General features: G+C 57.6%; 1 protein-coding gene across 20 annotated transcripts; it reads left to right on the forward strand.

The window, feature by feature from the left end:
- Positions 1-2,024: 2,024 nt before the first annotated feature.
- MICAL3 (microtubule associated monooxygenase, calponin and LIM domain containing 3) lies at positions 2,025-120,348 on the forward strand. 20 transcript variants are annotated; one of them, XM_029077690.2, is made up of 42 exons: positions 2,025-2,109; positions 37,894-38,241; positions 39,796-40,003; positions 40,427-40,543; positions 40,934-41,035; positions 41,612-41,767; positions 42,984-43,084; positions 44,503-44,760; positions 45,020-45,135; positions 45,448-45,574; positions 46,437-46,530; positions 48,538-48,685; positions 50,697-50,893; positions 51,152-51,264; positions 51,363-51,425; positions 51,869-52,042; positions 52,787-52,858; positions 54,549-54,644; positions 56,964-57,020; positions 59,442-59,549; positions 61,227-61,334; positions 61,854-62,040; positions 64,171-64,259; positions 65,316-65,403; positions 83,012-83,210; positions 85,811-86,055; positions 88,209-88,298; positions 90,437-90,574; positions 92,479-92,541; positions 95,314-95,430; positions 96,303-96,479; positions 97,009-97,091; positions 97,892-99,758; positions 100,389-100,483; positions 101,954-102,004; positions 103,560-103,670; positions 104,402-104,495; positions 107,302-107,352; positions 116,734-116,799; positions 118,810-118,909; positions 119,034-119,107; positions 119,213-120,348. In XM_029077690.2, the coding sequence occupies exons 2-42, from the start codon at positions 37,978-37,980 to the stop codon at positions 119,395-119,397; spliced, it is 6,849 nt and encodes a 2,282-aa protein (XP_028933523.1). In that variant the 5' UTR covers positions 2,025-2,109; positions 37,894-37,977; the 3' UTR covers positions 119,398-120,348. The 20 variants fall into 20 exon arrangements, with proteins under 20 accessions (XP_028933523.1, XP_028933527.1, XP_028933526.1 ...); XM_029077694.2 differs by having other exon boundaries at positions 103,563-103,670; XM_029077693.2 differs by having other exon boundaries at positions 85,814-86,055.
- The last annotated feature ends 5,139 nt before the right edge of the window (positions 120,349-125,487 follow it).

The following is a 125,487-nucleotide window of genomic DNA, read 5'->3' on the forward strand; positions in this document are numbered from 1 at the left end:
GTCACTTCACTTCTCTGTCTCATCTGTAAAATGGGGATGAAGACTGTGAGCCCTACGTGGGACAACCCGATGACCTTGTATCTACCCCAGCGCTGAGAACAGTGCTTGGCGCATAGTAAGCGCTTTACAAATACCGACATTATTATTATTACAGTCTAGAGTGGGGTGATGGAACTGTACTCCGAGGGGAAAAACCACAGTGGGTGAATTCGATCAGGCCGTAAGCCCGTCAAAGGGCAGGGACTGTCTCGATCTGTTGCCGACTTGTTCATTCCAAGCGCTTAGTTCAGTGCTCTGCACGTAGTAAGCGCTCAATAAATACTATTGAATGAATCCAAGTAGAATTAAATCAGTCATCCTCTTAACCTCAATCACTTTATTGAGTGCTAACTGTGGGCAGGGCAGTGGGCTAACCCCTTGATAACCTCCACTAACCCAGAGCTTCTCAGGCCCGTTTTTATGGTGGCACAAGAATGTAGAAAGGAGCAAAGTCGTGGCCCCAAAGTGGTTTTTATCGGACCCGGGTGAAGCTGCGGACGGGGAGGGGTGTGCGTGTGCGTCACCTTTGGAGAAGCAGCGTGGCTCAGTGGAAGGGGCACGGGTTTAGGAGTCAGAGGTCAAGGGTTCTAATCCCGGCTCCGCCACCTGTCAGCCGGGTGACTTTGGGCAAGTGTCTTCACTTCTCTGGGCCTCAGTGACCTCATCTGTAAAAGGGGGATGAAGACCGCGAGCCTCACGCGGGACAACCTCATTACCCTGTATCTACCCCGGCGCTTAGAAGAGTGCTTGGCGGAGAGTAGGCGCTTAACAAATATCAACATTATTATTACGTTTGATTTGCGTGAGAGGGGGCGGTGTCGCAGGGCGGGAGATCCCGCGGGGTCACCGCCGCTCTCCTCTCCCGGTGCCCTCCCCGGCCTTGGACGGGAGCCCGTCCTGAGAGAGGACTCCGCACCTCGGGGGAGCCGAGGCCGGCCATCCACGTGCTGGACGTCGGTCCTCCTCTCTTTCTTCTTCTTCTTTTTTTTCTTCTTCTTCTTCTTCCGAAGGGGAAGAAGGGGGTATTGCAAGCAGCGTAGCTCAGGGGAAAGAGCCCGGGCTTGGGAGTCAGAGGTCATGGGTTCGAATCCCGGCTCTGCCACTTGTCAGCTGTGTGACGGTGGGCGAGTCACTTCGCTTCTCTGTGCCTCAGTTACCTCATCTGGAAAATGGGGAATAATAATAATAATAATGTTGGTATTTGTTAAGCGCTTACTATGTGCAGAACACTGTTCTAAGCGCTGCGGGGGATACAGGGTCATCAGATTGCCCCACGTGAGGCTCACGGTCTTATTCCCAGCTCTGCCGCTTGTCAGCTGTGTGACGGTGGACAAGTCACTTCACTTCTCTGTGCCTCAGTTTCCTCACCTGTAAAATGGGGAGGAAGACCGTGAGCCCCACGTGGGACAACCTGTGTCTACCCCAGCGCTTAGAACAGTGCTCTGCACATAGTAAGCGCTTAACGGATACCAACCTCATTATTCTCCTTCGGAGAGAGGCGCACGAGGTTTGCGTCCCCTTTAAATCACCTTCGGCCTCAACGGGGGCGGGAAAACCCCCGCGCTCGGCCCGTTGCGTCTTCCCATTGGTCCATTCGTCTCCTTGTCCCCGCCCCCTCGGGCTCGCCGGCCAATGACGTCCTTCCCCCTCCCCTCCTTCTCCCGCCCGCTCGGGGGCGGGGGGGGGAAGGGAGGGCCGTTTTGGAACCTACCACTGGGCGGGGAAGGAAGGGGGAGGCTCCCGGGTAGGTCAGCCGCCGTTCACCGGGAGAAAAGGGAATCCGGGAACGGATGGGAAGGAGAGGAGGAGGATCAGGTGTCTCACGGGTGAAGACGCGGCTCGCCTCGGTCTGCAGGAGGAGGAGGCGCTTAGAGGTTGCTTTTCGTCCCCCGGACCCCCCTCCGGAGCGGTGGACGAGTCCAAGGGGCGGCCCCCCTCCTCCTCCTCCGCCCCGCCCTCCCTCCCTCCATGTGCCCGCCCCGCCCGCCGCCGTTCCCCGCGCTGGGAGCGGGCGGGAGCTGCCCAGACCCGGCCATCACCCGACCCTGTCCTCTCCGGCATGAGACCCAGGTAAGGGTCGGGGCCCCGCCCGTAGCCGCCTCGTAGCGATCCCCATCCCTCCCTCCCGCGCTCCCCCGGGCGTGCATGCATTCCTCCGGACCTACGTATTGAGCGCCCACTAGGTGCAGAGCGCTAGTTTAGGAGTCGGTCACGGAGAGGGACGGTCCCTGCCCGGGGACGGGCTCCCGCTCTAATCGACTGCAGCGGAGGAGGGCGAACCGGGCGGGAGGCCTCCTCCCGCCCCACCCTCCCCTAATCCCTCTCTCTTGCCCAGTTGGCCAGTCCCAGCGCTCAGTCCAGTGTTGTGCACCCAGCAGGCGCTCAGTACATATGCTCATTTGTGTATACATCTCGATGATCCTATCGATCTTCTCAGTCTTCTCGATCATCCCCCTGATTCTATTGATTGCCGTTAAGCGGGCTCGTCTTTATCCGTCTCCCCCGATGAGCCCGTCGATGGGCAGGGATGGTCTGTCTCTGTCGCCGGATCTGTCCATTCCGAGCGCTCAGTCCGTTGCTCTGCACAGCGCTCAAGAAATCCTACCGAATGATGATCTCTTCCCCAGCCGGGCGGGCGGGGGCCTCTGCCCTCCCTCCCTCCCGCCTCCCGAAGCGGTCACCTCTGCCCGGCCGAGCGGGGCCCGGATCGGCCCGGTCGGTGCCCGCATCCCCCCGCAGGAGGAGGGGCAGAGCCCGCGCCTCCAGGTTGGCCTCCTGCCGCCTGCAGGATCCGAGGCCGTTGCAGTTGTCGCCGTTGTCGGGGCTGTGTTCGTTTTGTCTGTGCGTCTTTGGGCAGGGGACTGGTGCCGGAGCCCGTGGCCCCCAGCGCTTAGAACGGTGTCTGCCACCTAGTAAGCGCTTAATAAATACCCCGATTAGCATTCTTATCTTCGGGCCCGTCCCCCAGGCGTCCGGGCCGGTCCTTTTCGGTACGGCCTTGGACCCAACGGGCCGGGCCTGGGGGACATTTGGGGGGGAGAAGGGTGGGAGAGGACGTTATAACTGATCCGACCCGGTGGGGGGGGGGGGAGGGTCGGGGGCAGGGGAAAGGGGAGCCCCCTTGGATCCCCCCCTTTTGTTCGTCCGGCTGCTGGGAAACGGGGTCGGGGTCCGGACGGGCTTAGCGGGGGCACCGCCGCCCCCCTTCCCTAGATAAGCCACCCCCCTCCGACCCCAAACTCGGCTTGCCTTTCTTAGGGTGGGTGGGGTCGCCTCCTTGCCCCCCACCCCCGTCCGGTAGCCCCGTTGCACAGAACACAAGCCCCTTCTCCGGCCTTCCAGCCTCGGCCCTTAATACGGCCGTGGATTCGGAAACCGGGCTAACGCCGCAGCGGGGGAAGGGGCCTCGGGATTCATTCGGCCGAACGTATCGAGCGCTCACTCTGTGCTGAGCGCTGTACCGAGATTCGGGTCTCCGGCCCCCGCCCGGGCGGACTGGGGATGGGGGCGTTTGGGTTTGGCAGTCCACCTTCCCTCCCTCGCACCCCCCGGGTTGGTCCAGAAGCGCTTAGAACAGTCCTTGGCAGATAGTTAAACACCATCATCATCGTCATCGTTATTATCATCGTCATTATTTATCGTTGCGGTAGCCCCGTCCGGTCCCCGAGAGCTCGTCTCCGGGGCCGTGGAGAGGACGCCGACGTGTGATGTTCCTGCGCGCCTCGGTTGGAAACTTGGCCTTCGATAAGTCCTAGCCCCAGAGAGAGTTTCCTTTGTGCGTTCCGGATTGTAAAAGCCTTTAGCCCTTTGATAGGGTATTAAATTCCAGGAGGGCGGGCGGGTTTCGGGCCGCTTATAACAGGAGCTCCGGACGGGAACGGCGTCGGTGGCCTTTGTTCCCGGGATCCTTGCCTGGGCCCGGATGGGGAGGGCGGCCGAGACGTCGTCTGCTGTTTATTTTTACCCGGGGAGGCGGTTCGAACCGTTGCCGCCCGGCTGTGGCGCATGAGGTTTTTCCGGGGTGGCGTTCGTTGAAACGCTCTCTGCCGCGGTGGGGTCGGGAGGTGGGAAAAGAGCCTTTTCTTAACCAGAGAGGCCCGGGCGACATCCCCGCCGGGGGTCTGAAGAGGTGAACGCATGGGGGTGGCGACCCCCCCCCCCGACACACACATTCACCGGTTTTATCCGGTAGCCTCAGCTCAACGCTCGAAGCAGTCACACCTTTCTGCCTTTTTTTTATGGGAGAGTAAAAATAAAACTCGGCCTCCCTGCACAGGGACGGCGGAGGTGGATGCTTGCGTGTTTAAATTTCTCTCTCCCTTCCTCCACTCCTCCCAGATCCCTTTCTATCTCCGTACGGCTTCGGCGTTGCATGTCGTGTGGGGGCTTGCCGCAGTGGCCGGTAGGCAGCGGGGGGGGGGGGGGGGGGGGGAGTGGGGGCGTTTGACCCTCCCCCTCTTGGGTTGGCGAGCAGCTTTGGCCCGGGGTGTCGGCTCTGTGCTGCGGTCGGCTTGTCGTGCGGTTAGCAGGGCCTTCCCTCGTTCCTCAGGTGTACGCTACGGGCCGGACCGTCCCAGCGGTTATTCGAGACCTCTCCTGGCAGGAGCCGGGAGGCAATCCTCTTGAGGGCTGGCTTGAACACCCCCCCACCCCTTCCTGCCTCCCCCAAACACACACACCCTGACTGGACTGTAGCCTCAGGTGAGCAGCACCCCCACTTTGGGGGCGGTCTCCCGGAAAATGACCCCGGTCAATCTACCCTCCCTATGCCATGCGAGTTTTTGAGACCTTTTGAGGAGGGATGCTGCTGTTTGGTTACATCCCCCCCCCCCCCCCCACCCGAGGACACTGCACTTTAATAAGCTTAATAATTTTAATTATGTAGACCCTTTTTAAGCATCTTTCCAGGCATCCGAGGGAAGTAGGCCAGAGCGGCCACTGTTGTCCTTGTCTATCAGTGGGGACTGGGGACTACAGGCACAGAGAGGTAGAGAAACTTAATCAAGGTCACCCAGCGGGGCCAGCGGGATAGAGGCAGGACTGGAACCCAGATCTCCTCTCAGCCACGGGACCTCTTGGCTAGGCCTCAGAGCCCCTTAAGGAATGGCGTTACCAAATGGGTTCCTCTCCAGCCTAAAACCCTCCTGGAGGAGACCAGCGGATGCAGGAAGAAAAAGTAGTGGTGAAATACTTCTGGTATTTATTAAGCACTTACTATGAGCTAAGCCTTGGAGGAGACATGGCACAGTCCCGGGCCTCAGACTCTAAGGGGGGAGGAGGACGGGATTTAATCGTCACTTAGTGGTTGAGGAAAATGAGGCACAGAGAGGCTAAGTGACTTGCCCGAGGTCACACAGCAGGCAGGATTAGAACCCAGGCGGTTTTGCAGCTCAGTCCTGTGCCCTTCCCGCTAGATCATGCTGAAAGCCTGGTGACATTGTCAGTGACATCGAGATGGCTTAGGTGGACTTGAGTGATCACCATATAGTACTACTGACATTTGAGGTACAAACCAGAACGTACGACCCTTTGATTGAAATGCACGCCTGTAGGAGGACTGGTGGCCGTCACAAGGGAAGATCCAAATTCAAAACCGACACCAATCCCGCGTGCGAGTTGAGACGGTGGCATCTTGGGGGAATTACTGGAGGTTTCGACAAAATTCTAGCTTAAAAGGGTAATATCTCTGGCATCTTGGTACTCGACTGCTTAAGCTACAGTGGTGTTACTGCCTCTTTGAAACTGTAAATGGAGAGGCTCCTTGGCTGAAAATCCCTTCATCTGGGCAACCGATAAAGGTCTCGTTTGCTTCATCAGACGGCAGAGTTGGGAGTCCGATGCTTGTGGGGCTCTGGCCTTCTCCAGGAATATAGCTAGATTTGTAATCTTGTGGGCAGGGAACGTGTCTACTAACTCTGTTTCCGTGGTCTCTCCCAGGTGTGTAGTACAGTGCTCTGCCCACAGTAATCGTTCAATAAATGCCCTTGGTCGATCTTGTCTTCTGACTAGCGAACTCTCCCAAGTGCTAAGTGTAGTGTTCTGCGCACAGTAAGTGCTCAATGCCATTAATTGCATTAATGATTTTTGGCTTCTGACTCTAGCGTACTCTCCCCGGTGTTTAGTGCAGTGCTGTGTGCACCTTACTCTTAGCTGCGCCCGGTAGGTGTTCGGTCAGTGCCACCGATCGATTTGACGTGACATCCTGGGCAAATCCTAGAGATGCGGCCATAAAAGCCGGAGCCCGCGGGTCTTGGGAAGAGACCGTTTCCTCTTCCTACCGTTCTCCCGACCTCTGCCGAGAGGTCCGGCTCTGCCGGAGTCGGGAGGGGGCCCTAAGCTGTGGGTCGGGGTCCTTCCGGTCCCCTGGCGTTTTCAAGCAGACTCGCCGATCCCAGGTGTCTGGCGGTGTGGGCGGGTTGTGGCGTTTGCTGTGACGTCGTTACCCCGGTCTGCAAGTACCGTGGTGTGCAGTTGGGCGGCTGGCCTTTCCAGGGTGAGAAAGCTTGGCACCGAAGTCCACCTTGCCTATGTATTGATCGTGGGGCCTTTTAAGCACTTATACAGAGGACAGTGATTCAGACACCAGTCTGGGCCCACACGGGGACTCGCAGCAAGGCCGGGGGAAGGGCAGAGGCACAGGGAAAGAAACGGAGTGAATTAGGTTAAAGAAAACAATCGATCAGTCGGATCGATTGGTTGAATTCAGCCAGGGGCCGGCGTCCGTCGCTACTTGGCGGGACACGGTTCTTGGCTCCTCGGGGCTCCGGGCGGGGCTGGCCTCAGGGGAAGCTCCCGGAGAGCAGGGGGGGCCCGTCTCCTCCCCGGGACGGAGGGACCGGTGGGTGGAAGGGCGGGCAGGGAGGGAGCTGCCCCGTTGAGACACCCACCTGGAGGGGCAAGGGGGAAGCGTGTGGGTGCCTTAATGGGTGAAGTAAGCCGTCCGGGCTTAACGAACGTATGTGGTTGTCTTGGATTTAGAAGACGATGCTCCTGGCGGTGTGGATCCAGGCGATCCACATCCATTGAGTGCCCACAGATGGTTTGGGAGCGCCTAGTGCGGTGCTTGGTCCTCAGACGACGCTCAGTAAAGTCCACTGATTGGCAGCCTTGACGAAGATTGGGAAATAGGTGTTTACCCGGCGAGCCTTGTGACAGATAAATAACGCTTTTAGACTTCTCGTTGAGGTGTGCAGGCAGAGGAGACGAGTGAATCAATCAGCCAATCGATCGTATTTACTGAGCGCTCCCTGAGTGTGGAGCACTGTACTAACTGCTCGAGAGAGTACAGTGTAACAGAGTTGAGAGACCCCGGTCCCTGCCCGCAATGAGTCTAGAGGGAGAGACGGATATTAATATAAATAAATTATGGATGTGGACCTAAGTGCTGTGGGGCTTAGGCGGGGTGAATAAAGGGAGCAAATCCAAGTGATGCAGAAGAGAGTGGGAGAAGAGGAAATGAGGACTTAATCAGGGAAGGCCCCTTGGAGGAGTCGTACCTTCGATAAGTCTTTTGAAGGTGGGGAGAGTGACTGACTGTCGGATATGAAGAGGGAAGGGGTTCCGGGCCAGAAGCGGGACACGGGCAAGAGGTCGGCGGAGAGATAGACAAGATCGAGGTACGGTCGGTAGGTTGGAGTTTAGAGGAGTGAAGTGTGCTCTCTGGGTTGTAGTAGGAGAAGTGGACCTTTAAAGAACAGAGTTTTTTGCTGCCCAAAAGTCAACGAAAAATAGCTCTGGGCGACCTCAGTTCAGAGAGGGAAAGGGAGCCGGGGTGTTGGGGAGAGGAAGAGGTCCCTCCTCCAACATTCACGTCTGTCCGAGTTTGGATGCTGGGAAGGTTTCCCGCAGAGGGACGGGGGAGTCGGGCGCTTCCTTCACAGCTGGAAAGGCTCAGAACCATCTCTCCTCGAAGCGGAGCTGGAGGAGCCGCCGTCGTCCGACGTCTCTGACGCCAGGGAAGGTCCCCACGCGAGAGCGGTTGCCTTCTCTGAGCTGAGGCTCCGGGGAGACCAGGCGCCCACGAGGCGGGCGGGAAGACGGCTACGAGTTGTAGGCTTGAGAGTGTTTGTTTAGTAAGCGCTTGTCATGTGCAGAGCACTCAGCTCAGATATACCCAGGTGGGAATTGGGTGGGTTCCCTGATCCTCAAGGGGCTCCCCATCTAAGAGTAAGGGGGATGAGGGGACTGAAGGGGCAGGAGCTTCTGAACGGTAGAAGGCAACGTTCTTGGGCATCTCGGGCTCGTTTTTGCCCTCTCAGAAAAAAGGGTGGTGGTGGGTAGGTGAGTGTGCGTGCCTATGTGTGTTAAGCATTGTCCAGCCCAGCCTCCTGCCTTCAGTCGGTGATATTTGACTGCCTACTGTGTCTGGGGCACTGTACTAAGAATTTGGGAGAGCCAAAGAGAATTATTACCCATGTTCCGTGCCCTCGGGGTGCTTACAGACTAGCTTCGTTATAATAATGATGGTATTAAGCGTTTATGCCAGTCACCGTATGAAGCGCCGGAGTAGATACGAGTTAATCAGGTTGGACACCGACCCAGTCTTGCACAGAGCTCACAGTCTAAGGGAGACATAAATCTTAAAGCGGTGGTCTTGGTTACTGTTGGTGCTGTGACCTTTGGATGCCCCGAGAGGCTCGGCTGCGGTGCCTTTCTCCCAAACCTGCCATTTTGGTTAAGGGTGGGGAGAGCCGGGCTGCGTCCCACGGGTGGGCTCTGGGCAGAGTCGGGGTGACTGGGAGGATTGGGCCCCCGGTGAGCCCAGGAGGGCATGGGCCTGCAGCAGCAATAGCAGAAATGTTCCGTATTGAGCACTTGCTTTGATCAGAGCACCGAACTATTAATAATAATGATTACGGTACTTGATCGTTAAGCGCTTACTCTGTGCCAAGCACGGAGTTAAGTGCAGGGGTAGGTACGAGATAATTAGCTCGGACACAACTCCCCTATGGGACTCGCGGTCTTGAGGACGAGGGTGTGGGATTTGCTCCCCATTTTCCTCTGAGGAAACTGAGGCACCCCCTTTAGACCGTAAGCTCGATGTGGGCGGGGAACGTGTTTCCCAACTCTGTCATACTTGCCCAAATGCTACAGTACCTGGCACCTAGCGAGCGCTTACGAAACACCATAATTATTAACATTATTAGCAGTAGTACAGCGCTCTGCACACGGTGAGTGCTCAATTATTGCGACTGGGAAGTTAGGTGACTTGCCCAAGGTCACACAGCAGACATATGGCAGAGTCGGGATAAGAACCCAGGTCCTCTGACTCCCAGACACAAGCTATTTAATAATAATAATGTTGGTATTTGTTAAGCGCTTACTATGTGACGAGCACTGTTCTAAGCTCTGGGGTAGACATAGGGGAATCAGGTTGTCCCACGTGGGGCTCACAGTCTTAATCCCCATTTTACAGATGAGGGAACTGAGGCACAGAGAAGTTAAGTGACTCGCCCACAGTCACACAGCCGACAAGTGGCAGAGCTGGGATTCGAACTCATGAGCCCTGACTCCAAAGCCCATGCTCTTTCCACTGAGCCACGCTGCTTCTCCACTATTTCCACTAGGCCGTGTGGTTTCCATAGTAAACACTGGGTGTCGAGTTCCCACCAACCCTTCATGGGGCGTGGGAGTTATGTTCTCCTGGGGCACCAGGGGAAGAAGGGGGAGAACTGTGGTTTTTACAGTCTGGGGGTGCCGGGAGGAGAGTGGGTGCTCGCTGTTGGAGCGTGGCTTTTCACGCTACGGGTTCGAGGGTGACTGAAAAGCCTTTTCTCGGGCCGGAAGAGGCCACGGGGCAGACTGGCTGGCAGCTTGCCGGAAGGCACGGCTAGCTTGGACGCGCGGCCTATTTTGAAATTAGACTGTGCTCCTTCGGATCACCCCGTTGATGGTGTAATTACCTGGTTCCAGTACCCTGGGGCCTCGTAGCCCCTTTCTTCCGAGGAGCTCAGAGGCCCTGACCTGCATTCTTGTACTTATCCCCCCCCCCCCCCGCAGCTTCCCTCCGAGGCCTTTGACGGACGAGGTTGCCGGCCTGGCCTCGTGGAGAGGGCGTGGGACTGGGATCTGGAGACGTGGGTTCTGTCACCCTATAGCTCCTCACCTCTTGTCAGACCTTACGAGACCCAATCTAGTAATGTGTGGAAGAGAATCCAGTCAGGCCTACCAGCTCGTGGTGGTGGAGGAGGAAAAGGGGGCAGGGGCAAAGAGAGGGATGTTTCCAAGTCAATTCCTGGATGTCCCCAAAACAGATAATTAGCACTTAACAGGCTCTTTCATCTAGAAATTGCTCTCTACCCAGACACCCATTTAACAGTTCTCAGCATTCCCTTCTTGCTTGAGGGCATCCGGGGCAGCGTCCGGCCCAGGGCCGTGGAGTTTGGGGCCAACATGGGAGCTCTGATCTTTCCAGGGGACACCAGAGGATGCCCGGTGGGTGAAAGCCCTTGAGTTTTTGGGGGGTTTTTTTAACGGTATTACTATACACCAGGAACTGTGCTCAGCATTGGGACAGATACAAGGTAATCGGGTTGGACGCAGTCTTTGTCCCACACTGGGATTCTCAGTCCAGCCTAGAATTTTGCACCCCAAGTTTAGCTGAAGAGCCATTCTCTTCCACCAGGGGCCAAAGGTTGCACTCCGTGCACCCAAACCTCGATCCCCTCAGAGACACTACCCAAGTCGTCAACCCCAGCCGAGCTCTTCAACCATGCCTGGATTTTGCAGTTCGACAACGATCGTGGCTTGGTTCTCCACGGGGCCTGTTCTCCAAAAAGCAGTGAGGTCTTTCCCCTTCCTTACCCCTCATTGTACTGGGAGGTGGGCAAGGGGAGGGAGGTGTTAAGGAAAAGGGATGAGGAGGCAAAGAACAGAATTTGATTTTATTTTTTTCCCCCAAAGTTCAGGTTGCGAGGCCCGGCCCAGTTTAAAATGCTTTTGACAGTGAGGGTGGTACAGGCGAGGGACAGAATGGCCCCCACCACACCCTCCCCCGTCGCTCCCGCAGGTTCCTCCTTCACCTCTCCGGTGGACCTCCCCCGCCCCCCTGAAATGTACGTGATCCTCTGTCTCTGGGCTCTGTCGTCGGGGTGACGGGGACCGGCTGGGAAGGAGTTCTGGGTGCGAGGGGGAGGGTGGCAACATGCCTCCCTCACCCTACCTGGCCCCAGTGGGCTTTGCGGCCAAGTGTGAAGACCGTAGTCCCTCTGGGGTGGGCGCCTCCCGGGGCCTGAAGGCTTGGTGCCGGCCGGGCTGGCCTGTGGGTCACTGGGCTGCTCGGTTCGTGGGCGCGGGCGGGCACGTGTGTGTGAGCCTACATTGATCCTCACTGTTGGACAGCCATGCCAGCTACTCCATCCAAGGAAGGGATGGGTCAGGTTACAGTTGCTGTGGGAACAGTGACCTTTGAATTTCCTGGCTTTCCTGGGGAATTTCGTTGCACAACAGTGGAGCACCATGATTTTTTTTTTCCTTTCTCCTTTTCCTTTGGTATTTTATTTTTATCTGTATGTAGACGGGGTGTCTTGCCTCCCCCCTCCCCCCCAACACTCCCATCTGAGGCGTGGCGGATGGGCCACGTCTGCTGGGAAGCTGCCTTGACCCGGCCGACTGTTCTGGCCGCCTACGTCTCGGGCCGTAACTCTTCGTCCAGCCAATGAGCCGACTCCTTTTGGGAAAGGGGAGGCGTTGCTCACCGCTTCAGCTTCCTGTTCTCTGGCACAGGCTCCTGGCCATTGAGGGGCTGGGGTTGCGGGGGGAGGTCAGATGAACACCCCCTTCCTCCCCTGACCGCCTGCCCGGAATCTTTAAGTTCCTGGCTCCGGGTTGGCAAAACCTCCCCGGACTTCTCCCTCGGTGATGGTCCGTCTCGGATCCCGAGCGCCAGTCTGAAATGATTCAGAAAACGGAGTGAAGCGGCCAAGGGAAGAGCTTCCTCCTGCAGGCAGGGAGCCTCACCGAAGACAGCCCGGACCAGGGGAGCGGGGAGTCGTAGCCTGAATGTCCCAGCTAGCCACTGGCCCCACGCACACACGGCATCTGCGAGGGAGATGGAGGCCGGCTCGGATCACTCTCCACACCGAGGGTAGGGGTGGCTTCCTCTATGAACTCCATCACCAGGGGGATTCGTTGACTCTCCTGCCTCCTTGTAGTCCTCTCTTCAACTCCACCCCCAATTCCTTGCCCCTCTGCACCATTGGAGACGAGCTCCTTTGACTGCACCGACGGGGCCCCAGGAGTCCCCTTCTGGTCTCCTGTAGGGACTCGCTCTCCTTGGTAAGAACAGGGGTACTGAGCTCCTTGTCTACTTTTCTTCCCGAGAACACTGGGGCAGAGAAATGACTGAGTTAGGACCTTCGGCTTGTCAAATGAGAGGCTCTAAGAGATCCCCGACCGAATCCGTTCCCGATAAGCATATCCTGTCGTTCGGCTCTGCCCCACATCTGCTGCGGTGGTTCAGCACGGAGAGACGGAGGGGAACCGGACCGGGCCACCGTAGCTCCCTCCCGGTGTTCAAGTACAAAGCCGGGCCCCATCCGAAGGTGTCCAGGCGGCCGGTTTCAGGGCGGGGAGCGGGAGACAACTGGGGAGGCGTGGCTAGATGGAGCGTCCAAAGTGCCTGATGGAGAACTGGTGAGGTAGAAGAGGGTCTCTGCCAGTTTCCTCACCGACTGGTGGACTGGGGGAGAAGAAAGCATTTTGAGAGGATCCCCTCCCCACTCTGCTCCCCTCTCGCCCTCCCTACCGACCTGTCGGTTGGCTTAGAGGTTCTGGCCAAGATGCGCAGATTTGAGGGTTTCCCTCTCGCCTCTCCGGCCTCTGCTTGAGAACAGGCAGGGGTTTTTTTCCCTGAAAAGCTGCTTATGTGTTTGCCTGGAAAGACGAGCGGCTCTGAGAGTGCCCGGGAGTGTGTGTGTCGGGGGGGATGTATGTGAGAACAGAAGTTGGGGCACCCGAGTGAGAAATGAGTTCGTGGATGAGAGGAGAGCGACCAGAATGGGAAGAGTTGCACAGTTGGGGAGAGGTATGGGGGGGTGTACGAACAGAAGCCGGGGGCCCCCAGGTGAAAAATGAGTTTGTTGGTGCACGGAGAGTGGCCAGAGTGAGAAGAGGCAGTGGAGCGGCGATCCAGGTGGCGATGAGTGGGCAAGAGAGGAATCCTGCAGAAAAACGTCTCTGGCTGGGGAGCAGCGGCGAAGACTTTGGAAGCTGGAGTGGTCGTGCAGTCTTTTTTTATTCACCGTTCTCGTTTCCATTCCCGTTTTACAGATGGGAAACCCGAGGCCCAGAAAATTTAAACCTTCCCCAGGGTCTCCCTGGACAGCCAGGTGCCGAGAACGCAGACGGTCTGTCGCGCGACTTGATCCTCTATTGCTCTGGCTTGAGGGGTTCAGCACCACCCCTAAACACACACCTCCAGCAAGGTCCGTCCTGTCCCATGGACGAGCTGGCCACCCGAGAAAGGCTGGAAGGGAGGCCCCCGGGGCCAGTAGCAGATGCTGGTGACAGAGTGGAAATTGGTGTAGAGCGAGTGATTCTGTCTCTGGGGAGTGCGAGCTCCCAGACCCAGGGAGGGGGATGAGAGAGGAAGGGAGGACTCAGATATCTCTCTCTCTCTCCCTTTCTGTGTCTCTGGCAGCATTCACCAAACTGGCTTGCAGGTTAGTTGGCCTCCTCTGGAGAGGCAGGGAGAGGAGAAGGAGCCCAAGTCCAGGCTTTGGGGAGGAGGAAGGAGCCAGGATACGTGGTTTCTTTCACATCCAGATCCAAGGGGGGAATCCAGCAGAACGGGGCTGAAAAGCACCACACCTGCTCTCTTCCCACTCCTCATTTAGGCCCTCTGGCTCTGGGTCCAGAAAGAGCATCCTGCCGCGGCTTGGCGCCCACCCAGAGCCTGGGGCTGCCTGCAGAACCGTCCTCCCAAACACAGATGCATGATGTTCCAGGTGGCACCTCACCGTTCAGCTCTCCCCCCTTCTTGCGCTCCACTGACGTGGTTTCTCAAACTTCTCGATCCCTTGAGACCTCTGGCTTTCCTCCAACCTCCGCAGCGCTTCCCGGACCTGCACCTTTCTCTTTGAGTCTCTTCTCCAGTGTCCTCTTCTTAATGTACCTCCCTCCCAACGCCGCTTAGTTTCTCACTCTGAGCGCTCCCCTTCTCCGAGAGACAGGGGTTCTTCCCCCACCCCCTGGGTCCCCTGGCCAGGGGAGAGGGATTCAGTGAGGCGGTCGGGCCAAGAGGGGAAGTCGGAGGTTGGGTGCTTCCTCAGGCGGAAGGGTTGGGGTTGGAGTGCGTGCGTTTGATCCAGACAGAAGCTCAGGCTGGGCCCGGAACAACCTTTTGGATTAACGTTCCTTCCGGTCTAGCGTGGGTGCCGGCCTGCCCCCTCGGAGCCGGCGGCACTCTGAGGGCTTACCCGTCAGCTCGGTGGTCTCGGGTATCTATTCTGAAGTTTCACCCTGGCGTATTCGCCCGGCAACCTATTTGACTTGCGTCCTTCTTCCTGCTCCCAGCGCTTGAATATCCTTTTGTCTGCCCGGTCCCTCCCCGTTAGATTGTAAGTTTCTTGCAGGCAGGGAATGTGAGTCTTCGCTTCCATTGTGCTTTTCCAATGCCTAGGACTGTGCTTTGCACCCTGAAGGGGCTCAGGAAATACACCGATGGACCGTCTCCCAACTAGGAAAAAACATCCCAGAAAGTCAGACCTGCCCATCTGTCGCCCACATCTTCTTCGCTACCTAGTTTCCCCTGAGGGTCGGGCTAGGGGACCGATTTTGGGTGGGCCATCGAAGGGTTTCTTCCCCTCCGCCCCCCATCCCCTGCACTTTTGTGCTCTCTGCGTCTGTCTCTGCACTGTGCCTTCTAGACACATTTGACCGTAGAGCGACTAACAACTGGAAGCCCAGAACAAGCCACTTCCCTGTTTCCTGCCTTCTGATCCCCTCTGCTCTTCTGGAGAGTGAGCAGCAGGGGCTCTGGATCTCGAATCCGTCTCTGGGGAGAGGTTCTTTTTTTTTTTTTTTTAAATTCAAAGCACTGAACTTTGTCTCGGATTGATGAAGTGAGCGTCGTGTTCCGTAGGCGGCCCCCAGCGGAAACCAGCTGCTTGCCCTTTGAGGTAGAGCTCCCAGTCCAGACCACCCTGGGGTTCCTGGAGCGGGGAGAGGAAAAATATAGTCTATGGAGCTTTCAGTTTATTACATTTCCACTGCTTGAGAATGGGTTTTCTGCCTGTCTCCCCCATTGGAGTGGAAGCCCTCTGTGGGCAGGAACTCTATTATCTTGGGCTTCAGCTGTGCACTGCATCCAGTAGGTACCCAGTAAATTCGATCCCCACTACTACTAATTACCGCCACTGCTGCTGCTGGCTCTGGTCCAGGGCAGGAGCCAGGTGGGTGACGGTCTGTGGATCCAGGAATGGGGTTGGGAGTCGTATGCTTAAACCCTTAATCTCCCTAAGTATCAAGATGTCCTAGGGGATGATATCTTTCCATTGTCATTATTTGGAGAATGTTCACAAAAATAAGGGAATGTGGCTGCCTGAGAGTTGCTAATATTAAAGGCTGAACAGAGCTCCTTCTGGTCTGACACACCATTTCTAAATGCTAGTTCCACTTGGGGCCGGGGGGCCCCCAGGAGGAGAAGCGTAGTTGCAAAAACACCAGATTGGGAGTTAGGAGACCCGGGTCCTTCATCCTGGCTCCACTGCTTGCCTGCTGTGATGACGCCTTGGGTGTGTCACTTTCCCTGTGCCTCAGTTTCCTCATCTGTTAATGGGGAGTAAGTATCTATTAGACTCTGATCCCCACATGGGCAGGGACTCTGTTTTGATGGCACAGAATGTACTCTGGGGCTTGGCGGAACGTTCGGCACATAGTAAGCGTATAACAAGTACCGACCTTTCGACGATTATTCTGATCAGACCGTAAGCTCGTAACGGGCAGGGGACGTGACTGCTAGTTCTGTTGTATTATACTCTCCCAAGGATTTTGTGCAGTGCTCTACACATAAGTAAGCACTCAATAAATGCCATTAATCGATTAATTGCCAGTAAGGGGAGAACAGACGGTCTCTCTGCCCTCGCTGGTCCGGAGAGCGTCTGGGCATCTGCCGCCGCCGTTTTGGGGGACCGGGAGGGGCGGTGGGTGGGAGCGAACTCTGTGCTAGAAACCACGTGCAGGAGGGTGCCCGTCTTGGCCGGGGCTCCGAGTGAGTACCCGCCTCTGCGTTCTCGACCGCACGAGCACGTGAGAAATCTGAAATGGCGGTGATTCAGCTGGCCGTCCCCGGGCCTCTGAGCGGTGGGGAGAGGGGGGCGGGGGCTCCCGAAACAAAGCCACCTCTGTGGGGCGAGCGTTCTTGTCCGGCGTGGCCGGCCCGCAGCTGGCCGTGGTGGCTTCGCCTAGGGTCAGGGTGGCAGAGGGGGAGAGCCGGAGTCCTGGTCTCTAGTTGGGGCCACGCCGGTGCCTGCGACCTGGGGCGAGGGGAAAGGCTTGCTGTGCAGCGGGACCGTTACCTCTCTTGGAAAGTGCTTTGAGACCCTCAAGTGGAAGGACTCTAGTTCACGGTGGGCAGGCGGCAAGGCCAGAGGAAAGGGTTGGGTCTCCTGGGTTCTATCCCGGCTCCTACCCCGACCAGCTGTGTGATTGTGATCTCAGTTCCCTCCCCTATCAAATGGAGCTATATCGTGAGCCCAGGGTGGGGCAGGGATAGCGGCGGACGTTGGAATGATTTACTATTATTATTGTTATTATTGTTATTGATGACGACAAGTAAATTAAGGGCTCACTGTTTGCCAGAACCGGGTGCGAGGTGCCACAGTAGATACTGACCGTTTGGGCACGGTCCCTCCCACAAAGAACTCCCATTAGAAGAGGGAATAGAGCGGGAATTCCATCCCCATTTTACAGATGAGGAGACTGAGGCCCAGAAAGGCCGACGCTCCTCCCTGAAGCCCTCCTGGGCTGGGATCTCTTCCCCGTCCTCCCCGGCATCTCCCCTCTCGCGTTCAAAAAATCAAAACGGTGGTATCTGTCAAGTGCTTACTATGTGCCAACCCTTGTACTCCCCGGTTCACTAGGGTTTATCGAGCCCTGCTGCGTGCGGGAGGGGGCCGTCGGGGCCGGCGGCGCAGCCCGCCCACTGAGTCTCGAGGGCCGTGTGTCGTGGCCTGTGACGACGGACGGTGAACGGAGGGGGTGGTGAGCCGCCGCCATTGATTGGGGGCGTCGTCCCGTTTGCTGCTCCTGCGGGACGTACCACGCTGGCGGTAGACGGATGGGACCCGGGTTGCGGGCAGTGGGGCCGTTTGACCGTGGGACGGGCGTCGTCGTCTCCCCCGCTCGGGAGACGGTGCCGTCAGAGGCCGGCCTGAACCGCATCCCGGCCAGCTCCCACGGCTCCCAGGTTACCCAGCGGGTAACGGCGGCCACAGAGGGACCCGGGGCTCACTGGGGCTGGGCGGCTTTAGGGCGAAGGTTCGGGATTTGGTCCGGGTCCCGGAGGGGGGCACCCTCGCGATCGCAGACTGAGCCAAATTGTGATCCGGGGCCAGGGTGGCCCTCGGGACTCCTTTAAACCCAAGGTTCCCCAAGCGGGGCATGCTGGGGTCACCCCGATCGGGATCAGAATCATCTAGAACCAGACCGGCTTTCGGGGAAGAGAGGATTCCCGTCTCACAGTTCTCTTGTTCCGAAGCGCTTGGGGACGGGGCCGAGCGTGCTCTCCCTCCCCACCGAAAGAGGTCTGTGGCGGTCACTTGCTCTGGACCTCGGGGCCCGACCGTGGTCCGGTCGAGTCCCCCGAGAGCCAGCTACAGCAGATCATTTTTCTTCCTGTGTTTGCATTTTCTCTTCACCCCGTAGCTTGCTCTCCCCTGCCTGACCTCTCCCAACGCCAGCTCAGCTCCGTCCCCTCCCCGCAGACGGAGAGGATGAGCTTGGCAAGACTGGGCAGATCCAGCAAGTGTCTTCCCGGCGAGGCGAGCCACGTTCTGGATCCGAGAAGGCTCTCCCTCTAGCTCTCCCCGGACCCGGGGGCTAGCGGTCGGCTCCTTGTAGCGGAGAATCTCCCTCTGTCAGTTCTGTCGCCACAAAGAAGGGGCCCAGCTAGATGGACAGCGATAGGCAGCCCAGCCATGAGTTTCTGGTTTTTCAGTGTGCTCTCTGGGGAAATTCATTAATCTGAGCTTGTGTCCCATGATCTCATCAACGGCCAATCAGGGGCCGGCACGGCTGGGCGCAGGTTTTCCCCTCCAAGCGCCCCACGGCGGGCAGCGGATTGCAGGAGTTCTCCAGGTGGAAGGCTCGCCATCCGCCCGGTCTGCCCGTCTGCTGTCTCGGCCCCTGAACGTGAGACTGAGCCCCCGTGCCCTGCACTTCCCTTTTTTCTAAACAAGGCCCCAAGCTAGCTGGAGAAAGAGAGACCATGAAAAGAGGGAATGGAGGGAAAATAGGCCCTGGGGGGTGGTGAAGACTCTTTCTCTCCGCCCTCGGTATTTAAGCACTTGGGTAGGTACAGGTTCATCTGGTCAGACACGGTGGCTGTCCCACATGGAGTTCACAGTCTAGTAGGGAAAATGGTTACGGAATCCCCGCTCTCTACAATTGAGGAAACTGAGGCCCAGATAAGTGACTGGCCCAAGGTCACACAGCAGGCATGCGGCACAGCTGGGATTAGAACTCAGGTCCTCTGACTCCCGGGCTGATGCTCTTTCCCCTAGGCCACGCTGTCTCCGAGACCTGGGATGAATGTTTTCTGTCCAGAATCGAAACAATTTTTACTCATCCACCCGCAGCTGGAGGCCGGCGGCCCACCGCTCTGTCCCTTTCCCCCCAGGAGAACAACCCGCCTTCCTGTTGTGAACGGAGCTGTTTCTGCAGAGCTCAGGGTGCGTTAGGGGGGCGGGGGTGGAGGGCAGAGGGCGGGAGGGGTGGGCAGGGGGCGAAGGAGGAAGCGTACAGTACGAATATTGTTCGGCTTGGCAGAGCCCGCCAAGCGTGCGCTCCCTGCGCGATCGAGCGTGTTATTACACTGAACCAAGGACAATAGGGGCGAGGGCGGGGAGGGGGCCCGGGACCCCTCCTCCCTGCCACCCCCCCCCCCAGCCTCCGCTTGCTAATGGAGAAGGGGGCAGCATTCTTGGCAGAGTGAATCCCGCGGGCCCCTGGGCATCGGTTGGGCCCGAATTGCTGGGGCTGATGGCAGCGTGAGACAGGCACCTCTAGGCTCTTGGGGAGCGGGGCCCTGCGGGGCGAGGGCAGAGTCTGCAGCTACGGGGCCTGAGGGGTCAGGTCCGCCTGCCGGACGGGGATTGCTTGTTGGGCGGCCGAGCCCCCGGGCAAGCAAGAGGGGACTCTCTGAATGGAGTCTCCCGGTCATGGCGATGCTGGCCCCTGGCTACAGCGGATCCTTTGAAGCAGGTGTGTTTACTCAGAGTGAGGAAACAGAGGCCCAGAGAGGTGAAGTGACTTACCCAAAGCTCCCACAGCAGGCCATTGGCAGAGGTGGGATTAGAGCTCAGGTTTTTGGACTCCCGATCCCGTATTCTTTCCACGAGGCCGCACTGCCTCCCCTTCAAAAAGCAGTCACCTTGCTTCCCAGCTGCTTGACAGTGCTCTACTCGTGGTCTCCCCGTCTAGATTGTTCTCCCCTCTAGACTGTAAGCTTGTTATGGGCAGGGAATGTATATAATAACTCTGGTATATTGTATCCACCAAGTGCTTAGTATAGTGCTCTGCACACAGATGCTCAATAAGTGGCGACTGCTTGCTTGATAGGCGGTGCTTAATAAATTCCGTCGATCGATCGCCCCCCATGGCTTTGGGTGGTGTTAAAATGGGGAGTTCGCCTCGTCAGTCTGTGATTACTTCTGTGCCTTTCCTGTCTTCAACACTGATGCCACCAGAGTGTTTATGGGATCAGCACACTGCCAGTGGAGCTGATGATGATGATGATGATGATGCTGTGTGCCGAGACCAATACCCTGTGCCGAGAACCGTGCTGAGCTCTGGCGGGGGATAGAAGAGAATCAAGTCAAACATAGTCCCCATCTCGTGTCGGGCTCACAGTCCGAGTAGGAGGAACAATAGATGTTTTAATCCCCATTTTACAGAAGAGGAAATTGAGGCTCAGAGAGGTTAAGCGACGTGCCCAGGCTTATAGAGCGGATAAAGGGCGAAGGGTGGCCTAGAGCCCAGGTGTCCTGACTCGATCCCGAGCTCTTTCCATTAGGACACACTGCCTCCCCACCTCTGATGAGATGATGAGAGTGGCAGGTGTGTAAATACTACGACTAATAATAATTGTGGTGTTTCTTAATCGCTCACTGTGTGCCAGGCACTGTAGTAAGCACTGGGATAGATATAAGTAGGTCAGGTTGTACACAGTCCCTGTCCCACGTGGGGCTCACAGCCTCAATCTCCATTTTCCACATGAGGTATTTAAGGCCCAGAGAAGCAAAGTGACATGCCCAAGGGCCCACAGGAGACAAGTGGCAAAGCTCAGATTAGAACCCACGACCTACTGACTCCCAGGTCTATCCACTGTGCCGTGCTGCTTCCCGTGAAACCTGTCACTAAGCGTGGGCTAAAGCTTCTTAGAAAGCCATCTGCACCCATGGAACCGCAGAGAAATCCCCCGTCCCGAAACACCTCACACCATCAAACCGTTGGGACTGCAACACCGCTCTTCCAAAGTGTGGCTAGGGAAGGGAGAGAAGTCCCTAGTGGAAAAGTCGAGCAAGCCTCCGTCTGGCCCTAGAGAACTCCTAATTATGTTTTTTCAATGTCCACTTCACGTCAAGTGCTGGGTGAGCCCTGGGGAAGATTCAGATCTGACCCAGTCCCTGTCCAATATGAGGCTTGGGGACAGCCGGTATCGGCCCCGTTTTAGGGATGAGGCCAGGGAGGGCAAGTGACTCGCCCGGGATCCTACCTCAGGTCGGTGACAGAGCTGGGTCTAGGACCCAGGTCTTTCGACTCCTGGGCCCAAGCACTTTCCACTCGGCCCCGCAGCCAGGATTCTTCCTAGTAACAGGCAGGCCTTCTCCAGCTTCACTGCTTAAGAAGGGCTTAGCCGGCCTGCGGGGTCAGGGTTAACTGAGCGGTCACCGAGGGGTCAGACAGCCGTCGGCTCATGGGAGGCAGGTGCGGACTCTGAGTGTCTCCTGTCCTTCGGTTGACAGCCTTCCACTTGGTCACCGGCCTCGGGAAGGGGATGGTAGCGGCGAAGAGCAGAAAACCGTTCTCCTTCCCGGGCTGGGAGGGGAAATCTGGCTGGCTGGCGTGGTGCCCCGCAGAACTCGGTCCATCTGGAGTGAAAGGATCGTGGGGGTTAGTCAACCTAATGCATTTCCCCCCTCAGAGAGCCTTAAAAAAACGTTTGCTAACTAATCCGTAGAAAGGAGGTTTGAGCCCTCGGAACTCCCGCTGCCTCAGCTGTGGGGGAGTCCAGGTGAGGCTGAAAAGCAGGCCCAGGAATCCCTAGGCCCTAGCTCAAATGAGGGAAGGCAGGGCTGGCTCCTGGAAGGACAACGAAAGGACTACCACAATCGCCCTAGGATTGCCCCATATCTAATCCCCCCTCGCCCCAAATTTGTCCAGCTTCACCATTGACACTCAGCTCTGGATGGCCACTCTCATTCTGTCTTCCCAGCATCCCTTAGTAGAAAGGTAGAGGCAGGAAAAGGACCAGGTTCCAGAGAGGCCAGACGACCTTCCTGAGAGCCCTCAGGCTGGTAGAACTCTGGCCAGAGTTCCTAGGTCCTGGTTATTAGACCCCGTGGGACCCTTAGCCTCCGCCGGCCCTCCACGGAACCCCGCGTCCACAGCCACAAGCCTGAGGTCACCCCGACTTCGTTCCTCATTGCCCCCTTGGCTTTCTGGCTGCTCCAGTTGGGTTGCTGGATGCCTCAGACTAGATATTTGTTTAGCTCAAATTCCACCCTTCTGATGTATTTGTGTATGTGCACGTGCGCCTCTCCCCGCACCGAGGGCTCGGAAGACAGAGCACGGAAACCCAACCGTGCCGTCCAAGCACCTCAGATCCCGCCAAGCCCCTGCTCCACCCTAACCCTCTCCTTGCAGCCTCTGTCTCAGTCGGTGGTATTTATCGAGCGCTTGTTGTGTACGGACCTCTGTGTTAAGCGCTTGGGAGAGTATAGTAGAGCTGGTGGGTACAATCTCTGCCCTCAAGGAGCTTACAGTGTAGCAGCGGAGACAGACATTGAAATAAATTACAGATAGAGGGGAGCAAGAGAGGATAAAGACAGGTCCACAAGTACTGTGGGAATAGTGGTGGGCTGAGTATCAAAGTGCTTAGTGGGTACAGACACGTGAACAGGTGACAACGAAGGGGTATAGGGTAGGTAGGTGGGTGCTCCTTCTTCGCACCAGCTACTCGGATTGACTCGGGACTTTACGGTGATTTATTTTCGACCAAAATCAATCCCGTGCATTGTAGGCCTGAAGGGTCCGATTTCAGATCCCCATTTACCTACCACTCCCTCCCCCTGGTCCCTCCCACCTGCTCCCTCCCAGCCTGGCACCTCCACCACCTGTCCGTGGACAGGGCCGTGTGGCTAGTTTGGCTCAGGAGCAGCCCAAGAATGCCGGGCCTGACAGTCCTAATCCCCGCTTTGCCTGTGACTGAGGAGAAGTGGTTTCCCTGCTGGTTAAAATCAGAATCCTAGTGCGCAACTGCTTCTCGAGGGTGTCGGGAGAAAACCAGCGAGAAAGCCGCTCGCAGAATTCACGCGCAGCCGGCACTGCTGAAGGAGAGATGAGGGAATCGTCCTTAACAGGAAGTCGGTGTCACTGCCATCGTCATTCCCCTTTGGGTGGGGCCTCCCTGTAAGGGCTGTGACTGAGACCCTCCCTGCCAACAATCTTGTCTGCCCCTAAGACCTTGGACCCTGAACAAAAGGGCACAGCCGGAGCCACTGCCCAGAGAAATACCCGTTAGCGCCTTGGATACCTGCATGCCCAAATTCCTGGACAAGAGAAATCCCACTAGGTTGAGCGATTTTCCAGCTCTCGCTATCATCATCAATGATATTTATTCATTGATTCATTCGATCGTATTTGTTTAGTGAGCTCCTACAATGTGCAGAGCATTGTCCCGAGCACGTCGGAGAACACAATACGACAGAATCGGCAGGCGTATTCCCTGCCCACAACGAGCTTTAAGTCTACCCACGGTGTGTCTCCAAACTCATGATCCACTCTTTCCTCACCTGTCTTGTAGTCATAGACAAGACCCTCTGAATGGAAAAAGGATTTGGGGGAGGCTCACATAGGGGAGAGTCAGGCCCCCACTTTTTAAGGAAGTGGCTCCTAAACTGCTTGGATGCCATCGGAGAAACTGCCCCTTTCTTTCCGCAGAGTTCTGGGCTAGGACTCTTCCTTCCCTCCTATCCCGCCCTGCTCTCCGGTACCACGTTCCTCATCTACCCTGCTGGCTTTTTCCTCCTCAGAGGGGAAAGTCTGGTTCCAGAAGGAACAGGAAGGAAAGGGCATTTCCAGGCTACTTGTGGCAATGTCCGTAATGTGCCAAGAGGATTGGGACTGGGCCAAGGGGAGGAATGAGGTAGTGAGGGCAGAGGGGGTTCCCTTTTTCCCATCCTTTCCCCTCACTCTCCCCTCGGTACCCTCATTGCCCTGGTTGGGGAGAGATAGGCGGTGGGCAGCCAGGGTACCTATGGAGGACGGGGACGGTGGCTGCCGCTGGGACTCTGACCTCACTCAAGCTACGGATTGGGTAGAGGCTTAGCTATCGGCCATTTTTCCTTCTGAATCCCAGTCCCTCAAGCGCCTATCTCCTTGGCTGCCCTCTGTCCTCCCCACTCCCTCTCCCCTGTCTCCCTGGGGAGCTTCCCTGCTCTTCCTGCGCCAGGGAGAGGATGTGAGTGTCGGCCCATTGAAAGAGGCCCAGTCGGCCCCAGCGCCAGGCAGGGAGGAAGCCCGGTACGGCGGGAAAGGACAGGCGGGCAGACTGGCGTCTGATCCCTGACTAACTTCCACTTCCTGCGAGGCCGCTGCCGGAATTGGGTGTCATCCAGGATGAACCCCGTGCAGGTCCTGTCAGCTCCGGTGCCTCTTGGCTCCCAGTTTGTCCCGGCTGGTTTTCTGGCTAGGAGACGGCATGCCCGTTCGGTGTCCGCCACCCGCCAAGCTAACATGGACACGGGAAAGCTGGATGTGGGGGTTTCTGCGTCCCAGCCCTGAGCTAAGCCCTTGCGTGGGCTGATGGTATGTGTTCTGGTACACGTGATCCCCTGAACAGAGCAGGGAACGGTTGCGCAGAGGGGAAAGGGGATCTTGAGCTGGCAAAAGATCCCCTGAAATGCACCAAGCCCATGAGAGCTGTTGGAGGTGGAGAGGAGACCTCTCCAGACTGCAAGCTCTTCGGGGGCAGGGAATGTATCTGCCAACTCTGTTATATTGTTCTCTCCTAAGCGTTTAGCAAAGTGCCCTGCACACAGTAATGCTCAGTAAATACTGATGATTCACTGATGATTAATTGAGTGGGTTAGGGTTAGCCCTGAGAGACTGGAACAGGGAGTTGAGGTTTCTTGAAAGATTTCTTTCTTGAAAGATTAAGAAAGATCACTCCTGGGCTGAGGTGTTGAAAATGCAGTCCTACTTAGAGGCAGAGGAGTGCTTGGCTGGGGTGTGTGTGTGTGTGTGTGTATTTTGCGGGGAAGGGGCTACCAGGGTTCCGAGGCCCAGAAGAATCCATAAGAGGTATTGGGCCAATGAAGAACATCCCATTATGCCCAGATCTGGACAAGATCTTAGCAGCGGCTCCCCTGCCATTCCAGGAGAAAGAGAATTGGTCCCCACGGGCCATTGCCCAAACCTTGAAGTCCATTGACAGAGGCTAGATGTCACAACCTGCTCTGACTTGTACTAGGCCTCCGGACTTTCCCTGTTAAAATTAAATCAAATCTGCCATAATCAGTCCCTCAACATCCTCCCCGTTGGCTTAACCAACAGTGCCTGGAGGACAGGTTGCCAACACCAAGCCTTGCGTGTGCTTGTCTTTGTTTCTGACCGGAGACGAGGGAGGGGGAACAGCTTGAGGGGGTCCCAGGTGGGCTCCTCTTATCGGCCTGTCCCGTCGCCCCTGAGAGAGCCAGGGGCCGATCTCTGTATCTGTTACCAGGTCAGCTTGGCTTACCAGGCATTTTTCAAAGCCTCCTGTCACGGCACGTCCTGCCCCGGGAAGGTTGCCGGCCCCCCTGCTCGTGGGCCCGGTCTCCTTTCATCCGTCCCCAGCCCCTGGGGCTTTGATTTGTCCGGGGAAGAGGAGGCTCTGAAACAGCCCCCCTGCTGCCACCCCCGGTCTGTGGCCCTCTCCGGCCCAGTTAGGCAGAGCTTGATTCTGGGCTTGCCTGCAAACGTGCAATCAGTGGGCTATCTTTAGACTCTTTGTGGTGGAACTTCAGCCCGCCAGAGACTGAACGTTACAGCCGGGCGATATTTTCCTGTACGAAACCCACAGAGAGGCGGGGACAAGGCCCTCCCCCTGCCCCCGCCCCAGCCCCCCTCAACGCGGGCTCGGTTGCCCCGCTCTGCTTTCCGCCCTTCTCCTTTCGTCCCATCCCCTCTTATCCTGTGGGAGATGGTGCAGGTGGGTGGCCGAGGGGCGTGGGGGTGGGATCCGGGCTGTGGCGTAGGGGATAGGGACTGCGCCGAGCTAGGTATCTTTCATCCCCTGCAGCACTTATCCCCTAGGACACGCTTAATAAATAGGCTTATCATTATCAGTATTGGAGGGGCCACTTGGGTCACCCCAGCCTTGGTGTCAGAGCTGAGTGGTTTATCTACACGTCGTCCGCTCACCTTCCTTCTCCACGTTCTCCTCTCCGCCTCTTCCCCTTCCATCCCTTCCCCACCTTGCAGCCCAGTCACCATCATATATCTATCTATACCTGTATATAGATATAGCTATATATAGATATCTGTAGCTACAGATAGACATATAGATATAATCTATATATAGTTGTATCTATGTATATCTCCCAGAAAGGGGATTTTCCGACTTGCCAACTCAACAGTTTATTCTAAGGGAAAAGTTGGATAACTGCTGTGAAAGCCCCTTGGAAAAATAAAAGCTCTGACATTCCCTAGAATTTAAACCCCCTGACACAGACATGGTCTCTCATTCTGGCCACACCGCCGTCTTCAGTTTCCCCACACTTGAATGTGAGAAGTAAACTGGGGGGCCTGACTGGGAGACCCAGGGTTAGATCTGCTCTCTCTGTGTCCATTACAGCCAGAGTGTGCGCAGTCGAGCACTTCCGCCCGCCCCCGTCTCCCCCCACAAACCGTGAGAGCCCAGGGGCGTACACCCAATGTGGGAAGCTGGCCGAGCTTTGCTAACTGCCCACTGGTCTTGCTGCACTCGCCCGTCTCCTGGCCTTTGAGGCTTTGGCCTGAGCCAAGAGAGCAGGTGTGCCGGGCCGGGCCCTTCTTCTCCACAGCTTCCTGAACCTCAGCCGGGCCCGCCTCACCACCTGCCAGACTTGCATCCATCGACGTTCTGATCAGGGACGCCTCGGGGGACCCGGGCCTTCAGAGTCTTCGATACATCTGGAGGCCGTTCCCTAAAGGCTGCCAAGTTTCCTCTTGGAATGCAGAGTGTTCTGAAAGCCGAGGTGGCCGAATGGAAGGGGCCGGGAAGTGGACCTGGGCATCTCCCTTGAGGGGATGCCTGAGTTTACGGCGTCTTGGACTCCCAGCTGGAGCCAGCAGATCTTGGTTCAGTAACAGAGCTGTGTGACCCACCGGTGATCCCCACTGCCGCTTTTCCCCCGTCTCTCCCCCCGTCTATTTATAAAGTCTGCACTCGGGTTGAAATCTGAACATCTCCTGCCTTGGGGAGGGGGCCCAGCGTCTGGCAAAGTGGTGTTCATTTCACTCTTACTGGCCATTTCTGGGAGTCCACGGCTTGCTGTTAAAGGGATCTTCTTCCCTACTCCAGGGCTAGTGGGAATTTCGAGTCCCCTCGGTGCCATGACCCCGAGGACTGGGACGTGGGGCGATTTTACTGAAGGGAGTGGGCACCGAGCGGGGAGCCGGTCATCCCCATTCCCTGATGGGGCTGACGGCCGGGTGGTCAGTTTGCCTTCTCGTAGACCCAACACTTTTTCGTCACTGTTGGCGTTGCCTTTCCCTCTTCTTCCCAGAGGGCCGGCCAGCTTGGGTCCCTGGCAGGAGGGAGCTGTAGGGCCGGTTTGAGGAGAAGGACAGATGAGCGGGAGGCAGCGGCTGACAACCGCTGCTTCACATGTGGCCTGGAACGTGTCTCTTCTCCTGGGCCGAACCTGTGACTGGCTTCGTGTTAGAGGACTGGGCTTTGGCCTTGCCCGGGGAAAGGCTGGAAAAAGCTCAGCCGGGGCAAAAAGTAGATCTTCCTCTCCAGCTCCGTCAGGAGAAGACCTCAGGGGTTAAGTGGCTCTTGGGTACTTATAAGTCGCAGGCCCGAGACTGCACCTTTCTGGTCAAGGAGCTTGAAGTTCCCTTTGGAGCAAGAAATTCGAGGTAGGACTAAGAGGTTGGACTTGTATTCCATGATGCATCGGTTCAGCCCCGCGGTAGGCTGGATCCACTTCCCCAAGCCTAACCCCCGAGACATTGACGCTTTCTTTTAACGTGGCGGGTTTTCCTTGAAGTTTCTCCAGCTGGGATGGCATTGCTCACTCAGCAGTTTTCTCTCTGGGTAGATTACTCCACTCTCCTCTCCTATCTCCTCCTCCCCCTTTCCTTAGTGATCCTCAAAAAGGGAGAAACCTTTGGCTTCTCTCCAGTGGAGGTTTTAATTAGTAGGGACCTGCAGTGGTTTTATCATCAGGCCGGGAGGCAGAGATGCCCCCCTCTTCTGCCTCTTGGGAGAATCCAGGCTACTGAGGTCACGGGAAGCAGTGTGGCCTAGTGGACGGATAGAGCACGAGCCTGTGAGTCAGAAGGACCTGAGCTCTAATCCCAGCTCTGCCACGTGTCTGCTGCGTGACCTTGGGCAAGTCATTTCACTTCTCTGGGCTTCAGTGACCTCATCCGTAAAGCAGGAGTTAAGATTGTGAGCCCCACGTGGGACGTGGACTGAGACCAAATCCGAAATAGGATTGGGGATGTTCAGGCCTTCCCCTGGCTCTCCCCGCCCCCATCTCACCCTCGCTAGAACAGGAAGAGAGAGGCAGTGCATGCAGCTCCGTTGCCTGGTTTCCTTGTCGTTCCCTTGCCCCACTTTCTCTCCATTAGGACCCCAAATATGTGAGCGGAAACTAAACTGCCTGCCTCGGTTGACCCCCGGTTTTCCGGGAGAGGGTGAGGGGGACCGGGGCCTCGAAAGAGGTTACCCTGGGCTTCGCTGGCCCCCTTAACACCTCCTACACTGGAGAGTTTTGACGGAGCTGTTTCAGCTCAAATGAAAAACAACAGGAAGCAGAAACTGACACACAGCTTTCCTTCCTGATACCAGACCAACTTTCCCAGAGAGCCAGACAGGTGCTGGAATCAGAGCCCTGTATCCAGGGCAACCCCTGCTTACCTCTGTGCCCAGGAAGCCTCTTCTCTTCCATTTCCTCCTCGGTTCTTAGTTTCTGCCTTGGTTCAGTTCAACACCAAGCCTACTGGGAGTGGGCCCTAGGGAAGTTTATGGGGGACCAGGACGTTGGCCAACACACTGACCAAATGAAAAGCGCAAGCGACGGGTCATAGAACGTGTCGGAGGCTCCTGTAACAACTGTCGGAGGAGCCTTGACCCAATCCCAGAGGGCTTTGAGACGGAGCCTGTGTGCAGAAAGTGATTATAGAGCCATTGATTTGTGCGTGACTGCTAATAATGATTGTGGCATTTAAGTGCTTACTGTGTTCTAAGCACTGGGCTTTCTTGTCCCTGCCGGTCATGTTCCTCCTGGGGCAGTGGATGCAAGAAGCAAGGAGGTGGGCAAACTGGCTCCAGAAGTCTTCATACCGAACCCATTCCAGCTAAATCGACTGCGGTTTAGTGCTGCCGCTGCGACCGTCAGCCTTTTCGTATATGGGGGATGACTAGATGTCATTCAGTCGTATTTATCGAGCGCTTACTATGTGCAGGGATGTGTGTGATGCAGTACCCGTGCCTCTGTCTGAAGGGGTGGAAATTTATGTAGCCAGCCCCACCCAAGGGCCAATCTGATTGAAATGGGGATTTTAAGCCTTTCGGTGACCCTCTTCCGCCCACCCACCTCCACCACATTATTCACTCCAGACATCCCTGTCCCGGTACCTGTGTGACCCAGGCAAGGATTGGAGTGATGAGGGAGCCGGGGGTTCCCCAGCTCAGCCGAGGCCTCTGGGTGGAAACGTTGACGCAGAAACCAACGGCCTTGTCACTTGACTGTGACCAAGCCTGGTGCCCCTCCTGCGTGCAGCGAAAAGAGAGCCTTTGGCTCTCTGGGGAGCCGAACTTCCCACTTAAATGGATTCTGGCTGGTGCGCTGAGAGAGACCCACACACACACAGAGTCGGGACTTTTGGGGAGGAAGCAGATCTTGTCTTAGTCAAGAAAATTAAGGAGTCCAAGGCCCCTCCCCACTTGGTGCCAGTTTGCACAGGCAGCGCCAACACCGGGTCCAGGTTCGGGAAGAGCCGCCCCAGCTGCCACCGACCGCCTGCCTGGGTGCTCGGTGGCTTCCCTCCTCCAGTCCCACCGGACATCGCCCCTTCCCCGGAGGGCACAGCTGGTCCATCCCTGAGAAGGGAAGATTAGGGCTTGGAAGAATTTGACTGTCAGGAGATACAGTTTCCCTGCCCCTATTCTTCTCCCCCTGGAAAAGAACTTCTAGTTGGGCTGTTGACCTTGACCCTATCCCTGTCCTGATGCTACTGTCCCAGGCACCTGCCTATCTCTCTGACCACCACCTCCCAGTTGCTCTCCCTATCTTCCTGTCCTTATCAGACCAGAGCAAACGCGAGTAGCTCTGACTGAGAGGCCCTTCTTTTGTCCTCGCCTGGAAAAGTGCGCCTCTTCTAACACCCGGGGGATATGACAGATTCATGACTTTGACGCAGACTTTGAAGAAGCCTGGAATTAGACGGTGCAGAGGCTTATCTCCGGGGAAGCAGGCCAGGGGGCTCTTTCCCCCCTGCTGTTGGTTGGATTCTCCTCCTTGAGAGTGGGCTGGGTGACTGAAGACAGCCTGGCTCTTCCCAAACCAGTAACCATCCTGAGCCCCGGGGCTCGCTCTCCCCACAGAAGGTGGAACCCGGGCAGTCATGTCACCGTGGTGGCCAGTGGGGACGGAGGTCCGGGAGCCCCGGTGGGAAAGAAAGCAGGTAAAGCTCCTTCCTCCTGGGGGCGGCTCCAGACTCTGGCCGGGGTGGCTCTTGTCCTCGCCCTGGGCCCACGGTCTTCCCCCGTCCTCCGCCCTTTTGGGGAACACCAGCCGGAGGGCGGGGTGACGGGATCATCCAGGGCGAGTGGCTGCCGAGTAGGGCCACCCGGGTAAGACACTCGGGTGCCCGAGAGGGCGGTGATCCGGGTTTTCAGAAGCATTTTTATGGAGTGTTTTTATGGTGTGTTTTATTTCCCAGGTGTAGGTAGAGTCATCTTTATCTGTTGAATGTGGTCACAAAAGCTCAGGGCTCGCAGACCCTTTTAAGGCCACCGCCTCTCTGCCTCTGGAGGATTCGGAGAAAGTGGTGAGGCTGTGCTAATCCCAGAGGTGTTTGAGTAGGGGATAGACCTGCAGGACCAGGTGCGAGCACAATTTGGTCAGATGGGTAGTGTTGGAGCCCAGAGAGAGGCCTAGCTTTGGGTTCCTGGGGTTGGGGAAGGGTAGAATTGCTGAGGATGGGGCTGCGCGTGGTCGGTAGAAGACCTTCGCGGCTGGGACCCCGGAGTTCCACCTGAGCTCCGGCCTTGGCTGGGCTCCAGGAGGATTTATGGCCACCCGAGAGCCCACCACACGTTTGTTTGAACGCAAGGTCGGCAGCGGGCACGAGGAGCTGCCCTGGCCGCACCAGGAGAGGAGTGAGAGGGGGAGCGAGCAGGGGGAACCGTGGGTTAGCTGGGCCAAGCTTGGGCTCTGCAGGGAGAGGCGTGTGCGTACACGTGTGTGCGACTGGGTGTTCACGTGTGCATCTGGAGAACCCCCCCCCCCCCGTCTCCGGCTTAAGGCCCCTGGTAGCAGCAGCGGGGTGTTGGCCATTTGGTTGGTGCCCCCCGGGGTCGTAGGGTGGGAGCTTTGCTGAGCCTTTGGGCCACACCCGTCTCCTTGGGCCCACTCCCTCCAGACCTCGCAAATGTAGGAGGGAGGGCAGAGATTTTTCAAGTCTCAACCGAGGCCACCTCAGTTGGCGGCCAGGCCGCTAGGACGTCTCCTAAGGTTGTCTGACTTGTGGCTTTGAGGTCTGTTATTTTAAGAAGCCTGGCGCAGAGCTACTTGCTTAGGGTGAGGAAAAGTTTATGCTGAGCTCATTTAGAGATGACTCCCCAGGGTCGCTCCAAGGGGAAGGCAGGCCCCCTGCCCGAGGGGGTCGACGGGACTGGGATGTTTTATCTTGTTGTTCACAAGGTCAGCAACGTGATTTTCATTTTTTTTGATCCATCCCCACCTCCCCCATTATACAGTTTGCGTTGGCTCCCAGCCTCCGCCTGGTTTTTCCTCTGCTTTTGTCCCGGGATATTTCAGACTCTCCGTTTGGCCCCAAGCTGGTTTGGTTCCGCTAACGTAACCCCTCGAAAAAAGCCCTGCCAGCCTAGCAGTGGGACAGAGACTACCGGGAGTCATGGCGTCACCACCTGGCGACCAGGGGTGGGCCCAGCTTCCGTGAGCAAGGAGGAGGGCCTCTCCCCAGGAGGGCGGTGCCGTTAACTGGGAGGATGGTGAGGAGCCAGGATCGGCGGAGCCCGGCAGTCAGGCGCCGAGGGCCAGGTCGCACGCCGCAGACCATCAGCAACTGCTCCTTCAGGCTTCGGACAGAAGTCGTCCCATTTCTTCCCCAAAAGAATCGCATTAAGACGCGAAGCACAGTCCTCAATGGGAGCCTGGCCATAGCTTCAGAAATCCCTCCACGCTTTCTCTCACAACTCCTTTTTCAGATCCAGTTTCGTGCTTGGGGCCCAGCCCGCTTTCGGTGGGTCTTCCCGGCACCCCCGCCCACCTGCCCCCGCTGGGACAGAATCAGATGAGGCGTCCCTGCACTCTTTACAGACCGTCCCTCGGAGAACTTTCGTCCCAGCCCCCGATGGCAAATGAAAGCTGAAAGTGTTACCAGCTTCCCCACCCTTTTTCGGCCCGTTGGGGCGTGCTGGCTTAGAGATCTGCCCTTGGCGCTGGGAGATGATGCCCCCGGCTCCCAGCCTCTCAAGAGGGAGAAAGGCCAACCGGGGTTTGTTCCACACCGTAGGTGCAAAGAGATTGTCCTTTGTCATGTGGGCCCAGTTGCCGCTTGCAGCGCCCCTCAATCCAATCTCCTTTGCTTCTTAGTGGCCCGATCCTCCCCTTGAGGAAGGAGAGCAGCAATCTCCCTTCTGCTGGCCACAGGCCGAGCCCGCCTGCTGCCGATGTAGCGCGCCCCCCACCAGGCGCCTCGGCCCACTCTGGGCACCCGGGGATGCCCGGGTGCCCAGCCTCTTCCGACATCGCCGTCTCATTCGGTTCCGGCGGAGCCGTGTGGCCGGAAGTTTGGTTCCCTAATTCCCTAACCGGGTCCCACGCCGACAGCCCGGTGAGGAGGCTGCACTGGGTTTGGGTGGACAAGGAAGGTCTCCGTTTGCGTAGAGGGGCTCCCCGATCGCAGGCTGGCCCACAGACCTCCGCTTCTCAGGCTTATTGTCAGACCCGAGCAGACTCCAGAGCAATTCATAACCATCTGCATATCTTGTGCCTCGGTCTCCAGAGCACAGGCATTAACGCACGGCAGTTCTTGGCTTCTATACAAGACAGCTATGTGCCGCAGACACAGAATCCATTACACTGTTCTCTTTGTTATCCTGGTGGGGGATGTGTGTGTGAGTGTGTGTGCCCCGCGCATATAATAGGGGGAAGTTACCCTCGTCGTCATCATCTAGGTCCATTAATGTTCAGCTCCCAGAGGGCCCCCAGCTCCCTCCTGGGCCCTTTCAAATCTTTTTTTGTCAAGATGGAATTTGTGGGCAGAGGGCCCGGACTCATCACCTGCGTGGAGATGGTCCTAGTCGTCTTATGGGATCCCGAGTTGGTTTCCTGGAAGAAGTAGGTGTTGGCCAGGGGAGGTGGTTTCTGATGCTCCACTTAGCTTATCAATCGAACTATGAGTGGTATTTATGACGCGCTTTCTGTGTGCAGAGCAGTGTACTAAGTGCTTAGGAGAGTACAGTACAACAGAGTCGGTAGACACATTCTCTGCCCACAAGGAGCTTACAGTCTAGACGGGGGAGACACACATTAAACTAAATAATGGATGTGGACATAAATGATGTGGGGCTGAGGGTGGGGTGAGTATCATGTGCTTAGAGGGGACCTATCCAAGAGTTTATGGAACTGAGGTGCAGAGTGATGGATCCCTGATTGCTCCCAGTAGCTGAGGCGCCCCCCCCCGCCAACCCCTTCCTTGGCTGTCTTCCCTTGTTCCCCCAATTTTCTCCCGGCCACATTCCAAGTCTCTTCAAGCCCCGACCTATCACATCTTGGGGAAGAGCATTTCATGGGCTGTTTCCTAGATGCTGAGATTTGCACAGCTGTAAGGGTTTACGCAACGTAGAAAACGAACGGTGCTGCGGTCAGGAGACCCACCTCTTCAAGTTTATCATCTCTCTCTCTCTGCCCCGTTAGATTCAGTTTGGGTGTTCCAGTTCTTAAAGAAGCCCCTCTCCCCCAGGTCTCCAACCACCCCCCAACCTCGCACCCTCTCCCCGGCACTGGAGGTGGAGGCCTCGAGCCCACCGTGAGTCAGTGACAAACATTTACCGTTGTCGTAAAGAGAAACACGCACCCTGTTCCTGCATGTACTTCACAGGCTTTGTCCGCCCCTCCCCGGCCCTCCCTGGCAGCCGCGGAGGAATGCACAGGACTTCTGAGTCAGCAATCAGCTGCCGCGAGACAAAACATGCAGGATATTGTCAAACTGGCAGAAATGGCCGGGCCACGTACCCTTGAATGCCCTGGAAACCTGGCATCGCCGTCGCTTCCTCTTTCTTCCCTTCCCCCAGCCCCACTTTCCCCCTTCTGTTTCCTCCTTCCCGGCCCTGCCTCCCTCCATCCCCCACACCCTGCTTGTGTTTTACGGCTCCTTACTCCCAGGTTTTGGCCAAGGGGCGTCGTGTCCGGTTGTGTCCATATAGGAGAGCAACTTGTGAGTTTGCCCTTCAGACACAGTAGAAGGATTACATATAGCCCCTAAGGCGGTGAGGTGCTGGGTGGGAAGCAGACCCCCTTTCCCTCCCCCCCATCCCCTTCTTCTTCCTTCTCTATCTGTTCCCCCTCCTCCTCCTGTTTCTCTGTTAATGCGTAATTCTGGTTAGGCCCCTGGGTAATTGAGTCTGCGAAAAGAGGAGCTCAGCAAAGTCAGGATCCAACAGTCAGTTACCACAAACTGAAGAAACCTCGCCTCTCACCTGCTCCTCCAGGCTGTAGTTTGGTGAGACTCCTTCCACTGCTCCCATCCTTCTCTTGGACTTGTGGAGCAGCAGAAAGGCGACCGCTGAGGGAATTCATCCCGGCCACTGCCCTGAACTCGGAGGCTGGCATATGGATCCAGCCCTACGGGTCTCTCCTCGTCGGTGATGCTCCCCTTCTCTGTCACCCCCTTTAGGTGCTGGAAATCTGCGGGAAGTTGATGAGAGGTTAGCTTAGCGAGGGCAGGAATTACCAAGAGAGTTTTCCTCTGGGTTTTGAGGGAGGAGACCCTGGGAAGTGAGTGGACTGTGAAGGGAGTGGAGGAAGAGAAGGAAGTTAAACATTCTTTGCGACCAGAAGACCCCCTTAAGCTGAGGGATTGTGGCCTAGTGGAAAGAACATTGTGGTCTGAGAATCCAAACAACCTGGCTCTTGGGCTCAGTTACGTCCCTGGACCGGCTGCTATCTGACAGTGGGTTGGTCGTTTCACCTCTCTGGGTCTTACTTTTCTCATATGCAAACTGAGCGGAGAAATAGCTTCCTACATCACAGGGACGTTGTGAGGACAAAACTGAGGTAAACGTGAGAGCGCTCTGGAAAGTGAAAGCACCAAATAAATTCAGAGGAATGGTGACTCTCAGGGCAGGGCACTGCTGTACCTCAGATCAGGGCCCAGAGAGGTAGAGGCACAGTCTGTTTTTCTCTCAGACCCTGCCTGGGCTCACTGCTATTAGAGAGTGGAAAATGGAGATTGGAAGATAAGAGCCAAGAGGGCAAGGCCCTTAATAGGAGGCCAGGGTAGAAGTATGAGGATGACATCATGGTTGGCCAATCCACTGGGGGACCAGAGCTAACAGAGCTGTTTTGAGGCCCCCCTCCGGCTCTGCAGGCTGTCCCGGCTTGTTCGGAAGCAGCGGGCGGCAACCCGGGTGGACACTACGGTGCTTTTCCCTTAAAATGCCCCGGGAGGCCAAGATCCCGGACCTTTGCCGGACACTGTAGCGCCTGTGAGAGGAGACAAGAAGGGGATTGAATTTCTTGATGTGGATTTGATAAGAGCTCGGGACATCAGCAGCCTCCTCACGTGCCCTCCCACCACCTGTTCCTCCTGCTCTTCCCCTCTCACTGTCCCCCCCCACCCCGATTTTCAAGAGCACACACACTCTTAGGGTCACTCGTTCGGGAGCTGAGTTGTACCGAGGTCTGGATCAGAGAGAGATGCTATTGCAGTTTAGAAACAAAGGAGAAAGGAAGTTGCTCCCTGGCAAAAGGGAAAAAAGACAGATTAAGTCCAGAGCACACAAAAGGCCCCAAACAGTATGGAAACAGGTGAAGCGTTTGCAGACAGAATTGCTCAATACAGCTTGGCTGCCAGAAAGCAAAGCAAACAGCAGGCAGCCCCCAAAAGGAACTCGGGGTCAAAGTCAGCTTCCCTGATGCAACAGGCACCTGGGAACCTCACTTCTCTGCCTCTCTGCTCTGCCCGACACATATTTCACCCCCATCCCCTTGCCAGACACACACACACACACACACACACACACACACTTGATTTGATTTGATTGCATGCCACATTTTCAGTAGCAGCCTTGGCTGGCAGGAAAGAGCCAAGCACTTTTTAGGAAACTCCTTGAGATTTTCCCAGACTCGCTGCCACCTGGAACAAACTGCTTTCAGGGGAAGAGAAGCCAAAACTAAAGCCATTTCTACGGTGAGCCCCTTTGACCCACACTGGGCTTAGGGGCCACTGGGCGAGGCCATCGGCCGAGGGTTAGGGCCTGTAGGCTGTGTCAGTAGGCCTTGGCTCTTTTGCCTTTGAACCCTTCCTCCCTCCCTGCCTCCTTCCAGGAACTCTCTTCCCCATCAATTCCTACAGGGTCCCCACCTCCATACTATTCATTCATTCAATCTTATTTATTGACCACTTACTGTGTGCGGAGCACTGCACTAAGTGCCTGGAAAGGACAGTTCACCAATAGAGACAATCGCATCTCCTCCAGGTAGCCTTCTTGAACTTAATCTTTCATCTTCCCTCCCTCTTCGCTCTCTACTGTATCACCCGCACACTTGAATCCATGCCCCCGTCCTTAAATAAGCTCTTAAGGTATTTATTCCCCCTGTCCTCCCCAAGCACTTGTGTGCATAGCCTTATACTTGATGGTCTCCTCTACGTATAATTTATTTTAATATCCGTCTCCTTCGATAGATTGTAAACTCCTTGAGGGCAGGGCTTATGTCTCCTTATTTACCGTAGGCCCCCAAGCACTCAATAAATATCACTTGTCAATTGACAGATAGGTGAAAGGTGTGGGATTAGGGATAAGCAAGCACATGTACAGGGTGTTAGAGGCATATGCCTCGAGTACCCAGTCCTGCAGACACATGAGTTTGGCTGTTTAATTTAGGCAGGCAGCAGTAGGATGATGATAATAATTCCTAGAATCTATTGGTGTCTTCCAGGAAGGTTCAAGTACTTTGCCTCAATTCCTGTTTTGTCTCATACTATCTCAGTAGGCTAGGGGGAGGGGCAGCATTAACTTCATCTCATGAGGCGGGTTCTCTGACTTACCCAAGGTCACAGAGCCAGGCAGCGTTCGAATGGCCATTAGACCCCGTCCGTGTTCTACGGGTGCCCTTTCCTCGGAGAGAGACTGCCTCCAGGGTGGGAGAAGTGAAATGCATAGTTGGTTTTCCTTTCCCGTTCTTCACTCCCTAACCCCGAACCATTCCTATCACCCGAGTAAGATCAGGCCCCGGAGTATGGGGCAAGATGCAGATCCCAACCACGCGTGGGAGAACGCTCACACGGACGGAGAATATGGAGCCGTGCCGATAGTCGGATCTCTTTGGAAACTGAAGCTGGGTGACCGGCTTAGGGGAGGCTGCTGTGGGGCAGCGCCTGAGGCTAAACCACGTCTCTCCTTAAAATATAAGAGGTTCCTCACACCTCCAGGGTGACATGCAGGGCCTAGAGCTCACCTGGGCACTGGTCAATGTTGGGGGCGGAATTAACCCATGAGGCTAAGATCAATCCCCCGGTCATACTTGTTGAGTCCTTGCTGGCCACAGAGCCATTGAACGAAGCTCTTGGGAATGAAAAGACGCGATCTCAGTTGAGATGATTTTGGTCAGGTGCAACCCAGTGCCCGGTTGCTTTGACCTGGCTGGGGAATTCCCTGTAGAAGTCTTCAAGACCGCCTTCCTGAGCAGCCCCAAGGGTCCCACCAGGATAAGCCTGATCTCTTTGATGATTCCTTCCCTCCGGCAGGTTGACCGAGTCGGCCGGATAGCCCCTTGAAGGCCGCGGGCAGACCGACGGCCCCAAAGGGAGGACCCGGCTGCTCCGGGGAGCATGGAGGAGAGCAGGAGCGACAAGATGAACCAGGCACACGTCCTCTTTGACCGCTTCGTCCAGGCCAGCACCTGCAAGGGGACACTCAAGGCCTTCCAGGAGCTCTGTGACCACCTGGAGCTGAAGCCACGTGACTACCGCTCCTTCTACCATAAACTTAAGTCCAAGCTGAACTATTGGAAAGCCAAAGCGCTCTGGGCCAAGCTGGACAAGCGAGGGGGCCACAAAGACTACAAGAAGGGGAAAGTGTGCACCAACACCAAGGTGAGGCCTGACTGGGCTGGGGCCAGGACCGGGGAGAAGCATGACCCAACTCCAGTCTAGTCTGTTTGGAGACCGGGGAAGCCCGGGCTCGGTACTGGGCTCAGGGACCCTGCCATAATGATCTTCGGCCAGTTTGACATGGACGTTGTCAGCGAGCAGAGTGGAATTTCCCACGGGCCTTGAGTGGGTCGTGGCTCGTGATGCAGGTCGGCGGAGTCCTAGGCCCTTGGCCTCATTGGCCACCTGGGCTCCTCGCAAAGCCCCCACATCATTGCCAGTGTAGATCGATCGATCAGTCAGTCATATTTATTGAGCGCTTACTGTGTGCAGAGCATTGTACTGAGCGCTTGGGAGAGTACAGCACAGCAATATAACAGACACATTCCCTGCCTACAATGAGTTCACAGTCTAGAGACTGACCTCTTTGAGCTTTCTTGCCATCTGGGGAATGGGATTTCATTGCAAGGGGCACAGGGTGTGAGTTTGGGTTTATCAGGCTGTCTGCAGTCTCCCTTCCGGTGGCCCGGATCTGCTTCCTTCTTTTCGGGTCTCTCTTTCGACCGCCTTTATGGAAGCCCTGGCTCGGCCGTGCGGGCTCACGGGGCCTGGATGCCCGCTGTGTTAAGTTTAGAGAAAGTGGTTTGACAATGAGTGAGTCACCCCTTGACTGTCACCCCGTACCCCATCGTCAGCCTTTGTGTAATGGTTGTCAATGAGTTCTGGGCATGGGGCGTGACCAGAGGCCTCCTGACTACAGGATTTCATCCCGCTGGGTGTCAGCTTGGTGGTTCTAGGCCCCAACTGAGGGAGCCCTCACTGTTTTCTTGGAAACAGTTCTGATCGGGACCCAGAAATCCAGCGGGAAGTCCCCGTTTCTGTTGGGGCCCCAGGAACCCTGAATTATGCCCAAATACCAAGCTGCGACCTACCAGAGTGAGGCTGGAAACCTGCTTTCCTGGCCCAGGTGACACAAAGGGATGAAGGCTGTGAATCTCTGGGCTCGGCAAGTTAGCTCTGGGTGAGAGGAAGGGTGTCCCCTGGGGCGTAGGGGGTCAAGCCTGGCCCCCAAATGACTGAGCGGGGTTTCAGGGTTGAGATGGATTTGGGAACATGTCTCCCCCTGAAATCCACCCCCATAGTACAGAAGGGACATGCCACATCTCCAGAAGAAAGCAGCCCTGGGAGATGTGGACCCGAGGCCCAGACCAACCTGCAGCGGAATGGTTGCTCCGGGGATTTAGGAGAGGAACGATTTGGGTAGGGGCCGGGGAGGTGTCCAGAGGCCCCCTCTGCCTCAGCACCTACTGCTGATCGGAACCCTGGGGAGCCCCCATAACCTGAGAATCAGCTCTGGGCGTGACCCCAACAGGAGTTCGCAGCAACCCCCGCTCCGGCTAGGGGTGCCATGGTAGAGGCCGCCTGGGGTTCCGAACCAACCCCTTATCATCCTCAGCTGCAACGGTGTTCCAGTTTGGGCATCCGGGCGGGGGCCAGTACCTCGAGGAACTGGTCCTTTAACAGCCCCGTTGTCCGGCTGGCCTTTGGCTCTTTCAGTGTCTCATCATCGGCGCGGGACCCTGCGGTCTGCGGACCGCCATAGACCTGTCTCTTCTGGGAGCCAAGGTGGTGGTCGTTGAGAAGCGGGATGCCTTCTCCCGCAACAATGTGCTCCATCTCTGGCCCTTCACCATCCACGACCTGCGGGGGCTCGGGGCTAAGAAGTTCTACGGCAAGTTCTGTGCCGGGGCCATCGACCACATCAGTAAGTGCAGCAGGCTCCGTGGACCCCTTCCCACCGCAGTGGCCCGGGACACTTCTAATCCCAGGAGAGCAGCCCCATCTGGGAAACGAGGACTCTGGCTTCCTCTCTGTGCTCAGAAGCCTCTGGAGATGGGCAGTCGGGCTACCCGACGGCCAGAAATCCGGTGGGAGGGTCACAGTGGGGGTGGTCGAGGGATGGTCAGCATCAAATCATCTATCCGTCCAGTCTCCAAGCGCTTTATCTAACCTGATGCAGGCCGGTCGGTCGTCATTCAGAACACGTCCCGGAAAATGTCACTTTGGCTAGAGAAGGCGTCGAGAATCCCAAGAAGCTGACCGTGGGCGGTGGGTGGGGCTTCTGGAGGGCCTTCATCCTCGGTCCCTCCCTCCCGCTTCCTGACTCGGTCTCCTTCCTGACCCACAGGTATCCGGCAGCTCCAGTTGATCCTCTTGAAGGTCGCCTTGATCCTGGGGATCGAAATCCATGTCAACGTGGAATTCCAGGGGCTCGTCAACCCCCCCGAGGATCAGGAGAATGAGAGTAGGTTGGGGCAAGACGGTGGACGGTGGGACGGGAGGGCCGGGTGGGAAGGGGACAGTGAGGTGTCCCGTTGCAGCGGGAGGGCCGGTCGGGTTTGCGGTGACCCCTGTACGTGAGGGATCACACGTAACGTTCCATTAGCGCTCCCGAGTGTGTTTTTTTTATGTCTGGGCTGGAGCCCAGAATATCAGTAAACCCTGCAGAGCTGCTTGGCATTCCTGGGTCGTGTTCTAGGGGACCCGGAGAGCTGGGCGTTTGAAGCATCCAGCTGCACTGCAGCCCTCTCAGAGGCATTGGCTGTCATGTGTGACTGTGATATGTTACGATGTCCCAGGCTTGGGAGGTGTGTCTTGTGTGTTGGCGGGTACTGACTCAGAATTTTATCTGTAGGGATAGGCTGGCGGGCCCTGGTGCACCCCAAAACACACCCCGTGTCGGAGTATGAGTTCGAAGTGATCATCGGAGGGGACGGCAGGAGGAACACCTTGGAAGGTAGTGGGTTCTGCCCTTTGACCCCGTCTGGCTCGGAGGGCGAAGGGACGCTGGTCCCTGGACCCTTCCCCTCTGGGTCGTCTGATGAGTGAAAATGTCCACTTCCCAGTGTCGTTTGGGGGTGGGGAGCCCCATGGTGGAATTGTGGAGGCTAACCGGTCTGAACTGGTCCAACGTCAAAGCTCAGCTCCTTCTGCCTTGCTGGCCTCCCCACCCCGTCCCGGTCCCCCCTCAGAGGAAGAGGATTGCGGGCTTCCCCTGGGGGTGCTAAGGAAAAGACCCAAGGAGCTCAGACCGATGTGCCCTCCTGGCAGGAGGGGATCTGGTCAGCCTCACGGTGGGGTTCATAACCCCTCAGGGGACCTCTCGTTGGGGCGGACGGCCGCTCCGTGGGCCGGCCTAGCTCAGCGAGTCCAAGGGCTTCCCTGGGACGGAGAGCCGGGTGTCTTTGGTGGGCAGAAGCCACTGTGGTCTTATGGTGGCTTGAGGTAGTGAGCAGCTGCTGTTTGGAAACCCTCCCGCTCCTTTTTCCGGCCTCTCATCTGGCTGTTCCCGACCAAGCCCCCTCTCTCTCAGGGTTTCGTCGGAAAGAATTCCGAGGCAAGCTGGCCATCGCCATCACGGCCAACTTCATCAACCGCAACACCACAGCGGAGGCCAAGGTGGAGGAGATCAGTGGTGTGGCCTTCATCTTCAACCAGAAGTTCTTCCAGGAGCTGCGGGAGGCCACAGGTGGGTGGCTATTGCCGGGGGAAATCGAATGGCCGGTTCGGGGCCCCGTGGTTTCACTAGGCCACGCTGCCATCCACTTCCCCCACGCCTTCCCCTTTTTTCCTCCCTGCGAGTGTCGCCTGGTGCCTTCCTCTTACCTGGCCTCTTTTTCTTTCCAACCACTGGATCATTTCATTTGTTTCTGGGCTCTCCTGGGCTCGGACCCTTAGTTTGGTCCCTGGGTTTCAGAAGGGCATGGCGAGGTGAAAATCACCGTGCAGAAGAGGATCGCGGCAGGGTGTTTCATCTCAGCAAAGCTTCATTTTGGCCCCGGGCCCCCGTACAGTTCACGGGGTTAGGTGGACATTATAATCCATCCCCCTGACTGCAGGCTAGATTTACCAAAATTATCCCAGAAGATAATAGTAATGATTTAGGTATTTGTCGAGTGCTTACTGTGTGTTAAGCACTGAGGTAGATACAGGATATTCGCCCTCTTCCCCCCCTTCCCCAGCCCCACAGGACTTATATACATATCTTTAAATTACTATAAATTATTGATACTATTGTCTATCTTCCCCACTAGGCTGTAAGCTCGTTGTGAGCAGGGAACGTGTCTCCCAACTCTGTTTTACTGTCCTCTCCCAAGCGCTCAGTACAGTGCTCTGTACACTGTAAACACTCATTGACTACTACTGATGATGACGATAGAGGCGGGACAAGACTCCCTCAACTTCCCTTCCTCTCTGGCCTAATCCCTCCTGCTCCAGTGTAAGTTTGAAGTTCCCAGCCCAGAAGCATCAAGAAAGGCCAAGTGTCCCAGGCCGCAGATAGACCCCCAACCTGGCCGGACTCTTGCTTGGGCTCACAGAGGAGTCGATGATGATGATGATGATGGTATTTATTAAGCACTTATTATGTGCCAGGCAGTGTAGTAAACACTGGGATGGATACAAGCAAATCGGGTTGGACACAGTCCCTGTCCCACGTGGGGCTCACAGTCTCATTCCTCATTTTCCAGGTGAGGGAACTGAGGCACAGAGCAGTGAAGTGACTTGTCCGGGGTCACACAGCAGACAAGAGGTAGAGCCAGGATTAGAACCCATGACCACCTGACTCCCTGGACCGTGCTGTATCCACTATGCCATATTGCTTTTCATGGCATGGTGGGACTCGCCCTGGGAACCCTTCTCCCCCGGGCATGCCGCCTTGACAAGCCTTCCTCTTCCGGTTTTAGGCATCGACCTGGAGAACATCGTCTACTACAAGGACGACACGCACTATTTTGTCATGACAGCCAAGAAGCAGAGCTTGCTGGAGAAGGGGGTGATCCTGCACGTAAGTGTCTCGGAGGCCTCGAGGGGAGCCGATGGCGATGGCGAACGGGGTTCTTCACAGCAAACCAAGCCTGTCCCTTAAGATCCCTCCACATCCAGAGAGGTAGTTGGGCTCCTGCCATGGAGGGGGTTAAGCCGTCGAGCTGGAGCCGGGGCTGAAAGGGAACTCGAGGCTGTAGCAAAGACCCGTGGTGATCGTATTTATTCAACACTTTGTCAGAACTCTCTGCTAAGCACTGGGGTTGGTAGAAAGTGATCAGGTAGGACACTGTCCCTCAGAGTGCTCCCAGGCAAAGAGGAACGGGGGGAGAACAGGAATCTTCGTCCCATTTAACAGATGAGGGAACCAAGGCCCTGAGAGGTTATCTGCCCGAGGTCACCGGGCAGGCCATCCTGCGGTTCTGTCCAGCGCAGTTCCCCCGAGCTGCGGGATTCACTTCCTCCCGTGGGGGAGGGAGTCTTGTCAGGCTGATTCTGTTCCTTCTGGCCTTGGCTCTCTGGGTCTCAGCGGGTTCTTGCTGTTTTCAGACTGAGGAGGAATGAAGTTCAGTTGGGCTGGATTTCTCTGAATTTGACTTCTCTGAACTTGGATAGAGTGCCTGGCGGGGCCCCCCAGTCAGCACTCCCAGAGTCCTGGACTCCCTCCTCCACCTCCGCCTCCGGGCCTTGTTCTGAACAGACGAACAGTCTCTGAGCTCAGGGTGGCAGCGACACGCGGGGGCAGTGGGTCCCTGGCGGCGGCCGAACCTGTCCCCAGGATGGAGTCGTTCGGCTGCTCCAGGAGATGGGCCGGATGTCACGCTCGGCTGATGGCGGCTACCGGCGGTCCCGGGCTACCTCCTTGCCGTCCCTCGAGGGCGGGACCGATGCCCTCCGCCTGTATGGCCTCGTGTTGAACAATTGTGGCTTTCGGGCCCATTGGATTTCGGCTGTCGCTCTTGTTGTAGCGGGCCCAGGAGGGTCAACGTTGGCCTTTTAAGCCTCCGTCTTAAGGTAGGGCAGGAACATTTGACTGGCAGGTCACGGGCAGGGGCAGAGAGTAGAAGGTGAAGGGCGGCCTCTGCCAGAGGCTTCCAGGCTCCCCAGAAGAGAGGTGGGCAACCGTTTCTCCTTGCAGGAACGTGGGGCTGGTCCCACAGGCCCCCTTGCTAGGGGGATGGCCTCAACTCCCACCCACTTCTCGTCTACTCCACGTCTGCCACTCACCTGCTCAGTGACCCCCAAGGCTCGTGGCTGCAGGCCACCCGGTTAGATCAACAGTAGGCGAGGGAGTCGGCGCTTCATGCCAACGAGAGCCGGCAGGATCTCTCCCCATCCGGGCTAGGCAGCACGGTCCGTCCCATGAGGCCCTCGTGTCTACCGGGGGTCCCGTTCCTTGAGGGGGCACCCTGTCTGAGCTGCATCTCTCCCTGTGGACAGGACTATGCAGACACAGAGCTGCTCCTCTCCCGGGACAATGTGGACCAGGAGGCGCTGCTCAGCTACGCCCGCGAGGCAGCCGACTTCTCCACCAACCAGCAGCTGCCCTCGCTGGACTTTGCCATCAATCACTACGGGCAGCCGGACGTGGCCATGTTCGATTTCACCTGCATGTACGCCTCGGAGAATGCGGCCCTGGTGCGGGAGCAGAACGGCCACCAACTGCTGGTGGCCCTGGTCGGGGACAGCCTCCTTGAGGTGAGCGGGCCGGGGGGCGCTGACCACCCGTTGCGGGGGGTCAGGAGGTGGCTGGGCGGGGTGATCGATGAGGCCGCCCCTGCCCCCATATTATTTGTGACTTTAATCAATCAAGCAGTGTTATTTATTAAGTGCTTATTGTGTGCAGAACGGTCAACTAAGCCCCTTAATTTATCTTCCTTTTCTTTCTCCTGACTCCTGCACCCTGTAATTTATCTTTCTTCTCTTCCCCTTGCACCCCATTTCTCCACCCGTGCAGCCGTTCTGGCCAATGGGAACTGGGATCGCCAGGGGCTTTCTGGCCGCCATGGACTCTGCCTGGATGGTACGAAGCTGGTCTCAAGGAACCAGCCCGCTGGAGGTGCTGGCGGAGAGGTGATGAATGCCGGGCGACCGTGGGGACCGCCTCGCTCCGCGGCCTTAGCGGTCCAGCCTCGATGCCCACCCGGCCGGCCCCGGGACGCGGGGCTCCTGGGTCACCCCCGTATGGGCACCGATCGCTACGCTGGGTCTGGTCCGGAGCCCTATTTGTTCTCTGTACAAATGTCTGTGGTGCGTGGGAGGTAGTTGGGGATGGAGAGTTTGGCGGAGTCCTTGGGACGATGGGGCTCCGGTTCAACACGTGACGGGCAGGGCGGCCGTGGGATGCGTGGTGCTCTCACTGATGAGGCTGTGGGCCGTCCCCAGGGAGAGCATCTACAGACTGCTGCCTCAAACCACCCCGGAGAACGTGAGCAAAAACTTCAGCCACTACAGCATCGACCCCGTCACCCGCTACCCCAACATCAACGTCAACTTCCTGCGGCCAAACCAGGTGGGCGCTCTGTCTCCCGCCACCGGCTTGCTCACACGTCTGAGCTGTTCACGTTTGGGCTAGAGTGGTGGAATTCCCCCCCACCAACAACTGGGACAAAATGCTGAGGGTTTGTCTCCCCCGCTCCTTCAGAGAGCCCCAGGTTCCTTCCTAACCCCCTTTGGGTTCCCCTTGCATCAGCCAGAAAAGGCTGGGAAGACTAGTAGATAGTTTCTCCCTGTCTCGTTTTTCTCATTAGATTATAAACTCCCCAAGGGCAGGGGTATGGTGGCTTTTGGTTCTAGTGAACTCTCCCAGGCTCACTATAGGCTAGTGAGATGTTCAGTGAATACTGCTGACTGATGAAAGGGGTACTCTGTTAGGCCCAGAGGGGTTGTGTGGTCACCAATCAGAAGAGGAGCCGCCACTGGTGCCCCGGGACCTTTGGTTCAATCAATCGGTCATTTAATCGGTGGTATTTATTGAGTGATTACTATGTGCACAGCACTATACTAAGCATTTAGGAGAGGACAGTACCAGAGAGTTGGAAGACAGGATCTCTGACCTCAAGGAGACGCTGAACTCTCAGACCTCCAAGCCACCTTGCCCTTCACCACCTCTGGGGTGGTGACGTGACGAGACGCTGCCGAGATGGGGAGGGGATTTCCGCATCTTCAAAACAAGCATCCTCTAGGTAGCCCATGAGCACCCTGGGGGCGGGGGGGAGCCCTGGCCTGTCGTTGGGCTGATTTTCACCGTATCTTTCTCTGGGATCTACCACAGGGCGAGCGCTTTGGAGCACACTGATTACCTCATTGCGATGTTTGCCACGATTTGATCTCTCTTCTCCAACCCTGTCCCCGCCCTGCCTTCTGCCCTCCAGGTACGCCACCTTTATGACACTGGGGAACTGAAAGACATTCACCTGGAAATCGAGAACATGGTGAACTCGAGAACCCCAAAGCTGACGCGCAACGGTGAGTTTAGTGACGGCTTCCCAGCGGGGATTCCCCATTGAGGCCTGGCTACTGCCCTCGGTCCGGGCCCGGAGTGGTGAGACCCAAACTTGTCTCCTTCCCTGGCAGGGAAGGGCACCCGCAAACTCTCCGTCTGCTACTCCAGGTCCTTCTAGGAAGCGGGAACGGAACGAGAATTCCTCCTTGTGGTGACACCCAGTGGCCCAGGCTCAGGTTCAGTCAGCTGATGGATCAGTCAGGAGTTATTGAGCGCTTGCTGTGTACAGAAGCACTGTACCATGCGCTTGGGAGGAGAGTCCACTAGAGATAAGAGACGAGCCCTGCCCTCAAGTGGAAACAAAGAGGAAATCTTGAGGAATCTGTCGGTTTGCACGGCAGGAGGATGGTAGTGATAGCGATAACGATAACGACGGTGATGATGGTAATGATGGTGTTCGAGCATATCTTGTACCAAAGCACTGTGCCTTACCCGGGGTAGATGCCCAGTTTACGCTCATGGTTCTTCTCCAGCTGGCCTCCCACCGTGCCTCATTCTCAACTCTCCCCCTGCCCACCTCTTCTGTCTGCCGCTTGCAACTCCCTTTTTCTTCGTATCCGACCGGCCACCGCTCTCCCCATCCTCAAAGCCCTGTCAAAGCCACGTTTCCTCCAGGAAGCTTTCCCTGATCTCTAATTGTAGATCGTGAGCCTTCCGAGGGACAGGGACCATGTCTAATTCCCATCTGTGGGTTCTTTCCCAGTGCTTAGTACAGTGCTCTGCACACAGTAAGCACTTAAATACCAATGCTACTATTATCGCTCTAATCTCCCCACCTCATATCCCCATCTGCCACTTCAGCACTTCAATATCACCTACATTCTTAAATCCTTACCACTCCCTGTAGCACATAGGTAGATATCTTTCTACTCTATTACTTCCTCCTAGCTGTAATTTATTTTAGCGTCTTCCTCCCCATGAGTGTGTAAGCTCCTTGAAGGCAGGGTACGTGACTGTTCATCCATTCAGTCGTATTTATTGAGCGCTTACTGTGTGGAAAACTGTTGATTCCATTATATTGTCCCGCGGGCCTAGTACGGTGCTCTGCCCAAAGTAAAGATTCAATAAATGCCTGGGATTGACCGACAAAAGATAATCGGTTACGATCCCTGCCCCGTATGTGGCTCATCATCTAAGATGGAGGAAGAGCAGGTATCTTATTCCTTGTTTTCTGATGAGGCAACAGAGGCACAGAGAGGCTAAGCGACTTGTCCAAAGTCACACAGAAAGCTAGTGGCTGAGATGGGAGTAGACCCCGTGTGTCTTGGTTCTGAGTCCCATGCTCTTCCCGTTGGACCACGGTGGCTTGCTGGCGGGTTCACACCGGCTTCCAGGTGCCCCTGAGGCATCACGCATGAGCTTGGAGTGGCCTCTGATTTCCCTGCGGGCTTGAGTTTGCCAGGCTGGGGTTGGTCTGGGACCCAAGCCAGCCCATTCGCCTGTTGCTGCTCTCAGGCCAGGCTCGGCAACGGGAGGGGCCATTCCGCAGACCCGGGTCTTCCCCATCTAGCAAACTCCCCGCGCTGCTAGAGTTGGGAGTCTGGACCTTTGCCCTCTGCTCCTCTCTGGGTGGGACCGGGGAATGGCTTGTGCCCTCCGCTTCCTGATTTCTAGAAAAACTTGGAGCTGTGGCGAGGGAGGTGCCTCCGTCTCGGGCAGCAGCCTGGCCACACTAGGCTGCCCGCCGGGTCTTTGCATGGCGCTCAGAGAGTTAGCCCAGGGTGGGTCACCAGGATGCGGAGGGGTGGGTGTGGTCTGGGTACCTGTGGTCTTTCCTTCAGTCTCAGTAGGAGACGACATCCCCTTAAAGTTCCATTCTACCCCTCCCTCCTACTCCCCTCAGCCTGAACTGTCCCCCGGTTGCCTGCTGGGCGATGGCCCGAGATGGGTAAGAGGAGGAGAGAATGGCGGGGGTGGGACTGTGGCCCTGGGCTCTGTTCTGACAGGCGGGTCTCTCTGGGCCGTTACAGAGTCCGTCGCTCGCTCCAGCAAGCTGCTGGGCTGGTGCCAGAGGCAGACGGAAGGCTACGCGGGCGTGGACGTGACCGACCTCACCGTGTCCTGGAAAAGCGGCCTGGCCCTGTGCGCTATCATCCACAGATACCGACCTGACCTGATGTAAGCGGCGTGGACGCCGGCCCGGGCTGCCAGCTTCTCCCCTGGCCACCCTCGACGGGAGGGGAGCTGAGCCGAGCCACTAGGGTCCGTTGGGCCCTCAGGGCAGCCACTCTGCCTTCCCTGACCTCCCCGACTCTTCCCAGTCCCATTGCTCTGCCGCACCCGATTAAGTAGAGCCCCGGCAGTGCCGGTGGCCCGGAGACAGGGTCCGCTTGAGCTCGACTTCCGCTGTCTGGGACTCGCCGGTGGCTTCAGTTGGCAATTCCAAGCCAACTGACTTAGTCTGCAATGCAGGAGCCGGGGGGTGGGCTCTGGACAGAGCAGTTTGGGCATTATACAAATCTCAGACTGCAGGTCCTTTAATCAGCCGAGACAGTTTGCTTCATACCCACCATCATGGCTAGCGTCCCCCCTCCCTCCCCTCCTCTCCGCCTCTTAGCTGCCTCCACCCAACCTACTGCTTCCTTACCCTCTCAACACTGTAATAATAATAATGATGGTATTTAAGCGCTTACTATGTGCAAAGCACTGTTCCAAGTCCTGGGGAGGATACAAGGTGATCAGGTTGTCCCACTTGGGGCTCACAGTCTTAATCCCCGTTTTACAGATGAGGTAACTGAGGCACAGAGAAGTTAAGTGACTTGCCCAAAGTCACACAGCTGACAAACGTCGGAGCCGGGATTTGAGCCCGTGATCTCTGGCTCCCCAGCCCATGCTCTTTCCACTGAGCCACGCTGCTTCTGATTAGCTTCTCCACCACGCTGATTAAGACCGTGAGCCCATGAGAGACATGGACTGTGTCCAACCTGATTAGCTCCAGTCTACCCCAGCGCTTAGTATAGTGCCTGGCACATAGTAAGCGCTTAACAAATACCATAAATAAAACAAAAGACCCAGCGTGGAATCCCTGGAAAGAGGCTTCACGTTGGGCTAAACTGAAGAAGAGAGCTGCCCAACTGCCCTGGATTCTCACCAGCTCCCTTCCCCTCTTCTCCCTCCCTAAAGGCCCACAGCCAACTGCACCCCTTCCCCCCCCCATTTCCTGCAACAGGACGGGGACTACAGGGGGAAGTGTCTGTTTGCGAGAGGAGGAGAGAGAATAGAGGATTGGACGTTGGCGTTGGCCAGGGGCAAAGTATCCCAACACTGGCTGGGTTTGTGTTCCCTTAGTTCTCTGAGCCGAACAAAACGCCGCTCAGTGAGGTCATTTGGCTTCGATGAGATCCCACCGGGATCCTCCGGGCCATTTTGGAGCCGTTGGTTGGGAAGAGCAGGCTGTTCAGAAGAAAGAAAATCTCATTCCGAAAAATAAGTGGGTTACGTAACGGTCGGAGAATGGCGTAGGAAGGGGAATCGTGATCAAAGGGGAAGCGATCTCGACGCTCACCCCGTAGCCTGGTCGTTAAAGACTAGTATTAAGGACTTGGGGAAAAGTCAAGAAATACAGTCCTGGAGAGACTTCCCAAGGAAAGTCCTGGAATTTCCCCAAGTCAAAAGCCGTGGAAGGGTGAGTGGGTTTCGAAAAATGCTGTTGCGATGTGAAGGTGTCCTAGTCATTCAAGCAGTGGTATTTATTGAATGCTTGATGTGTGCAGAGCACTATACTAAGTGCTTGGGAGGGTCCAGTACAGTAGAGTTCGTAGACAAGTTTCCTCCCCAGAGCTATTAGTCTAAGGCCGGGTGATCAACGGAAGGGTGATTGTCTTCATTGTGTAACGGTTCTGCCGGTGCCCTGGGCACCGTACGAAACCCTCAGAGCCGGCCCTCGGCCCCGGAGCTCACATTCCGGCAAGACCACGATGGCCACCGGAAGCGGGCCGAGAGGCCTGCTGTTTCCCCAGCGAGGGCCCGTGGCCCTGCCTGGGCTGGAGGAGGAGTGCTCCTCGTTGGTTATTGAGAGGGCGGGAGCGAGAGGAGGACGCTGCCTTCGCATTCGGGGATGGGGATCGGTTTGGTTTTTATCTTTAGGGGAGCTCCCCCTGACCCTCCTCACGCCGACCTCTCCCTGCAGAGACTTCGATTCTCTGGATGAGCGCAACGTGGAGAAGAACAACCAACTGGCATTTGACATCGCCGAGAAGGAATTGGGAATCTCTCCCATCATGACCGGCAAGGACATGGCCTCGGTCGGCGACCCAGACAAGCTGTCCATGGTGATGTACCTGACGCAGTTCTACGAGATGTTCAAGGACTCTCTCCCCTCCAGCGGTAAGGAGTCCGGGGTTCCCGTCCCAACCAACTGGTTGCTGGAGCCAAGTTTCTTTCCCTTCTCTCTTCTCATGTATTAATTGCTTACTTGGTGCCAAGCACTGTACTAAACACTGGGGTAGATACAAGATAAGCAGGTTGGACACAACCTGCCCACAGTGCAGCGGGCTCTAGGCCAGAAAGCCAGGGTGTGGGCAAGTCTGATGGCTTCTGGACCGTCCCCAGGCAGTGAGCTGGCCCTCCATTCTGTGCTCACAGACACCCTGGACCTGAACGCCGAAGAGAAAGCCGTCCTGATTGCCAGCACGAAGTCTCCTATCTCCTTCCTCAGCAAGCTGGGACAGAGCATCTCGCGGAAGCGCACGCCCAAGGTGAGGCTCAAACACCTCTCTCTGTCTCTCATGCCCAGCCCCGAGCAGCCAGGGCTGGGACTCCTTGAGCTAATGGCAATTCCTTCTATTCGGGACAGGATAAAAAGGAGAAGGAGCTGGAAGGGGCAGGGAAGAGGAGGAAGACCAGCCAGTCTGAAGAGGTGAGGGTCAAATGTATGGGCGTTTAAACCGAGTTAGTTGCCCCCTGGCTTCCACGAGACCTTCCTTTTCCAACTCCGCACCTTTCCCGGCCCGGCCCTGGGCTTCCTGGGGATTTGGGCGGCGGAGGGCGTCTCCCTTAGCAGAGGAGAGCTTTTGGTCTGGGAGGGTCGCTTCTCAGGAGGGAGGCTCAGAGCCACCTTTGGCCTAGCCCCCGGGTGAGTCGGAGAACCTGGCGAAGAGAGAGATGCTCCCGCCCCCTTGCCTGGCTGAAGCTTCTGCCAGGGAGTGAAGGGGGGACTTGCAGAGGCCAGGAATTGATTGGGACTTGGAGGGATGGGATTGTTCCCTGGGCCCGAGAGCTGCCCGAGCTTCCCTTAGAGACGGGGAGGCGGAGCATCCACGGGGGAAGGTGGGATCGTGACGCTTGACTCTTGTGGGCCAGGAGGATGCTCCCCGCGGCCACAGAGAAGAGAGGCCCACCCTGGTGAGCGCCCTGACGGAACGGAGGATTGACGTGGCCATTGGCAACCAGAACAAAGTCAAGTCCATGGCGACCCAGTTGCTGGCCAAGTTTGAGGAAAACGCCCCCCCACAGGCTACCAGCATCAGGAGGCAGGTAGGATACTGCTCACCTACCGCACTGTAAACAGGAGGGCTTCCGCTCAGGCCCGGATGAAGGCAGCGTAGCGTGGATGGGACCAGAGTGAGGGCCGAGCCTTGGCCCGATTGGGAACGTGCCCTCATGCCCGTCTTAGGCTCCCGGGGTTTTCCGTCGCCTCTGCTGGTCGGGGCAGAGTGGTGCTCTGAGAACTGGAGGATTTGGGACTTGAGGATCGAGGCCCTGTACCTGCTTCTGATGAAGTATTTCTTGGACTCCACCCATCCTGGAGCTCCCTTCTCCTCACCCCAACATCCACCAACAGGTGCTGAGAGGGTGGAGCAGCACCACCCAACCCCCCCCACCCCCCCGCCCCCAGTCTGTGCTCCCACAGCCAGTGATCCTACAGCCTCCTTGGAACTGCAGAGGGGGTGGGGAGGAGATGAGTTTGCCCATCCGGAGGAAATAGGACAAGCGAACGTCACACAGCACTGGGAGTATCCTCCCCCACTCCTTCCATCCACCCGTGTGGTTTCATTTTATCTTCTCCGTTTTTCCTTTCGGATCGTGCCTTTCCTTGGTCCTTCATCCTGTACCAAAACACTGCCGCCCTTTGTTGTTCCCGAATGTGTTTAGGTGCCGCCCCCGTCCCCCTTCCCCCCACTCCCCAGCTCTCCGTGTTGTCATCCACTTCTTTAATTTTAATTGAATTTTATTTTGTCTCCATGTCCTGCTTCCCCACCCGTGACCTGCATGCCACAGTCCCTGCCTTCCCAGCCATCCTGTAAACAGCCCGACCAGGGCCGCCCTGCTCCCGGGCCTCAGTGGAAACAGGTAACGGAACCGTCTAGTGACTGGGAAATGGGTCCCCTCACCCTCCTCGTTTCCTCCCCCGTCTCTCTCCCTCTTCCTTCCCTGCCTTTTGACCCGAGCCTTGGATTTTGTGCCATCCCGGCTAATTGAAAGGAACTTGGAGACCTCTTTGTCCCGGGCTCGTTTCAGGAATTATTCGTTAGTTTCATGCCATCCGGTGAAAGCAGCCCTCCTGGGCGAGTGTTGGTGAGGGCTGGGAGGCTGACTGTGCTTCTTTCCCTACTTGGCCCGGTGGGTCTCCGGGTACCCTCGGTAGGAGAGACCCCGCAACCTCTCTCCAGGTGGTCTCCTTCATGATCAAGGTGGCTCAGGTCACAACACTCACTGGGTGGGGTGAGGAGTGGGTTCTGCCTCAGCTGGACTTGACAGCGCCAGGTGCCAAGACGAAGGTCGCCTGGGAAAAAGGGTGACTCTGAAATGTTGGGGGGGGGGGGGCGGGAGGCAGTCTGAGCGGGAGGGAGAAGGAGGCCTCACATTCCTCTACTGTGGCTTCCCCTCCCCGTCCCCTCCCTGACTCTGGACTGCTCTCTGCCCCACACCTCCTGTTGGAAGCACGAACGCTGGATTAGACTGGGGCGCGCCAGCTGGAAAGCAAGGGCAGGCGGGCACCCCTTTGGGGATGCCAGAGCCGCCTGAAGGAGCAGGCCGGACTGGGACCTCCGAGGGAGGGGATGATGTGGATGGCGGGTCAGAGTGCCCGATGACTTTCCACAGGAAGGGGAAAACCCCTGGTCCCACAGTTGGCTTCCACTCCTGGACCTGTTCTCTCTCCTGGCAGCCACGGGTGCCTTCTGTTCACAGCCTCAGCGCCCCGCTACCTAGAGGCAGGACTCAGGGCTGCTCTCCCCCGGGGTGCCCGGCTCACGGGCAGGGCCTTGTGTACCTCATGGTGTCACCATATCCTGCCGCCCTGAAAGCAGAACCAGGAAAGTCCCAGGATGTCCAGGCTCAGGAGGAAGAGGGCTTGTAGATAGAAAGGAGTGACCATCCTCACCTCGCATTCCCTGAGAGGCTGAAGAAAGGAGAGGGGTGGGCTAGGGTTGAAATCACAAGGGAGTCAGGAAGGGAGCAGGGAGAGACGCCGGGGACATGATTCGCTTTACCTTCAGCCCGGCGCAGCGTGTTTTATTTAGCCATTGTATTTCCTACACTTCGTGGTATTTCCCCGACACTCTTCCCGGGACTCCGAGGCCGCATTTGAACGCCGGCGGGGAGGGAGGTCGTGGCACGACGGCGGCTCTACTGCCGTGACCGGGACAGCGAGAGACCTCCTTCTTCCTCTGCCGTCCACGGTGGCCTACCGGTTGATGCCCGCCCTCTTGCCCAGAGCTCTGTCCCCGCTGACCTTCTTTCTTCCGTTGGCTGAAGTCCCTCCGCCCAGCCATGGCTTCCGCTTACTGGTCGAGACGGCCGCGACAGCTCGTCTAGCTAGGAGCGACTCGTCCGGGCCATGTCCGCCAGAAGACGCCAGGCTGGTCTGGGTGTCGGCGGGAGGCTGCCAAGTCGGCTTCCCCTGCCTCCTCAACGACTCGGTCGAACCTCGCGCCCCTCGGGGTCCCTTCCCGGGACCGCGCGGCCGGCTCTCCCGTCTCCAGTGGCCTCATAGTTGTCCTCTTCTCTCTGTCTGTGCATCTCGTCCGTTGTGGAAAAGCGACGGGAAAAGACGTGTTCCCGGACCTGCCCCAAAAAAGTGATTGCACTCCCTTCCTCCACTCCACCTTCCTGTCGGTTTTATCCTGCCCCTCAGGTGATGCCCTCCGCATGTCCTTTCCCGCTCTGCCTGTCTTCCTGCACTGTGGTCAGAAGCGGCTTCCTGGCCACATCCCATCCTTTCGGCGCTGCTGCTGCGGCTCGACACCCCTCTGGGATGCCCCGGGGATCTGGGCTGGAAGCTCCTTTTGCCATCCCGCTGACCAGCAGCCGGCTCCCCTTAGAAGGGCAGAGTCCTCCCGGGGAAGCGGCCACGGGGCTTCCACTTCAGCTCCCGTCCGGAGGTGCCAGGGCCTTGTTCGTTGGGTGGGTGCGAGGAGGAAAAGTAGCTTCGCTCTCCTGGCCCCCAGCCCAGGGCGCAAAGGTCAGAGTGCCTTAAGAGAAAGTAGGATGCCAACTAACACCCCTTTGATTGTGCCAGGCTTAGATGTGCCTACCCAGCTTTTATCATTTGCCAGATGTCTTTGCTGACCTGGGAAGTGAATGTCCAGGGAACTGGGAAATTCTGCCTTGGGAGGCAGGATGTAGTCGCTGTGGGGGATGTTGGGGTGACACTCAGGTGGCCCATTTGAAACCGGCCCCCAGCTAGGCATTGTCACCGGTGCCCCCCCAGTTCTGCAAAATGGTGGGGAGCAGGGAGGCAACCTAGCCGGAGCCCTGTGTACCGATTTTGCTGGCACAACACTCTTTTACAGCACAACACAGAAAAGCAGCGTGGCTCAGTGGAAAGAGCCCGGGCTTGGGAGTCGGAGGTCATGGGTTCGAATCCTGGCTCTGCCACTTGTCAGCTGTGTGACTCTGGGCAAGTCACTTAACTTCTCTGCGCCTCAGTTACCTCATCTGTAAAATGGGGATTAACTGCGACCCTCACGTGGGACGACCTGATTACCCTGTATCTACCCCAGCGCTTAGAACGGTGCTCTGCACATAGTAAGCGCTTAACAGATACCAACATTGTTATTAGTAGTATTATTACTACTACTCAAGGTTTCATTTAAAATTCCAAAAGTCCCTTCCCTTCCCTTTTTCCCATCCTCCCCACCCCAAGTAATATCCCAGGGAGCATCACTCCTTAGGCTACTGTTGTCGGTCTCTCTCAAATTCTTGGGAGCCCCGAAGGAAGCCCTCAGGCTACAACCCAACCTCCCCAAGACCCGGATTTTGTGCCAGAGCCTCAGACTCTCCCTCTTTCCTCCTTGCTGCTGAGCCCACCGAGGCCCAGGCTCAAGGGACAAGGGAGAAGAATGTCCACGTCCTGCTCTTCCCTCACAGGAGGGTCACGGTGAAAAATCGAGGCAAACACCGCTCCCCCCGGAGGGTCGAAAGGCCTCAAGTCATGATGGCGTTTCCACCCAGGGCCAGGAAACCTGGCACAGCTGTAGATTTATCTTCTGGGTGATCTTCCTCCCTCTCTCTCGCCTTCCTGCTCCCCAAGCCTGTTCTCATCTCCACCCCCAGTCTATTAGGCAGCAGTGTCAGTTGATCAGTAATACTTATCGAGCGCTTACGATGTGCAGAGCAGCAGCATGGCGTAGTGGATAGAGCACGAGCCTGGGTGTCAGAGGTCACGGGTTCTAATCCCAGCTTGCCACTGTCTGCTCTCTGACCTTGGGCAAGTCACCTCACTTCTTCGGGCTTCAGTTACCTCATCTGTGAAATGGGGATTAAGAATGTGAGTCCCGTGTGGGACAGGGACTGTGTCCAACCTGATTAGCTTGGGTCTACCCCAGCGCTTAGAACAGTGCCTGGCACATAGTGCGCACTTTAAAAATACCATTATAATTGTTATTAGTATTAACTAAGCCTTTGGGAGAGCGTCCTACAGTGAGTAGACACGAACCCTGCCCACGAGGAGTTTATAATTTAGGACTTTGGATGAATCTCAGTAGGCAAAGAGCGATGGGCCATGATGAGACCACCCCTCTTCCCCCCCGCCCCCGACCCCGCTGGCCTGGGGCTTTCTCCCGGCTGTTTGCTGTGGTCACCCCGGATCTGGCCGGGATCCGGCTCCTCACCCACCTCTCTGGCACCTGTGTCGTGGGAAGCCGCACCCTTTCACCCTCCTCTCCTTTCTAATGCTCTCCTTCAATTAACCCTTCCCGTCTCCTGCCACCGGGAGAGATCGAGTGTGTTCCAGCACAGTACTAACCGAGCTGTCTGGCCATCTGACTGACTGACCGTGGGCCCCGCGGACGGACTGGCCTCTCAGTCCCGGGGGTCCGTGCGTCGGGGGTTTTCACGTACGTGCGTGTGGATCCGAATACCCTCTGGCACAAAGGGTCACTTCTTACTATCTCTTAGCTTGCCTGACCAGACTGTAGGACTGTTGTTAAGTTTACCCTTTGTTGCCCCACAGACTTTGAGAGATCTTGGTGCTGACCCCTGTGGCAAGCAGAGTCCCAGGCCTGAAAGGGTAAAAAGAGCATGAGCCAATGGCATGGGGCGCTGAGGGAACACAGGGCCAGGGCGGCGGGGCGTGGACGCAGGGATGGGGAGGTCCAAGATGGAACAAGGGAAAGAGTCGTGTGTCATGTGATCCTCACTCAGGTCGGGCTATTTTCCCTGCTTCAGCCCTTCATTCTGGAGACAAAGGAAACTCGAGTTGGTTCAGATGGACGCCCCTCCACGCCCCGCCCCAAGCACCTATCACGCTTAAATCTGAGCATTCACTCACCCTATGCGTTCAATGTCTGCCCAGCTGTCCCTTTCCTTTGACCTCCAGCCATCCTCTTTCCCAGCCTGACCCCTCTAAGCCTCCGAGGCTTCGGCTGGGGATCTTGGAAGGGAGGCATTCCCCTTCCCTCCGAAGCAGCCGGATTGGAGGAGCCGGTGGAGAGGAACCAACCCTCCGGAGAGGGGCGTGTTCAGGGGGGCGAGGTAGGAGGAGGAGCAGGAGGAGGTCGGGAAGGTATGGGAGAGTCCGCCTCCGTGTCCTGGTTCTGTTAGGGCTCCGCTTGCCTCAGTGGACAGGTCGGGTCCAGTGCGAATGGCAGGGAGGGATCAGGCTACCCAGGCAAAGCTGTCTCGTCGGTGAGGGTTCTTTCAGGGGTTTCCTGTCAAGCCAGTGGGAGGGGGCCCGCCCCCTGTTCAGCGAGTTCAGTGAGAGTTCCCCTCTCTTCCCCTCTCCCTACTCTCCTTCTCTGTGAGGAGTGTGTTAGCCCCCTCAAATCCTCAGAGGAAAATGGAATTTCCCTCAGGCTCCCAGCCACAATCTAAATATCTAAAACAAGGCAAGAGATCCGGGTGACCTGTCAAGGGAGGAGGTCTGGTTTAGGACAGAGAGGAGCTGGGGGATGGAACCTGGGGAAAGGCCAACTCCCTGGTCTGCCTTGCAATTCCTGGCTCCCATAGGGCCACATTTGCCCCAGGGGTTGGGCCCAGCCATCCCGGGCTTCCTGCCCCTGGGAGAGCCAGTGTCACAACACCCAGAGAGAAGAGGCCGTTTCTCCTGTTTTCAGTGAGAGGAAACGGCCAGGCGGAAATGGGGCTAAGAGAGGAGTTGGGGCACCAGCATGAGTGATAAATTGGAGTTCTTCATTTGTGTCTGCGGGATGGGGAAGGGGTAGGCACTTCCCTCGCCGTCCCCTGGCCCCTGCTCTCACCCCCTCCAGACATTAGAGGCCAGCTCCACTGCCGTGCCCCGAGCGTGGACCTTCCTTTTCTAGTTTCCCGGCTATCTGCTTCCTCTCTATCCGCAGAGCACTCCTTGGTCCATTCAGCAACCGGGAGTCTGAACCCACCTTGAATACTTAACCGTGGGTAAGCCAGCCAGCCACCCTTCTGGGCCAAAGACCAAAGAAAGAGGCATCGGGTGTCTACTGCCTTTCGTGGTCTCCCTCCCCGAGGCCATTGTCCCGGGGCTGGAGCCGGGGGCGATGCGGACAGAGCAGCTTAGAGCCAGAGGGGCAGAGAGGTTGTCATCACCGTCACAGCGAGGCTGGGAATCCCCCTTCTCCCTGCCACGTGCCCCGAGTCCCTCCAGCCGGAACCTCTGGCTCATCCAGATCTGCTTAGTGAGAGAAGGCTCTGCTCCCTTGACCTACTGGATGGGGACTTGGAGAGGGCAGGGTCGGGGCTGGGCAGGCCGTCCGCATGTGTGAACACTGTGGACCGCTAGTGACCGGAGACGGGGGCTTTGTCTCTCTGTCTCCGGGTCATTTCTTTGGCTCTCAGGGCAAGTGCAGTTAAGGATCAAGTGTTCCTCTGGGGATGATTGGAGAAGCAGCCAGCTGCCTCTCAATGGAGAGTTTAGCCGCTCCCTTCTCCCTAGCACACCACACGCTCACGTGCTTGTGTCCCCGCATGCGTGCCCACACACGTACTCTCAGGCTTTTCTCCCTACAACCTGGCTAATCCCTGCTGGCTTGGGACAGATGGATGGGGAGGCAGGGTTGTTTCCTGCCAAGGAGGAGTGGCGGGGAAGGAGGGGTGTGAGGTGGCTGCGAGGGGCAGGTCAGGCCACTGCTACACTTCCTTGAAAGAGAGCATCTCTGGCAGGAGAGGTCGGTCTTTCCTCTCTCTCCCTTGCCCTTTCCCACCCCAATTCCTCAGGGAGGGAAAGAATCCCAAACGGTCCACCAGTTGGCCTCAGGATTGGTCAGCACGATGGCTGACAGCTGGGGCGGGAGATGGGTCTTGGGAGGGCGGCTTTCTAGAAACCAGGACTCCCCCTCTCCCCCCTTTCTCTCTCTCTCGTTCCTCTTCCCTCCTTCCACTTTTGGAACTGGAAGCAGCAGCCTGGGGTCGCGGGAGTGAGCGGAGCATCAGCCCAGAGTCCACCCTGTCTGTATTCAGTGCTTCCTTTGACTCTTTCTTTCCATCTTTTATTTTTTAGCCAGAGACCGAACCTTCCCGCCGCTTCTTTGTTGACCAATGGGAGCTTTCCCTTAGCCTCCGCTCCTCCAATCGCCCTGCCTCACCCTCCTCTGACTCCCTCCGCCAGGTAGCGTGGCGGGGATGCTGCTGCAGAGGCTCTGCCCGCTCTGCTCCCACTGATGCCGCCCGCCGGGGTCTGCCTCACAGGAGGGGCGGGGGTTCGTTTGTCTGGCCGGGCTCAGGCCTTCAGGCCGTCAATCTTCGTGGGTGCCCGCGCGCGTGTGACGGATCTGCATGCCTTTGACGGTTTGCGGGGGGAAGGGGCCACGACCGAGTGAGGGAACTTTGAAGAATTGGCATATTTTGCCTGTGCCTCGTGGACTAGCGGGTGTTTTCTAACACTTTGTCATGAGTTTGCAGTGTTTTTGTTGTCATTATTTAAGGCCGTTTAAGGACTGACCCTACTGGAAATTGGCTGAGGACTAGATTTTCGCGCGCGCGTGTGTGTGTGGCTACGTGTGTGTATATGTGGGTCCATGTGTATATGTGTGCGTATAGGGTAGTTTGGTTGTGTGGCTGAGTGTCGAGGGAAGAAGAGGATGCGCCCGTCTGGGTGCGAGAGAGGGTGAACACAAAGTAGAACTGTGGCTTAGGCTTGGCTGCTTCTGAAGCACGAGGTGAAGGAAGCCGCCTGCTGCTCACGCCCCAAACGGGAGGAATTTTGCAGGTGTCCTCCATCTCCTGGTTTCCACATCATCGTAGAGCTGAACCCAAGTTGTCGCCGCAGTCCCAGATCGCCCCGGTTCTGCCGGGGCCGAGAAATGTGGAGCGGCGGGCTGGAGACTCTCGGGGCTGGGGTCAACTCTGGGGGCTGGAGTCAGGAGGTCCCCAGAGCCTTCTGGGTCGAAGAGCCAGGCAGGGCCAGCTTGCCCAGTTTCCTGATTCCCCCCACCCCGTGCCCTGCCCGTCAGGGAGCGGAAATTAACACAGACATCCTCCACTGACTCGGAGATCGATTCATTCTCCACATCTTCCTCTTTTCTACACTCTCCAAGCCTAAGCTTCTCGGGTTTCTACTGGCAAAACCCAATGGGTTTCTGAATGGCTTTTTCCCCACTGGGAGGGTCGAATGCCATGCAGGCAAATCTCTTTCCTTCCCCGCATCTCCCAGCCCTCTGCCCGCCCCACCCTGTTTCCAGGAAGGTAACTTGGCCCCAGCCCTGGGAGAAGTAGGATCCGAATGAGGCTGAACAGTGAAGGGGTGAAGTCCCATTGTCCCCGGGGGCACCCACCTTGCAGCAGGGACTCTCTGGGTGGTGGATAATTTGTGTGTGGACCACTGAGTGTTCGTGTGTGTACATGCTCGTGCTCTAGCACACGCGCACACACACAGCCTATGCTCAGCCACCCGCCCCCGCACTTCCCTTGGCAGCTCTGGGCAACTGCTCTCTCTGCCCAGGCCATCAGATCCGGACCCGTCTTGTGGTCGTCACCTTCTGGCCCCACCCCGGCCCCTGCCACTGCTCAGTTAGGGCAACTGCCCGGCTTCTGTGTGGCCAGCGAGGTTTGAGTGGACGCTGTCATCTCAGCTAGGCTGATGGCTCTCTTCGGTCGCTAGCGCCAACCCGTCCCTCTCCGTCCGCTCACTCTGCTCGCGGGCACGGTTTTGGCATGGATTGACTGCGGCACCTCTGGGTCATTTTTTTTATCTCTTCCGACGTTTTTCCCATCGTCTTAATTTGATTTTTCTCCTTCTTCTCGTTCTCCCTCGTTCCCCGGCGGTTTTATTTCCTCCGACCGCTAGAAGTATATAAAGATGTACACGGGCGGAGTGAGCTCGTTGGCTGAGCAGATAGCCAGTCAGCTTCAAAGGAAAGAGCAACCCAAAACCCTTCTAGACAAGAAGGAGCTGGTAAGAGAAGCACCCAGGATGCCGTGTGCGTGTAGACGTGACGCGGAGCCGCGACGGCGTGAGCTTGGTAGGGGTCCCGGTGCGGCAGTGGTGGTGGGCTGACCAGTCAGCGAGGTTGTTTTTATCGAATCCGTTGGAGCTCCAGCACCGCCTTCCTCCTAGGTTCTCAGGTGCAGAGTCGGGGGCGCCCAGGAGACGGAGGGAGAGAGCGGGATCGGGCTCGGCGGGCAAGGTGGCAGAGGCCCGGGGCCCTCGGCTCCTTTAGTCGTGCCGAGCTGGAGGAGACGGGAGAGGCCGAGCCCCTCCCGGTGTGGTGGCCGGGCCGGCCCGGGGCCGCTGACTGGGCAGCTCCCGGGTGCTGGGGCCAATGGGGATGTTTCGGCCCGGCCCCGGTGAAGAGCGGAGTCCCGCAGAGCCCTGCCTGCAGGGAGCCGGGATTCCTTCCCCGATCCCCTGCCTCAGTCCAGGGAGCCTCCCGCGTGGGAGGGGAGACCCTGACCTCCCTCCCCTCCGACCCAGGGCTCGTTGAAGAAGGAGTTCCCGCAGAACCTGGGCGGCAGCGACACGTGCTACTTCTGCCACAAGCGAGTGTACGTCATGGAGCGGCTGAGCGCCGAGGGCAAGTTCTTCCACCGCAGCTGCTTCAAGTGCGAGTACTGTGCCACCACCCTGCGCCTGTCCTGCTACGCCTATGACCTCGAGGATGGTAAGGGCGGGGCCGTGGAGGGCGGGGAGCCTGGCCCTTGACGCTTGGCTCTGGGATCCTGTCGGGGGCCTCGGCGGTGCCGGGATCCATCACCTCCCGTCCCCGCTTCTGGGGACGGTCGGAGCCCGGAACGGCGTTTCCCGGATCTCCTGGATCCGGCCCTGGCCTCCCTGCTCCTTCCGAGTTTCCCGTCCTCACCCTCACCCTCCCACCGTCCTCGTCCTCACCCTCCGATATGCCCAGAACAGACATTTTCTGCAGGCCCTGGGGTCAGCTGGCGTTGGCTCTAGTGGACAGGAGAGCCGAGACTGGTCAGTTTTGAGTGGTCTGGGGGCCCTCATGGGACCATTGGCAGGCCTTGAACTTGGGCTCGGGTCTCCCTTGACTACTCTTCCCAGAAGCCTCCTGACCAAAATAACTGAAACATCCGTGGGCTACTCCTCCTTGCCGGTCCCTGCTACTGCTTCGAGAGTCTTTCCGCCTTTGGGGATTGCGAATCCTTCAGCGGGACTCGGGATTATTTCTCAGGAGCTCTTTGGGACCCTTGAGGACCTGCCGTGATGTTCAGTCGAAAGACGCTGACTCCTCTCCATTAGAAAGCCACACGTGGTTAGGGAGAAAGAGAAATGGGCTGCCCCTACCTAAGCCCTTTCCTATCACCCCCGACAGCTGCTGGGGGAAGGCTGGGCCCCACCCCACCCATCTCTAACTGAAGGGTTTGGAGCCCAGCATACCCGGCTTCTGAACCCCCAGCTGAAATCCTGAAACAGAGCTGGGAGCCAGGGGCTGCTAATGAAGAGCATCGGATTGAGAGAGAGGATGAAACAGAGCAGAGGAATGAGGCAGATTCTGGGGGGCACCCCACAGAATGGAGAGGTGTCCAGGGACCAGCAGCTACAAATTCTGGGAGGGGAAACATGGCATGTCATAGGGGGAAGGGTCATCCTCACCGTGCAGACACCCCAGCAGGGGTTGGGGGGTCAGCAGAGATCTCAGAGAGGGCCCCAGGGGCGGGGGGGGGGGGCCCTCAGTGCCCGGCCCCGCCTCCCCCCCCCGAATTTCTGCTTCTGTTACACTGGCCGCGGGCCGTGGCTGGGCAGTCAGAAGTCAGGCAGTGGCTGGGCCTGGATCTCAGGCTTCCCCAGCTCCGGGTGAAGTGTGCCCTTTCAGAAGAAGCTGCGACTGTGAAATTCGACAACTCGGCCCCAGTTTGCCCCAGTGCTAGCTCATTTCCTCTTGCTGCCTCTTTTCAGGAAAAGACTGCGCGTTAGACAGCATGACCCGCTATTTGTTCCCGGGGTTCTCGAGGTCATTATCCGAGGGAGATGCGGCGGGGCAGGGCCCAGGGGTGGAAAGCTGAGCGGAGGTCTAGCCTTGCGTGGCTCTGAGGGCCAGGCAGTGGGCAGGCCGGGCCCGTCGATTGGCGGGGCTCTGTCAGGCAGCCATTTTGCCTTCTCAAACCCGATTCCATTTCCCCTGCTAATCGGTCGTCTCCCAGGCTCTCTGAGGTGAACTGGGGCTTGCCTAGCGCACTGTCCCGGGCCGTGAAACCAACCGGACCCTGCGCGCCCCAGCCGCAGTCTGCTCTGGGGCACCCAACGGGTGGGGATGGATCCAGAGCACACTGGTGTCTTCTGGGCCGGGACTCTGACCGGGCCAGCCACCGGCCCCCTTTCTGTCTATCGAAGCGTGTCTCCTGGGTGGGGCTCACAGTCGATCCCGGCGAAATGGGACAGTATGCCGGTAGCCTGAGTGGTGCTGGCTTGGGGACGGTGTCAAGGGCGGCGGCAGAGGCAGGGGCAGTCTCTCCGGGTCGGGTCTTGCAACGTCAGCACCCTCTTTCATCCCTCCACCGGCTACCCCGGCCTGTGAGCACTGGTTGCGTTCATCCCCGTGTTGGCAGCGGTGGCCCCCCTGGCTCTTGGCTCGCCTTTGTGGACTGTGCCCCGTGAGGGGAAGCCATGACTATGGAGCGGAGGGAGGGGAGGAGCGTCCCTGGCCAGGTATGTGTGGAGAGAGTGTGCCCAGCGGGCGAAAAGCGGGGCAAGGCGTAGGGCGAGGTTCCGCCAAAAGCCGCGAAGGTTTGAAGCGAGCCGGGATTTTTCTCATTTCTCGCTGTTCCACCCGCAGGGAAATTCTACTGTAAACCTCACTACTGCTACCGACTCTCCGGCTACGCGCAGAGGAAGAGGCCCGCGTTGGCCCCGCTGTCGGGAAAGGTAACGTCTGTATTGGGGGTGGGCGGCGGCAGGTGCCAGGCTGGGGTAAAGGAAGTCAGGGGGGCCGAGAAGCTAAGGGCATCTGAAGACGGGGCGGGAGAACTACTGGGAAACCCTCCCATCTGGGAGAGCTGCCGGCTTCCGGCGACTGACCAGAGCTGGCCGTCAGTGGGAAAGGCGGGAGGTCAGAGGGCATCCGCTCTGGCCTCTCTTCAAGCCTACATTTTGGAGATAACCAACGTTATCGCAGCCGCCCAGCCCAGCCTGCCGTCAAAGATGGGTTAAGCTCCTGGCCAGTAGTCGCCTTCTAGGAAGCAGAGGCCAGTGGGACGGGGCGCCGGGGAAAGAATGGCCCTCAGCGGGCCCCACTCGCAGAAACTCCGGGTTGGGTTTAATCTTGGCCCCGGCGCTGCCGAGGAAACCGCAGAGGGAAGGAGCTGTCAGTTTCCCGGGGGCTGCTTAAGCCATCCCCTTAACGCCGTGACACCCCTCAGGGAGAGGCAGCGTGGCCTAGTAGAAAGAGCCACCAGTTTGGGAGTCACAGAACCTGGGTTATGATCCCAGCTCCGCCACTTACCTGCTGTGAGACATAGTGCAAATCACTTTACTTCCCCGGGCCTCAAGTCTCCTCACCTGAAAAGTGGGGTTAAAATACCCGTTCTCCCTCCCCCTTAGACTGTGAACCCTTAGGACGGCGCTTGGCTCGTAGTATGCGCTTAATAAAGTTCATCGTCGTGGTAGCTACTTCAGCCAGGAGCAGTTTGTAGCGGCAGGAATCGAATCCTCCGTAAGGCTTGAGACAGGCAGGGGGTCGGACATCCCAGTTTACGGTCTGGATTATATTCCACCAGCTGCGTAGGGGATTGTCTTAGGTGAAGCCCCAAAACACAAGGCGGCCGGCGGCTGGAGTGGTGGAAATTCAAGCCCCGGCCAAGGCAGCGGGGCCTCGTGTCAGCCGAGGGCTGAGCGGGCGCTCACCATTCAAGGGCCCCAGGGGCCGGCGCGGGCGATCGGCCCCTGCCCGGTCCTCATCCCCCTCTCCCCTCCGACTTCCAGGAGAGCAAAGCGTCCCTGCAGGATGGCACCGCCGCAGATGGGCCAGGACGCACCAGCGCCGTCGCCGGCTCGGTCGAGAGGACCCCAGGTAGCCCCGCTTCCTTGTTCGGCTGGGGGGTGCGGTACTCGCTCGGCCTCCTTGGCAAGGCCCAGGGGATGAGCCGGCGCCTCCAGACCACCGTCTCCTCACTGGGGCACCAGGTGGCCCAAAACCCTCTGGACTCCTTTTTCATGTGCCAGCTGCTTGCCTTCGGGGTCCCCTTTCTCTACGCCCTGTCCGAAGTGCTGGTCCAGATCGTGGGCGAATTCCCCCGGCAGCCAGCCAGCCAGTAGGCCGGGACCAGAAGCCAGCTCCCCTGCTGGGAGAGCGCCCCCTCTGGCCGCAGCTCCGGAGCCCAGATCTCCCCACCCCGGGCACCAAAGACAGCCGGCCTAGAGTCCACCCGGTAAGCACAGGTGTCTCGAGAGGGGCTCCCGGCGCCTCTTCTGGGCATGGGGTACCTGCGGGCGGCTGGCTGACCGGTTTGGATTCCTTCCGCCCGCTCGCTGAGTAGCTCGGTCCTGTGAGGGGAGGTGCCGGATTGGATTTCTGTGCTCTCTCGGACTCCGGGAACTCCTCCCTGCCCCCCCCCCCCCCCGCCTCCTCACTGACCCGGTGGCTGCAAGAGAGATGACCCAGCTGATGGATTTGGGCCGTGGCCGGGTTCTCTGGCACAGTGGAGGGTCTTCCGGGCTGGGACTCTGACCGGCCCGGCCAACGGCCCCCTTTCTGTCTGTCGACATTCATTTCCTGCCCGCGCGGCCCGGGAGCCGGGGGGAGGCTGGATCTGGCGCGGACTCAGGCGCCTGGTGGAGTGTCTAAATATTCTTCAGGAGGAACCCGTCTACCCTTTGTGCCCCAGGTTTCTCAGGCGGCCGAGGGGTCCCAACCTCCCCATCTCCCCCTCCTTTCCTCCGCCCCACTCCCCGCTGACTCAAGTGAGCTGGAGGCTTCTGGGTAACCAGGGTAACCAGCCGGAGAGAGAGAGATAGAGATATATCGTCCTTGCTAACAAATACATATCTCCGTAGCAGCCATATAAGAACCCGGGACTTCTAAGGGAGATGGGTTTTGGTGTTTTTAAAGAATTTGGGCTTGAAAGTGAAAAGAGAAGGCCGTTGGCCCAGGCTGTAGGCTGCGGGGAGGGGCGTGTGTGCGCGTGAGTGTGTGTCTGTGTGTCTTGGGTGGTGGTCGGTGCCACCGGGACCAGAGCAGGTGCTGGCTCCGGGTGCAAAGGTGACTCCCCTCCCTTCCCCATGGCTTGAAAGATGCTCAACCCCAGCCAACCCACTTCCTCTGCCTAAAGAACGCCTGCGAGCCCCCGGTCATGTGACTCGGCCCGCCCGAGAGCCGGGCGGCACTGCCAGGTTAGGTGTCGGAGGTGGGGCCCGGGACAGTCAGGACTGCGCCAGCCTATTTCAGCCTCCCACCCGCCGTGGGCGGGCTGCGTGTGCACCCCGTGCCGCATGTGCACTCTGTGCGTTGCGTGTATGCAAGCCACAGTTCCTTTTAGCAGCCAGGGACCTCATTCAGCTGCCTAATGCTTTCTCCTCCTCAGCCCTCTCTCTGGAAACTCAGGGGCTCGAGGGGAGACACATCGAAAGGGGTCCTCCCGGCACTTTCTCTTCCCACCTCCTCAGCGAGTCGTCCTGGGCACCCGCCCCAGCTGGGCCCTGACCAGGACGGGTAGCCGGAGGACTCGTAGGAGGAGTCGAGGCAGACCAGAAGCAGCGGTATGAGGCTTGTCGGTTCTCTGAGGTTAGATTCCCAGCTGAGGGAGAGGGCTCTGCTTGTTTCCGCGCTGAAATCCATGGGGCAAGTGACAGGGGTATTCAAGGAGACCGCCCAGAGAACAGAGTGGAGGGCTTGGCCCCCGTGAACGTCCGGGAAGACAGATGGAGGACTAGCCAACTCCCAAGGTACGAAGCACCCCATCTCCCGGCCACTCTCCCTCTTCCTACCGTGGCTGTCGGGGAGGCGGTGACCGAATTCAGGCTTGCAGTTGTGACCACCGGGTCAGAAGCTCTTTGGAGAGAAGGGAGGGGCCTCTCTCCATCCAAGGAGAGAGGCTTCGATTGGGTGGGAAAGGTCCAAGGCCCCAGGACCAGCGCGAAGGCGTCCGAGGCGACTGCTCCCGCTACCGCTTGGTAATTCCGCACGTTCGAAAAACATCACCTCTTGGGATTCTCTGTGCTCCCTGCCCCGGCTCTCCGGATCCCCCAAAGTCACCCCTAGAAATATCCAGGGCCGGGCACAGACTCCCCCGGCCAGATGCCCGGGGCCTGGGTCAAGGCCTCCTCTTGCCCCGAGATCTCAGAGCAGAGGGGCGGTGGACGGCGGTGGCGTCACGGGCCTTTAGGGCCCACGTGCGAGGGTGGGGCCCGGGGACCGGCTCGGTGCCGCCAGTCGTGCCCTTGCCCTGAGCCTTTGCTTCTCGGAGGGGGATGACCAGATGTTCCCACTCACCCACTTAGCAGCCATTTAAGGGTCGGCCTGCTTCCTCACCTCAGAACCTTCCTGCCTGCAAAGGACTCCCTCCCTTGCGGAAGGAGTCCTCCCCCCGAACCAGAGGGCTTCTGGGGGTTGTGTTTGGAGACCCCAGTCCCCTTCCCCCACGCTGCTGCAGAGGGAGGAGGAGGAGCTGGCTGCTGGACAGCTGACTCCCCCATCCTTGCTGGAGTAAGCCTTTCCCCCAGGACAGCGGGGACCCCGGGTTCAGCATGGGGCCCTGACGTGCTGGCGGGGATGTCTTGGCCCGGGAGCCTCCCTTGCGTCGCATCTTCCTCCCCCTTTCCTGCTCTGTTCCGTGTGTGCGCATCTGCCTCTGTGCTATAGCTGCCGTTGCCAAAAAAAGAACCTAACCCCGCGACAGCTCTCCTCTTCCCTCCCCTTCCCCTCCCCGGAACGAACACCCTAAACCCGCCTGAGATGGTCACGCCTACCCTTGGTGGCACCGTCCGCAACTGCCGTCTTACTCGCAACCGGGACGTTGTCCTCACCGTTTTTCGTTTGTAACGCACTTTAAAATGGAAGCTGTTCTCTTTGAAAGTCTGTAATTGTCGTGTTCCCAAACTTCCTAAACTCTGGACTCCTGATGGGGGTCCTTGGTACGGACAGTCTTGCCCGGGGCTTAGCTTAAGGATTCGGACTCGGGAAAGAGGTGGGGGGAAGGGGCAGGCCCAAGTAGTGAGAACGCCAGATCGTTGGATCGTAGGGCCCGGAGCCGAATGCCGAGCAGGTGCGGTGCTAGTAGGGGTCGGGTGGAGAGAGAGGGAGAGAAGGATGGCTTCGTGGTACCCAACCTTCCACGTGAGCAGCCCCGGCTGAGCGGAGGGTAAGCTGCTTTCCGTACGGGTACGTCGTGGCCGTTTACCCCGGGCCCGTTAGTGTTAAGAAGCCTAGGCAACCTGCACTCTAATGGTCAACACTGGTGCCGTATCCCCTTGCCCTCCCCGGGCAGCTAGGGTTCCGTGCCCAGAGTGTGGGTTTTCAATAGTTGGCAGGGCAGCGCCCAGCTAAGGGGAAAACCTTGGCGTTCTTGGCGGGCACCGAGATGTCAAGAACCCGACCGCTGCTTCGCCGAAGCTGAGAGCGCTTTGATCTGAGGCAGGAACGAGTTCCACACACACAGTCCCAAGCCTCTTAGGAAGGCTTTGCTTGTGGTCGGGGGACTTTAAACCCCAGAGTTCCCACAGGTTCCGCTTCGGTGCGTCGGCGTGGCCCCAGTTGGGGAGGAATGGCTCTCTCCATCAAGGGAAGCCCTTGGCCGAAGAATTTGGCGCTTCCCGATCTGGTGTATCCACCTGGATTTCCTGGCATAAGGAAGGGACGGTCGGGCTGGGGGGGAGATCCCATCCGCTCCCGCTCGGAGCCGCAGCGGAGGGTTGGAGGAAAGTGGGAGAGAGCAGTCAGCTGAGGGATTCTCACCCTCTGAGCCAGAGCTGGGGCTTAGGCTGGGACCCTGAGGCCGGGAGAGGCAGGACTCGGTATTTCCTTCCGTCCTGCTCGTTTCCTGCCTGCCCGCGGGTTATTTATTTATTTATTTATTTATTTATTTCTCTGTCTGTCTGTGCCTATGTATCTGAGCTTTCCCGGGCACACCTGAAATAGCCCAGGGATGACCTCACCAGGCGGCTAGGGTGGCACCCCCACCGTGACTCTCTCTCTCTCTCCCCACCCGGCTCATCCACCATCCTGTGCTGGAAGCAGACTCTGTAGATACTCGCTTCCCGGTGAGGGGAGGAGTGCAGAGGGTAGCCAAGGGGAGAGGAGGTCCCTGGGTTGGGGTCAGCTGTGCCCAGGGAAGTCTGTGTCCTCTTCCGGTCTTTTGTAAAGCTCTTTCTGCCCTTGTTTTTCACCCTCTGCTGTCATGAGCTTCTGGTGTGCTTCATTGTGAGTTTTTTTTTTTTTAATTGTGTAACATTTGCTTTTGTCGTTACTGTGAAATTAAGGTGGCTTTTAAAAATTAAATGTTATCGCTCTTATCTCAGAGAATAAATTCCAAACAACCTGCCGGTCTCTGAGTTTTTCTTTCCCCCCACCCTTTACCTGACTGTTCGGGGAAAGGGAGGTGAGGGCAGGCCCCGTAGGCGGGTTTGGAAGCCTGGGGGTTTTAGACTCGCACACTTTTGGGAGAGGGGAGACGGTGGCAGACATGCCCTCACCCTGACAAGTGTCCGAAGTATTTGAGATCATCAGGAGAGAGGGCAGCCGGGGGTGAGGATGCTTCAGGGAGAGCAGGCATGTTGGAAGCATTTTGCTGCCTCCACGGCGAGAAATAGCACCCATAACCCCAAAAGAAATTCCATTCTCTGAGTCTCCAACTCAGCCAGGCGACCAGTGGGCACTGGGATGGGGCGGGAGGCAGCTGAGAGGAACATCCAGGAGACGTAGCTTGTCCGATCTTGGGCGTGCATTTTCTTTGCTTTTTTCCCTCAGGAAGGAGGCAGATTCTGAGAGGGTGAAGCAGAAGGGAGTCTCTCTGCTAGATAAGGCTTTTCCAAGGAGAGTCAATAACCTTGACTGCGTCCTTGTGTGTCCAGGGTGGTGTTGGGGAGGGCTGGGGATGGGGGTCCGATCCGTTCCCCCCACCCCCCGGATATCTTTCTGGCTGACTCTGTCATGTTTCCCGCACCGAGCAGGGTAACGAGTTCTATTTTGCGGCTCTGGAACCTGCAGGGATTAAGCTATAATAAGAAGCCAATCCGCCGCTCCCTTCACTCCCCTGTTGCTCACGTCAGCGCAGTAACCTTTCGTCCCAGCAGTCGTCTGCCAGTCGTGGGGCTCAGCTTGGCCGAACAGGTCACCTTGACGGTTGAGCTGTGCCGGCCCGGCTGCCCCCCCCCGGCCCTTCCCCCTCCCTGGGTGAGGGGTGCTCCCCCTCCCCTGTGCCCTGAGGGGCCCCCCCACCTCGCCCAAGTCCCTCTTTTCCAATCCAGTGTTCGCAGGCAGCTTGCAAAACGTATCTCCTCAGCTGCTTGGAGCCTTCTGGGCTGTGATGCCGGGAGCGGGTGTGAACCGGTTCGAGGAGAGCATATGGCACGGAGGAGGGTGTAGGGTGCTCGGGCTCTTCCCAGCTTTCTCTGTGGCCCCAGGGTTTCTCCTTCTGTCTTGGAGCATCTAGTTCTGCCCCAGCTTTATGTGCATCCACTGTGCCTGCCTCAGGGCCTCTTTCCCTACATACTGTCCCTTCTCCAATCTCTTACCTTGGTGCTTCTCTCTCTCCGCTGAGTACCTGTGGCATTTGGGGTCGGGGGCAGGGTGAGTTGGTGGGTGAGAACCAGTGGAGAAAAGTCAGGAGTTGCCAACTTGAAAAACCCTCCCAAGGGGTCAAATGCAAATTCTCTGTCCATCTGCTGCTTAAGTCACGTGCACCCTCCTAACCACTCAACCTTTGGGTCATCACACAGTCCTTTCCCCTCTGGCTTCTTGAAATCACAACAGGCCCTGACCTGTGGCTGTCAGTAAGGCCCTAAGGGAAGCGGGGAGTTTCTGAGTTTGGCCCACGGAGCAGCGGACTTAAGCAGTCTCAATTCCAGTTCCCAGATCGATAGTGGTCCCAGATTATGCTTGGGGGGGGGTGTCGGGGTCCCCCTGGGAGCACGGTGTCCATCCCAAGAGGTCTTTTGTAGCCTGCTGCCGTGCCAGGAGAGGTCCAGAGTCCCACTGGGCACTCCCAGGCTCAGGAATGGCTCCGGTGGGCGGTGAAGAGGCAGATTCCATCCCAGCCGCGCCAACCCAGTTGCCTCAGTCCAGATCAAGCCAAGTTCCCTGGAAGGTGCCAACGGGCACTGAGTCATAGTTACAGTGGAAATAGAGAGTCAAGCGGGCACCATTGTCTGGGGGATGACCCGAGGCCAGTGTCCTCTTGCTATCTGCACACTGCCAGCATTCTCCTACTCAGAGTGCGGGGGGCTTGGGGGTGTGCGTTCGTGTTTGTGTCTGTGAGAAATTGCCACCTACAGCCAACTGTGATCTCTCAATCAGTGGTGTTTATTGAGCACTTGCTGTATGCAGACCACTACTAAGTTCTAGGGAGGGCATAGTATAAAAAAAAGTAAATATAGACGATCCCTGCCCACAGGGAGCCCACAGACTAGAGGGAGAGACAGACATTAACGTAATTACAGATGGGTGGGTGCGTAAGGGCTGTGGTGCTGGGAAAAGGGTGGGTATCAAAATGCTTAAGGGGAAGGAACCCAAGTGATTGGTGATGCAGAAGGGAGAGCTGAGACAGGGATTCAGGGCTTAGTGGGAGAAGCCATCGCGGAGGAGCTGTGATATTTTAGGAGAGCTTTAAAGATAGGAGAGAGTGGTGGTCTGTTGGTTGTGAAGGGAGAAGGAGTTCCAGGCCAGAGGGCGAGTACGGGCAAGGGTTCAGCATCAAGAAAGACAAAATCAAGGTACATCGTGAAGGTTGGCGTTTGGAGAAGCGAAGTGTGAGGGTTCGGGTACTCCAAGGGAAAGAGCCTGCCCTGGAAACTGGCCACATATACTGTGGCAGAGAGACGGGGTCCCAGGCCAACTGCGATTTCCCTCCACTTGCTATCAGCCAGGCCTCCGCCAGCCACCTCGTTCAGGGCTCTCCCCTAAAATCCGACCTTCTCACCGGCAAGCCCCTGTCCAAGCAGAGAGGGCAAGGCCCTAAAAAGATTGCCACCAAATTATCAGCTCCTCGAGGAAAGGGCCTTGGGATTCAGAAGGTCATGGGTTCTAATCCCGGCTCCGCCACTTGTCTGCTGTTTGACCTTGTGCAAATCACTTCACTTCTCTGTGCCTCAGTTATCTCTAAAATGGAGGTTGAGACTGCGAGCCCCACGTGGGACAGGGACTGTCTCCAACTCGATTAACTTGTATCCACCCCAGCACTTAGTACACTGCCTGGCACATAGTAAGCGCTCTACAAATACCATTATTGTTATCATTATTACTAACCCCACTGCCCTCCCCCAAGCACTTAATACAGTGCTCTGCACACCATAAATGCTCATTAAACATTATCAATCGATTGCTCTGAAGCCTGGGGTGGGAAGCATTCTGTTAGCTGTGGGTTTTGAATGAGTCCATGGGTCCGCCATTCTGTCTTCTGCCAACCTGGATTAAAATGGGTTATGAACGGGCCTTCGGCCGAGACCCGGGCATGAGTCTCATAGTGACCCCGAGAAGCTTCCGTGCCGTGGAGAGACACAGGGTCAAGTTACTGAACACGTTTTGTGTGCAGGAAACTCTACTGAAAGCCTAGGAGAGCATAGTAGAGGTAAAAGACGCAGTCCCTGCCCTCAGGGAACTTAGGGTGTAACGGGGGCTGGCAGACCCGGATAAATTACGCATCGGAAGAAAAAGAAAATAGGCCGATGAATAAGTGATTAAGTGCTTAAATAGTTGAGTTTGACCACTGATAGGTACAGAAGTAGTATGGATAGTTGAGAGTACAGAATCAATCAATAGTATCTCTTGAGCGCTTTCCATAGATGGAGCGCAAAACTCAACGCTTGGAAGAGGACAATACAGAGTCCCGGGAGATTTGTTCTCTGTTCACAAGGTGCTGGTTGCAGTAGGGAGAGAAAACGAATCGGGGAAGGTCTCCCCGGGGGAGGTGGGATTTCTGGAGGGCTTCTCTGGGCCTCTTTGGTCCCGCTACCCAGCAATAGACTCCTCCGCCCCCCCCCCCCCCCCCCAACCTGAGATCTAGAATGTTTGCTTTTCAGGGAAGTCCGTGCCTGGAGGCCACTCCTTGGCAAGGTTCGTGTGGCTCAGTGAGCTGGAAGTATGGTCAATTTAAAGAGTCTGCATTAGCCCCGATTGGTTTCTCCGGTTACAGTAGCGTTAAAGAGCAGTCAGGCTCAGGAGCCTCAGGAATTGTACTTCCTGGGGAAGGCCCTATTTTCCTTTTTTATTAGGATTATTTTTGCTTGCTGCCCCCCTTTTTTTAGAACCCGATAGGTGGTCCTGCAAGGGAGGGAAGCCATCAATCAGTCAGCAGTACTTATTGAGCACTTCCTGTACTTAGAGCACCGTAAAGTGCTTGAAAGAGCGCGATATACCAGAATCGATAGGCACGTTCCATAAAGCTTACCATCCAGGGATGTTAGTGTAATCCATCTTGAGTGATTGAAAAAAAGGTGAATGTGTATGACAGAGAGTAAGAGGGAGAGGGTGAGAGAGAGAAAATGAGAATGAGGTGGGAGGGGGCAGTGACCTGTCACCCAATCGAAGTTGAAGGGTGCTCTACCGAAGAACCTATAAGAGGAAGGACAGGTAGGATTTTTAGATGAAGGAACAGTGGAGGGAGGGGTGGGAGGGTGGAGCCAGCCAGCTAAAGGACAGTGTTGATTGGAGGAGTTGCTGCTGTTCTGCAGGAAACACTTGCTTTATTGGCTGTCCATAAGCATGCCCTGCCCTCCAGGGAACCTGCGTTAAGGTTCCCTTGCTCCTGTTGCAGATTCCAGGCTAACCAGCCCCTCTTTTGCACCTGCTAATCCCATTATCTCCGGGGATAAAGACCGGGTCTCAGTTGACTCCTTCCCTGGTGAAAACTGGGGAAGGTGGGAGTTTGCCTATTCTCTCCCACCCTTTTATTTTCAGTGTTGGATCGGGTCGGGCGGGAGGTGTGGGAAGAAACAGCAGTTGGTTTTGTTCTTCGAACTGCTTGACCTCGTCCTTCATTTGAGGTTTAGCTAACTGCAGTTGGCTGCGTTTGAAGGCCGCGGGCTAAACGTGCATAACTTTCCAAATGAGGAATTTGGACTTTACCCCGTTTGACGAATTTGCTTTTAGGCATAAACAGTGCAGGAGTAGGAGAGAAGCCTACTGAGCATGTGCAGACGTGGGCCCTCCCTGAATTTCCGAAGGACAGGCTGTAACAGGCAGGGCTCCGCGCTGGCAGAGTCTGACTGGTCAGAAGATGGAGAGCGAGGAGGATCAGATGGGAAGTTCGTTTGCAGCCCTTGAGCCAAGCAAGCAAAAGAAACCTGGTTTTCCCTTCTTGCCCCTTTGGCAGGAAAGGAGAGAAGGAAGCGTTACCCCACTGAGTGATACTGCACTGTGAAGTGAAATTAGGGATGACAGTGGTCACCATTTTGGAGGGAGGCTTCTTTGGAGTCTGTGAGTGGGAAGAGCAGTAGGAAGAGCAAGCATCAGGTGGGAAGTGGAACCAATCCTACAGGAAGAAACACCAGGATCACTGTGGAATGTACAATTGAATGTGCAAACATACACACGTAACCGAGCACGGGCATTGATACGACAGTGCTCGTGACGGTGTAGGGATCGATTTGACTCGGGCTGTCGGGAGTTAATTCCGGGAGGCTTTCTGGAGGACGGATGAGAACCGTCCTACGGGACGGACGGTCCTGGGTTGGTTCCGAGTTCATTCTTGATGTTGCAGTTGGTCCTCGCCGAGGTATTTGGTGGAGAACTCAGCTCCTCGTGACCCTGACTTTGAGCGTGTGGAGAATGGGGATCACGTGTTTGGGTCAGGACAGCCTTGGTGTTCCCTTTAGAGATCAGTCTCATTAATAATAATAATAATAATAATGTTGGTATTTGTTAAGCGCTTACTGTGTGCCGAGCACTGTTCTAAGCGCTGGGGTAGACACAGGGGAATCAGGTTGTCCCACGTGGGGCTCCCAGTCTTAATCCCCATTTTACAGATGAGGGAACTGAGGCACCGAGAAGTTAAGTGACTTGCCCAAAGTCACACAGCTGGCAAGTGGCAGAGCCGGGGTTCGAACCCATGACCTCTGACTCCAAAGCCCGTGCTCTTTCCAGTGAGCCACGCTGCTTCTCATTATCTCATTATCTATGCTCTTTCTGACGCCTCCATAATGCTCCTCACTACTAGTGGGATCTGAGAACAGCTTGGTCCTCACAGATCTGTAGAAAGGCATTTGTGACTTCTTTTCAGTTCGCTGTTCATCTGTAGTAGAGAGGGACCGTGCAGTTTCTTAACAGGGCTAAATCGTTTCCCTTCTGTTTGTCTCTGCCTCTTGGAGAGAGCCGGTTATTTAGAGACCCAGCAGCGTACCTGTGGCAGGATGAGTTTGAGTTTGAAATCTCTCGGCTGGTACGGTCAGAGGCGGTGTGGTCGGGAGGAAAAAGCCCAGTGCAGGAAGTCAGGAGACCTGGGTTCTAGTCCCAGATCTACCCCCAGCCTACTGAGCGACCCTAAGGGTGCCCTTCTTTGCGTCTCAATTTCCTCATCCGTAAAATGGGGATAAAGGATACCCACCTGTCTCGCCGGGATCTTGTGAGGATAAAATAGCGTGATTGATGTGAGAGCGGTTTGGAATAATAAAAGCACAATAAATTTAAAGTCAGGTACTATTATTATTAGAGGGAGTGAAATGACCTCGTTCCTTTATGACTCTCGACTTCCTCAGTGAAAGTGCTCTGGGCCTCGTGAGCTGGCATCTGGTAATTAGCTATAAAGCTGAGTGCCTGCCTTTGGCCTTACCTCCAGCTGGGCGCTCTGAAGAACGGGAAAATGAACTTGGCAGTGGGCATGAGAGGCCCACAGAGGAGCCTCCGCTTCCTTTGCCTCGTGCCGTCCACGGGTTGTTGTCTGTGTCAGAGATGAGCGTTCGGCCAGTGGACCCCCGTGCGAAAACCGCACCCGGATGGGGGGGGCAGGGTGAACCGTGGCCCGGGGCATCCAGGGGTCCCTTGGGTAACTCCCTCTTGTGAAGCATTAAGGGTCAAGTTGATTCTCAGTATACGGCGCACTTACCATAGGATCAGGCGGTGCCCAGCCTCTTTCCGGCATATTTTGCCCCTCGGCCCCTATTCCAAATAATTCGTATTTCCTCCCATCCCTCAGGGAGGCTTGGTACCATTAATGCGTTGAGCAGAGAAGTAAACTGAGGTACCGGAAGGTTAAGGAACTGTCCCCAGAAGGAGGGCTTTGAATCTCTAAATTCCAATCAGTAGACCAACTTCACTAGGCCAGGCCTCTCCTCCCAAACCACTCGGCCAAACTACTGGAATTTACTTCACAGCTACCGCAGATTAGCCTGTGGTCGGGTTATTTTGGGGCTGGGACTGTTTGCAGTGAATTGCTTGAGCATGAGGCCGATTTGTCTGGGAAGGGATTTGGCAGGTGAAAGAAGGATAGGTCACAAGTTCAGCTAAAACAAAGGGAGTGAGCAAGCTGTGGAAGCAGGAAGATTTCAGTCAGTCAATCTGTAGTATTTATTGAGCATCTACTGGGTGACGAGCAATATATTAAACCCTTGGGACAATTCAAGAGAAGGGGAAAAACCCAATTTTTGCCCTTGGGGTGCTTACAATTTAACGGGACCTGAACCTGGGTACTGATCCCGGTTCTGCCACTTGTCTGTTGCGTGACCTTGGGCAAGTCACTTCACTTCTCTGGGCCTCAGTTACCTAATCAGCAGATTGGAGATGAAGATTGTGAGCCCCATGTGGGACAGGGACTGTGTCCCTCCCGATTAGCGTATATATACCCCGGTGCTTAGTATAGTGCCTGGCACATAGTAAGCGCTTAACAAATACCATAAAAAAGAAGCGGGGGGGGGACTGCTGCTACGCCTTACCAACTGAAGAGATCCAATGCTAATTAGGTATCCATTTTCTAGGCTTGTACATCTACCTACTTTTCTGTTTGCCATCTTCTCTCAGTACCTATCTGCTTCCTGTTTCGGTGTAGGCTCATTATTTTTAAGATTAACGTGGAGGCCCGCTCATCATTCAACCGGTGGAATTTATTGAGCGCTGACTGTGTCCGGAGCTACGCACTAAATGTTTGGGACGGTACACCGGCAAGGTCCCCGCCCTCAGAGCGCTTACATCGCAGTGATTTTGCAGTCTGCATTCTTCACTCTTTACTGATAAGCAGACAAGTGAATTTGTGGAGTCCCAGCTCTGGTGCTCCTGATGATTGGAATAGCGATGTGAGTCAGGGAAGGGCATTTCTGGGCCCAAGTTCCATGGTGCCCGACTCGGATTGTCCCTACGATTGGAATAGTGATGTGTGCCAGGGAAGGGCATTTCAGGGCCGAAGTTCCACGGTGCTGGAGTATACTCACTGTTTGGACTCTTCTTCCTCTCCCCGCCAGCCTTTAATGTTTAACTTAGATTTTCCCAACTTTCACGGAAGTAAATCTCCCGTCCTGAGCCGAGCGGCCTCCTGGGGCACAGGACGCCTTGTGCGGTAACTCAAGTCCAGGGAAGAGACTGCTCTCGGGTCAGAGGAAAATGTACTCCACCCCACTCTGCCATCTCCCTGCCCCGGGTGTGGTGGCATCGTGCAGTGGACAAAAGAAAAAAGGTCCTTTTTATATGTAGACCCAGCCGGGAAAGGGAAAACGTTGCCATGGCAGAGAGAATGTAGCCAAGATGATGTTCTGGAGACTGTTTCTCTTTCTCTGGGCCTCAGTTCTCTCATCTGCAAAATGGGGACGCAATACCTTTCTCCCTTCTACTTAGACTGGGAGCCCCATGTGGGAACCGATTACCTTGTATCTACCCCAACACTTCGTGCAGTGCTTGGCACATAGTAAGTGCTTAACAAATACCACAGTCATTATTACCATTAATTATTACACATTTTCCGGGTCCCCAGAGCAGGGTCTATCCATCACCGGCTGGGATCCGATCTGCAGGCTGGGCTGGGCTCCTGGAGCAAAAGTAGGCCGGCAAAAGAGGCTTAAGCTGCGAGTCAGCCCAAGCCACGTCCGCTGAGGTGAATAAGCAAGGAGGCGAGAGATGGGAAGGGCAGAATCCGTGATCACAGAGAAGCAGTCAATCGATACTATTTACTGAGCACTTTTTCTGTGCACATCACTGCACTGAGCAGTGGGAGAGTACAACAGACTTAGGAGACATGATCCCTGTCCGTGAGGAGCTTATAGTGTACAGTGGGAGACAGACACTAAAATAAATGACAGGTGAGCAGAGTTTAAAAAAGCGCAGTACGGGTTAGGGGTGTGAGGACCCGAAGAAAATCCGAGAGGATGACGTGACCCATATTGGAGGGGGGAAATCTATGTATTGGACCTCTTCTTTGTCCGAGGGCCATCTGATTTACCTTGCTCAACCCCTGGTTGAACTCGAACGAGACTGACCTCAGATCCCCGGAATAATAACGGTGGTATTTGTTAAGTACTTACTGTGTGCCAAGCGCTGTCCTAAGCAATGGGATAGATGCAGGATAATCAGGTCAGACACAGAATCCCCTTTCCCCGTTTCTCTCAACAAGAAGCCTCATCTTTCTTTCCTCCCCAAGGGACTCTTGGAGCCCAACCTTACTGCCCAGCTAGGTGACAAAGAAGTCATGCATTGGTGGGGCTCTCAGGGAGAAGCTAGACAGGACTTTATATTTTCAACCAATCTATCCAGTTCAGATGGGCAGACCCAAGAGACGTGGAATGGGAGGAAACACGATGCGTTTCTGTCGGCCTGGTGATTTTTCTCTGAGAGTTTTGGAGTCTCCCCAGACCAGAATCCTCTGTGTTGCCTGTGAGGAGGCACTTGCGGGGACGGGGATGTGGATGGAGGAATGAGTCGCCCCCAGTGCCCGCCGTCCCACTGCCCCACGATGAGCCGCACAGCCTCTCTGGGGTGGCGGGGGTCATCTCCCCAGCCCCTGGGGAGACAGCTGGAGGACTGAGGGAGCACCCCTATCCCCAGATGGGGCTGGACGAGGGTCTCACAGGAGCCCCCGCTCGTGATCTCAGACCCTCACATTCCTTCCAGGAGCCGGGCCAGATAAATGACGTCTCTGGGCTCTGGCAGCTTCTGCATATCAGCTGAGAGCAGGTTGTCCCTAGGGGAAAAACATTTCTCTCAGGATGATATATGGGCCCTCGGAGGCAGTGACTGTTCCAAAACAGCCACTCGGTGAGGTCCCGGAGACTTTTCCTATTTAGGATGTGGCCTGGCCCTGGGCAAAGCTCCTCTGCAGCGAGGGCCGGGCCGGGTCGGGCTCTCGAGGTGTCTCGGCTGAAGAGAGACCGTGGCTTGTCACAAGGCGGCCTGTTGAATCAATCCAGCGTCTCTGACCCCCTCTGGGAGGGGCTGGGGGAGTGCTTGAGGAAATGCTGACTGTTGTCAGAGAAGCTCGTTGTGGACAGGGAGTGAGTCTAACTCTGTCGTATTGTACTCTCCCAAGTGCTTTGTGTGGTACTCTGCATGTAGTAAGCACCCGATAAATACGATGGATTGATTTTTGTTAAGCACTGTGGGTCAAGCGCTGGGTTAGAAGCTATACAGTAAGATCGGACACGGTCCCTGTCCCCCGTGGAACTCTCACTTTAAGGAGGAAGGAGAACAGGGATCTTATCCCCATTTTAAAGATGAGAAAACTGAGGCACAGAGAAGTTAAGTGACTTATCTAAGACTAAGCGGCAGGCAAGTGGTGGAGCCGCAACGCACCTCGTGTCTCAGAGCCGTGAGCTCCCGTCTCGTGGGGGAATTATTGAGTCTGGAATCGAAATCCCTCACGGAGCTTCCGGCATCACTTTGTGTCGTCGGGTCAGGTTCTGCTCTCAAACAGCTCTCCCTTGCTCCACACTCCTGGGCCTGAACCTAGACTTGTTATCTCTGTGTCAAACCCTTTGGCTTGTTGATGCTTTACTCCTTCTGAAATCACTTCTCCTCCAGAAGGCCTTTCCTGACTCATCTCCGTTATCCTATTCCCCTCTCTACCCTCCGATTTCCATTTCCCTACTTCCGGGTCACTTAAATCCTTTGACCCTCCCACCCCTCCATTGTCCATATCTTTACAGTTTATTGCTTCCTCCTACCTGTAACGTAGGAGAACTGGGATTATGTCAATAACTCTATTCTGCTCTCCTAAGAGCTTAGTTTAGTGCTCTGCACAGAATAAAGGCTTAAAGTACTTTTCCTCCCTCTAGCTCTCACTTAAACGTACAGGGCAGCAGGGGTCCATGGGAGCTATACCCCTTTCCAATTCGTCAATCATATTTATTGAGTGCTTACTGTGTGCAGGGAAAGTACAGTATGTTGAGAGTTGGTAGACGCAATCCCCGCCCACAAGGAGTTTGCGGTCTATGGGAGAGACAGGCATCTCCCTCCCTGTACTCAAGCCGCCGCCATCATCGTCGTCGTCGTCAACCACCACAGCATCGCCTGGGCTTGGTGCTTAGGGGCATACACAAGACACTCACCCGAACCTCAAGGAGCTTGTAGTCTAAGGAGGTGGTGGAGATGATGGGACACAGGATGCTAATTATACAACGGATAAAAGATTAAGACCGAAGAGTCAGCAATTAAACAGGAAACGAATGAATATTCTTCTGAGTGCCAAGGTGACCGAAGACCACGCTCCTTGGCCAACAGTTTGTTCCTTCCCTCGACTCGCAGCAGGATAAATGAGGTTAATCCTGGCAGCTGGTAGGAGCAATTAGCTCTTCTAACTCAGTCCTCCCTCTCCGTCTCTGACTGTCTGTATACACTATCTATTCAGGACATATTCACATCTGTCTCTTAGCTCTACCGATATGCGCTTAGAGGTGTGAGTCATTTGTTTTCCCTGCAGTTCATTTCTTTTCCTTCATTTTTTCTTCCCTGCCCAAAAGAAATATTTGTTTCTGTGCCCTGTTCATTGAATTCCAGAGTTTATATCTGGGTGATTGCTCTCTCTCTCTCCCTGTGCATGTTCACACACACACTCACACACTCTTTCCTCCTCTCTCCCTCCCTCCTCCTCCCTCTATCCCCCCCTTCTTCCTTCTTAAGAAAGAGAAGAATCGATTTGATTCTTTTAGATCCGGAAACCTCTGCATCCCTTCTGGTTTTGCCTAAGGATTGCGGGTAGTAAGAGGTGGATTGGACTAAGGTAAAAAGAGGGTGAAGCTTCACTTGTTCGTATGAATGTGAATAGCCAAGCGGAAATATACCTGTTTATAATTCAGGCTAAGCTTGAAGGAGCCCAACTACAGGTCACTGGGGCCTCCCATTCACTTGTCCCTCTCCTGGAGAAGGCAAAGGGAATTGGCAATGGTGGGAATTTGGAGGTGGTAAGAGTGGCTCTTTTCACCGTCCGTCAGACCTCATCGACAAATGCTTTGCAAGGGTTCCTGGATGAGGGAGTGCTGGGAGTGCCGAGTGTCGGTTAGGACCCGGGTCCGTCTGATTCCCAGGCCCATGCTCCATTCACTATTGGTAAAACTGCTTAGCCCAGCAACTCCAACAGGTCCCATAGTCTTCACCACCCCGGAAAACTGGCCCACCCACCTGTGTCCCAAGACCAGGCACGGTCTCTGGACCGCGAGGCCGGGAGAGCCCGTCCGCCCGGAGCTCACCTTGTGGATCTCCGGAAGAGCCGGCGGGAAATGGGTGGCCGAGCCTACTCCGTCCCTTGTAGCACCCTGTCCGATTTCTGAGGCTTTCTTATCTGTTGCACATCACCCTGTAGTCTCGAAAAGGTTGGGCGGGGGTGGGGGAAGGGCTCTTGTCAGGAGCAGCCTACCACCCCTGCCCCTTCAAGGGCCTTACCTACTTGCTGGGAGCCCCAAGGAGAGGCTTCCAAGAGCCCCCCCACTCACTCTGTTGGCACTCATTTGATATTGGCCTTGGGTGTGCTGAATGGAGTTGTGGGGGTCTTTGATGCCGCTGGGCTTTGGGTCCAGGCGCCTCGAGACGGCCAGGCTGGAAATGAACCGGTGTGTGGAACTGGGCTTCTCCATCTGTCTCTTTGCTGCACTCCCCAACTGGCCGGAGCCCAGAATCGCCTCCTCCTTCCGGGACTGGAGGCAGCTTTCTCCGATCCCTGCACCACGCTGTTCTTTTCCAGCCTAGCTGACGCCGGCGATATGCGGCAACCGGTCTCTCCGAGGGGCCACTTTAAAGGGGTCGTGTTCCTGAGGGGTGCCCTGAGGCCCTCGCAGTTCCTCTCCCACCCCACTATACTCCCACCTTACCTGTGAGTTCCAGCCAAGGCGAAGAAGAGACCCCGGCCCCCTCCCTCCACCCCACCCTCCTTTCCATCATTTCCCTCCTCGCCATGCTCCTAGAGGGAACCGTGGACTCTCTAGGCTCTCTGGGAGTCGGCTCGGGCCCGGTTGCCGGCTTGGTCGGAGAGCAAGGCCTTGTCCCAGCCCCATCCTTCCCCTCGGCCCGCCGGATTGAACACAGCGCTCGGGACTCACCACCTCTCCCTGTGGTTGTCTTTCAGTCTCCGGCGTGAACGGCCTGGAGGAGCCCAGCCTGGCGGCCAAGCGTCTACGGGGCACGCCCGAGCGCATCGAGCTGGAGAATTACCGCCTGTCTGTGCAACAGGCTGAGGAGCTGGAGGAAGTCCCGGAGGAGACTCTGGCTGAGCACAACCTGAGCAGCGTGCTGGACAAAGGGGCAGAGGAGGACGTGGGCAGCAGGTCAGTAGGTGGCCTGGACCGGGCCCGTTCCCTCCTTCCTCCACCTTCAGGCACACCTGCCCTTCTCCCGCATCACTGTGGCCTTGGGCCCAACAAGCCCTGCCGCGGTGGAGCAGAAACACCGGGGCACCGGGCCCTCTGTCGGAAACTCCCAGGCTAATTTTCCAAAGCAGAGACAGTTGGCCATGTGGAGTTCTATGTTCCTCGGGGGATTTCTGATTGCCGCTCCTCAGGCAGCCGCCCAGCTGGGAGCGATGGCTCAGAAACCATCCTCGCGGCGGGTCACGGGCCCTTTATTTGTTTGGCGTGCACCTCCCGGGGTTTCTTAGGGGTCAGACGTCACCCCCCTGTGTACACAGGATCAGGGCTGCCTCCTTACCACCACCGTTTCCTGCCTTCTCACCCATTTCCCCTCCAGCCTCTTCAAAGGCCCGACACAAAAGTGAGGCTCAAAAAAAAAATCCACCTTGGAGCAGTAGGTGAGATAAGAGGCTCGGGGAGGGGAAGCAGCCTGCTTCCCGAAATCCCAGACCCTCACCCACCAGCAGAGGACGGTCCAGGGAAGAACGGCCGGAGCTCGTGGCCTTCCTTCTTGGCCTGTCAGGGAGAGGACAGTGAAGCCTTCGCCGGTGTAGGGAAGTCATCTGTGCTCACATTTCCAAAAATAACTAGACAGACCTGGGAATCTGGGAGTGAGGAGGGGAAAGGTGAAGAGAGGGGTGCCATTTTGGGGGGTAATTATTTGCCAGTCAGGCGAGTGGGCGCGAGGGATGGCGGGGGCTCTGATTCTGTGGATCTCACTGTTCCCAAGACCAGATTAGGACTCTGCTGTCGTAATGAGCACAAACTCTGTTCCCGTCATCAGCTGCCTACCATATTTAGCAGGGACTAGTCAGCTCACTGAGAACCCTAGGGCTGTGGAGAGGCGCCCAGAGGGCTCCTCTCTGAACCATCGATACATGTAGCGGCCACCTCAAGGAGAAAGAAATTCCCCTCAAGGAGTGCAAGCTGAACCCTCCAGGGCTTGTTCCAGGCGAGACAGCTCTACCCGTGGAACTTTATCCAGCGGGCTTTCCTCCCAGGGTATGCGGGCACCCCTTCCTCACGAGAGCAGGACACACGCTCAGTTCAGAGCATTTTCAGTCTAGGGTGGCCATTCATCCTGTTTTCAGCTGGCCCGTCTAGCCTCTGGTGTCGAAACGGCCCCAGACACCTTTGTGTCTGGTCATTTTGATATCAGCCCCCACCTCCATCTCCTCTCCTGCCACGTGTTTCGTGGTTTGGATGGGAGCACCTTTGTTTCTGGGGATCTGAAGCAGTGGAGGAGATCAGTTGCTCTCTTCCCCTCTCCCCACAGCTCAGCCACTCTAGGTTCTGCAAATTCCCACTGAGCACCTTCTAAATGTGAGTCCCGACTCTACTCTGACATGACAGCACGTAACATACGTAACATGTGCCTGTTGCTAGTGCAGAGATGGGATCGGCAAGTCTTTGGTGCACTCAGTGGCTGCCCTTCTCCAGAATGTTATCAGGCCAGGAAAACTGGCTGAAAGATAATCCAGGGGCGGTGAAGTCCTCGTAACTTTTTCCCACACATTTGGACGAGTCCACAAGGTTGGGTGGGTCTTATTGAATCTCTACCCTCCAGAAAAAAAATCCTAAAAGCTGGGGGGCCTGGGCTTCTGGTTTGCTGGCATCCCGACAGTACAAGCTGCATTCCGTTCTATTTCGAGGAGCATGGGTGTACGTGCTATGAAAGAAGAGCAGCGGGTACCTTTGGGGGTATTGATGACCCGTCAGGGTCGGGACGTTGGTTGTCCCCTCTGCCTATGGTCCGTGCGGTCTGGGACTCTGATCCAAAGAATCCGCATGACTGACCTTTGCCTGACCCTGCATCTTCCATTTGTGTCATCCCTGCTCCTGGGGACCCTGAAGGAGCAGTCCCCTTCCCACCCTCACATCTGTCTTCACCCAAAAGAGCAAATCTTCCCTCTTCTCTCTTCTTGTCCTGCCCACTCGTCCCCAGGGAATCCTTCAGAAAGACCCTGGAGTTCTCCACCCTTCTTCCGTCTCCTCCCTAGCCACCTTAGGTGGTTCTGACCTGATCTGTGTGTCTCTCCCCGGCACAAGCCATCCTAAAAATTGCTGGGCAAACAAACTCCAAGCTAGAACGAGAGAAAAGTCGGGAAAGGCTGCTAATCGCTGTCTTCTAGAGCGAGACCCCTCCCTCTCATCTTGGTGATTCAAAAAGTTGCAGAACTGCAGTTTCCCAGCAGTCTGGCTTCTAGTCAGATTCCGGGATTTACATGGGGCAAGAGGGAATATTCACATTTGGGTTTATGTGCCCTCAGCCTCCTCTCCAGCCTCCACTCATCCACTTGGATCCCCACTCCCCATTTCTACTTGTTTCAAACAAGACTGAGTGTTGGCCCCTTCTCTGCCCCCCATTCTCTCCCTCTCGTTCACCCCCTCCTCCACTCCTGCCGACCCAGGCTCCGAGGTATTCCTTCCCCACCCCCCAACACCGAGCCCTCTTCACCCTCTGCGAAATTGTCTTTCAGCCTGTCACTTGAGTTGTGTCTCTCCTGCCTTGCCTGCAGCAGTTCTGAGTCTGAGATGGAGGAAGAGGAGGAGGAGGAGGATGAAGAGGAGGAACTCCAGCTGCCCACCTCTGACCTGGGTGGTGTGCCCTGGAAGGAAGCGGTGCGGATCCACGCTCTCCTGAAGGGGAAGAGTGAGGAGGAACTGGAGGCCTCGAAAAACCACGAGCTCGGAAATGGGGAGGAAGAAGAGGAAGAGGAGGAGGAGGAAGAAGAGGAAGAGGAGGAAGAAGAATCTAGCGAAGGTTGGTCAGGCCAGATCCTTTCCTAATTTTGAACCGCCGGCTACGGAGAAGAGTTCTGATTGTGGTGCCCTTTGTTAGACTGTGAGCTCCCTGAGAGCAGGGAATGAGTGTCTTGTAAGAAAGGGACCTAATTCTCGGCGGGCCCTCAGTAAGAGCCACTGATTAACTGGTGGCCGAGCCCGTGCCGAGGACTCTGTGGTGGGTGAGGACTGACCGTCGACCTTGAAGGAAGCTCCCCCAGGGAGAGTCGTATCGCCTATCCCTGGGCTGCTCTGGCACCTGGGAGGGTCAAAGGGACCAACCAAGCTGGCTAGGACAGGCCAAAGAACCAGGGCCGCTATGATCCCGGAAGTAGAACGAAGGGTTTTCTTGGGTGACTGAGTGTCCAACCCGTTGCTTGCTCTGGCCCCTCACTTCCCTTGGCAGTTACCTTTCTTCACCTCTGCACTTGGGTCTCCTGAAGTGATTTTAGACCAGTCGAGGCTCCAGGAATTAGAACACCAGGACTCCCTCTGATGACCCCCCCCCCCCCCCAAGTCACCAAATGCCAGGCTCGTGGTTGCAGGTGGCCACGTCAGGCCAGGGCCCATGGGGTCCCTGGGGTTGTTGCCCTTTGACTCCCAGGGAGGGTGATTGACCTCCCCACTCCCCTCAAGAGAACAAGAGCATTGTAATGGCCAGAGAAAGCCAGCTAGATCTGACCTGGATGGAACAGTGGTTTGAGAGGCCAGAAGTGTAGATTCAAGCTCTGACTGTGTCATCTCCCCCTGGGGTTCTCAGGAACATGGTGAGACTGTGAGGATTGAAAGCCTTAGGGCCTGACTTCACAGGAAAACCCTCTGAGAAGGGCAGAGCATTCACTGGGTGTCAGTCAGAAATGCCAACTGAATTCCAGAACCCTCTGGGCACCTGTAGCGAGGGCCAGATAAATCCGGTGTTCTCGCTGCTGGACCCGGAATGTGTGGTCCTGGGCTGCTATGTCCAGTCCAGCTTTGAACCCCCTAGCCTCCTGGGTGGGGCCGGGGGCTGGTGCATCTACTGGAAAAGGATCGGAGGTCCCCTCAGTTCTCTGCTCCCCAAAACCTGGGAACCAGAGGCCTGAGGAGGGACAGAGAGGCGAAAAGGGTATCTGTCACCTCAGCTAGAGGATCTTGGGAAGGAAAATGGAAGGTCCAGGGACCCAATCAACCTCTTGGACCTCTAGCAGTCTGTGAAACCACATGGCCGGGTGTGGGGCAGAGCAGCCATATGCTCTCTGGTGCCTCAGAAGACCCAAGCCTCAGCTCCTGGCACTTTTGGGGTCCTTTATCTCCAAAGAGGTGAACCAGCTCCATGGAGGTGGAAAGGGATTGAGGATTAGCCTGGGCTATGAGAGGGAAAGCGAGGGGTGTCCAGGAGGGTTACACTCACACAGTTCCTCCGAGTTTCCTGTTAACACAGTCCAAGGCAGAACATCGGGCTGACGGAATAATGACTCGGCTCATGGATAGATGTTCTTTACCAAAGGCCTCAGTTTCCCCCTCTGGAAACTGGGGTGGCAATAACTAAGCGTTCTTGGGAGAGAGGTGTCCTGTTCGATTGCTGAAATGCCAGTGCCCGGAACGTCCCCAGGCCCTTCCCTAGTTGGTTCTCTGACCTGCAGTTTAGTTTTTCCAGAACGCTCTCAGCTAGCGGCACAGTCGCCTGCCCGCCGCTGAGCCGTTGTGGCCGTCATTCCGGGCTGATGGGGCTACGGCGGCCACCCTCCGTCACAGCGTCGCCTCTGGGGCAGACCAGGCCCCCTTGCTCGGGTCCCGGGCCCCTGGGTCCCTCGTGGAAACTCCAGGCCTCGGAATCGGGACGGGGCGGGGGGCGTCAGGGCCCACGATGCAGGATACGGCCCTCGGAGTTTCATTCTCCGGGGAGCCTTGCCGCCTTCCGGCACCTCGGACGGGAACCTCTGTTGCCTGCCAGGGGAATTCGACTTTCAGGCAGCGGCTTCGCTGGACCTGGGCAGGGTCTGTGGCCTTTCAACTGAGCGTAATTCCTCTCCATTCTCTCTCATCTCTCTTCCGGCTCTCGTCTTCTATCTCCTCTTCCTGTCCTGGGCCGTTCTCTCTCTGCCCACTGATGGCTCTTAATGCTGTATGGGTGTGTGGCTCCCCCTGCTGTAGAGGGGGAGTATCGCCCCTGGGAGAGAGAGCTCCACCAAGGTCACTGGCTTCAGCGTCTCACAAACGAAGAGGATACGGGTACATTTAAAGGTACCCGTCGTGGCCCCCTCCCACCAGCCTCCCTCACTTATCTCCGGAGAGCAGGTCCCACAAGAGGGGGATGAAGCCTATCCCGACCCCTCAGGACTGGGGCCAAAGAGAGCTGAGAATCCGGGCCCCCGGGCCCCCGTGGAGACGCGCGCAGGTCGGGGCAGATTGGAGGAGAAGCAGGGGAAAAGGGAGAGATCGGAAACGTTTGAAAGCGACCAGGTCTCCCTCGCCGGCCTTCCCTGCCCAGGTGGACCGCTTCACCCCAGCCGGGGGGGCCTCCCTGACCGGCCCCTCTGGGAGCCCCGGACACCCCTCGGTGCCGGTCTGCCCTTATTCCTTCATTCGGTAATATTTATTGAGCACTTACTGTGTGCGGAGCGCTGTACTAAGCGCTTGAGAGAGTACAGTATGACAAACACATCCCTGTCCGCAATGAGCTTACGGTCCGTAAGGGGACTGTATACCGGCATATGGGTTTGCAGTGCTTTATCAAAGTGCATGGCACATAGTGAGTCTTTTTTCATTATCATCATCCTCATCGTCATTGTTAGTGATAGTATGACGAACCAAGGTTCCTCTGGGCCCCGGCTCTTTTGAACATCCACTCTTCAATTTCCCGTTGAAAGAGCCCCCCCCCCCCCCCCCCCCCCCCCAACCATACCAGGTAAACCTCATTTTTCAAGTTGTTTCGTTTCCAAACCTTCCGAAGCTAGAGCTGGGAGCGGAAGGCAGACAGGAACTCTGGAGAAGAGTGAGCGTCTCCTCTCCGCTGCTCCGCAGTTATCAATCGCCTTCCCTCAGTCCACGCCAGCAACCCTGCCCGGGCGAAGGTGAGCTCAGCTGAGGAGCAGCTGCGGGCCAGCAGAGTGGAAAGGGAATAGCCTGGTCCCTTTTGTCCCCTGGCCCGCCACCAGTCAGGCCCCGGTTGCCCGGCCGGGTTAGTGAAAGAACCGGCCGGCTGGAGCCAACCCCGGGTGATCCAGCGGTACTCAGCAGGTTAGCACCCAGAGAAAGTCCTGCCGATCAGTGGCACCTGCTCTTGCGGCCTCAAAACGCTCTCCCTTCCCCTCCTCTCCCGGCATCCCTCCCCCCTCAGCTGTCGGCCATCCCCGGCATCGTAACCAGCTGCGTGGCATGATGCCCACTAACCATGGGAGCCCAGAGGGACGGGGGCTGTGCGGTGGGGCTTTGGGGAGCTGGAAAGAACCGTCAGAAGATTCTGGAGCTGTTTATGTGGCAGGATCTTCTTCCGGAGAAGACCTCCGTTCCCTCTCCCAGCCCACCAGCTCGCTGCTGGATCCGCGACCCCTCCTCAGTTAACACCAGACTCCCAAGCGTGAGCATGCAGCCTGAAAGGTGAACTAAGCAGCGGGGCCCAGGTCCGGGGGAACGGTCTCCAGCTCCAGCCAGCCACTGGATAGGCCTAACCGTGCCACATCCCAAGTGAACTGCCTCCCTCTAAAACCGGGCTGCTCCCGAGATCCCTTCCCGCCCCAGTCAAGTGGAAAAAGGGGGCCGGGAATGCCCCGCCTTGGGCAGAAGTGGCGGAGCGGGGCCTGGGCCCTTCGGCACCAGCTCCGGCAGACTCCGGGAGGGCGACTCCACCGGGTTAGGTGGCTCCGTCTCCCACCCGGGGCTGGGGATTCGGGGCACCGTTGGGGGTCGTGGGGCCACCGGGGGTGGCATCGGGTAACCTCTGGAGGAGGGCGGCCTTCCTCCCCAGGGGAAGGTGCTGCTCTGGAGTTGCTTGAAACCACTTCACCTGTAACTAACAACATTGTGCTTGTATCGACTAAACTCTGCAGCTGACGGGGAGCGGGGCGGGGGCGACCGGCCAGCAGGTCCTGGGGCATGCGTGTGCACACTCACACACACACACACAAAAAATACCACACACACACACACAAAAAAAACACCCCAACACATACTATTGGATCCTATTTCTGTCCAACTCAAACTGGTCTTTGCAAATAACTTCTCTTTTTCTGTTTCCTGTGGTGTTTTGCTCCCTTGTCCTTTCCCATGCTTCCTCCTCTCTCTTTCCCTGTTTTTTACTCTTTCCTTCCTGCCCCTCCTCCTCCCTCCCCACTCCCTCACCCCCTACGAACCCCCTCCCTCCCCGGTCTCCGGGACGCTAGCTGGGAACCTGAGGCTTCAGCAGATTGTAAATCCAATCGATCCCTTGGAGATTCTGGCAGATGTGCACTGGACACACATCCACGAGAAAGAGGAGGAGGAGAAAATGGCATCTGCCTCCAAACCCTCCACCTCTAGAGGTAATCTCTGCCCCCAGTCCCAGTTCTTTAGACATCTCTCCCCCAGGCTCGGAGATACGGGTTCCCTTTTCCCTCGCCACCTTGGGATCCGCTCTGGAGTCTTTTGGGAGCCAAGTGAACTCTTTGCGGATTCTGGGGGCCTCTAACTCTCCCGGCCCTCGGTCCCATCTGCGGCCGACTGGTAGCTGGTCCGTTTTCTTCTGATGGTGGCAAGCTGGGTTTGGGTCGGGCTGGTTAATGTCTGTCTGTGGGGCTTAGGACACGGGTGTCTTTGTGTGTCTGAGTCTGCGCGCATTATGGAGAGGGATATCGGGGACAGCTGAGGGACTGAGGGTTACCGAGCGGCCCGCGTCATCCCGTCTCTTGATTAGAGGTTGGAGGGGTGATGAGTGTTTTCCTCAAGTACTACTTAGATTGTGAGCCTCACATGGGGCAAGAACTGTGTCCAATGCAATTGTCTTGTAGCTTGGAGAAACAGTGTGGTCTAGTAGAAGGAGCATGGGCCTAGGAGCCAGAAGGACCTAGGTTCTAATCCCAGCTCCACCACTTCTCTGCTGTGTGACCTTGGGCAACTCACTTCTCTGTGCCTCAGTTCCCTCATCTGCAAAATGGGGATTCAATTCTTATTCTCCCTCCTACTTAGACTCTGAGCTTACGTGGGGCCTAATTATCTGGCCTCTATCCCAGGGCTTAGTAGAGTGCTTGGCACACAGAGAGCACTTAAATACGACAATTATCGTTTATCATTATCTTTACCCCAGTGCTTAGTACAGTGCTTGACACATAGTAAGCATTGAACAAATACCCCTTTTTATTATTATAAATCACTTTTTATTATCATTACTATTATCATTATGAGCTCCTGCTTCCTTCCCACTTCCTTCTTGCTCAGAAGGAATCCAGCAGAGGTGGAAACGGAGGAGGAGGCAGCAGGATACTGCAGCTGTCCTCCTGATTCCTTCCCGAGGCCCCTTAGCATCTCTCTGTTTGACACACTGAGGCTCCCAAATGGTTTCAACCCCTTTCTCCTAGCCCTCGCTTTATGACGCCTGTTCACCCTTCCCACGCAGCAAGCGGCACCTGTTGACAGTATGTTCTCCGGTTCCTGTTGCGAAACATTTGAGAAAAGAGTCCCTGCCGAGGCCGTGGGCCTGCTGGGCCATAGGCTGGTCACTGGGAGATTTTGTTCCGCTCTGAAGGGTCTCGAAGAGCCCCGGGATGGCTCGCTGTCCATCTACGAACAGAAGGGATCTTGGCCAAAGTCAGCAGGGAGATTACACCTGCCTTCTTGATTCTGTGCTCCGTCTTCTTCTGGAAGGCCTGGAAGACAGCATCCTCTGGGTGCCGCTCCCGGGTAGACGTCTTCTCTGGCCCGGTTGGTCTCACCCTAGCGTCCCGGCGTGTCGCTGGAATAGGCTGGCCTGGGTGGGGTGGACCGGGGGCGTGGTAACGCGGGGGACAGGTGTGTCACTCTCCATACTTGGCCTAAAGCAGGGGAGTTGCGGTATAGCCGGGGGAAAACTGGTGATCAGATGGTCCCCAGTTGGCAGTGCTACCAGGGCAGAGGAGCCCGCCAGACGTCCAGAGGACCCACGAAGCGGCGAATGGTTGAATTTCTCCGGTTGGCATCCCTTGTCCAGGTTTTCAGGCCACACGAGGGTGGGCCTGGCCAGGAGCGGCATCTTGGAACTCGGGTTTGGGACCGCTGCCCTCATGACCCCATCATCTGAGCCGTCCAGGGGCGCCAAGGTCACCCCGCGTCAATCCTCCGGGATTATCTCCACCTCCCAGCGCCGCTTCGGGCGTCCAGTCCCCGCTTCGAAGGGACTCCAGTTTGCGGCGCCGGGCCGCGGCGGCGTGGAAGTGTGTGTAACCTGTGCGTTTATCATTTGTTTTGAATTCAGCATCCGACCTTCCCTCCGTACGCCGCGCGGCGGTGCAGGCCTGGCTGGAGACGGTCTCCGGAGGTAGTCTGGTGATGTTTGCCCTCTGCCGATTCACAGTAACCCTGCCCCCCTGCTGGAGCTCAGCGGCTCGGCTGGTACCTTAACACTAGAATCCCGGCCCTGTCGCTACCGCATGCCCAGGCCGGGAGGGAGGGTCGGAGGGGAGGGTCAGAGGGTGCATGTACGCCTTGCATGAGTCAAGACTTTCATCTTAACCCCTTCAGGGCAGGGCAGAGGGAAAGGGACATTCTCAGGAGGAATCAGAACGAGGAACAGAGGTCCGGGCCGGGGGCAGGGTGCAGAAATGGAAGTTGGAGTGGCGGGATGAAGTCGACCTGTGAAAGAGCTCGTCCTGGGGAACCAGTCGAGGGTCCTGGCCCCGCCGGACGGCCCCTGACGAGATGCAGAGGGAGGAGCTGGGAGTGGTGAGGACCGCTTGGTTGATGGACAGTGAGTTGGCGGGAGTAGGCGGTGGCAGAGCTGGATGGAAAGGAGGAAGAGGAGGAGGGAGCCATCCCAGCATGGGAGCGGCCAGAGAGATATCACTGGGCTCAGCAAGCCAAGGGCCGCGACCCGTCTGCGGTCCCTGGCTGGTCACCGAGTCAACCCGGTGGAGGTGGGTGGCCCTCCCCACCCTGATCGTGTCCTGTTCTTCCAGGACGATCTGACCCTAGCAGGATGGGGATTTTTAACATTTATATTTCCTCCGTTCTCACACTCCCGCCTGTCCCACCTCCTCCCTCGGCAGCAGCAGAGGAAAAGAGAGGAGTGGGGCGAGGGTGGCTTCCGGGATTGCCCGAAGGATTGAGAGGAGAGGTGGTCCGGCCTGCAGTTTAGCTGTCACCTGCGGTAGACAGCTCTAGCCTTAGTCCTTCACCTCTGCTGGTTGGCTTCCCGGGTCGGTCCGGGCGGGCCGAGCGGACGTAGGATGAGGGAGTCGGCCCCAGCTGGCCACCCGGAGGAGCCGAGTACTAGACACGATGCAGTTTTCTGGCTTCCTTGGCGCGCGCGCGCCTCATCTGTGTGGCAGCTTCTGGCCTCTTGCTCTCCATCCTAACCGACACCTCCACCCCCCCACACCCCGAGCCGTGTATCTCTCGGTTTCTGCTGCTGTTGCATCGGCCCCACCTTCCCGTCTGTTGTCTTATATACGCAACTGAATTGTTTCTTTAAGGTGCCCCGAGGATTTCGGTCTTCTTGTTCCTCTGACTCCTACAGTAGAAACCCCCGTAGTGTGAATTTCAACCAGGAAGACTTTACTGGGTGCCGGAGGGCCGATCCGTGAATAGGGTCTGCCCTTGGGTCTCGGCCCAGTGAGGGAATCCTTTGCGGTGATCTCTAGGTGACTCCTGTGTCTACTTCCCAACGGCGAGAGTGGCTACAATATGAGCCTCTTGCAGAGGGGCCTAGGGGTTTGCGTATCTATGGGTCGAGATGTCTTTCAAGCCCTGTGCCTTGCGGGACCCGAATAGTCTCTGAAAGGCGAGGGGGAGGAGCCAGCAGGCAGGGTCAGTCAGGGGGACGGCTCGGACCGAGGACCGGCGATTGCTGGGAAGCCCGCCTGGCCGGCTTCGGCACGACAGCATTCCCCGTCGATGCCGGGGTCGCGGCAGCCCTGCCATCGCCGTCCGTGACCTCTGATGGAAAGAGAGCCGGTGGTCTTGAGCTGGAAAATTCCCCTTATCTCTTGAGACTTGGGGAGCGTCCACCCCTGTTCCCATCTCACCCAATCTTCTGTGACTCCCTGGAAGTTGAGTCTGGCTGGGTGGGTACTGCCCGTGGAGGATGTTGGGCAGCCGGGCCGAAGGGCCATTTGGTCTCGGGACATCCATCCCATCCGTTTGAGATGCCCCCCGAGGGCAGCCAGCAGCACATGGTGTGGCCCAGCCTGGGACCCTGATGGTGGTCCTCCACCTGACCCCCTGTCGCCCTCCAGCAGTCTTCAAACTTCCGGCTCTCCAGGCCCGAGGCCCTGAATAGCAGAACCGCTGCCCGAAGTGAAAAGCCCCAGACTCCCCGGGGGGAGGCCCTGTTGAGGGCTTACCTGTCGCGAAGGGCCCTTCCAGGGTGCCCAAGCCCCTCACCCAGCAGATTCTCTGGTTGGCTGCCAGTGGTCATGGGGTCCCTGGGGGTGGAGGTGAGCCCTGGCACACCGAAGCAGCGTCTGAAGGTCTCCCCACGGTGGCTGGGTCCCAAGTGGGTGGCGAGGGGCCGGCTCGACCATGGGAGAGAAGGAGCGGAGAGGTAGCCATAGCTCACCTGCAGCCCGGAGAGGTCTCTGGACCCCCCGGTGTCTGTGCTGCCCCTCAGGGAGGAGTCCGTTCCAGCCTTGCCCTGACGTAACGATTCTCCCCTCCCCTTCCCACTCCCCTACCAAGAGTCTGAGGGTGGACTCACATTCCAGTGCTGTCCATCTGCCCTTTTCTTGTCCCTCAGCTCTGCTCTCCTCTTGCAGTCTTTCCCTCTGCCCGTCGGTCCCTGGGCCCCATCCTCCCGGTTGGGAACAGGAGCTGTCGGTTGGCCCAGCTGAGCCTCAAGTGGACACTTCCTTCCCGCTCTCCGTGACCTTTCCCCACACTGCACTCGGAGCCCCTTCCAGGTTTCCCAGCAGGTTTGGAGGGACCCCTCTGCAGTAGCCCCTCCCCCACCGATGAACCCGGCTCCAGTCGAGGGCGGAGCAGGACGTCTCCTCTCTGCCCTCAGACCTGGGGGCTGGGAAAAGCTGAGGGCTCTGGCCCCTCCCGTCCACGCGGACATGGCCTCTTTCCCGTCCTCAACCTTGCTGCTTTGCAGACCCCGGCGAGGAAAACGACTCGGAGGAGGAAGAGGAGGAGGTGGGCCCGGAGCCTGCGGAGATAGAGGGGGAGGCCGCCGAGGACGGGGACGACACTGGCGCCGAGCTGGACAATGGTATGCTGGCCACCAGAGCCTGGAGGGATGCTATCAGGTGGCTTAGCCGACCCAGCGTGGGGGAATATGGGTGGGGCCAGTGCTGGGGCAGGTGCTTTGCACAGCAGATTAGGGCAACCACATCATTCACGCAGATGACTCCAGCCCCCCGCTCCATTCCAATCTAAACTCCACTTTTCCCTTCTTCAGACCAGTGGTCAGGTTGAGAGCCCTGGGCTAAGGGACTCTGGACTCCTGAGACTTATTCCTGGCTCGACCAATGACCTGGTTTTGTCTTTGGGTGCTGTGTGCCTCAGTCTCCCTGCCCATAAACTGAAGATGCATCCACTCATTCCAGAGGACCCCGGGAACCTCCAGAGTCTCGCAAACTTCGGCGGGGCTCCTTAGGCCAGAGGTCCTGCCCAGTCAGGGGATGGAGCCAGCTGTGGAGACAGGAATCAAGGGGCATTGAGGGGCGATGGGTAGGAGCCGTAGCTTGGGTCAGAGAGAAGATGAAAATCAAGGATCGGTGCCAGGAGGAGAGGGAAAACAGTGGAGCCGAACAGACCTCGGAAGGATTCGAGGGATGGCCCAACTGGAGAATTTCCTTCTCTTAGAGGTCCGTCGTATTCCCGGTTGCTTTTCAGGCAGGAAGGAGGGGCCTGAAAAGCAGCCGGGCCCTGGGATCAAGAGGACCCTGCTGCCTGGGGAACTGGAAACTGAGAGTTATCGCAACTGGGAGGGCCTGGGGTCAGACTCCCAGGCAGGTGAACGAGTAGGAGATGCAGGGTAGGGAGCTTTGTCCGGCCATCGGTCCAGGACATGGTTGGAGCCAGCGGCAGGGGTCCCCAGGGAAGAAAGGTCGGCTACCCAAACCTGCCTCCCCCATCCAGATCAGCGCTGGTCCGACGACTTCCCGTCCGACGCCGAAGCCGAGTGTCGCCTGCGGCACCGGGAGGAGGTACAGGCGGAGCTGGAGCTCAGAGTGTCCGACGACAAGGAAGAGGAGGAGGAGGAGGAGGAGGAGGAGGAGGAGGAGTCAGCTCCCTTGCCCCCGGCAGGAGAAGCAGGTACCTACTCACAATGCTTGGCAGCCCAGAATCCCCAAGTAAGTCTTTTTGACTGTCCAGAGCGTGGCGTGGGGGTCTGGGAAGAACATAGGAAGCACCCGTGGCTTGTAGCCGGACCGCTCCCACCTCCTCCCTCCCGTGTAGGAGTTCCACAGGGCTCAGCGCTCTCTAAGAGTCGTAGGGTAAGGAAAAGCTACTTCACGGTCCCTGGAAAATCCTCCATGCCATAGACTTTCAGGGGATGGGTGAGAGAGTCCCGGGACCTGCCCTTACTTGTATAAAGATCATTTCCGCGATGAGCCTCGTTAGATTTCCGATGACGTGGAGTCTGGGCATTCTTCCCTGGATGCAGGAGCCTGAGGAGATATGGGGGAAGTCACGCTAACTTTGCCCCTCCCATCTCTTGAACCTCAGCCGGTCGGGTGCCGAGGATCGTCCATCTGGTCTATCTTTGGCCGGTTCAGTATGGGGCTCGGATGGCTTTTGAAGTTACCCCACCCTCTTCCTCTCCCCAATCCTTTCATCCCAGGCCCCTCGGGTCCCTCCAGCCCCATCCAGTCTCCTCGAGAAAGTGCTCTGCCGTTTCCTGCAGCCAGCAGCCCCAGGATAGAGGTGAGTGGAGCCTGTGTAGGTATGTGAACATGTGCTTGCGCGCGCGTTCGGTTAAGTGGGCCTGGATCCATCCAGGCCTCTACCACCGGGCTGAGGACAGTGTGCCCCTTGGGCCCTACCAGAGACTCTTCAGTGTTTTGAGGAACTTTGAAGAACATTTTTGCCCTTCAGGGTTTGTATCTGGGTTTGTGGGGGCTTCCCAGCTAGCGCAGGCTGACTGACTGCCCCTCTACGGGCTCTGCCCCCGACCTGGACCTTGCCCGGCTCTGCCCCCCGTCTCCGACGTGCCCTCCGGAAGCTCTTGCTCTCTCCACTGCAGTCCGGGAATGAGGATCCCTCACGCCCTGGCCCTCTGGGTGGTCAGAGGATAAATTAGACCCAGAGCTCAACCCTCCTGCACATCCCCTTAATGTCAGAGCCCAGCACGTGCTCCCAGTGCTGAGCCCATCCCCTGCACAGCGGCGGGACTGTGGCTTCAGCTCTCTGCCTGGGAAGATCCTGAATTCTGGCAAGACTGCCGGAGGAAGCACAAGCGTGATGTCCTTGAGCACATCGTGGCCTTAAAGCTTTCATCCTGTCTGTCTGCAGGGCCCTTGCTAGGTGTGGCTCTGAAGGAACCTCTCTTAGGCAGAACCCTTAGCATTCGTGTGCATGTGGCCGGTGCATGCAGGAGCAGGTGTGTGTGTTTGTCTGTGCACACGCACCCACACGGGAGAAATCCTAAAGCCGAGTGTGCAGATCCTCCCCTTCTGCCTCTCCCGGGGGGCTTCCGATACTTTCTTTCCCTTGTCTCCCCTTAGGATGCCGGAGTCCCCTACGCTTCCGTTGCCAGCAGGGAACGAACCCCAGAGGAGCGGTTTTTCCCAGACCCGTTCCTCCTCATCCGGGAGCCGGAAGAGGAGGCTGCCGCGCCACGGAGGGTCCCCAGCCCTCCTCCGCCAGCGTCGCCCATCCGGTCCCAGCCCGTGGCCCTCCCCGAGGTCATCACGCCGGGTGCAGCGGTCGAGTCTCAGCCGGCGTCCCCGACGAGGGGATCCCCCTCCGCCTCCCCGTCCTCCCCCTCCGCCTCCCCGTCCTCCCAGCCGCCCATCTGTTCTCAGCCCCAGCCCTCCTCCGAGACGTCCGTCCCATCCCCTACAGAGTCCCCCGTGCGTTTCCAGCCCACGGCAGCTGTGACGTCCACGCCGCTGGCCCTCAAGAGCCTAGACGGCTCAGGCAGCCCCACCGCAGCCGAGGAGGCCCTGAAGCGGAGCGACCTCGTGGAGGAGTTCTGGATGAAGAGCGCTGAGATCCGCAGGAGCCTTGGCCTCACCCCGGTGGGCAGGAGCCAAGGGCCAGAGCCCGGCTTCCCCACCTCCGTCTTGGACCCCGTGAGCCTGAAATCCTACACGGGCGACGAGGGGATCCGCCTCCTGAAGCCCCAGCCTACCCCAAGGAGGCCGGGCCCGCCCAAACTAGAAGGCGACAGGCTCTCGCCACTCACCCCCAAGTCGCCCTCCGACCGTGAGCTGCGAAGCGGCCACGAGGAGCGCAAGGACCTGTCCAGCAGCTCCGGCCTGGGCCTTCACGGCAGCTCCTCCAACCTGCGGACCTTGGCGAGCCAGAGCTTCAACACCTCCGAGTCCACCATGCTGACGCCCCCGTCCAGCCCTCCCCCGCCCCCGCCCCGGGACGAGGAGCCGGCCACCCTCCGGCGGAAGAGGCCTCAGGCCAGCTGGGCGATCGCCACCGAGCCCCGGCCGGGGCCCGTCCCCCCGCGTCCCCCATCCCCGCCCCCAGACGTCCTCGAGCGCGGCCGCCCCCCCGGGGACCCGGCCCAGCCCTCCAGGGAGGAGGTGCGGAAGTCCTTCGTGGAGAGCGTCGACGAGATCCCGTTCGCGGACGACGTGGAGGACACGTACGATGACCGCACGGAGGACACGAGCTTCCAGGAGAAGTTCTTCACACCTCCCAGCTGCTGGGGTCGCCCAGAGAAGCCCCAGGCCCCGGCCGGGGAGAAGGTCCGCCCACCCGCCCCGGAGCCGTCGAGAGGACTGCCCGTGGTGTCGGCACAAGCCAAGGAGCTGGCGGAGGAACGCATGAGAGCCCGGGAGAAATCCGTGAAGAGCCAGGCCCTGCGCGACGCCATGGCCAGGCAGCTGAGCAAGATGAAGGAGATGGAACTGGCGGCTGCCACGGGGCACCCCGGGGCTCCGCTGCCCTCCTCACGCAAGGCCTCCTCTCTGCCCGCCTGGGCCCGAGAGCCGGCGCTCGAGGCCCCGAGGTATCCAGGCCCGGGGGTTTCCGAGGGCCCCGCCCCAAAGCACGAGGCCACGGGCGAGGGATTCCTCTCCCCCCCCTCGGACTCCGGGGGCCCCGACGGATCCCTCACCTCCTCCGAGGGTTCCAGCGGGAAGAGCAAGAAGAGGTCTTCCCTCTTCTCTCCCCGCAAGAACAAGAAAGAGAAGAAGCCCAAGGGCGAGGGCCGCCCAGCCCCAGAGAGGCCCGGTGGCGGCGGCCTCCTGGAGGAAGCGGCCGCCAAGCCCAAGTCCCTGTGGAAGTCGGTCTTCTCTGGGTACAAGAAGGACAAGAAGAAGAAGGCGGACGACAGGTCGTGCCCGAGCACGCCGTCCAGCGGCGCCACGGTGGATTCTGCGAAGCACAAGACGTCACCCGTACTGAGGGCGGGTAAGGACCAGCTGGGCAGCTCCGGCTTCCGGGTCCTGGCAGCCTCCTCCACTTGAGCCTGGGGCCGCGGGCGGACGCCGCTGCCTTCCGTTGTCGGGCAGCTCTGGGCTTGCAGAGGTTCTCCGGGAGGCCCTGGGCTCCCAGACCAGGCGTAAATCGGCCTCGGGACTCCCAATCTCCCCTTCTTTTCCACTGGCTCAGGGTCGCCGGAACCTCCTGGGCTGGTTCTCTTTGAAGAGCTTGGACCACCAAGACCAACTGGCCTCTTCCTCCTGGAACATAGTCCCCTTCCAGGGGAGAGCAGGGCCGCCCTCCAGGCCTGGGTGACGGAGCAGGAGCCGGGAGGGCGGGGACTCTGTACTCTGTCCGGGGGGGGCTTCCCGTCTGTGGGCCCCTTGGGCAGGAGGTTTTACGGGGGCAGGAGGAACCGGCCTTGTTCCCAAAGGCACTTTTCCCAGCAGCAGGAACTGGGTTGGGAGGGAACGGTTTTCCTTGCTGAGAAGGTACTGTAGTGGCACGGTTTGGGGGAGGAGAGGGGGAAGAGGGCTAAGGGGAGAGGCAGGGAATCTTATGATATGGGCCGGAATAAAGCTCACGCCACCGTGCCCCACCCCCCTCCTCCTTCCCCAGAGCTGCAGCTTCGCCGCCACCTGAGCTTCTCAGAGGACTCCGACCTCTCCAGCGACGACATCCTCGAGCGGTCCTCCCAGAAGTCCAAGCGAGAGGTAGGCAGAGCCCAGCCGGCTGCCGTGTCTCGGCCCATCTTGGCCCTGGGGTTTCCCGGGGCGAAGCATATCGAGGTTGAAAATCCAGGGTTGGATTTCTCGGGGGGGCAGCGAGGTAGGGAAACGTCGGTTGAGGAGCCGGTCGGGCCGAGATGGAGGTGCAATTGTGGAACTGTGTCCCTGTAATTCTGCCCCAGCGTGGGGTGGGTACGAGATGGGGGCGGGAGATAGCGGGATAAACCCACCTCTTCGGGGAGAGTAGATTGGATGAGAAGGAAACAGGACACACTTGGTGAAGCTATGGTGGGGCTTACGAGTGTGTATGTGTGAGTTAATCAGTCAGTCAATCAGTGGGATTGATTGAGTACATGCTGAGTGATTGGCACTGTGTTAAGGGGTTAGGAGAGTGCAGAGGTAACAGAACGCAAATTTCCTGCCCTCAGGGAGCTTGCAGTCTGTAATGAACTGTAAGCAGTGAGTGACGCTCAGCTCCGTGGAAACGCCCCCGGAGGGGCCCAACCCTCAACCCTGAGTAATGGCCACCTCGAGGAGGGGGCCGGGCAGGCCCGGTGATGCGGGGTCGCCGGACCGGCCTTGGCCGAGGCCTGCGCCTTCCCGTCGAGCCGCCCAGCTTCCTCAGAGACCCACTGGCCCCACTGACCTCCCTGAGCAGCCTGCATCGGGGACGGCCCCTCTGCGCTCGGCCTCCCTTGGGCACGGGTCGGGGAGATCTCCCGGGTGAACGGCCCCGGGCTCTACCCGGTCCCCAGCGCCGGGATCCCGAGAGAAGGGGATGGACAGAAGGAGGGAGGGAGGGAGGGTCCGGTTTTGGTGGGGGGTTCGGTAGATGCTGGGATCTGTATCCAGGAGGGTAAATGGGAAGCGCAAAGCCAAGCAGGTGGTCCAGGGGGTCTCTGGGAATCGAGTAGGTGAATCCTGACATTTTAGTGCCCCTCTCTGGAGGCACCGTGTCCCAAAGCTAGGCCCCAGCACCCCCGAAGCTCCGGAACGACGCGCCGGGAAACGGAAGGCGGCGGGGCAGGGGGCCGGAGCAGCGGGCCCCGGAGAGGTCAGCCAGCTATCTCCCCCAGAATCAGACTTCCCTGGTGTTAGTTCAGGCTCTGCCTCTCGCTCTCTTCTCTTGGGAGTCTGGACCTCCCAGCCTCTGATGACCCAGGTACAGTAGGAGATGAGGGAACCAGGGAAAGGCGAATAGGGGAGGGGAGAGAGAAGTTCAAAGCCTCAGTGGCTTCCTTTTGGCAGCCGCCTTGGCAGCTTCCGAACCGGCCGCCCCTCCAGACCCCTCCAGGCCCATCATTTGTGCAGTCCCGTGTGGCGTTTGACCATAACCCTGTGTTTCGGTCCCATGTATTTGTTTGATACCTCTAACTGATTTTTGCTCCATTTCTGTGTGTTCGTTTTTTTATCATTACTGTTTTGTTTTGTTTTCCTTTGCCATCCCCTTTAAAGTCGGTTTATGTACCTCACGCCTTGGCATTCAAGAGATCATACTCGTCAAAGGTAGCGTCTCCATCCCCATCGGCTGGCCACCGTTGCGTGCATGTCCGCAGATTAACCGATCGGACCGATTCCCACTCCTGACCGCCCAGTCACATTCGTACTAACCCCAGCCGTACATGCATGGTATCGCAGCCGACGCCGGCAGCGGAGTCTTCTCTGGACGTGTCCTAAAAAAGAAAGGGAGGACACAGCCCTGTTCTCGGAACAGGCCGGGGCATGTGCCGGGGACACCGGAGGGGCTGGGATGGGGGCGGGGGGTGGGCGGGTTGACGAGGGTGGGTCCGTGCTCCCTGCCGAATGATGGCTCTGCTCAATCAATCGCGTTTACTGAGCGCTTACCGTGGGCAGAGCACTGTAGTAAGCGCCTGGGAGAGTACAGTATAACAGAGTTGGTAGATACATTCCTGGACGGACGGGATTCTGAATTCTTTAAGATGAAGTTCCTGCCCGGCTGTGTCATGTAACCCTGAGAGGAGGTTCTTTCCGGTTCTTGGAATCTTGAGAATTTCCCGTTGTTGTACCGGGACGGACGCTCTCTGAGAGGGATTCAAGGGACTGCTGCTCCCTTGGCTTTTGAGACGTCTATAGCCCAGGTGATCCTGAGATATAGGGAACCTCGTCCCTTTTGTTTTCTCTGAAAGGGACTTTTCTGTGGGAAACCAGCCCCGGCCCCGACCAGGGCTAGGCGTGGGACTGGCCATTTCCTGTCCCTGCGTGAAGGCTGAGGTGAGGCCCTTAGTTCCGAGGGCCGGCCCGCCTCGCCCCTCTGCCCGCTCCGGCCCTGGGACAAGCGTTCCGGTAATACAGGGCAACAAACACCCTTGCCCTCTTAAACATCAGAGTGTGGACGACATCTTTTCGCCAGCTCCGAAGTCTCGGCTGGGCCCACCGTAGCCCTTCTGCCCAAACGGATGATCCTCGCCTGGGTCGTTCTCAACGATCCTTTAGAGCAGGCCTGTGGTGTGATTGGACCACACAGAGAGTTTGGGTCTCACACTCTTTCTAAGAATCTTTCCTCCAATTCTTGCTGCTGATCGCTGCCTCTTAGGGAAGCCTTGCAGGTAGCCACTCAGCCACCTGCCCGAGGTGAGGCCCGAAGGGTGCCGGGCGAGTGGTCTGGGACGATCTGATTCCCGGTGGGCCGAACCCTGGTTCAGGAGGGGAGGCGGCCGTCGCCCACCGCTGGCTTAATTCGGCCACAGCTCCTCCCCGTCGGGTCGCTGTCCTCCTCACTGTAGGGCACCCTGTCGTCCCGATCCACGGGTGCCCGGTGGCAGATAGGTCAGGGCAGGGAGTCGGAGGACATCTAGCCTGAGGGGCGGGGAGGCTTGACAGTGGGGAAAGCTGCACAGCCCTTCACTTCTTCATGGCCTCACCACCACCTTGCCCGCCCTTTGGGAAGGGGCGGCTGATTCCTCCAGCAGGGCCCTGGCCAAGTGAGGCAGCCAGGGGCTCCTCTTCCTCCTTTTCCTTTTCCTCCTCCTTCTCCTTTTCCTCCTGCTCCCTCCCTGGGACCGCAGAGGGGACACCCAAAGTCGGTCTTGTCTCCTTCCAGCAGAGGACCTACACGGAGGAGGAGCTGAGCAGCAAGCTGACCCGGAGGGTGCAGAAGGCAGCGCGGAGGCAGGCGAAGCAGGAGGAGCTGAAGCGCCTGCACAGAGCCCAGGTACGCCCGCCTTCCCTTTTCCTCTTCCCTCTCCCTTCCCGTGCCCTCCCCTCACCGGGCTCGCATTTCCTCTGCCCTCCCATCCTCCTCCCCAACAATCTCCACACAGAGTTGATCAGTGAGGGAAGGCGGCACAGATTAGTCCCAAACGCTGTTTTTCTTAGTGCCGAATACTGGCCTGCTTCTGGCCCTCGGTGCCCCGCCTCATCCTCCGCCCAGTCAGTCTTTCCCTCTGGTGGCCCCGAGGGAAAGCGGGGTCGGATGAAGCGTCAGAGTTGAGGAGGAGCAGTAGTGTCAATCAGTAATCGAATTCATGGCATTTATTGAGCGCTCATTGTGTGCCGAAAACTGAGCTAAGCACTTGGGAGAGTACGATCCAACGCTGTCCAGCACTTAGTACAGTGTTCTGCACACAGTAAGTGCCTTAAAAATGTTAATTACAAATGCATGAAAATATTTACAAATAGAGTTATCAAAATGCACAATCGAATATATGCATCGTGTACCCGAGTACCACGGTCTGAGCCCCGGGCCACCTTCAGAGCCCCAGCTTTGTGGTGCCGTAGAAATAAATCCTGGGGAGTCTGACCCAGTGGCCCTTCTGGCCCCACTGGCCCGTGGCCGCCTTGCCTCGGGACGGCCAGCAGGTCCCAGTGGGTGAGCGGGCAGGAGGGTGGCCTTGGTTCTCTGGGGAGATCGGGCGCTGAGGCTCACTGGGTGTTCTCCTGCAGATTATCCAGCGGCAGCTGGAGCAGGTGGAGGAGAAGCAGAGGCAGCTGGAGGAGAGAGGGGTGGCCGTGGAGAAGGCCCTCCGAGGAGAAGCAGGTACTGCTTTGGGTTCCATCCTCTTCGCGGTCCCTGCAGGGTCCCCAGAACACCCACTCGGCGGGGGGGCTGGTTGGCAGGGAGTGAGGTGACCTCCCAGAGGCTGAAACTTCCCATGTTCCCACTTAGAATCCAGTTCTCTTTCCCAACAAGGTCCCTCCCACCCCGGTCCCCAGCATCTTCACCCAGCCCCTAGCGGGATGTGGGAAATCCAGGCGAGTGGGGCCAGGCCAAGTCCCTTTCCCGGGGCTCATGGGGCTAATGCACCTTGCCTCATCCCCAGACCCTCGCCAGCTTCCAGGGGAGTCCCAGCTGCCCTCCCTCCACCCGCCTCCGTACCCAGACACGAGGTGTAACCGGTGATAAGGTTCTTTGGTTTTCTCCTTGGTGCTGAGGGTCACGAGAGAAGGAAAGGAGGCCGAACTAGAAGGAACCATCACAGAACTCCCCCCCCCCCCCCCGTGGCTCCCAGGCCTCCCCGAGGGAGATAGGTTCCGTGGCCGGCACCTACCCCAGTCTGGAGGGAGGGCCGGTCAGCTGCAGTTCTTGGGTCACGCTCCGTGTGGGGTAGGAAAATGGGTTGTGTGTTGTTGGAGGGTGTCTGCTGCGTGTCTGTGGGTCCGGGTTAGGAGAATCCACGCACCGCTGAGAGGGCACGCTCTGCCCCCTTCGCCGGGGAGGACTGGACAGAAAGAGGCGGCTCCCTTCCCGCTTTGGGCCGGGGTACCACCAGGTCTTCACCCACCACAGAATTGACCGACTGGGCCTCGGGCCACAGGTCAAGGAGCTAACACTGAGGACCACCCTTGCTGTAGAGCAGGGTCCCTTGGCAGCCGGGAGGTGGAGTGAGGGATCTTTTTCCCCCACTGGTGCTCGCTAGGGGCAGGCACAGCACCATCCCAGTGAAGACAGGCTACTAGCCCGGGGCCCGTTGAGTTCTCCCTGCTTTGGCCCCTCTTGTTGCCCAGACCGTGTCTAGATTCCGTGACTGCACGTTGGCCCCCCGGTATAGGAGGTGGCACCAGGCCTCGGGAGCCTACCTAGTGCCCCTCCGACTGCCGTCGAGTTACCACCTGGCCTACATTCGCCGTGCCGCCTCCGTGCTCCCTGTCTTTCGTAACCGGGGTCAGAGGGTGGATGCGTGGGAAGGGCGATCCCCCAGATCTGTCCCGCCAGGTGCCAAGCGAAACAAATAACTTAGCTAGGCCGCAGCATTGGCATTTTGCGGTAAGAAGTTTTGCAGTTCATTTGACGAGCTCTGGGTTCGCCTCGTTAACCAGCACTTTCATTATGAAAAGCGGCTCCCCACGGATCTCAGCACAGATCGAGGTGCCTGGGGTCCACCCTACGGTGGAAATGGGTACCCACTGCAGAAGCCCCTTCCCACGCCGTTGCTGACCGTGGCTTACGTGGGTCAATTCCCCATCGCCGAAGGCTTGATTTTTGTCACCGTCCTTCTTGCCAGTGGTTTATCAAATCCAGTGTCCACCGGCACCTTGGGACCTGGCTGGATCGGGCCGCGACGTAACTAGCTATTTCGGGTTCCCGAGGGGTTGGACCACGGTCAGCTCTCTCAGTTAGACCCCTCCGCCAGAGGGGAGGCCGAACAAGGACTTCCGGTCGGGGTCTTGGGAAGGAAACCCTGGCGATCAGGTGCAGAGCCAGTCTCTGGGCCCACCTGACTCCCCTGTTCTCATCAGCTCATCCGTCCCCGGCGCTGGGAGTCTCAGGCTTCACCACGGCGGTGTAGTGTCTGTCTGTGGGACGAGGCGGGACCTGCAACGGCCCGTGTGACCCGGGAGTGAGAAGGATGGCTTGCAAACCCCCTCCGAGAACAGGGGCTCAAGGGCCCCGGGGAAGAGGCGGAGGCCAAGCGGCCCAGCCCGTTGGAATGTTGATTTGGGTCTGTCATTGCCTTTTGGCAAGTGAGTTCCGGAGATCGGCAGAAGCAACGAGACCCTCTGGGCCCCTCAGCCGGTCGGGCAAGAGGACCAGCCAGGGGTCGGGCTCCCCACTGGGCAGGCCGAGGGTAAAGGAGGTTCTGTTTCAGATGTCCTGATGAGTTGAAGGAATGGAGTCAGATCTGGGGGCTTGGGGAAGGATTGGGCGTGCTGGAAAGCCCTCCTTCTGTCTCTTTCAGCCTGGGCCCCCACTAGAGACAGAAATATAGAAAGGGCCCTCTTCTTCCATCCTTGTGCTCTCTAAGACTCACTTGGTATTTGCTTAGCAAGCCCCAGTACCCACAGTCCTCCTGGCTGGACACCAATAGCTTCCTTCCAGCAGATTCCACCCCCTAGGAAACCCTCTGAAGGCACCATCTGGAGAAGAGGTCTCTTCTTCGGTATTTCCCAGAACGTACCCCCGGGGGGTGACAGTCAACAGGCGCACCTCCAGAATGCCCCGGTCAAAGCGAACCAAAATCTGCACACCTCGCTACATCTCTGAGACGCGGCAGATCACCGGGCCCATGAGAAACACAGAAGTCAGCAGACTCTGCCTGCCCACGGGGGTCAGGACGGAGGCGACTGGTCATGGCAATATTGGCAGTGTTTGGCAATATTCAGATAGGTAGCGTCTTTGGTTACGTACCTCCGTGCTGGTGAGTTCTAGACCCCCTTTCCCGCCTCTTATGGCGTGAAGTCCACATATGAAGAGATACGCACTCGCTATCCCTTGCCGTTCCTCCGACTCTCACTCTCTGTGCCTGTCGCATACTGTGTCTCGTATTTCTCGGGGAGGACGAGGGGGGCTTGGGGCGGAAGGTATTTGGTCCAATAACTGTCTCTTCACCAATTCCTTGTTGTAGACTATTGGGGAGAGTCTTATTACAGTGACCTCATCGACTTGCACCTGGGTGGTATGTATAGAAGCAGCGGCTGCTGCTGGACTAACCCTGCCGGAACCCCTCCCCCTCCCACCCGCCCGCTCTTCCTATCCCCCGCTCACAACCAACAAGAAGAAATAAGCCTTATAACCAATTGGCAAAAGCTCAGCCTTTTCCAGCTTAGTTGGGGGCATCGCCGTAGGCACCGGCCCCCGCTCCCCCGAGAAAGGCTCGGCAGTGAGATTTCTTACACCGCCCAGGAGAGCCCGCACGGCCTAGGGGAAAGAGCCTGCGTCTGGAAGCCCGGAGTCTGGGGTTCGAGTTCCGGCTCTGCCCGGCCCTGTGCCGGACTCTGGGCGAGTGATGTAATCTCTCTGGGGCTCATTTGGAAAATGGGGATGACAGTGCCTGCCTCCCCTTAGCTCTGGTGGGACAGCGGACGGAGAAGTTGAACTAGTGGTTAGACGGAAGCTTTGGGAGAAGCGGAAGCCCCCCTGAAAATTCAAAGGGTTTGTCTCCTGCCCCTTTGGTCTGGCAGCCTGGTCCCTGCACTGTTCTGCTCATAAGTTGAGATGCCAGCTCCCCACCTGGCAGACCTCCTCTCCCCAAGGCAGCTCACCGAGGAAGGGATCGACTGGATCCCGGACCTCACGTCTCAGCCCCTTTCGGCCCTGAGGCTGTTTTCGTTTCCCCCACTCCGGGGGAATCTCCGGAGACCTGTTGATCTATCCCAGAGAGGGGCTGGAGGGAAGCCCAGACCGGGGATTTAGGGGTGGGCTTGGTGGCCCTGCAGAGGACATTTTATTGGGCTTGAAGGCTGAAGCAGTGTGGCCCTTACTGGTGGCCCTAGCTAGGCAGGGAGTCTGGGGTGCGCTTTCCTTTCAGAGGAGAAGTGGATAAGTCCCAGGGACTTTTTCCACACCCTATTCCTCCTGGAAACTCTGACTGTGGTCCTCTGGAATGCTGCCATTAGGCCTGCCCAGTGGGCAGTGCCAACTGGACTTCCTGGACTTGCTCAGAGCCCTACCTCGCAACTCATTCTCTGGAGAGGTCTAGCTCTGAGTTGGAGAGGACTGAAGGGTCAGATGAGAAGGGTTCTGTTCTTCCAACTAGCCTCCTGTTCTTTCTCTGCCCCTCTTTCTCCATCTTTCTCTCTATCTCTCTCTCCTGCTGAGGACCCAACTTTGTCTAAAAAAAAACAATTTGGGATTTATTTTATCCTTCTCTACCAGTAGTGCCCTTCATCCACTCGATGGTATGCATTGTCTTGATTTCCAGGTCCCTAGTTCCAAATTGCACAACAAACAGTGCAGCCCTCCAGGCTGCTGGGCCCTTTGGCTCTCCAGATCCTGTTCTGCCTGAGGCACCCTGCGTGCTCCTAGACGCGGAAGCTGTAAAAGGGCTGATGCTGAGCTCCTAGTTAACAGTTCCCTCCCCTTCTCTAATGGCCTCCGTTATTCCTGTGAACCTCCTTCACCTCCTCCACCACCACCACCACCTCCTCCTCCTAACATCTCCTGAAGGGCCATTGACTTAGAATCGGTGGATTAAAAAAAAACGGATTTTAAAATTCCTTCCGAGGACCCCAGGGAACGGGCCTCTCCGATCCTGCACGTCTCCCCCGCCTGGGTCGGAGCATCTGTCCGGTGGGCTGTCCTGCCGGCCCGCCGGCCACTTCCCTCTCTGACACTTGGACCCCGGCCCGAAGCAGGTCGGGTCCGTGTTGGCAACCCTGCCACGAGAAATGCGAACCCACCGTTTTTAACATCGATTTCAAGGTTCATGGAGCCCATTCGTGTAATCCTCTGAACCGCCGGAACCGACCCAGCCTCCCTTACCCTCCAAGCCCCTCACCGCTTCCCTTTCCGTAAGTCCGGGGTCCTTCCCAAATGTGTGTCTGTTGCCGAGTTTCACCTCCGCCCGCCCCCGACCCCGTCGCTGGTTTGTTGTCTTTGTTGGGAGAGTGCTGGGGCCCTGCCACCGAGCTGCAGAAGAGCCTTTGGAAATGACAGGGGAGGCCTGTCTGCCCTTCTAGAGCTCAGTGGTCTCCAACCTGCTCCCCACAAGCCCCCTCTGGACTCTAGCCTGAACCGTCCAAACATCCCGGTCGGTGCCTGGACCCCGTAGACTGGCCAGAAAGCTCAGAATCCCCTGCGCCGTTACCTCAGACTTTTCCTCCCCATTTTGGACATCTTCTCCCCGGAGAGGCTGAACTCTGAAATGTCCAGGGGGACCCGAGAGCCAGGAAGCTCCTCTCAGTCAACCAATAATATTCACTGTCCTTTTCTTGCAGAAGCTCCCGGGCTCTCTCAGGGCTCTTTCAGGGTGCTCCAGGCCCGGGGTGAGGTCAGCACTCCCGCTCCTCCTTCATCCCCTTAAACACCTCTTATCTGATCTTGATAGACTTACCAAAACACACCCAACTCTTCCCCTCCCCTCCAAAAGCACCGTTGGCGTCGAGGCTTTGGGATTTTGACTGAAAACAACCACCCGGACATCTCTTTCTTACCATACAAACCGGTGAGTCAGAGAGGCCACTCACAAATAGCACAGTGGCTGCAGGATGGAAGTAGTCGATGCCGCCCACGGCCTCCCCTCCCTTTCTCCCGAGTGAGGCTTCATCTCTTGGCCTGGCACTCAGTGAGTCTTGCTTCCCCCAACTGTGAGGCTCAGCGTCACTCGCCGTCTCCTCCCCACATCTGGCCCCAGCCCCCCGATTGGTCCAGTTGGGAATCAGGCTAGTTTGGGAAACGCCCCTAAAGGCTAGCAGATGGTTTTCTTCCATTGTTGTTGGTGAGCCCAGCTGGGGACCTGCCGCCATGCAGCGAGCCTGGCCCCGAGGCTGCCTGCTTCCTCTTCCCTCCCCGCCCCCAGCACCCTTCTGCCCCGCTCGCCTCCCCCTCCGCGATGGCACGTCTCGGCTTCCCCCCTCGGCCTCGGTGCTGGCCGTGCTGTGCCCAGGGACCTGGGCACTCGGGAAGATTCCACAACCATCCCAGGACTCATTTTGCATGAAGTTTGCATTTTCCGACCCGTCTTCCACCCCTCCCCCGACCCCCGCCGGAGATCGCGGCTCTGTACCGTTGATGGTTGAGTGTCTGAAACACTAGTGGGGTGAAACGCCCCTGTCCTAGCCCCAGTATCCATTATCGCCTGGGTGAGCATGTCCGGGAACCTCTGTTAAGAAGACGCTCTTGATTTCACAGTGCTATCACAAACATCCTGCTAGAGCACCTTTGTCTTTCTGGGGGCTATGGAGTTGGGTCTGAGACACTCCTCCCACACACCTAGTACAAAGAAAGCCGCTCTCACAGTTAGGAGTGTGGACTTGGAACCGGTAGGCAGGCGGCTCCCTCTCTGGAGAGGCAGAACGATCAGACGCAGCATATAGGTCAGCACAAAGTGCTTCCAGGTCTGCGAAGGCCAAAGAGAAAAGTAAACGGACTCAACGCTTGGAGAAGCAGCGTGGCCTAGTGGAAAGTACCAGGGCTTGGGAGCCAGAGGCTCTGGCTCTGCCAGTTGCCTGCTGTGTGACCTTGGGCAAGTCACTTAACTGCTCTGGGCCTCGTTTTCCTCAACCGTAAAACGTTCTCCCTCCTACTTAGGCTCTGAGCCCCAGGTGTTATAGGAACGGTGTCTGACCTGGTAAACTGTATCTGTCCCGGCGCTTAGAACAGTGCTTGACAGATAGTAAATGCGTAACATACCATACCAAAAAACAAAACACTGCCAGCTCCTGGCCCACCAGAAGTTGTTTCCGACCCCTGGAATATCTGCAGGATGGGTGGAATGGATGGAGTTTGGGTTTTTAGAGCTTGGGCTTTGGATGGCGGGGTCGGGGGTGAGGGTGCCGGGACTCAGTCTTCCGTGATTTGCGATGGAACGTTACCTCTCTGCTATCGAAAGGCTGTGATGCTTTTCGATCAGATCTTTGGGTCTCTCCAAACCTACGTGCTATTATTAGCTCTAGCAAAATCTCCCGGGATCCTCCTTGGTAAAAAGAAGTGGGAGTCGGGCGGGGTCTTGTCTCCAGTAGCTGAGGCCTTGGGAATACGCCAACTCGGATTGTTCTGGGAGAGAGCGGAGTGAGAACCTCAAGGCTTGTTTTGTCAACCCACTGTGTTTATCGAGCGTCTGCCGTGGGCAGAGTGCTGCACTGAGCGTTTGAGAGAGTTTGGTGGCGGTAGATGGCATGCTCCCTGTCCTCCTGGAGTTTGGTCTATCGTCTGTCTCGCCCTCTAAACTTTCAGCCTCTTGTGGCCGGGGAATGCGTCTGTAAACCCTGTCCTCTCCCAAGAGCTTAGTGCGGTAAGCACTAAGTAAGCGCTCCGTAAATACTGTTAATCGATCGAGGATTTGGAGTGAGGCTGCTGGTGTTTTGTTGGAATTCTTGAGCCGGGGGAGCTCAAAAACCGGAATGGGGTCGGGATGTCTGGGGTTGAGAAGCAGCGTAGGACGGCGGCCTGGCCGGAGGACTGGGTACGAGGGTCTGGAAGTTGTAGCAGAGCCGGACGGGACGGGCCCGAGGCTGCGGAGGGCAAGGTGGACACGGCGGGTGTGGGCGGGGGAAGCGGGGATGCCAGAGAAAAGCGTGCCGTGAACGTTGAAGGAGCAGAGGGGCTCTGAGAAACATCAGCTGGGATTTGCCAAAAAGGCACAAAACTGACAGAGGGGAAAGAGGTGCCTGTCGTCTGCCGGGAGGGGCATTGAACAAACAGCTGTGCCGCTCGGACTTCTCCAGAAGAGCCGCGCGGCCCCTGGCGTCTCCAGTGGAGCCGGGCCACTCCGGCACCTCCAGAAAAGGAGCCCAGCCCATTCTTGGGGTTGGTGCTGTGTGGAGAGATGGGAAACGTGCTTAACTGTTGCCACAGCTGCTGACGTGCCTTGGGCACGTTTCCACCTCACCCTTGGCCCTCAAGGCTCCTTACACCAACACCCACCTCTTTGCCTTTCTCTGTGTTCCCCTCCTCTTTGCCTCTTTGCACCCTGGTTCCTGTGGCCTCCTCCAAGCACCCCCGCCGCCCCCGAGTTCCCGACACGCGGTCCCCCTCTGCATCTCAGGGATCCGTAGCTCTCCGAGCATTCCCAACAGTTCCTCCCCGATGTTAGCTCATCCCCGGTTCTACGGTTCCAAAATTCCTCCCCCAGTGAACTTTGCCAAAAGTTTGGGTTCTCTTCCCTTTGCCTCATTTCCGGGATGTGAAATGAACGGTGGATTCCCGGAGGCCTGAGAAAGCCCACAGATGCCTTGGTCCTGCTGACAAGGCTGTGAATCAACACGTGAACTGGCAGTGGCCTGGGTGTCCATAGGGAATTGACGGATGAGTTCTTTGCGTTGGGTTGACCTGGTCACCCTCTGGGATGCATCCCATCCTGGGGGGAGGCGCGACGGGGTCTAGAGAATAGAGCCCGGGCTTGGGAGTCAGAACACCTGGGTTCTAATCCTAGCTCCTCCACTTGTTTGCTGTGAGACCTGGGGCGAGTCACGTAACTTCTCTGGGCTTCAGTTCCCTTATCTGCAAAATGGGCATGCAATACCAGTTCTCCTTCCCACTTAGACTGTGAGCCCCATGTGGGACCTGATTAGCTGGTATTTACCCCAGCGCTTAGTACAGTGTTTGGTGCATAGTAAGAGCTTAACAAGTACCACAATCATTATTAATATTATCGTCATTAATAGCAGTAAACATGGAAAGGACCGAGCTCAGACAGGAGCCGCTGAGTTTTTTATCCACTTCAGCGTGAGTTTCTCGGGCTCTGAGCCGCAGGACGAATGGTGTCCTCAAGCCAAAGAGGAAGGCGAGAGAAAGCAGTGGGAAGTACAGGAACCCTCTTCTCCGGAGTGCCGGGGATACGGCCTTTCCAAAATCCCCTTTCCCCTCAGAGGCTTCCGATCCCGATCTGCACACAGGCTCAAACCCCCTGCCTTCTCTCGGAGGCTCACAGCGAAGCGCAACCCTAGGCCGTCGATCTGTCGGATTTGTTGAGCGCCAACTCTGTGCCCGGCCCTGTACTAAGCACGTGGAAGAGTACACAGAGATAGACACGATCCCTGCCTTCGAGGAACTTCCAGTCCAGTGGGCACGCAGGGATGGAATCCGGCATCCCACCGGTGGTGGTTCAGCAGAGAAACTCGATCCCGGGGAGCCAGCACCGGTCGGCCGGCCTGAAGGGGAGGGTCTCTCGAGGGATGAGTTCAGGTCCCCACTGCAGCTCCAGCCGGCCTCTGCTGCTCACGTTAAATGAGGCCAGATAGTCTCTCTGGAGGCGAACGGGCATCCGCCCAAGCCGGGGCCGCCCCCTGCAGCCTGGCGTAGCTGCGGGTGACCGTGAAAAGCCAAGCAGGATTGGGGGAGCCAGCAGGAGCCTGGGCCAAACTTTGCTGGTTTAAAAAAAGTTGCTTTGTTCCAACTGTTATAGCTAAAAATATTTGAGTGAAATCCAGCTCTAATAATATCCCTAACTTCTTCTATAGTTCTGACATATCTGACCATCTTTTTCCTTTTACATACTAGATTGTTCAGGTCAAAGTTTATGGGGCATTCAGATCAGTCACCATCGCCATTCCATTTTTAGCAAGACAATAAGTAAGCAATTCTGGTGCCAGTTCTAAGCACATATTCATTCAGTCAGTCACTAGTATTTATTGAGCACTTACTATGTGCAGAGCACTGCACTAAGCACTTGGAATGTACAATTCGGCAACAGATGGAGACCGTCCCTGCCCAGCGACGGGCTCACAGTCTAAACAGGGGAGACAGACAGCAGAGCAAAAGAGAACAAAACAAAAACAAGACAAAAGTGTCAAGATAAATAGAATCAAGGAGATGTACACCTCATTAACAATATAAATAGGGTAATAAATAATATATACAAATGAGCACAGTGCTCAGGGGAAGGGGGACGAGCGGGGACGGGGAGCTCAGTCTGGGAAGGCCTGCTGGAGGAGGTGAGCTCTCGGTAGGGCTTTGAAGAGGGGAAGAGAGTTAGTTTGGCGGTTGTGAGGAGGGAGGGCATTCCAGGACAGCGGTAGGACGTGGGCCAGGAGTCAACATATGAAATCTCCTTCTTGGTGAGAAGTTTAAGCTTTAAAGTTTGAAGTTTTAAAAGGACATGTTTCGTCCTGTTTGGAAACATCCTTAACTGAATGTCCCTATTACTGGTCCTTTGGTGCAGTTAGTTGTCCAGTATCTCTCCTGTACATTGACCTATTGTCATTTAGATTGATGTACACTCTGGGAGAGGCGATTCATGTTTTTAAAAATCTGATTGAAAGAAGCTTAAAGTTTACACCCGCGAAGCTGCATTTCAGAAAACTCAAAATAGAGGGCAGCAGAGAAAATCCAAGTGGTTTTTTATTGTTATTTTGCAATTTGATTATCCTTTGCCTGTTGAATTCCTAGCTAACTGCTCGTTTCAAGTTAGCAAGAAAAAGTAAATAAGAATGTGTAGAATAGAAATAGTGGAGTTGAAATGACATGTTTTTCCATGCCCTCCTGCCTCTCACCTGGAATGCCCTCCTTCCTCATATCCGACAATTACTCTACCCCTCGCTCCCTCCCCGCCCTGTTCGAAGCCTTACTGAAGGCACAACTCCTGCGAGAGGCCTTACTCTAAGGCCTCCTTTCCTCTTCTCCCACTCCCTTGTAAGTCGCCCTGACTGGCTCCCTTTATTCATCCCCTCTCCCAGCCCCACAGCACTTATGTACATATCTGTAATTTATATTAATGTCTGTCTTCCCCTTTAGTCTGTAAAATCGTGGGCAGGGAACGAGTCTGTTATATTATACTCTCCCAAATGCTTAGTGTGGTGTTCTGCACACAATAAGCGCTCAGTAATTAGGATTGACTGCCATCACAAGTTCTGTTACTACATAGTAGGTCACTGTGGGCAGGGAACGGACCGCTAACCGTTTCACTGTATTCTCCCGAGCTTGTAGTACAGTGCTTGGGACATAGAGCTCAATAAATACCATCGATTGATAGCATACTCCTTTCATTTGCAGACACATCACCGATGATGAGTCTGATTTCGTGAGCGTAAGCCTCTACCAGGGAAACTTTCTTGCCCACACTTTCCATGAAAATACAGTACTCTGTCTCTTCTGGCCCCTCTCCACTCGGGGAAAGCATTGTTAAAACACCAGTGGCTAAGTGGGGAACAGGACACGTACTTGAGTTGTTTTCAGTAGCGGTGATGATTTCCACTGAACCACCCAAATGGCGGCCTCCAGGGTAGACATGCTCAGGGTCAGAAAGGGAAAGGTTTCCTGGCGGGGCCACCCGGCTGCTCAAGCCCCTTTTCTCCGGCCGTTCGGGTCTCAAGGTCTCGTTCCCGTCTCTCCCTCGGTCGGGCAGAGCGGGTGGCCGCGGCTCCGGCGTGTCCTCTGGCCCGTCGGCGTCTTCTCTGTGTGCTGTGGTTCTGTGATGGTCCCTTGCTCGTCGCCGTGCCTCCCCGGGGCACCTCCCCGCGCCGTCCCAGGCTTTGACCTCGCTTGGTGATGTTGCTGCTGGTATTTAGCGCGCCCCGTCAGTCTGCCTCCCTCTTCCAGCCCCGCAGCCCGAGGGCCGACTGGCAGGGCCTACCCTCAGGTGGGGTGGTCGGCCCCCACCCGTGGGACAGCTGCAGTGGGAGGGGGAACTGGTGGGGGCCCTGCCCTGGGACCCTCAGGGAAACACTGGGATTGTCTGGGGGAGGTTTGCATATACGTTTCTCCGGGTCCATCCTGGCCCAGGTTCTCTGCCGGCTCGGGGCGGTGCCGATGACAGAGCCCCAGAAACCAGACGGAAGGCCCGGGCCAATGTCCTCTTTCCCCGCGTCGGGATGGCACCTTTCCCCTCGAGCCTTGGCCCCAGAATCCCTCCAGATCTGATGTTAATAGCTCGTCCTTTCCCAAAGCTCACTGCCTCGAGACCTCTCTCCCGCATGCGGATTTGGCCGGTTTGACGGTTCCTCTGCCGGTCTCCCCCGCCCCGACCCCAGGCTCAAAACTAGCCCCGTGGGATCCCAGATCCCCACACCTGGGCCAGCTGCGAGCTCCCACTCTGCAGCATTTTCCATCAGGGTCTCGGGGGCCAGCGGACAGCAAACTCCCTCCCCCTCCTCTGGAGGTGCCTTGGGTCCGCGTTGCGCCGTGAGGGTCCTCCACCTCCCCTCACGAGCCGAACGGGACCCCGGCTCGCCCGTAGACTCGTCTCCCTCGTTCCCCGCTTCTCCATTTCTCGTATTTTTTTCTTTCCTTTCTTCTCGTCGTTTCTTTCTTTCTCACTCTTACGCTTTTTGTCCTTTGCTTGTCTTTTATTTCACCTTTACCCTCCTCTCCACTTCCAAATTCCTCCTCCTCTTCCTCTGCCTCCCCTCCCTCCCTCCCTCCCCCGTCCCTTCCGCCCCCTCCTCGTTCGGTCCTTTGGAAGTGGAGCCCAGTGGCGGGACACCACGGCGTAGACCTCTCTCCTTCTGCCCTTGCTGTGTTCACGAAGGTAACGTAACCTCCGCCATCCCATCCCCCGGCCACCGGGGGTGGGCGCGGCACTAGCCCACTAGTGACCCCCGCGCCCGGGCCGGCCCCTCCGCCTGGAGTCCGGCGCCGGCCCCGAGGCAGCGTCAGTGGAGGCCCGGTGATCCTTCAGCTGCTTCAGGTGGGGACCTGGGGTGGGGGAAGGGAGTGGGGGCTGAGACCCTGACCCGTGCCGAAGACCCTGGCACCCCTGGGGATGGGGAGGGGGGCCACCAGCCGTGAGAGGAGGAGGCCCTGGCGTCCCCCCCCAGCCCCCTTGACCCCCACCGTTTGCGGGCACGGGAGAAGAATCCCGTGTCCTTACAGAGGCCCGTGTGGATAATTTACGAGCCGAAGCACCCCCGAAAACCAACCCACAACCCCCCCACCCGAATACCTCCCGTGTCCCCTGTCTCGCTCGGTGTGTTTTTGACGCTGTCCAGTTTGGAGTCTGTCGTGGTGGTGAAGTTGTCGTTGCAAAGGCATGTGGGAAGGGGTCGGGCGGTGTGATTCCCCACTAACCCTCGCTGACCTCTCACTCGTGGCTCTCACGTGGCTGTCATTCTCCTGCTCCTCCTCCCCCGTTCATTGGCCTCTCCCAGAGATGGCACCCGGTGCTCTCTGGGGCACCCCCTTCTCTCTTCACGGGGTGCTGGGTGGGGGTGGGGGGCTGGGGCGTACGGAGCGATCTCCCCCAGGGTCCTCATGACTCCGTGCCACTGGACAGCTTGCATGCCTGAGGCCCCTAACCGCGCGGACACTTTGGGCGGAGGGACCGTCCTGGCCGAGCAAGGGGCCGGGTGGGTGGAGACAAGCCGGAGAATCCAGGCTATCTCCCCCCCCGCCCCCGCCACCCCACTGGCCAGGTTGGGGGCTTTGGGCCCCCAGGGCAGGAAGCGAGGTTAGAGCCGGACTGCCAGCACCATGCGGGCTGGCCCAGACGGGAACGCTCACCCGAAGCGTACCGCCCACGGACGGAGAAGCCCGGATGTCCCCCTCTCTGGGGTCGCGGGGCCGAGCACGATGGCCTAGGGAAGGCGAGCAGCAGATAGAGCGCGGTGAAAAGGGCTCGAGAGCTTCCCGAAAGCCCGCCCCGGGCAAAGATGGCTGACTTTTTTAGCAGAGGTAGTAGCCAGCCAAGCAGACCGTGGGAAAGGACTCTCAGGGGTCGCCCAGGCCAGCCTCCTGCCTCTGACGGGGCTACGCCCGAACCGATTCTCTCCTGCCTCAACGACCTCCAGAGAAGTCTACCGCCTCTCCCCACCCACACCTCAGCGCCCTCAGACACTCACTCATTCCAGAGTTTACCAGGCGTCTTGTCGGGAAGTTCTCTGCTACCGCTCTTTAAGCCTGAGGAAGCCGGTGCCACTCTCCAGGACTCAGTGGCTTCGAATCGGACCGTTAGGCACAGCTCTGCCGTCCGCCGCTGCTCCTCCGCCTCTTGCGAGAGGGCCGCCGGGGTGGGGGCGGGCGGCTCCGGAATCGGCGCGGGCCGGCCAGGGGCCTGGCCGATTGCCGTCGTCAGACGGATCCCGTGTGATTCTAGAAAGCCGGTCTAGAACGAGCTGCGGGGAAGCGGTGCCTGGCCAGCACGGGAACGGGGCAGGGCCGGTCAGCGGTTCGGATGCGGCACCGAGGCGAAGCCGTCACCACGGGCCGGAGATCCGGCGGGGAAGGGAGGCGGGGCCGGGGTTCCTGGGGTGGCCCTCACCCGGGCGATTCCGCGGAGGGCCGGTCCGTGGGGGAGGCGGGGGTGGGCAGGCAGGCAGACGGGAGTGAGTCCCTTCTCCGGGCCTCGTGGGTGGTGCCGGGGGCTGCCGCGGTTCCGTGCCCCTCCCCGCGCGCTCCAGGCGGACGTAGCCGACCTGGCTCGGGAGTGCCCCGGCAGCATCCCGTGCCCTGCTTCCTTTGCACATTGACCCCCGTGTCGTTGCCCCCCCCGGAGAGGACGGCGGCCCCGACCAGGGGGTGACCCGGGCGTCTCTCTCGGCAGGCATGGGCAAGAAGGATGACCCCAAGCTGATGCAGGAGTGGTTCAAGCTGGTGCAGGAGAAGAACGCTTTGGTGCGCTACGAGTCAGAGCTGATGATATTGTGAGTGGCGGCCGGGGGTCGGGCTCTGGGCCGGGCCCGGTGGGAGACTCCCTGCCCGTCACCGTGGGGCCGCCGAGATCGGGGGAGGCCCGACCCTTTCCTGAGGTTTTTCTCTGTGTTTCAGCGCCCGGGAGTTGGAGCTGGAAGACCGGCAGAGCCGGTTACAGCAGCTGCTGCGGGAGCGGATGGCCGTGGAAGGTAAAGGCGGAACGTGGGGCAGGGGGCTGGCCGGGCGGGGGTGGGGGGAGGACGGCCACCTCTCCGTAGGCCTCCCGCCCCCAGCATCTTTGCCTCCCTCCCCAGACCACCTGAAAACGGCCGAGGAGCTGTCGGAGGAGAAGCGGATCCTGAACGAGATGCTGGAGGTGGTGGAGCAGAGGGACTCCTTGGTGGCCCTGCTGGAGGAGCAGCGCCTGCGGGAGAAGGAGGAGGACAAGGACCTGGAGGCCGTCATGCTGTCCAAGGGCTTCAATCTGAACTGGTCCTGAGGGCCCAAACTCGCCAGGGTGGCCTCGGTGGCCGCCGGGCCCGGACTGGGTCGGCCCCGACGGCCCGGATTGAGAATCTGAAGGAAACCCCCCTCGGGGGCCGGGAGCTCCAAGTCCCCCGGCCAGAAGACCCGAAGCGTGGCCGCCTGACCCGCGGCCCCGGGCACAGCGGGCCGGAGGGCGGGGGGAGCCGAGGGCGAGGTGCCGAGGATCGGGGAAAGCCTCACCCCTGCTGGGTTGGCGGTGGCTGGGCTTCCTCCGCTCTCCTTTTGGAAGGAGAAGAGAAGACGCTGCTGAAACCCCGGCGGCCAGAGTCGGCCTCCCGAGGGGCGGCCCGGGACCCTGGGGACGCCCGGGCAGGGGCGGGGAGCCCTGCCCGTTTTCTTCCTCCAGCCCCACCAAAGAAACCCCACTTGGGACACCAGTGGTCCTGGCCTGTGGCCCATCTGCCAGTCGGTCAAGAGCAGAGAGCCGGGAGGATCTCTCCCCGTGGGAGCCCCCTAGTTGGCTGTGCCCCCGAGCGGGAAGAGGAGGGGCCGGGACACCGCCCCCCACCGTCCCCACCCCCGCAATGGTTGGAGGCCGCAAAGCCTCCGTGGTTGCGGCCCTGGGCCCGTGGATGTCTGGGTTTGCTGCCGTTGGACGTTGCGACCCTGCCGACACTCGAAGGTGCCACCCTGGGAGGAGGGGGAGGGGGCCCGGGTTTCCAGGGCAGGACCGGTGTCGCCCCGGACGGGCCAGTCGCCGGCGAACCGTCCTCCAGTGCTTTCGAGGGCAGGCGGGAGGGCCGGCGTGGGGCCGGGGGGCGGGCGGGGGGATGTGTTTTCTCTGACGTCTCTTTTTTTCCCCCCTGTGTTTGCACATTGAAAACGAAGCGGGCCGGGGTTGCCCGCTCCCTTCGTCACTTTGGACCCTTTTCGTCAATTAACTTATTTTTTTAATACTTGAAAAGGAGCGAGTTCACTTTTGTATCTTCGTATGCCAAACGGGCCCCAGGGTGGCCACCCTCCCCGAGACCGGCCCGGCCACCGGAGACGGGGCCCTGACTCCCACGCCTGTTTGTTCGCTGAGCACATGCGATGTCCCTGCCCCGTTAGCACTGGCTGGGTCGGGGCAGGGTCCCGTCCCCCACCCCTGCCAGGCCCTGCCCCGGCCTCCTCCTCCTTCCTTCCTCCCACCCATTTTCTCCCCTTCCTCCTCAGTCATCGATCAATCAATCAGCGGCATTTATTGAACACTCACTGGGTGCAGAGCACTGTACTGAGCTTTTGGAAGAGTACAATCTAACGGAATCGATAGACACGATCCCTCCCCAAGGAACTTATCTTCCTCCTCTTTTCCTTCCGACCCCCTCCCTCCCCCCACCCACATCTCATCAACCTCCCCGTCTTTCCCTTCTGCCCGAGACTCTCAGACCTCTAACGGACACATCGCGGAAGGCATTTTGCTGTCCTTCAAGCTCCAGAGCCCAAATCGGGCCATCAGGCGGGAGGGGTCCATCGGGCCCGGCACGAAGCCGGCTTCTGAGACCCGGCTTCCCTCGGCTTCATTTCCCGGGCTCCGGGGTGGCAACCTCAGAGCCAGAAGCAGGGGTGGGAGCGGCTGAGAGATGGACCGCTAGGCCGGGACAGCTCTGGGGCCCCCTCGGCCCGCTCGTTCACAGCTACCCAGCAATACTCGGAATTTGGCCCTCCTTGAGGTGCCCCCGAGGCCCCGGGGCAGGGGTGAACCTCGCTTCCCGGGGCGGCGGGAGTCTTCCCAGAAAGAGCCCGAGCCCCCTCCGGCAACGGGTTAAATGTGCGACACGGGGGCTCCGGCAACTCGGCCTCCGTCGGTTTGCCCCGAGAGGGCGGCTCCTCGCCACGCCGGGGGCCGAGCCGCGGGCCGAGCGCCACGGGGACCTCCCGGGAACGGGCGGGATCCAGGCCTGCCTGCGAGGAGTATTCCGGGCGTGATGGATAGGGACTGGTCGGGGCTGACGGTTAGCCCGCGGGGCACCCCCATCCCCCTCTGCACTGCTCCAGCCGCACCCCCACTTCTCCCCTACGCGACCTGCTAGGGACAGGGACCGACCGTCTCGGCAACGATGGTTCCCGTAGGCCCTGGGAAAGGGTAAGTAAGGAGTTAACTACTAAAGTTATCCAGATGGATGGAGATGGGGCCAAAACAGTCAGTAGTCTGATATGCCAGTTTACAAACACGCACACGCACACATTCACAGTCTCTCACACACACACACACACACACACACACACACACTCTTGCTCCATGCTTCTATGTTTGGGACGGGACTGTAGTCGTTCGCTGCCGGGGTGGAATTTTTCTCACCCAGGCCATGACTTCACTGTATCGGGTGCCGGAGTTGGAGTAGAGGGAACCCATTGTTTGGGTTAGATTTTTCATAATCGGATTCTTCTTGACCACAGCGTGATCGATTTTAAACCCCAGCCCGGTTTCGGTCGGGTTCTGAGCACGTTGGCTCGGCCAGATGAAACCAGGCGGCACCAGCGGGGGACGAGTCTCTCAGCGGGGTTTTTTCGATATTCGCCATAAAAATGGCAACCGTCCCACACTGCCCGTCGATATAGACCTAGTCCTCAACCCTATCCTTGGGTGGAGAAGAGGAGGGATTTCTCTTGAGCCCCCTCGGCCCAGTACAGGGCTGTTTTAGGGTGTAGATCAGGTTCCTTTGAGCCTTTAGAAGGGCACTTTTTGACCCTCTGGTTTGGAAACACTGGTTTGGCATTTTTCCCCGGTCCGGTGCATCTTGCAGCCCTGAAATCAGAATTCTGCCAGTTCTGCCGCCACAATCTTCTCTGGCACCGTGGGGCCTTTTAGCAAAGTACTAGGGTGGCTGGAGAGATTTCCAGGCCTCTTAAAACAGAGGCCCTGGGCCCCGTGAGGATGGGAGGTGGGTTAAGGGAAGCAGCGCCTGCCCGGATACGCCATCCCATGGAACGTGGGACGCCCCTTAGGTGGGGAACCGTTTGGCGGTGGTCCCGTTGCCTTGGCATCTCACTCCACCCTGGGCTCCCGGGAGTCGTCACTGGGCCGCTCTGTTCAGGTGATCTGGGCCACAGCGGAACGGCGATGTGTCTGCAGGGGGGCGAAAGGAGAGAGAGGGAGAGAGCCAAGGAGGGACAGGTGGAGAGAGAAATGGTCCATTTTATGCACAATAAAGTTTTTTTTAAAGAAATACATATTTACCGTATTTCTTTTAAAAATATTTTGATGAATTTGACAGTCAACCACCTGCGATCCTTTAGAGCCTGTCACCGTAGTAGCTCGGTGTTCACATGACCCCCTTCTGCCTGGGTCCATTCGTGGAGGTGGAGGGCCCGGGCTGAGTAAAAACCCACTCAGGAGGTCTTTTGTTGAATCGCCCTGGACTCGAAAGACCCAAGCCCTGGCCAGCTGCTATTGCCCTGGATGGGGTCTGCTCTTGATGACCCCCCCCTCCCCCCCCACCCACTCTGTCCAGCTTGGGAAAAGTGAGTTTTCCAAGCAGGACTATATCTTCAGAGAGTCCTGGTGATGCCTTGACCCTGACTCTCCCCCCAGCTTTACCCCAAGCACTTACTGTATGCTAAGTGGTGGGGTAATAATAATAATAATAATTGTGGTATTTGTTAAACACTGTGTGCCAAGCACTGTTCTGAGTGCTGGGGAAGATACAAGCAAATCTGTTGAATACAGTCCCTGTCCCACATGGGGCTCACAATCTTAATCTCCGTTTTACAGATGAGGTAACTGAGGCCCAGAGAATCGAAATGACTTGCCCAGGGTCACACAGCGGACTAGTGGCGGAGCCGGTATCGGAAGCCACGTCCTTCTGATTGCCAGGCCTCTGCTCTATCCACTGTGCCGCAGTAGATACGAGAAGGAAGAGACCCCGAAAGCTGGGGCCACCAGCATCCCCAAGGCCGAGTCCTTTCCGTCTCGGGAGTCAGAGGAGGGGCCGGTCGTTCTGGCTGTCCCGGGAGAGAGCTGAGGCCCGTTTGGAGGTGATTTGATTAGGGAGGAAGGTGGTCATGGCCTGGAACTCTGGAGATTGGGCCTCTATTGAGTTCCCAAGATAATCTCCATCCCCCGACCCGGCGCCCAGAGCGGGTGGGGCCTGGAGGGGAGAGACTAGGCACCGTGACAGCACTGCGTTGCCGTGAGAGGAGGGTACAGCCGCCTTTTCTGCCCCCTCACATACCTGTCCTCTTCCTCGGCGCCCTTGGTCCAAGATGGGCTCCCCAGCCTGCATCATTGTCTTTAGGGAGAGCCACTTCCACACCCTTCCGGCTCCTCAGCAAGAGCCTCCGTGGCCGACCATCAGTGAGGACTCTCCTCGGGTGCCCGAGGCCAGAGACGACCCTGCCAGAGCCCCCCGGCTCCACCCGTAGTGCGGCAGAGCCTGCCTGAGTCGTGTCCCCGCTCTACGCCGTTCCTGGGAAGACAGGTTCCCTCACGCCGACGCTGTGGCCCAGCCCAGGGGCCGGCGGCCCCACAGTTAATGACCCAGCCCAGGGGGTCTGGCCGCATCGCGCTGACTTTGGCGTCTGAGTGGAATCCAACTCTTTCGGTATGAGCCCGGCTTGAAAGCAGTATCCCCGTAGCTGGGCTTTCCCAGGGTAAAGCGACCCTCCCTCCTTCTGACCCCCGGAGGTAGCCGCCTAACTGGGAGAGCCACCGGCAATGGGAAGAGGAGGGGAGAGCCCAGAAATGCCCTCTCTCTTCCCCTCGTTCAGATGTCCCCCTCCTAAACCCAAAGTCAGCACTTTGGGGAGCCACTCGGATTTCACCCATCCTGCGGCCGACCCTGCAGGAGGGCCTGAACCAAGACCAAGGCTGTCGTGGGCGGACTGGCTGTTGCGGTGACACCGTCTCTCCCCCCGCTCCCTTAATTAGGGGGTCTTTCGAAGCAAAGAGTCTTAGAGGTAAGGTTTATGGGGAACTGCCGGACTGGGAGAACCCCTCGCCCTGACTTTTAACCTCTGTCAATGCAGTAGAAAAATGTTTGGGCTCTGGAGGACCTTGGCTCGATTTTAAACTTGACACCACAACCCTGAAAACTACTTGGATTTCCTCTTTTTGTGGTATTTAACTGCTTAATCGGTGCCAGGCACTCTACTAAGCACCGGGGTAGATACAAGGTTAGACACGGTCCACGTCCCATACGGAGCTCACGTTCGTAATCCCCAGATGAGGTAACGGGCACAGAGAAGTGACTTGCCCAAGGTCACAACGCCATCCAAAGGCTATCTGCTGTGTGACCTTGGGCAAGTCACTTATCTTCCCAGTGTTACAGTTCTCTCATCTGCAAAATGAGGATTCAATACCTGTTCTCCCTCTCGCATAAGACCGTGAGCCCCGTGTGGGACCTGATTAGCTTGTATGTACCCCGGCGCTTAGTACGGTACCTGGTACATAGTAAGCGCTTAATAAGTACCACTCTCTTACAAAAGACAAGTGGTGGAGCTGGGATTAGAGCCCAGGTCCTGACTCCCAGGCCCGTGCTCTACCCACTAGGCCATGCTGCTTCTCCCTGGTGCCAAGCAGTAGTCCTTAGTGGGCACGCTCAGTACGCCCCGCACCCCTTCAGTGCAGAGAGTGACACACATTGAGATTGACTAAGTGAGGAAGCATCAGGACTGGAGCTGAAAAACGGGACTCCTGAGTTTATTCATTCAATCGATCACATTTGAGTGCCTACTGTGTGCAGAGCACTGTATTAAGCGCTTGGGGGAGTACAATACAACAATAAATAGACACATTCCCTGCCCGCAAGGAGGTTACAATCTACAGTCCACATGCCAGGCCAACCCTTAATTCTTGCCCTGGCCATTCCTCTGGTCTGTGGTCTCAGGCGAGTCATTTCAGAGAAGCAGCGTGGCTCAGTAGAAAGCGCCCGGGCTCGAGAGTCAGGGGTCACGGGTTCCAATCCCGGCTCCGCCGCTTGTCCGCCGTGTGACTTTGGACAAGTCACTTCACTTCTCTGTGCCTCAGTGACCTCATCTGGAAAATGGAGATTAAAACTGTGAGCCCCACGTGGGACAACCTGATGACCTTGTATCCCCCCCCTTCCAGCGTTTAGAACAGTGC

This window comes from Ornithorhynchus anatinus, chromosome 13 (genome assembly GCF_004115215.2).
Source record: "Ornithorhynchus anatinus isolate Pmale09 chromosome 13, mOrnAna1.pri.v4, whole genome shotgun sequence".
Lineage (NCBI taxonomy): Eukaryota > Metazoa > Chordata > Mammalia > Monotremata > Ornithorhynchidae > Ornithorhynchus > Ornithorhynchus anatinus.

Coding starts and splice junctions, on each gene's coding strand:
- MICAL3 (XM_029077690.2), top strand. CDS start 37,978: ATGGAGGAGAGCAGGAGCGACAAGATGAACCAGGCACACGTCCTCTTT. Junction 52,859..54,548: donor CCGGGCCTCAGTGGAAACAG/GTAACGGAACCG, acceptor GTTGTGGAAAAG/CGACGGGAAAAGACGTGTTC. Junction 83,211..85,810: donor GAGGAGGACGTGGGCAGCAG/GTCAGTAGGTGG, acceptor CCTTGCCTGCAG/CAGTTCTGAGTCTGAGATGG.